The sequence below is a fragment of the Acomys minous genome (assembly GCF_964271855.1).
Source record: "Acomys minous genome assembly, chromosome: 6".
Classification (NCBI taxonomy): Eukaryota; Metazoa; Chordata; class Mammalia; order Rodentia; family Muridae; genus Acomys; species Acomys minous.
The window spans coordinates 126,257,243-126,401,421 of record NC_140487.1 but is presented as its reverse complement, the minus strand read 5'-3'; the positions used below and the strand labels follow the sequence as shown (position 1 = coordinate 126,401,421).

The window sequence follows — 144,179 nt, the reverse complement described above, 5'->3', positions numbered from 1 at the left end:
TAATTTTTCCAGTAGTACTAAATCACCCAACAGGCTCTCCTTAACAGGTCCCAGCCCCACTACCAGCAGCACCAACTGGGGGCCAGAGCCACACCTCCAACATCCCCAGAGCCCTTCACTTACCGCACTTGCTGTTTTAAGTGAGTAATACTGGTTTTTATATTTAATAATTAAAGCAATGATAGATAGAAGGTACAAGGCAGCAGATATTATGTTATACAATGTTTATTAAATGAGCATGGGAGGAGAAGGAAAGTAGGGAGGGGTACCCCCAGAGAGAGAGAGAGAAAGTAGAGAAAGAGGAAGAAAAAAGAGAGGAGAGGGAGAGAGAGAGAGAGAGAGAGAGACATGTGGAGGTTTGTCCTTTTATATGGCCCCTGGCAGGGCCACGCCCCCCTGGCAGGTAAGGGATGACATCACAGGTAGGCAGACTGAAACTGAATCCTAACACTGTGACTTCAAAGTGGGTCGGGTCCAGCACAGGCTTAGGTCATGTTTGTGTGACCCCAAAGTCCTCCCAAAAGGTTCTCACATGCTCACAGTCAGAGATAGATGTTCAAATGCTAAGAGATGGCAACAGTGTGCAGTGCATCCCAGGAGGGGTGCACCTGACCTTAGCCTGCCCTGAGGTCAGATGGTGCAGGCCTGGAGGTAATGCCCCCTCCAGAAGAGAGGCTTCAGGCTTCAGGAAGCACCAAGGCCAGCCACAAGGCATCCGGATTCAGCTCAGGGGTTCCTGTCCCCTTGGTGATGAGATCACACAGGTGTGCAGCTGATGCGGAGCCTGGCCACACCAAGTGAATACCTCCAAATGCGTTCCCGAGGCTCCACCCAAGACGTTAAACCACAGTTGCTGTGCACACTTGTCTATCTCTCTGTCCTGAAAAACCCTGGCAGCAAACAACTCAGGGAAGAAAGACATTTATTCTGGCTTACAGTCCGTCATTTGGGGGGATCGAGGCAGGAAGCAGCTGACTGCAGCGAAGAACAGAGAAACAACTGTTCATGCCACTTGCTTGCACACAGGTCCACCTCTCCACTCCATGCACAGTTTAGGACACCCTGCCTAGGGAATGGTGCCACCCACAGTGGGCTGGGCCCTCCCACGTCAGCTAACTTACTAAGACCATCCCTGCCCCCATAGATGAGCCCACACACCATCCTAATGTAAACAATTGAGACTCTCTCCTCAGGTGACTCTTGGTTGCAACACATTCATACTTAAAACTAACATGGATTCTCTTTACTTTGGACTGTACGGGTTTTACGCTCTTTAATAGTTCCACGTAGAGGGTGTTTGGATCACCTGTGGGGTGTAAGAGGGGTCAATAAGGAGGATGCTGCCACCTCACCTCAGTCCTAGCATTAGCATCCCCGCTCTCTTGTATGGTGGCAGGGGTGACCTAATCTCCCAGGCTACCTGGTATTAAGAATTCTCCTAGGAGAAGTTTTCTTGGTCCTGGAATCCAGATAACCCCTGGCAAACCGGGGCAGTGGGTCACAGGAACGTTGGCACTGGGTTTAAGAACTAACTTCAAATAGACCTTCATGAAACACATCCAAGGGACATCAGTACCCTGTCCAGCACAAGACGGGACATTCAGGGCCCCGCCTCTCTGCCTATTTCTGGAAATAGAATGGTTCTAATAATATTCACTGCAGTCACATGCCAGGATGGGGGCAGTCTCCTCAAACGCGGCGATGGAGGGGCGGCCTGTGAGGAGGGGCCGGCCCCTAAGAATTCACAGAGCGCAGAGTGGGAGAAGCTGTTCAGGAAACTGTTCGCCGGCCTCCGGGAAGCCACACCAATCTGGAGACTGGGTGTCAGTCCTGAGGGGCTCTTGGGTGGGAAGCAAGCTTTCTCCCCATCTCCGATGATTTTGGGGCATTCTCCATGGTCTGAAAAGCAACAGGGACAACACCACCCACCTGTCAGGAAGCCACCCTCTCCCCTTCCTTGGATGCCTGTCCCCGTGCAACTCCTGCAGCCGGCGCCTGGTCACCACCAACATCACCCCATAGCACGGCCTCAGCGGCTGAGTTATTTTCATTTCTTTATATATATTTTTTAAAAGAGAGAAGCTGTCACCAGCAGGGTAATTGTCCTTTCGTGTAATCCCATCTCAGATGGAGCCCGGCAGCCCTCACTTCATTAACAGCAAAGCCTCTACCTGAGAAATCAATTGCAGCCTAAATTATAAAGACAAAAATCAATCCCATGACACATCCCTGCCTCCCTCAGCACGGGAGCATCCGGGGATTCCAGAGCAGGCTGCAGAGGCTCCTGCCTGAGCCCCACGAGGAGCAAGAGTGTGGGGAGCCCTGGGGGCCAGAGAGATAAGACTGAGGCTTTTAAATATGTCTCCAGTCAGACAAGCCAGCCATGCCAAGAGAAGGGTGGCCACCCACGGGTTTCAAAGCAATGGCCACTCTCTTGGGCATTTATTAAGTAACTACTGTATGCCAAATCCTCTAATTTCTCAAGAGTCAAGATAAGCAATCCAGTCGTCCCCCCCCCCCCGCCTTCTCTAGAGCTATTGAGATGGGAGGGAAAGTGCAAGTGTGGGAGCTGAAGACGAACAGCACGAAGGTGGGAAACAGGGAGAGCATCACACAGGGAGGTGACAGAAGCGTTAAGGTCCGCATCTAAAGGTCGAGTGGGAGGTTGTCAGGAAGTGCTCCTCCTCGCTGGCACTGGGAGAGTGTGGCACAGAGGAGGACCAACTATGCTGCCATTCTGTGATGACTGGCAGGCTTCCGGCATCCCGTCAGACAGACTCAAGCTGAGTTGGGGAAAGCCAATTATTTACAGACAGCTTCTGAGATCTGCTTTTGGGAAATAAGTGTGTCAAACCGGAAGGAGCCACAGCGGACTCATAATGTGTCTCTCTTTAACCGGAAGCTGACTCTGAGCCAGAGGGAGAATCCTCGGCACGTGGTGCCCCTGCTAAGCCCTGAGGTTGGGTTTCTACAGAGCCTGCCCATGCATGGACAGGACCCCACCCCAGGACTGCAGGCGGCTCCAGGTCACTCCCGATCTGACTGGAGACATGAAGGGCACCCATGGGGAAGAGCAAGGTCAGACATGTGTTTCCCCTAACAGAAGCTCCACAGCATGAAGTACTGCATCTCTAAGATCAGCAGTGGCAGCTGTCGACAGTAAAGACACTAGGCCAGGGAGGTCAATAGATTCTTCCAGACGTGTCAGCACAGGGAAGGTCATCGGGAGGTAACAGAGGCAGCCATACATCGTACACCGTACACCATATACCATACATCATACACCATACACTGTACACTATACACCATATACTGTACACCATACACTGTACACTGTACACTATACACTATATACCGTACACCATACACTGTACATCATATACCACACACTGTACACTGTACACTATACATCATATACCGTACACCATACACTGTACACTATACACCATATACTGTACACCATACACTGTACACTGTACACTATACACCATATACCGTACACCATACACCGTACACTGTACACTATACACTATATACCGTACACCATACACTGTACATCATATACCACACACTGTACACTGTACACTATACACCATATACCATACACCGTACACTGTACACTATACACCATATACTGTACACCATACACTGTATACTGTACACTATACACTATGTACCGTACACCATACACTGTACATCATATACCACACACTGTACACTATACACCATATACTGTACATGATACACTGTACACTGTACACTATACACTATATACCGTACACCATACACTGTACACTATACACCATATACTGTACACCATACACTGTACACTATACACTATATACCGTACACCATACACTGTACATCATATACCACACACTGTACACTGTACACTATACACCATATACCGTACACCATACACCGTACACTGTACACTATACACCATATACTGTACACCATACACTGTACACTGTACACTATACACCATATACCGTACACCATACACCATACACTGTACACTATACACCATATACTGTACACCATACACCGTACACTGTACACTATACACCATATACTGTACACCATACACCGTACACCGTACATTATACACCATACATCGTACACCACACACTGCACATTGTACACCGTATTCTGTACAGCATACACCATACACTGTACATTGTATACCATACACTACCATACACCATACACCATACACCACACATCATAATGACCAAAGGAGCAGTGGAAGCCACTGGGAGGCATGGGGCAGGAAACAAGAGGGCCACCAGTGGCTGAGCCTCTGCTGACTCAAGGGACAACTGCCCCATCCCATCCTAAGCAAGAAGCTCACCCAGTCCTCACATGGGCTGGGAAGAGCTGTGCCATGCTCACCATGGGTTCAGCAGGTACCCATCTACTCAGCCCTCAGGTGTGCACCTGCTGAGGGTGGCTCCACTCCAGGCCCAGGGCGCTGGGACGGCTCCTGTCTGCTCAGCTCACATCAGCCCAGCACATTGCCGAACAGCTCAGCTCAGCCACTCTGCTGTCTCGATCTACCACACAGCACCGCGCTGTCCCCAAACACACTTATACAGAAGGTTTTTACTTGTCAAATAGTGCATTAAAAGTGTGGGGATGAGACTTGAGTTTAGTTCCCAGGACTCATATGGTGAAAGAAGAGAAACTCCCAAAAGTTCTCTCTGAACACCACAAAACGTGCTCTCCCTCTCTCTCTCTCTCTCTCTCTCTCTCTCTCTCTCTCTCTCTCTCTCTCTCTCTCTGTGTGTGTGTGTGTGTGTGTGTGTGTGTGTGTGTGTGTGTGTGTTCTCTCTGTCTCTCTCTGTGTCTCTGTCTCTCTCTGTCTCTCTCTGTCTCTCTCTGTCTCTCTCTCTCTGTCTCTCTCTCTCTCTCTCTCTCTCTCTCTCTCTCTCACACACACACACACACACACACACACACACACACACATACACAAACACACACACACAATTTTTAAAAAGAAAGAATCTTATGCCACAAGGCCGCAGAGCTACCATATTCTCTCAGGGGCAAGATGAGTGAGATTTGGGGAGCACAGCAGAAAGTGGGACAACACACGGAGAGAGAGCCTCTCCACTTCTCAACCTCTGACCCCACATGTATTGAGCCCCAAGCCGCAGGCCTGCCTGAGAAGTTGCAGACCTGAGAAAACTGAGTTGGGAGAATGCCTTAAAGATGAGGGACAGAGCAGCAGAGAGCCCAGACCGAGTCCACGTGAGGAAGGGGAACCTACAGCCAGGGCACAGCTGCCCAGCTGTTGGGAAACTAAACTCAGGTCTGAACCCTTTCTGCTCACTGCATTCAGTAAACCAAGCTCCTGTCATTCTCTCCCTCCCTCTTTCCCTCCCTCTCTCCCTCCCCCCCCTCTCATGTGTGTGTGTGTGTGTGTGTGTGTGTGTGTGTGTGTGTGTGTGTGTGTGTGTATGTGTGTGTGGTGTGTAGTGTGTGTGTGGTGTGTGCGGTGTGTGGTGTGTCTGTGTGTCTCTGTGTCTGTGTGTGTGTGCCTGTGGTGTGTGTGCCTCTGTGTGTGTGTGTGTGTGTGTGTGTGTGTGTGTGTGTGTGTGTGTATTTGATCCTATTCTGCCCCTTCCCAGGATGTCACAGCTCTGCATCTTCAGGGGCCTCTTTGTTTCCTTCTAATCCCCAAGGCCACACGGGGACTCATCAAATGCTGTGTCACAAATAGATAAAACAGCAGCGCCTCATGCTCTCTTACATGAGCCCCAACTAAGGGGAGCTGGGTAGAGCAGTGACCTGGTCACTGCAGGAAAGACAGGGCAGCGTGCAGGGTCAGGAGAGACGAGGCTGGGCTCACTCTTTGGCTGTGTGTCTCTGCCAACTGGGAGCCGAGGTACTCTGCTCACTTGGCAGAAGGAGTCCTTGTGGTGAGAATTGACTCACGCCGTCACAAGGCAGAAATAGGTTAGGATGAATAATGAACGGTCAATAGCTGGCCGCAGTGTGCAAGAGTCCACATGACCTTGTCTCAAGGACAGTCCAGCCTCTCTCTGCAAGCTCCACTCCCAAGCTTCCAAGGAGCCCAGCACTGTAGGCATCATGGCACCCCCAGGCTGGGGGCTCAGCCACAAAGAAGAGCAGGGTGTGTCCTCAGCAGGGACCGTGTTCTGGCTTGCTCGCCTATTGTGTGTCCCTGAACTGGCAGCTGCACACCCCCCAGGCCTCAGCTTCCCTCCTGATGTGGCCATCTTCCTTCATCATGCTGGCCTCCATGACGAGGGCCCTGGGTCTTTTTGGCGTCTCCTTCAGCTACACATACCTCCCTGCAGCCCAGGTGAGAGGACTGCCTTCGTCCAATGGCAGATGTCACCCTTAGTGACAACAGATGGTGAAGCTGAAGACGACTCATTCGTCTTCACTTCCGGAAGGACAATGCACAGACAGTGGGTAGAGCTGGAGACCTGGGTGGGAAACCCGGCCTGGAGACTCCAGGCAGGAGACCTGAGCTACAGACCCAAGCTGAAGACCCGGGCTGGAGTCCAGGATAACGAGGGAAGGCTTTGTCTCTTTCTGGAAGCTTCTGCATCCGTTGGTTCATCTCCCACCTCAGCTTCTGTCCTCACAGACGCTGGTGGGTGCTTGGTGACAAATGGACTGTTGAGGTGACCATCCATGGAGAGAGAGTACGGCATGGAGGCTGAATCATGGAGTTTGCTCCTATGAGGGGCTGGCAAAATGGCTCAGGGGGCAAGCCACTTGTTGCCAAGTTTGGTGACTTAAGGTCAATCCCTGAGATATACAAATTGTCACCTCAGACCTATACTATGACACATTCCCACTCCAACACATACACACACACACACACACACACACACACACATGCACACACATGTAAACACCTATACACATGCACATGCACCCACACACAGAGACATATATGCACAGATCCATACACACACACACAGAGCCAAACATGCACACACACATGTGCACACACATGCGCACACACACTTAAAATGTAACAAAAATCAATTTATAAAGCTTAGCTTATAAAGGGTTAGAGGGACTAGCTGATCTTGCAAAGAACCGGGATTCAACTCCCAGGATGCACATGGTGCTTTATAATTATCCTTAACTCCAGTTCCAGGGGATCTGATGCCCTCTTCTGGCCTTCAAAGACACAGGCACACACATGGTACACAGACACACATGCAGACAAGGCACTCATATACTAAAATAAAAGTAATAACTCTTTTTTAATGACGTTAAGGGAGTCAGTTTGCAGAGGAAGCCAGGATGGAGTTCCTCATCTGAGGACGAGGGCGTCCTCAAAGAAGAGCCTGAAACACAGCGATGTGACACCGCGCTGCAAATGTCCCACGGCAGCTCCCGTTCCAGGAAGCCCAGCAGTTCCTGGCTTCTCCTCAGTCCATTTCACACCTGTGTTCTCAGGAATGTTTCCGTTTCTCACTAAGCTGCTGTCTCGGGTGCAGCTCTTTGTCCTGAGGCTCTGGAGCCTGGGCTCGGCACCCTCTGAGCCTAGATCTGTGGTCAGACGCTGGGCATGGCTTCTCTTCTCTTTTCTCCTTCTCAGATACCGACTAAAAACTCCGGGCTTTCTCTGACCTCCCTGACCTGACCTTTAAGGCATGACTTTCCCTCTGTCTGTCCCCACACACAGCTGGCAGGATCCTCACCTCACCTGCCATGTTGTTTTTTCCTCACTTTCTAATAAATTGGCCTGGAGCTTCTTTCTGAATCCTTTTTTAAAAGCCTTTTATTAGTGAGACTTAGAACCCTAAGGGGACCCTCAAGTTTCCCAGTTAGCACAAGGGTCCCTTTCTCCATTCTGCCTGTGAAGTCTCTCTCAGAGCGATGTCAGGTGTCTGAAGGTTCCAGATGGGGGGGTCCCCAGGGGGTCACAGGGAGGGTACCGAGCACACAAAGTGCCCAGACTCATGCCCTGCACAGAGACAGGGCAAGCAGACACCGGTGACCAGCCCTGTGCACAGCACTGGCCAGTGGACACAACAGCATCTTGCTTGGGCTGGAGCTGCTCCGTATCTTCACCTTGGCAGGTCACTGCGGCTTTGCAGGCTTTATGTACAGGCAGGGACGGTTTCTCTTTAGCAAGCTTAGGCCCTGGAGGCTGTATGATGTGCCACTTTTAGCGAATGTGGCTTTGGTGCTGGGGTGTGCTGGGATGCCGGCTTTAAGGTATTAGGGATGAAATGTCCTTTTTCCAGCTTTTAGCTGTTTCTCTGCTGGGCTGGCAGGTGAGGAGACCAGAATTTAAAGCCAAAGAAGCCACTGGATTCTGCCTGTGCTGAGAGCAGCCAGGGGCTCAATCTGGGGTTAAAGTCTGTCTGACATCAGACTTAGGGGAGAGATACTGGAGGAAGAGGAGAAGGCAGCAACAAGCCATAGTGGTCTTCGCCTTCCCTCCCTCTGTCCTTCCCTCCCTTCATCCTTCCCTCTCTCCTTCCATCCTTCCCTCCCTCCATCCATCCTTCCCTCCCTCCCTTGTCCTTCCCTCCCTCCATCCTTCCCTCCCTCCCTGTGTCTTCTCTCTCCTTTAGCAAGTAAAGACTGGGCTGCACATAAATCAACATCATGCAGTGTCTACCCATCACCTCCGCCACTGGCTTTAGATGTCTGAGGCCCAAGTGGCTCCTCTAGCAGGGAACACGTGAGAGACAGATGGAATAAATAAGCCTTCTTTTAGAAGGAGGGTGGGACCCACACTACTAACCCAGACACTGGGAAGACCAGAACTAAAATGGCCACACAGCCTCTCCCATGGGTAGGAACTGTTTCTTCAGAGGAAGTAAGGAAGGGACAGGGTGGCACTGTGCCTCAGACCCTCTCGCGTGGGAGTTGTGCAGAAGGAAGCTGTAGACAGGTAGCTGTAGCTGGCTCCAGGTACAGATGGAGGGAGGCCATTGCCCAGGCAGCCAGCACCAGGCAGGTGCAAGAGGAGGTCCTTGGGGTCAAATGGCTCTTGGGGGACATGAAGACACCAGGCTCTGGCTGGACAACCCTGTCAACATACACGGGAGAGGTGGGGTGGAATCAGGAGAGGAGTCCTCACGCAGCCTGGGGAGTGGACGGCTCTGAGAGCTGAGTCGGTTCACAGGCAGGTCTCTTCATACCCCAGACAAACCCACCACAAGGTGCCCATGTGCTGAACACCAGAGCATGGCCCAGCCCAACTTAAGCACTCTCAAACATTCACATTGACCCCTGAGGTTGTGTCACCACAGCCTGAACCCAGAGAAGGGACAGTGACAGATGGGACAGCTCTGTCTGATGTACTTGTCCACTTTAATATCCTGCTGTGTTCACAGTGCAGGGGGGTGCTGGTTCACAGCTATGACCATCCACACCAACCCTGCTCTCTGCTAATGGAGGAGACTTGTGCCCCAGGTGACTCAATTTCGCCCAAGCATCTCTATGGAGCTTTTTCCTCCTCCTCTTCCTGTGTGGAGCTGTCAGCCAGTCACGCCACAGCACACTTGGCGGAGGTTAGAGATGGGCCTGTCTCCCAAATTATCGAAGCCCATCCGTTTCTTACAGTGGCCGGGCTGCACTCAGAGAACTTTCATAATTCAACATTTGATTACGTTTTGGACCAGTGAAGCTGGGTGTTTAAATATTTCAGGGTCCTCCCTCCCACCCTCCCACCCTCCCATCCTCCCACCCTCCTCCTTCCCTTCCTTTCACCCTCCTCCCTCCCGCCCTCTGTTCTTGTCAGCAAAGCTCCAGCCTTGCTCATCACAGTGACTGAAGAAGGCAGGGTTGAGTGATGGGGCCACAGCAGAGGCTGCTAACAGGGCTCCCTGACTTGGGGGGAGCAGAGGAGGGGCGGGAGGATGGAAGGGCATTTATTTGCATCCCTTGGTGGCAATGAGGCCCAGTGGAGAACCTGACCTGTGCCCACAAGAGGTGAGAGCACCCTCTCAGATGCCTCAAGGCATCACCCCATGAGAAAGGCACCCAGCCCTTTCCTAAGAGCCTTAAGAACCTGCCTATCTCATTAGGTGTGCTAGGCTGACCATGTCTCAGGTTCATGACGGTGAGCCAGTGTGGGGCCAGAGGCCCTGTGTGGCCCGGGGCTGCTCCCTGGGGCTGCTTCACCCCCTGGCACCACTTGACTCCGTTGCCTCCACTCTGCTAGCCCCATCTTGGGAGCCCTCTTATCTAGCACCCACAAGCTCTACCCCACAAGTCAGCAGCAAATGACACTGGCCAATTGGTACCTTATACGGCAAACACTCCTCTAGTGACCCAGTGACTCTCCGTGGTGCCTGGAGCAAGATCTCTGTGGGGGAGTAGTATGCCAGGCTCAGGGGAGGGGTGCCATGGCACCATCCTCAAGCCTCCGCATGGGACGTGCATCCTGAAGACCTCACAGTGTGCATGTGTTTGGAGACATCTACTGGAGGACCATAGACGGAAGAACGGAGGACCATCGAGTGCAGACTTGAATCTAACGTGGCTGGGAGCCCTGGAGAAAGAGAAGAGTTAGGGACACACAGGCTTAGGGGCAAGGTGACATGAGGACACTGGTAAGGGGTGGCCATCCACAGGACAAAGAGAACTCAAGGTCTCCATGAGCCTGCCATCACTGTGGCAAGCACCTGGGGCAGTGAGCTCCTCCATCACTGCGGCAAACAGCTGGGCTGTGAGCTCCTCCATCACTGTGGCAAACACCTGGGGCAGTGAGCTCCTCCATCACTGTGGCAAACACCTGGGCAGTGAGCTCCTCCATCACTGTGGCAAACACCTGGGCAGTGAGCTCCTCCATCACTGTGGCAAACACCTGGGGCTGTGAGCTCCTCCATCACTGTGGCAAACACCTGGGGCAGTGAGCTCCTCCATCACTGTGGCAAACACCTGGGCAGTGAGCTCCTCCATCACTGTGGCAAACACCTGGGCAGTGAACTCCTCCATCACTGTGGCAAACAGCTGGGCAGTGAGCTCCTCCATCACTGTGGCAAACACCTGGGCAGTGAGCTTCTCCATCACTGTGGCAAACACGTGGGCAGTGAGCTCCTCCATCACTGTGGCAAACACCTGGGCAGTGAGCTCCTCCATCACTGTGGCAAACACCTGGGGCTGTGAGCTCCTCCATCACTGTGGCAAACACCTGGGCAGTGAGCTCCTCCATCACTGTGGCAAACAGCTGGGGGCAGTGAGCTCCTCCATCACTGTGGCAAACACCTGGACAGTGAGCTTCTCCATCACTGTGGCAAACAGCTGGGGGCAGTGAGCTCCTCCATCACTGTGGCAAACAGCTGGGGGCAGTGAGCTCCTCCATCACTGTGGCAAACACCTGGGCAGTGAACTCCTCCATCACTGTGGCAAACAGCTGGGCAGTGAGTTCCTCCATCACTGCGGCAAACACCTGGGGCAGTGAGCTCCTCCATCACTGTGGCAAACACCTGGGCAGTGAGCTCCTCCATCACTGTGGCAAACACCTGGGCAGTGAGCTCCTCCATCACTGTGGCAAACAGCTGGGGCATTCAACTCCTCAAGGAGCAACCGATAAGAAGGGGCTCCTCCCAGGCATGAGGCAACATCTCGGTGAAGCAGATCTGAATTCTTAAGTACAAGCCAAGAAGCAGAAAAGGAGATGGTGTGACCCCTGCCCCCATGATCTCACTTCCTCCCAGCAGGCCCCTCTCCCTTCCCACAGCACCGCAGCCTGGGGACCGGAAGCACCAACACAGGGGACGGTGTAGCTTCCAGTTATGTGTCCTTTTCACCTGCCCGCCTCTGTCTCCGGAACTCGCAGAAATCAAAGCCAAGCCTTGCCACCAAGTGACCGGAGCCTTGACAGTGAGACAGGTGAATAACAAGGCGGCTGAAGTGGTTGGGGACCAGAGGAGATACGGATCAACACAGCAACAGAACAGAGGCTGAGCTGAACCTGGAGCACAGGAGCAGCTGTGGGCTCAGCAAAGATGAGAGTGGGGGTCAGAGGCACTCATGCTGAGTGCTGTTAGAGGTCTGACAGGGCTGCACCTGCAGGGCGCTGGGAGTCACCTCACCACCAACGCATCCGTGTGTGTCTGTCACAGACACTGTCGGTGGCAAACAGGCAGAATTGTGTTTTGCCTACTGTCTGGATAATTATTGTAAGATGTCAGGCATCGCCTCCTGATCATAGGCCGATGTGCATCCAAGAGTGCTCATGGAGGCAAAATACACACACACTGACACGGGTCCCCTCACCCGCTTTTCCTTTGAACTAACCATCTTTCCTGCTCACCTCTCCAGGCCATTGCACAGGGCCAGTGCGATGGCTCAGTGGTTAAGAGCACTGGCTGGGGGGCTGGAGAGATGGCTTAGTGGTTAAGAGCACTGCCTGCTCTTCCAAAGGATGTGAGTTCAATTCCCAGCACCCACATGGCAGCTTACAACTGTCTGTAACTCCAAGATCTAACACCTCTACACCAACACACATAAATTAAAATTAAATAAAAAATATTTAAAAAAAAAAAAAAAAGAGCACTGGCTGTTCATGCAGAACACCCAAGTTTAGTTTCCATGGGGAGCAGCTCACAACCCCCTCTGACTACAGCTCCGGGGTCTGATGCCCTCATCTGGCCTCTTCTGTCACATGCGCGCACGTGCACACACACACACACACACACACACACACACACACACACACTGCTTGTCTCTCACCGTATGTGTTTGGTGGTTTAGATTTCTGGAGGTTTGGCCATTATGAACATGAGTGGACCAAAATCTTCAGATACATCAATTGAACTTTTAAAAAAGCTTCTAGAGGCAAAAACAGCAAGTTAGTGGCTTTGTGGGTTTCTTTAAAGGATTTCTGTTCTATCCAGTTACCTTCCAAGCAGATCTGCAAAGTCTGCCTTCCCACCTACAGCTAGGATTCCTCTCCACACCTCTACCACACTGCTCAAAAGCTGTGTTTTCTACCTCTCTCATGTCTTTCATTACTTCTAGAAAATTCTCAGCCATTGTGCTTTGAGTACCACCTCCCCCACCCCCCTGGCTCTGTCTGCTACACAGCGCCCCATGGGGTCATCACAAAGCCTGTAACTCCTTTCTCTTTCTGGATGATCTCCATAAATCATCAACCCTCATCAGTCTTCCATCTCTCCGCTTGAGGTTTTAATTTTTTTATATATATTTTATTTATATGTCGTGTGTGCGCACATCTGGGTGTGCCATGGTGCAGGAAGCCAGAGAACACCTTGCTGGGACTGATTCTCCCCCTGGACCACGTGGGCCCCAGGGACTGAACTCGAGGAGCTGGGCATGGTGACAATCACCGGTACCTGCTGAACCATCTCACCAGCCCTCCCCCCCCACACACTTAGCTTTCATCCATCAGGTTTTGTTTCCACTAGTTTGTGTGAGTTCACCTCAGTCTCCACCAGAACCAGCAGCTGCGTATTTTTCTTTCCTGATGCCATGTTCTTGCGTTGTGGTGTCTCCTGTAGTCCTTTATCTCCCAAAATACTTTAAACACACTTATTTTAGAGTCCCTTTGAAGCTGTCCTCTTTTCTGCGCTCCCTGGGGTGGATGTATCCCTTTCATTGCTTCTGCTGTGTCCCCACAGGGTCTGAGCTCAGCTCCTGCCTCAGAAAGAACATCAGGCGCCTCAGCTCAGGCCTGACCCAGCATCTCAGCACCAGTGTCTACTGCCCTGAAGACCCAGTGTCCCTGAGGTTTCAGGGGCTTAGAGATTTCACACTCTTGCTTTTAGTCTCAACACAAACAGATAAATCTCTGTGTGTGAAAAAAATAAAAATAAAAAAATCTCTGTGTGTGCATGTGACTGTCCATATGTGTGTGCACAACCATCTGCATTTCAGTGCCCATGTATACACATGCACATATATGCATGTGCCCATATATACGTATATTATATGTATATATGTATGTATGTATGTGTGTGTATATATATATCCCACATGTATATGCATAAGTGTATCCGTGCTTGCCTGTGTGTGTTCCTGTGTATGCCCCATGTGCACACGTGCTGAAGGGTCTGTTTGTAAATTCCAGTAGTTATAAGGATATTAAGTCAGACACAGAGGTGGGCAGTGAGTGGCTGTTCAGAAAGACTAAGATAGAGAAGACAATTTGGCTGTGGGTCTGCAACCTTCCGACTTTCCACAGTCATTGAAGTTAGCACCATGGCTGCCACTCCGTTAGTTCCCACATCCTGCAGAGTGGTGGCGGGTAAGCTTCTGCTGTTTACAAGTCATGTGTCATGGCTGGGGCCGTCTAAAGCACATGGCTAGAACTGTCTAAGGCACAGGACTGGAAGCAGGTAAGACACATGGCTAGAACTGTCTAAGGCACAGGGCTAGAGCCGTCTAAGGCACAGGGCTGGAGATGGCTAAGGCACATGGCTAGAACTGTCTAAGGCACGGGGCTGGAGACAGCTTAGGCACATACAGGGCCACTGTGCTGGTTATTTTATTCTCAATGTGACATATAGCTCGACATCTGTGGAGAGGGGCTCATAATTGAGACAGTGCCTCCATCAGACTGAACTGTACACAAATCTGTGAAGTATTTCTTTGATTGATAATTGACATGGGAGGTCAAGGCCCACTGTGGGTAGTGCCACGCCTGGGCAGGTAGCTGGTCCTGGGTGGGATAAAAATGCAGGCTGAAAACCGTGGCTCTTCTTACTACATAAGAGCAAGCCAGGAAGCAGTTTCCCTGTGGCCTCTGTTTCAGTTCCGGCTTCAGTGTGGCTCTGCCCTGCCTTGCCTCAACAGACTGCTCATAGGAAGAGTAAGGTGAAGTAAACCCTTCCTTCCCCAGTTGCGTTTGGTCATGTACCTAGTTACAGGAATAGAACTGTTACTACGACATCTGGTAAGGGCAGAGTGGGTGCCCACAGCAGAGGAACAGGGCCAGCAGGCTGAAAGCTGGAGGACGAGGGGAGCAGCTGGCATGCTCTCTTCACCATCTCTCTGTGGGCTCCAGAGCCACTTCTGAGCTAAGCAAAGACACCATACTCCTTGCCCCGCCCCCTGATTCCCAGGCATCCCAGATTGTCTCGGTTGCCTGTCTGTGAGACCATCTCGACCATCGACCATCTCGGTTGTGTTGAGAGGCCAGGCTCATGCTGATGAACCTAGCAGGATGGGAGGGAGGAGGCCTGACCACTTTTGGGCCTGGAGAGTGGATGGAGATGGGGGGTCGGGGAAGAAGAGGGATTGACTTCCTGTCAAACCACACCTGGACATCATGTCAGCACTCAGAAATCAAAAACTTGCTGAGGATTTGAGGAACACATAGGGTGGGCACAAATAGTGTAACTCAGTCATGGGTCAAATCTGGGAGGCAGAGGCAGGAGGATTACATGGTCAGTGGCCAGCCATCGTAGGGGCTTAGGTCCACATTCCACTCCCTGCCTTCCTTGCAGTCTCTCCTGTCCCCAGGAGCACAGGGCTCTACTCTAGCCCCGGCTCTGGTTCCCTTCAGCCACCACTGCTCTTCTAGTCCCAAATCCTCCCAGAATTGAGGAAACATCTAGAACTGCCTAGCAGAGCTGGACCCTTCTGCCCCAGACAGCAAGTGTCACATAGAGATGTGTGGTGATCTGAGTCCTGCAAGACGTGTTCTTTCCAAACCCAGAGGCCCAGGGCCCTCTGGGTTTGGAAAAGTGGTTCTTCGCAGGTAGGGCCGGTGAAGATGCAGGGCCCTGGGCTAGCCTGTAGACCGCTCCATCCCAGCTGTGTTCTACAGCCATGAAAGGCCAGAGGTTACGCCCACCACAACCAGAAGGCAGGAGACAAGCCTGAACTGTCCCTTCAGTGCCCTTCCAGAGTGGCAGTCAAGCCCCTGCCTCAGTTTTAAGCACCCAGCCTTCCACACCAACATGGGACAGTCATGTTGTCTAAGTCACTCACTCAGGCATTTGTCTCCAGACCTGCTGAAGCCAGAAGCCCTTGCGGCTGCATTTAGGGGACACGCTGAATGTTACGGGGGCACACCCAACTATGTGGGAAGAGAGACGACAGTGTCTGGAGACAGCGCTGTGGAAGAACAGATACAGAGGGTTCTTAAATACCCAGTGGGTGGGTTAGGTTCCACAAACCAACCACCAGAGATGGGGGACAAATCACCCGAATCTAGAGGACTGCTTTATACATGGCGTTAAATTCTCTGCCCACCATACAGAGACCTAGAAATCAAAGACTGGATTATAAATATGTGAGTTCTGAGAGAGGACAGAAGAGAAAACGTGAGAGAGAATGCGGGAGCTGGTTAGGGAATGTTGGGAAGCCTTACCAGACACCAAGCGATTAACACCAGTTTCACGTATTTTTATCTTAAAGTGGAACATAGCATTTTTATGTTGGCTCGCATTCCCCAACTTCGATTCGATAAAAGCCACCCAGTCCCTTTTGTCCCTTAGAAGTACCCTAGCCTCTCCCAACCCCCACAGGCCCCGAAGTGTGGTGCTCTTCTTTTTAACTCCACTTGGTGTTTAGGCCGCAACCTCCCTTCCCACCCCCAAAGCCCTACTTAGGAGCGAGGAGGTTAGTGGGGAGAAGGGGCCCCTTTACTTCTCCCAGCTGTTTAGGGTCAAAGGGTCTTTGGGGTGATACCAATCTCTGTCAACAGCAGACATAGCCAGCAGCCTTCTCCAAGCCACTGCACCCTGAAGCGTTTTTTTCTCCATCTGTCTGCTCCAAACAGCCACACCATCAGTCTCTGTGCTCCCATTTATAGCCTCAGAGCCCTAGACCACGCCCCTTTCCGTGCCACATGAGGAAAGCCTTACCAACTGGCAAAAGCCACATCCCTCACGAGACAATTAACAGCTGTGGACGAACTAAAGCTCAAACTGAAATCCCCACACTTGGGATTTAAAAACAAAGATATATTTACATAACACAACTGAGTTCCCAAAGAACTCTGAAACTTCCATTACACTGAAGGCCACTCATAGAAGCACTGAGAGGCAGCCTTGACAATAGGAAGATGTGAGGGGAAGGGAAGCCCTCAGATTAAATGGTTGGTTGGTTGGTTGTTGGTTTTGCTTGTCTGCACTGAAGACTGAACACAGGGCCTTGAGCATGCTAGACAAGCACTCTACCAGCTGACGCACCCCAGCCCCCACTTTTGTTGCTGTAGTTTACTTTGACACTAAGTGGTCCAAGCTGACCTAGAACCAGCAATCATCTTCTCTCCACAGCGCCAGGCTCAGCTTAGATTGGAACCTGCGTATTCGCTCGGTCTCATCATCCAACTGGCCTTTAACGCCTGCTTCATACTGTCCAGCCGTTCAGGTGTGACTTTCCCGCCTTTAACTTGTGGTGAGTTTCTCTCGCTCTGCTTCTTCTTCACAGACATTCAGCCTTGTTTCCCTTTTGAGGACTTCTAGAGCCGCTCCACAGTCCACACAAACGTGCTGTTCCCAGGCCTGCTGTGCCGGGGATCGCGAAGGGACACGCAGAGGAAGGCAGAGTGCGCACCTCAGAGCTGTGGGTCTTGCTAACTCGCTTTCCCTTTCCTCTGCACTCACGCCTTCTGAGGGAAGTGCTGGGACAGGGGCACGTGCTTGCTTTCAGAACGACCGTCTCCTGCATTAGGAATGACGACTTGGTCTCCAGTCCATAGGGCGTGATCCTCCACCAAGGTCGTGAGGCAGGATGGTGAGATTCTCCCTTCTGAGGAACCTAAGCACTGGTTATCAGAACACAGCATGTTTGTCACCATCGGGCAGAACTGCTGATCACTCCTGGAAGAGCCTCAAGTCATTAGAAAAGGGGGAGCTCATGTGGTCCTGGTCCCCCCTCTCTCCTCCTCTCCCTCCCTCCCCCTCCCTTCTCACCGGGAGAGATAAATAAGTAAAAAAAAATGATCTTCTGACAATCCCGAAGCTAAGTAGTGTTCCCATCGAAACCACCCCGCAAGTCCAGCCATCCACACTGGAGACAACTTCCTTCCTGCATACTTGACGTCCTCTGCATCTGACTCAGCACCTCCTGTCTGCAGTGTTGCAACCAGCCAGCTTCCTGCCCTTGGCTTTCTTTCCTGGGAAGAGCATAGTAGGGCTTTTTGTGCCTAGCCACCAGGAAGGCTACTACAGGCTCCTGGGTCAATGCACTCCTGGTCCGGCATGCCGCCCGTGTCCGCACATACAGCTTTGACCCTCATCATCTCAACTAACTGAAGAGCACTTAGCCAGGCAGCAACCTACCAAGCACCAGCCAGGACTCACCAGCCGCGCTCTCGTTCCAAGTAAATAAACCATTTGTCCCTAGGCCGATTCTGATCAAAGCCAGTCTGTCTCCCAAATTGGGCTGAGTCATTAATAAAGTAAGTGAGTATTTGTATTTTAGCAACAAACATCCATCCATTGTAGAATAAATGATTAAAAGGCACTAATTAAATTCCAATGGTGACCGGTGCCAAGGCCCCAAGAAGAATGGCTCCTTCGACTCCTCGCTACCACACAGGTAGACTTGAAGGGCTCAGCAGGAAAGATGCATGCTCCTGGGGGCATGGGGGCATGGGCACAGGGCAGTGGGCATGGGGCTCTCCAGCTCCCCAGGGTTTCAGCAGAGCAGTATTGCCTTCTGAAGGCTTCAGCTGGAAACCCTCAGTGATGAGGGGAGGCCCCTACTTCCTGCTCCTAAGGCCTTTTAATTAAAAGTTGTTGAGGACCCTCTGTCTTGGCCTCAGCCCACTCATCCTCCTGTGTATGAAGTCCGGCTGCTCCCATAGATCAGGCAACCTAGTGCTGCCTTCCGAGCTGCTTCCTCTTGCTCTGCCAGGCCTGCTTCCTCCAATCCTCCAACCCCACAGAGCGTCACCACCATAACCTCTCTGTCCTTGTGTCCTGCGTGACTCCCCACAGCACTCTCTGGGATGAAGAGAAGGTGGTGCTAATGAGAAACCATCAATCCAGACAAGACAGGCTCCAAAAAAACAGCCAGCTCCACAGTCTCTGGCCTAATGGTGACCAGGAGATAAAGAGGGGACCTGGGGCTACCCTGGAAGCCTACAGCCTTAGGACAGACAGAAGGCTCTCCAGTGTCATTCTGAGCTAAGCTTGGCCAGATAGGGGCAGTTTGACACTATGGGTAACGGCTGGAAATCGTGGTCACTTCCTCAAGGCTGACATCAGAATACTCCAAGACCATTCATGCGATGTCTGCTTGGCTGTAGCCAGTGTTGGATCTTGGGGGGCAGGGGGGTTGAGCATGTTCTTGCAATAACAGCATTGCAGAACAGACTGCATGCTTACGGGCAGGGCCCCAGTTAAGTTAACCAGTGGTCATATCAGCAGGACGATTGGCCACCCCCTGTCTTTCATGGTTGCCTGGTAAACGCCCGTGAGCCACTTAGCTCTCCATGGATCCCATGAGGGGGCCTAAGCTATTTCTTGTAAGGGGACACGAACTTCCATATGGCTTCCTAGATGCAATTTTGGCTTTACACTCTGTCCCATGTTACTTCTCAAACACATCCTAGGCAATAGAACCAGCCACCCAAGTGCCAGCCACAGAGGACGAGAGCTGAAGGCAGCTTATATAGTCTTCTGTAGAGCTTGATTCAAATTCAGGGTGTCTGGGCCCAGGCCAGCACAGCAGGTTTGACCCAGTGGGTATTTAGCAGCCATTTCAATATAAGAGATGTCATTAGACATGCGACATCTTCGGGCCTGCTCCTTTGTGCTTGGGGAAAACTCAATATGAATTTGAGGTTCTCGTGAGCGCTAGCAGTGACAACAAGGACATCCTTGAGTGTGGACATTAATGGGCCCTGACAGTCTGTTTGGAAATGTTCCCTGTGGCCTCGTCTGAATGTTCTGCCAGGCGCTTGCTTTGTGGTTCTCTGAAAGTGTTAGCTTTCCAGATTCGCTCTGCCAGCACATCGCCTTTATTATCTCTCTGATGATGGTGCGCCCCCATCTAGGGTTCCCAGGCAGGTGCCTCTCACAAGGCTATCTGTTGGGGGGGGGGAGGCTCTGTTCAAAGGATGAAACAAACAGTAGGAGCTGAGGTCTGGTCATGGGAGTGGATTCCGGCCACCAGCTGTGCCCCTGGCAAACTCCTGCAAGCCTGCTGAGCCTCTGTTTCTTCCCTCTTCAGTGTCATCAACTGCTCATCCATCGGGACAAACGACGGTGCTTCAAATGCGCAGAACATCATGCTGGGGGGGCGGGAGTGCTCCTCCAGAGGGTTCTCCATGAAGAAGCATATTAGGGAGTCCTCTCTAAAGTGACATTGTAAGAGGGTTCTCCCAGAGCAGGCATGGTAAAGGAGAGTCCTTTCAAAGAGTGTGTTCTGGGAAGGGAGTGCGTTTCCCCCACGGGGAGGAATGCTAGGGAGGAGTCTACCCTGAGGAGGCATGCTGTGTGGGTTGTCCTCCCCTAAGGAGGCATTCTAGCAGGAGAATCCTCTCTAAAGAAGTACGCTGAGAGTGGCTCTCCAGGAGCGGCAGCTCTCCTGTTAGTGTTCTAAACGCCACATCATGAAGTCCAAGGTGACCCTGAAAAGATTCACTTTGGCTTCCAGCTAAGAGTTAAGACAGAAGCCCACTGCCGTTGTGTGACAAGGCAAAGACAGTACAGAGGTTCCTCCATCTTGTATTCTTGCTGAGGCCATTTTAGGTTAAACTAGAATTTGATCTCCTCGATGGGAAGACACATAGAAAATCGCCCAACTCTATCCTAGGAACTCCATCAAGACACCCCAGCTCACTTATCTTAGCGTCTGTTAAACTGCCTGCTTGTGCAAACCTCTCCCTCCAGCTTCTGCCGCACTGCTTGCTTGCACAAAACCACTTCCTGAAGCTGCCAAGCAAAATAACAGGATGTAGGGTTCGCCTTTAAAAGGGCCTTGCTTTAAATGCCTTGGCGCTGCGTTTGGGTCCCAAATACCAGAGTGTAGTCCCAGCCAGCTGGGATAAAGACTTTCAATTGGCTATCAGGTCTGAGTGGTCTTCTCTGGTGAGCTCCCCACAACTGTTGCTGGTCCTTACAGAGGATCTACCGTGGCTGTTCTGGGTGCTTTGAAGTCATCTCAAGAGAAGACGCACCTCTTCTTCACAGTCTTCTGTGAGCAGCTCCCCTGGTGCCCTCTGGTGGCCTCTGATGGCCTCTGGTAGTCCCTGGTGACTCTTGGTGGCCCCTGGTGACCTCGGCACCTGTCTGAACCTCTCAGCCTATCCCTCTCCCTGGACATCACTGTTTGCAAAGGGATGCATTGGAGGCAAGGACTCGGGAAAGACCAGAGCGAGCTGAGTGGCCAGTCCGTGGAGTGCTCAGCACATCCCCCTGCTTGGCTCCCAGTGCAGACCTCAGAGAATCACCCTAGGAAGGCTAGGAGACACATCTGTCTCCCCAGTACTTGAAGAAGCAAGCAGCCCACTGAGGCTTGATTTCAAGCATACAAGGGAAGCAGCCACATCTCCTGGTGGCAGTGTGCACACTGCCTTGGAGAAGTGCCACAAACTGAGCCAAGGGTCAGAAGTTTTACATGAAGGGTCCCCAGCTGACCTCTACCTGAAGCCTCTAGGGAAGAGCTTCCTCCTTCTTCCTGGTCAGGTGACTCCTGGCAATCCCTGGGGACTCTCAGTTGCAGCACTTGGCTGTACTTTGCGCACTCAGCCTACCTCTTCACAGAGCCATCTTTCTTCTTTCTTTCTTTTCTAGACTTAGGCTGACATGGTCTTGAATCTGCTATATAGTGAGGCTGGCCTTGAACTCCTGAACCTCCCGCCTCCACCTCCCAAGTACAGACAGACACCACCATACCCACTTTGTGTGGTACTTGGATCAAGCCCAGGATTTCATGCAGGGGACACGAGCACTATACCAGCTGAGCTATAGTCCCAACCCTCTGCTCCTCAGATAAAGACCGGGGCCATATTGGATTCGTGGTTACTCTCATGCACAGTGTCCACCCCTTGACTACAGACATCTGCAGCCAACCTGGTACTAACTCGGGTCTCGTTCCCAACTTCCCAGTGAATGTGAATGTTTGAGGTCAAGTTTGGATCCTACACAATGAACAGCAGCAGCAGCAGCAGAGATCCCAGATCCCAGTACGTGTGTGTGTGTGTGTGTGTGTGTGTGTGTGTGTGTGTGTGTCTATGTGCACGCGCGCGCGTGCGTGCATGAACGTAAGGAAGGCCTAGTCCATCTCTGAACCACACGGCCAGTCACTGCCCTGGGATCCGCATCCTTTGTGCACAGCCATCTGGGACCTTTGAGATCCAGGCAAGGCAGTCCCTGGAGTGCAATGCTTACATCTGCAGTTGGTGTTAGAGACAACGGTGGCAGTGGCAGGTGTTTTTATCAGTCTTGGGAATTTGCTTGGAGCCTTGGGCTCTAGACAGACCGGCTGTAGTGTGTCTGCCCTGTGCAGACTGTATGAATGACAGCCTAGGGAGCTCTCCCTGCAGTAGGGAGCTCAGGCCACAAAGAGTAGATGTTCCTCCATTGCTGGACAGGAAGCTTTGCACCCACCCTGGGAGGCAGGCTCTTGTTTGCAAGAGGCCACTACTGTCTGGGATTCGGAGCCACTTAGTCTCAGGTAGGAAGAAATCATTAAAAACATGTAAATTAAGTTACCCCAGGAGCTTAATAGATTAGTCATCGACTTTTCCCTCCTGTTGCATCTTAACCTTCCACGGAAATTAATCACCAAATGGCTCAAAACAGCCACTGAGTATAAGCACTTTTATTCCCAATGGCCAGGGTGAGGTGGGGGAGCCTGGCCCTGGAGGGAAGGAAGTTCGGCCAGCAGGATTCTGCCCATCCTGAGTGCACCTGTTAGATGGGTTCAGCTTCTTTGCCTCTTCCTACTCAGCCAAGATGCAAGGGAACAGGGTGCTCTGCTCTTTGTGACCATGGCATTCCCACCCCACTTGGGGGTTGGGGGTACAGGCCCTCACCCTCAGCTGGAGCAAAAAAAGCCACATCGCAACTTTCCTCAGCAAGCTGAGAGTGAACGGGGGAGTGAGGTGTTTTGAGTGAGAACCCCCCATAGGCATGGGCCTTTGTGGGCTTGTTCCGCAGTTGGCAGTCGTTGGGAGGTTTGGGAGCTACAGCTAGAAGCCCATCATCAGAGGCATCCACAGTGCGCTCTTCCTTCCACAAGCTGGTTTTTTGGTCCTGGTGGGTCCTTTAACACAACAACAGAAAAGCAATTCACTCGTGAGACTAGACGGTGAGACGCCAAATTCCACCCGCCATGACCCACTTCTTGCGGTCAAAGTTCATTGGCTAAAGGTTTCAGGACCCTCCCAAACAGCAGCAGCCGCAATGCACCAATGGCTCAAACACATCCGCCTATGGGAACATTTCACGCTCAAACCATAGCAGGAAGATTCTTCATAGGGGCCAAGCCACACCCAGCACAGAGTCAGCATGGACTTGAGGGCCAGCGGGACCCACTGCCACACAGCACAGCCACTGGGCAAACTACTTGTCAACCTGGACCAGTGTGCTTCTCCCAGCCACTAACGTGCTCTGCAAGAGGCAGTTACAAACAAGGGGCTACAGGCACTGGGACTACAGCCGCTACCAAATCCACACATACCCACACCAGCAGGGAGGCTGCTGCCCGGGGAATGACCTGGCGACTGAGGTTGAGGCTGTGGGGCCAGCCTGTGAGGGAAGCAGGAGGTTTTGCTTTGTACTTTAAGGAAGGAGCTAAAGAGAAGTGTTTGCTTGCAAGAGCTTCTCCCAGGATAGGCCCCAGCTGCGAGCTCACAGCTGTCCCACAGCACAGCATCCGGACAGGGTTGGTACAGCAGCTGTTGACACTGATGCAGACAGCACAGGACATATTAGCCTCTCTCCTGGTCATTGACCTGGGGTTACCTTCAGGCTACGTGAAAGAAACCCTGCTAACACTGCCTGTACGCCCCTGTCCTGGGCCAGGGCCCCGTGCCTGGGAAGCATTGCACCAGCCCCGGGAACAGATCACAGAGCTAGTGCTGCTGGCAAGCACACAGGGAGCCTGGGTGATGCCAATTTGTGGCAGAAGTCTGAAGAAGCTATTTCTAAAACAGCAATTACCAGAAAGGAGAACAAATTACTACTTACTTCAGAGAGTTTCACACACAGAGAATTGGGGCCCTAGGAAGTAATCAGGGCAACGTGTTTGCAAAGCTGCATTATTTATATTGAAATATTTCACAGAGAAAGGTCAGGAGCAGAAATTGAAGGTTAGCAGCGAATGAAACACCAGGGTCAGTATCTCGCCGAAGCCGCGAGGGCTGCAGTTGCCATTGTATCGGGCGTGTTTGGAAATGACTGCACGGAACTGGCTGCTGCCAGCGACAGATTTCTAGGGGGGAAGTGAGCTCAGTTATTGGCCAAGTCCAATGGCAGGATTCAGGTGAGTGGAAGATGGCCACCTATGCCACCAGCCAATGAGGACCAGGACACCCAAAGAAGCGGCTCTTATGACTTGCACTGGGGATCATCATGTTAGCTGCTAAGAAGTCACCCAGCCACACATACATACATACATACATACATACATACATACATACATACATCCACTCATCCACCCATCCATTGACCCATCCACCCATCCACACATGCATCCATCCATCTATCTACATGTCTATCCATCCCTGCATCCACCCACCCATGCACCATGTATCTACCTACCCATCCAAGCCACCACCCTTCCACCTGCTCACCACCCACCCACCACCCTTCCACCCGCTCACCATCCACCACCCTTCCACCCGCTCACCATCCACCACCCTTCCACCCGCTCACCATCCATTATTCATCGACTGTGCATCTACTATCTTTTCATCCGTCTCTACTCACTCACACATTACTCATCCAAAAAGCTACTCACTAAATCCCCATCTACTTGCTATCCTACTACTCCCCATCCAGCAATCCATCCATCATGTATCCAAACACACATGCACACGTCATCATATTTCCATCTACCAATTGCCCTTCAGTCTGCACCATCCATGAACCTCCATCCACCATCCAGGACTCTGTTAATCTGCTCATGCATCTATCACTCTTTCTCCCACCCACTTACTATCTGTTCATCGCCCACTCACTGTCTATCCTTTTACCCATCACTCATACACAGAGCTATCTATCATCCATCCATCCACCTATCTATCCATCTATCTCTCCACCTAAACACCTAACCATCCTTCCATCCATCCATTCATCCATCCATTCACTATTTTATCCACAGAGCCATTAACCTTCTGCCCATCCATCTGTCCGTCTGTCCATTTGCTATTTATCCATTCACCGACCACAGATCATCCATCCATTTGTTCATCCATCTATCCATCCCTCCACTCACCGGATGTTCATGTGTACGTACACACACCACCTAAAAAGAGACGCTCTGGGAAACCACGGCTGCTGCTTCTGACTTTGAAAGAAAGGAGAATCATTTAGGCACATAAGAGTGGGAGACACTGATGGCAGAAAGAGGGTTCCCCAGGTCTGAGGACCAGATAAATGCTGAGAAGCAAAGCACTTAAATTGTATCTATCTATCCTTTCCCAAACTGGCTGGACCACAGAACACTTGTGTGGACATAAGCAACAGAGAACATGGCAGAAGGCATGAATTCTCCAGCACCATAAATATCATTTGGGCTTTTAAACGGCTCCAGGTTAAAATTGTGTTTTATATGTCTTTTCGACCAATGCTGATTCTGGGAGCCTGGACGGAGTATCCGGGAAGTCACGCACTTAGTCAACAAACATGTGGTACTCCCTATCACCTGTCAGGCTTTTCTCCTCCTGCATCAGGCACAAAGGGATTGTCCCTGACTGGGCCCCACAAGGTGGCAAAGAACTGATTTCTGCTTCTAGTTCGCCACCTGCTCTCCTCCTGAAAGCCTGGTTTCTCTTGATGTTTGTTTGTGTTGTTTGTCTTGGTTGGTTGGTTGGTTGGTTGGTTGGATGGACGTTCCCTTTGTGAGGCCGCCACTTGACAGGGTTAGAGGAAATGGTGGAAAGAGAGAGAAAAAACAAGGATCCTCCCAGGATCAGAACTCATCCCAGGGCAGGTCCATCCTGTCAGGGAAGCTAGCCCAGCACACTGAAGAAGGCTGGTGTTCAGCAGAGGAGAGACACGCCGCTGTACCTGCTCTGGGCCTTCTGATGTCTGAGAAGTCAGCGAGAAGCAGGGGATGGGAGAAGCGACACTTTTTGCCCTCCTGTCAGCCACCAAGGACACAGAGACAGACAGGGTGGCAGGCCCTTCGGTTCCCACTCAGCTCACAGCCCTTTAATAGCTGTTGGAAGAAATGGCGAGGAGACTGGCACCTTCTTAACATGCCTAATAAAGCAATTGGCCCACAGGCTCATCTGGCCCCAGACCGGTGTCCGGAGTGCACAGCCTCCCGCAGCCTCACCGGGCCTGCTTAATGCAAAACTGGTAATGTCATTTACAAGCTCTCAAAAGCGGACTCATGAATAAAAGAACAACACTCACACGCCACAAGTGCCTGGGTTCTACGCATGGCAAGCGGCTCCTACCGGCTCCCACACATGACCAACACCGCGTTCAGCTGGCCCACGGCTCTCTGGGCAGACAGCTCTCCCTCAAGGCTGCCAAGTGCAGGAGAACAGGAAGGTTGACCTCCCAAGCATTGCAGATTCCCAAACGCAGCCATGGCACTCCAGGAAGCCCTTGATGGCAGTTCTAGGGTGGAGATACAGACATGTCCCCCAACCGCCCCTACTGAGCACCTGGCCCTGCTATCAGCTCTCCTGCTGCCAGCACTGCCAGGGATTTTGGCCTCTACTGCCCCCACTAAACGAGCTGTCTGCAGAATGTCTCCAACCACAGAGACCAGGCCGGGAACGGGGTGCCCTCTCCATCTCCAGCATTCTCAGGGGGGGCCCTGCTCCAAGGCAGTCCCCCAGCACAGACTCTATCCATGTAAGAGTGACGAAAGCAGAAACATCCTGGGCCAGGCCACTCCCGAGAGATGCTGCTCGAGGGACCTCTGTCCCACATCAGTACGTTTTATGAGACTCTTTAACAGGCTGAAGTCTGTGCTCATGGCACCAACTGTTGCTCAGGCAGCTCCTATCCTGGAGAAGACAGAAGGGCCTGGGTCACCCACTCCCAAAGCAGAGAAACAGAAAGACACGAAGAGCCATGTTGGAAGGTCCGTGGCCATAGTTCATCCACTATCACTAGTATTAGTGTGTCTGCCCCAGCCACCCCGCCGCCCCGCCGCCCCACCCCCACTGCCGCCCCACCCCCACTGCCGCCCCAGGCCTCTTACATGCAGCCCGTCCTGGGCACTGGCCTTAGAGACAGACAAACTTTGAAATCTTTCTTGCAACATTGACTGGTATTAATCTGTCATGGGCAGCCGGGGGCAGCATCTATGTCCTGACTGTAATAACTACATATTGAGCAGCCTGAGATGTGATTTATTAACAGTGAGATCTTACAAGTTAGCCACTATTGACAAATGGCAGCAATTTTAGGCACCCCAGATCAATACCTTCCAATCGAGTCAAATCTGGATAAATTAAATTAGAGCAAGATTCAGAAATCGCCCCAAACTAAACAAATGAACCTGTGTGAAACTTCCCCACCCTCATGTGGTCACGTGACCTGAGCATTACTGTCACAAGTCAGCAGTGGTATTTTTATTTATTTGACAATAAATTATTTGCATTGGGTGCCATTACAATGTTGTGTCTGAGCACTGGGCTTGGACCCCAGTGACAGACAATGTAGTATATCCTGCCCCATTTGGGGCCACTTTGGAGATAAATTCCCTCCAGGTCTGGCACTTCACACAGCACCCCCTCCCACAAGAAAACAACCATGCCTTGTGGCTCATAGAGAACAAAACCAGGTCTCATCTGTGTCCCAGGGAAGCAAGATGATCCAAGACCTTTCTTCATCTACTAAATGTAAGTGACAAGGTCATCTCTCCAAAGTTGGCATGACATTAGCAAAATGACAGTGTGGGACCACGCTACGTGGCTGGCACAGAGGGAGCAATGAAGGGTGAGGTCAAGCGGCCAGCAGCCGGGTCACAGACAAGTGGGCCATCTTCTCACAGTGCCCATGGCAAGCGTGCACCAGGGGGCACACATTCCACTAGGATGCAAGCTTTCTGCCAAGCTGGCAAGAGATCTGGTACATGGGACCTGTTGTGACTCTGCAGGGACTTCCCGCAAAGCTTCTCTCAGTGGACAGATTCGGAGATAACCCCTCCCTGTCGTCTTCTGCGGACTAGAGTTCCAGCAGGTCCCATGGCCCCACCTGTTAGTGCTTCTGTAACGCTGTAACCTTAGGGAAGCAACGTCAGGGGAGAAGGGCTCCCTTAGCCCATGGTTTCACAGTCTCAGTTCGTGTCACTGAGGAGGTTGTGAATGAGTTGGCAGCAGGACCAAGTGATGCAGACCATCGCAGTGCTCAGAACCCAGAGCCACACTAAACTTCAAAGGCTTACCCAGAGTGGCCTACTCTGCATGCCAGGTCCCGCCTTCTGAAGGTTCCGTGGCCTCTCCAAACAGCAACACTGACTGAGGGTCAAGTTGTCAATCAGGAGCCTACAGGGATCTCTGTGTGTTCCTTTGTCTCTCTGTCTTTCGTGTCTGTCTCTGTGTCTCTTTGTGCCTTTTTGTCTCTCCCTTCTCTCTGTCTCTGTCTCTATGTATCTTTTTCCTCCTTTTCTCTGTTTCTGTCTCTTTGTCTCTCTGTGTCTCTCTCTGCTTCTCTGTCTGACTCAGGCATGATCGCCGGGCTCTGTTGACCTTCTGAGGATGTGTCCGAGGCCATCCTAATCAGAAGCTATAAGGACAGGATGCTGGACAGGTAGTGTGGGGTGTGGGTCCCTGGATGGATGATGACTCACATCCCAGCAGGACAGAGGATGAGGCAGCACAATGTGACATTCCATCATGCTCACTCCAAATGCTCAGAACTTAGAAACCATCTAGTTCTGGAATTTTCGTTTCATATTTTTCGGAGTATGTATGGTTGGCTGTTGGTAACTTGGCCCTTCAAAGGGGGAAGCACAAGTGTGAAGCATTTATGCAGTAACATGAGGTGGAAGAGACAGGGGCTGAGGTAACATGAGGTGAAAGAGATGGGGCTGAGGTAACATGGGGTGAAGGAGATGGGGGCTGAGGTAACATGGGGTGAAGGAGATGGGGGCTGAGGTAACATGGGGTGAAGGAGACAGGGGCTGAGGTAACATGGGGTGAAGGAGACAGGGGCTGAGGTAACATGGGGTAGAGGAGACGGGGATGAGGTAACATGGGGTGAAGGAGACAGGGGCTGAGGTAACATGGGGTAGAGGAGACGGGGATGAGGTAACATGGGGTGGAGGAGACAGGGGCTGAGGTAACATGGGGTGAAGCAGACGGGGGGCTGAGGTAACATGGGGTGAAGGAGACAGGGGCTGAGGTAACATGGGGTGAAGGAGACAGGGGCTGAGGTAACATGGGGTGGAGGAGACAGGGGCTGAGGTAACATGGGGTGAAGGAGATGGGAACTGAGGTAACATGGGGTGAAGGAGATGGGAACTGAGGTAACATGGGGTGGAGGAGACGGGCTGAGGTGGCCACAGCTGCTATTTGGTGGAGCCCAGCATCCTTCAGGTGCTGTGAGCACAGCCGGGACAGAGTTAACCAAACACCAAGTCACAAAAACTCACAGGGAAGGAGTTAAGCTGTGCAGCCATGAACAACTATGAGCACACACAGCTGAGCCACTTGCTGGGGTGGGGTGGGTGGGCTAGAGCTGCCACAGCCTCCAGGGAGGGGGGATTCCATTTTGCTCAGAATAAGTTTTCTCCTCTTCTTGCTCTTTCTACTGCTGTTCTGCTTCTCTTCTCTTTGCATTCATCCATATACATAAATATGCATTGATAGACAGACAGACAGACAGATAGATAGACAGACAGGCAGACAGACAGACAGTCAGATAGATACGTAGATGATAAATAGATAGATAGATAGATAGATAGATAGATAGACAGTCAGATAAATACGTAGATGATAGATAGATAGATAGATAGATAGATAGATAGACAGGCAGACAGTCAGATAGATACGTAGATGATAAATAGATAGATAGATAGATAGATAGACAGTCAGATAAATACGTAGATGATAGATAGATAGATAGATAGATAGATAGATAGACAGGCAGACAGACAGTCAGATAGATACGTAGATGATAGATAGATAGATAGATAGATAGATAGACAGACAGACAGACAGGCAGGCAGACAGGCAGGCAGGCAGACAGACAGTCAGATAGATACGTAGATGATAGATAGATAGATAGATAGATAGACAGATAGACAGACAGTCAGATAGATACGTAGATGATAGATAGATAGATAGATAGACACATAGACAGACAGGCAGACAGACAGACAGACAGTCAGATAGATATGTAGATGATAGATAGATAGATAGACACATAGACAGACAGGCAGACAGACAGACAGACAGTCAGATAGATATGTAGATGATAGATAGATAGATAGATAGATAGATAGGCAGACACATAGACAGACAGGCAGACAGACAGACAGACAGTCAGATAGATGCGTAGATGATAGATAGGTAGGTAGGTAGATAGATAGATAGATAGATAGATAGATAGATAGACAGATAGACAGACAGGCAGACAGACAGACAGTCAGATAGATACGTAGATGATAGATAGATAGATAGATAGATAGACAGACAAACACATAGACAGACAGGCAGGCAGACAGACAGACAGATAGATACGTAGATGATAGATTGATAGATAGATACATAGATAGATAGACAGACAGGCAGGCAGACAGATAGACAGTCAAATAGATATGTAGATGATAGATAGATAGATAGACAGACAGGCAGACAGACAGACAGTCAGATAGATACGTAGATGACAGATAGATAGATAGACAGACAGACAGTCAGTCAGATAGATACGTAGATGATAGATTGATAGATAGATAGATAGATAGATAGATAGATAGATAGATAGATAGACAGACACATAGACAGACAGGCAGGCAGACAGATAGACAGTCAGATAGATATGTAGATGATAGATAGATAGACAGACAGGCAGACAGACAGACAGTCAGATAGATACGTAGATGATAGATAGATAGATAGATAGACAGACAGACAGACAGTCAGATAGATACATAGATGATATATATATATCCATCTATCTATCCACCCATTCATACATCTCTCTGACATGCAACCATGTATTCATCTATCCACCAAGTGCAACACACACACACACACACACACACACACACACACACACATACATACACGTGTATTCAGATCTACATGTATTAGTATAAGTATTAAAACACAACATGAAGAAAGACGCCAGGCTAGGCTCTTTGGCACATTCATCCCCACACATACATTTCTCTAAAGTAGAAAATATTTTGCTTAATGTTGTTCCACCGAAATAGCTCTTAAAAGACTCTGGCAGAAGCTTCCTCCAGAATAAGCACATCCTTCCCTAAAAATAACAGGGCCAGGGTTGTCCTGATTAATTGAACAGTCTGTAAAATTGGGTTGCCTTCGGACGTGCTGCGATACGTGACGTCAGGGTTTTCTGACTACTGGCACCTGAAGGCAGGCTCGGCGGCTCCCCAGCCAGGGCACAGCGTGCTTGTGTACGACGCAGGGACCTGGCTGGCCCCTCACATCCCTCTCCCTGTACAGAGAGAAGGCATCAAGCCTCATTACTGAGCCTGCTCTAGGCCGAGTGGATTTAACTGGAATTTACTATAAAAGGCTGACTCGGCGAGCCGGGAGGATGGATGCTCGGAGGCTTAATTTCTCCTCTCTTAAGTAACATCTTTTATGAAGAGTTTATCCATGCCGTGTCCCTCAGCCTCATCCTTCTGTCTCAATCTATCTGCGATGACATTCCTGCCAGCCTCGCACTTTTGCATCCAAGCCCTTCATTATTCATGGGGTCGCCAGTCACCCACAACCACAGAACGTCCCCACCCTCACCTGGCAGATGCACCCTATGGTGTCTGTCCCCCAGTTGACTCCTGTATCCTCAGTCTCTTAAATCAGCCAGAAAAAAAAATTGAGTGGGGCAGCCTCTCTCCAGAGCCACCTGTTCTGGAACAGGTGGTTAAGGTGGCCATTGCCGGCCGACAAGGCAGAGAGGTGTCGGCATGTCTCCGAGACTCATCAGGATTTCACACGCGTGACATGCCAAGTCAGAACTCAGCCTCCTACCTCAGGGCTGACCCCCAGGAAGTGCCAGGAAGCTGCTGGTCTCAGCTATGGCTCCATTCTGGGCAGCCGGGGGGGAGGGGGGGCTACTGTTTTACTTTAGACACCAGATTTAAGGCTTGCAAGTTTAGAAGCTGCCCTTGGGGGTCCCAAGGCCTGAGGCTGGAATCCCAGTGTCTCCTACACTGTGGGTGTCTTAGAACCCACAACCTTTTCTAAACCCAATTCTCTTCACCCCACTGCTACAAGTTCGGGCAAGGGGGAGCAGATGTCCTCCGACTACCACTATCTGAGGCAGAGCTGCCACCCAGCCATTGGGCAGTGAGGAAGAGCATGTAGCATTGCAACTAAGAAGGAAAAGAGTGAGCGAGCGTTGACACAGCAACTCGGAGCCTCGGCACCACTCAGCCCTGCACATGTGTCTCAGCCTCAATCCGTCTCCTTCAGTTCAGCCAGCCGCCCATGAAATATGAAAGGCCCCGCTGCCAGCCAGCTCACATGCCCGCACGGCTGTGCCCGGTATTTATGGAGACACCCCACCAGTCAAGGGAGACTTACGAGCTATATAAATACAGAGGGACGGCCGGCAAATTCCAAGATATACTAAAGCACTGTAAACCAGGCTCCCGGGCCAGGGCTGGATCCAAGGAACCTGTGATTAAGTGTGACTTTGAAAAGTTTCGTTTGGATTTATTCCTAAAAGCTCCCTTACTCAGAGACGTGCATTTCCTGTTGGCCCAGATGGTGCCTTGTCATGAATCAGAGGAGAATTTGAGTGGTGGCCCAAAGAGCCTGGAAAAATGAAAGGACTCCTGACAAATTAAAACTTGCTACCACCTGTCCTGTCTGTGACTCCCGAGCTCCACTGTAGGGGTGTTCCTCACAGCGGCCCTCAGCAGCTGTCTCCACTCTGGCTCTAACTGGACCGGTGCCTCGGGGGGCATCCTCCAGCCTTGGCCCGTGTGCATGAACGTGAGCGTGCCTGGGCACGCAAGGGCCATTTCTCATATGTGGCAGGCCTCAGCTAGCACCTGCCCACCGCAGCATCCTCCCTCCCCTGCCTGGAGGCAGAAAGGATACCTTCACAGCAGAGTATCTCACGCAGCACTCTCTAACTCGATGCAGCTTCCTCCACAGCTGCACAGGGTGTCTGGGATGTCCTCACAGGTCCATGCGGTAAAGATGCCATCCTCAGCTCGACACTACCAGGAGCATGTGCAACCCCTCAGAGGCAGAGCCTTAGTGAGAAGCCTTCCGGGCCGCAAGGGGTTGACAAGTGGGGATCTGAACTGCGCCTGGGGGCTTGGTTGTCATCTCACAGAGCATTGGATCATGAGTCTTCTGAGCCAATCAGGGACTTGATCTATTGGTGGACTCAGAGCGCCAGGGACTTCAAGAGGGAGCGGCAACTGTGAGAGGTAGAGGGTGTGAGTTCCTGGGGTGTCCCTTTGCAGGTGTCTCTTGTCCTGCCTGCTGCTTTGTCAGTTCTTCTGTTGGCAGTCCATCACACCCACTCCTGGTCATGAAGTTCTGCCTCGTCAAGACCTAAAGGGAATGGATCCAGCTGACGGTGGCTGGGGACCTCCGAAACTTCTTTCCTTTAACCTGATGTGTGTCACAGCAAGAAAGAAAAAAAATGACCAAGATTTTCTTCTTTTTGCGTCTTAGCTGTAGTAGAGCTGACCTTCATGGCAGGAGGTGCAGGTGAGCTGGTCCTGAGGATGTGAGCGTGGGAGAGTTGCTGCCACAACTTGTCTGCCGTGCAGCAGCATGAGCGAGGGAAAGATGCCTTCCCCCAGGTGGGAGAGCTGGTCATGGGGTTATGAGAGCAGGAGAGCTGTTCCTGCCCCCACCCCAGCCCCCATGTGCCTGCTGCAACACTTGGGAAAATGGGCCCTGCACCTTACCTGGTTGCGAGGTTTACCAATGAGCCTGCAGCCCTGAGAGTAGGAGAGCGGGAGAACCAAAGGGCTGACCAGTTCAGATACCTCCCAGACCTAATCCGGGCCTTTGAATTGGCCCACCTCAACATCTATTCCATCGACAAGCCACCGGAGTGAATAAAGTCCAAAACTACAGAATCTCCACGACACAGAGTGGAGTCCCCGGCGAGGAGGTTCCAGCACCAACAGACAAGAGGAAGCCAGAGGCCTCGTGCCAGACCAACAAGTCTTTACAGTGAACGTTTGCAAGCAGTGTGGACAAAAGGGGGTACTGTGAGGCACACCATGACACACAACAACTTCCACAACCATTTTTTTTCTCCATTGTGGGGGAGGTTGCAATGTTGGGAGGGGTGGGGACCAGGGGAGGGGGAGATTAGTGGGATTTCGGTACATGATGTGAAATTCACAAAGAACCAATAAAGAGTTGAAAGAAAAAAAAAAACTAAGGCAGTTATCTAGTGCCACCCGAACTCTGCTAGACAACGCACCCGACACACAAACTTTCAGTTTAGAATAGAAAATTTGCTACAACAGCCAAGCCTGCTTAATGGCAGGCAGATTTGACAAGGCTGTGCCTCTAAGCTGTCAAACAAACAGGGCGGAAAACACAGAGGGGAAACTATGCACGCAAGGGCTTTTGTCTTGAGAAAGTCAGACACTAGTGGCCAATGGAAAGGCAGAATCTAAATGGCTGGTAAGCTTGTTCCTGCCTGGTTACTCAACCGGTGAGAAAAGGGGACCTCGGGTCGGGTTTATCAAAACTGTTCTCTCAGCTCAGTGTGCATGCCGCACTCCTGCCTAATACTCAGCTTTGCAAAGTTATTCAGTGAACGGCCTCAGTTTCCCTACTCTAAGAACTCAGTGCGTTTATTGCAGAACGGGGAGGGGCTGCTCCCCCAAACAATAGCACCAGCACGGGGGAACTGTTTCTTGGCACAAAAACCAGCCCCTCCTAACTGGAGACGCAAGCAGACAGGGGTACGATGAGCATCTGTCAGCCAAGTTCAAGGCCTCCAGGAGGATGAGAAAAGTGACAGCAATCATCTGCCGAGGCTCCATCCACGAGCGATGAGGTTCTGAGACGTGTCACCTGAACTGCCCGAGGGGAAAATGTTTATTAAAAGTTTGCCATCGCCGGTGCCCATGTCTTTAATCACACGGCGCCTCCTTTTCTTCTTTCCAGTAACACGTTAAGCACATTTACTGCCCCCACATAAAGGACTTGTGCTTCTCGTCATATTGATTTTACTATAATTAATTTTTAATGTATTTCTGGGACGTTGTGTGTATACAGACCCAGATATTTTATCATCTATTAGCATAACCATTTCTACTCTTAAAGCGGGTTATTAAATGAGGACTAATTTATTATTGCTTAAGATGTTATGATGGTAACCCAATTATAATTTGCGTTTTGTCCTGAACGATTCTCAATGTGATGGGATGTTCATAATAGACCCAGGAAGATTAAATTTGCCAAATGGAGTGCTTAGGACTGTTGCTGCAGTCTAATGATAGCTCGACTGCTCAGGAGGCACTGGGTACTATCACCAGGGTGGGTCTCAGAGGACAGTGCCGCGTCCTCGCTCAGAGACTAGGCACAGTTGGCTGGGGTCTTGGGTAAGAACCCACTTCCTTCCCAAGACATAGTGCACAGTAGGCCCCATGTCCTGCACCACTGGGCTCTGACTCTAGACCTTTTTCCTCTTTGCCAAGGACCTGGTAATGACTCCTCCAGAGCAAGGCCAAGGGCACTGACCTGCCGTGTTCTGTGGGAGATTTTCCTGGAAACTCAGTGTGTGGTGGGGTTGAGCCAAAGGGGCCTGTGATGAGTGTTCCTGGTGTCCAAAGCTGGGTCTCTGCCGTCTTCTCTTGTTCCTGTTTCTGCCCTGGACAAGGAGCATCTGCACCAAAGTTGAAGTCTCACATTACCAGAGAGCCCTGAGACTCCTGCAAAATGGCAGTGAGACTTCCTTTTCCCTGCCTGGGGGACCCCACACTCTCTACCTGAAGAATGTCATGTAGTCCTCAGGGAAATTAGAGGTCCAACTCCCTGTTCAGCAAGCAGCTGGGATTCCTGGAATGCCTCCCCATGTTAATGAGGCATCTCGGAACCTCAGCCCTTCAGCCAATGACCTTTGCCCACCCTGAATTTTCTTGTCTTCTCCCCAAGGTTCTATATAACCCTCCTTCACCCTGAAGAAAATTGATCTGCACTGATCCCGGAGTGCATTGTCACTTCCGTCCGGACTCCCTCCTCGATCGCCCCTGCTCTGTTTGCCCTCTTGGACCAGTGTGGACCTCGTGGGGTAGGGAGGGCCACAGGGCCAGCTTGGGAAACAGAGCACCTGAGCTGGCCAGAGGGAGTCACTGCAAGAACAAAGCCTGACAGGGTGTGGTGTCCCTAACTTGCTGGGGACCGGCAAGGTGCCAAAACCATGTTCTTCCAGGAGTGGCTAGACTGAGGTAGGCAGGATGGCATTGGGGAACAACCTTGTCCCTTCCGGAAGCCAGAGAAGGCAGCAGTATAAGGAATTGTCTCTGTCCAGAGTCCCCAGTGTGGGAATGCTGCTTTCCTCATTGCTGTGAGGACCAGCTTGTCCTAACACCACTAGAGACGCTCAGCGCCAGCCCTGCAACTTGGTGGGGATGGCAGGTAAAGCATTTCGGTACTTACAGAGCCCTTGTGGTGTCACTCATCTTTCCAGACACTGTAGCTCTCTGCTTCCTAATTCAAGGGGCCGGGAGAACAGCCCTGGCACTAACTCTCTGCTCTCTTCATGGAGATGGATTGCAACTGAGGAAGAACGCGCCTCGTTAAATCATCTCTTCCTGCATTAGGGTAATATCGCTTAACCCCGTGGCTTCCGGCCTCTCTGAAGGCTGCTGCTTTGCTCTGGAAGCCCAGGATCCAAGAGCATGATGGGTGGCAGAGGGGCCTGCACCTCACATCTCACACCCCACAGAGGTTAATTCTCCAGGGCGGACAGCAAAGAACCTTCTGGCATGGGGCCATTTATCTCATTCCTTCTGGAAGCTCTTCCTGTCATCAACTAATGAGGAGATAGCTCTGTAAATAACACACAGTCCTCCTGCCTAGATGACATACTGTATCGCCCCATTAGGACCACAGGCACCCGACACCAACAAAGGAGCACGCTGGCCAGGCATGTGTCTTCATAGCCAGGACGCAACTTTGTGGTCAGTGTAGGAGGTGGGAGGACCTGGTTGCTCTCTTAGCTGGGAAAGCGGGATATGTGGGACCTTGTACCCGATACCTGGCATTGGGCAACACACTTGGCCTCTCCCATTGGGGATTCACACATTCTAATGTCATCATGGTAGCAAAGGAGAAACTGAGGCACCTGGGCAAGGCTGTGGAGGTGGTCAGGGTCAGCCTGTGACCATGCAGTAGATCTTCAGCTAAGGAATGTCTCAGGGTCTAGTTTCTGTTAGAGTTCTTTAGTCTGCCTACCTATGATGTCATTGCTTACCTGCCAGGGGGACATGGCCCTGCCCAGGGTCTTATAAAAGGACAAATTCCCTCTCTCTTCCTCTTCTTCTCCCTCCCTGTCTCTGTCTCTCTTCTTACTCTTCCTGTCTCTGTCTCTCTCTCTCTCTCTGGGGTACCCCTCCCCCCTTTCCTTCTCCCCCATGCTCATTTAATAAACTCAACAACATAATATCTGGCATCTGGTACCTTATTACCTTATATCTTACTTGCCTTAATTATTAAACATAAAAGTTTCCAGCCTAGATTTTAAAGAGATCTTGACCTCTGCCTTGTGTGTTCCTAGGCAAGCAAGTACCACACTAGTTGGAAGACACAGTAACTTCTCAATAGATCTTTTCCTTCTTTCTCTCTTTCTTTCCTTCCTTTTCTCTCTCTCTCTCTCTCTCTCTCTCTCTCTCTTTCTCTCTCTCTCTCTCTCTCCCTCCCTCCCTCCTTCTCTCCCCCCCTCCCTCCTCAAAGCCTCTTCATTCTGGGAGACTTAAGGAAGAAAAGGAGAAAAGCACAATGCTTTAAACTTCTGGATTTGAATACAATAAACCTCATTAATTTGGGCTTACTTTGGGAAAATATTCTAGGCTAGTAAAGACTTTCGATTGAAGATTCCTTCCAGAAGCTTCTCTTAATCAATCCTGTCAGAGCTGAGAAGACCCATTTTACTAAGCTGCCAAAATCCCTCGCAATTACCCATATCACTGGTGTGCAAAGAGCCCGTGTGGCTCCTAACTCACGCTGCCCTGAGCAGTTACCCACAGGGCTCTTCTTCCTGGGTCTGCCTCTCAAAGCTGGATTTGACAAACAAGGGGACGAACTGAAAGGTCCATTCAGCTGCAAAGGAAAGCCGGGCAGGGCAGGGCAGGGGCCCCAAGGCAGCAGTCGCATTTTCTCTCTTAGGCACTCACCTCACAGGTTCGATGCCTCCAAGACAGCTCAGCAAAACACTCAGGAGATGTGTCACGCGGGAGTCTGGGTTAAAAAATGGACTGTGTAATCTCCAATACGTGCCATCCCTCCGAGATCCCATATAGGGAGGGAGCAGAGGCGAGGTGGCCTGGAAACACACGTCTTCCTTTCAAGCTAATGGGGCCCCAGGTCGTTCAAAGGAGCCTGTTCGATTCTCTCAGGTTTCACTTGCTTTTAAAAGTGGTTTTCAGCTCCCAGAGCGACAGTTAAACGTGTCAGCAAACCTCTATTTAGTACTGCCAAGCAATTCATTTTCATTAAAAAGATGGCACTGTGAGAGTGACTACCAGGGCGATCCATACTGGGGGTGCTGCGGTCACAAGGACAGGCCTTAGCTACGGCCCAGGTCTACGTCTCCATGTCTCCCAGGCCAGGCCACCACCACCTCTACCACCCCATACCCCCACCCCCCCCACCCCATCACACTTCAAGACTTAGGCCTCACAGAGCCTACAGTGCAATGTCTACATTCACCCGTGGTGGGTCTACATACACCCACACTGAAGTCAGGGGCCCGAGATTTACTCTAAGGTCACTGAAAATAACTGAGTGTGGATTTGAACTCAGAACTGTCTCTGCTCCGCGCTGTCTGTGGCAGAGCCTCCCGAATGGTCCCTGAAGATAGTGATGTCACAGCTCATCCTAACTGAGAAGAGCTCGTGCTGCTGTGCAGCAGACTTAAAGGGCTCTGCTCAGACACTGGCTGTAACGGCATCTTTGGAGGTTATTGTCTCATGGGTCAGAGCCTTTTTATTTTATTTTTATTATTTTTTTAACCGTACAGGTTTTTCATGTGTTTTATGGCTTCCGGTTTTGTTATATAGGATTCCTGAGTGTGCAAGCTAGTGTATATCTGCATCTCCATTCCTTGTGCCTTTTCTTGGCTTTTTCTTCTGTCTGTTTGATCTTATTCTGATTTGATTGTTATAGCACATTATATCAAATCATATTCCCTTAGATGCTTGTTTGTTTTCTAACAAGAAACAGAAATGAGGCAGATCTGGATGGGAGGGGAAAAGGAGAGGAACTGGGAGAAGTAGAGGAAAAGGAAACCATAATCAGAATATATTATATGAAAAAAAAACTGTCTTCAATAAAAGAAAAGGGGGAAAAGTTAAAAAGAAAAAAAAATCTCTGCACAGGACTGGGAAGATGGCTAGGTCTGTAAAGTGCAAGCAGGAGGACTTGGGTTTGGATCCCCAGCACACAAAAAAGCCAAGCGTAGCAGTGTGCAGCTGTAATCCCAGTGTGGAGGAGGCAGAGACCCTGGGATCTTGGCATGCACTCGACAGCCAGGCTAGCTCAGTAGGAGAGCTCCAGGCTCAGTGAGAGGCCTTGTCTCAAAAAGGACGCTGGAATGAAGAAGACATCTGACCTGGACACATATCACTACACACACTACACACACACACACACACACACACACACACACACACACACACACAATCATACACAATCAGACACACCATATACCACAGAAATACTACACATACTACACACCACACACATCATACACACACTCACACTCACTACACAAACTACACACAACCAGACACTACACACATCACATACACAACCACACACCACTTACACCACACACACCACACACACACACACACACACAATCATACACACCATATACCACAGAAATACCACACATACTACACACCACACACATCATACACACACTCACTACACAAACTACACACATACCACGCACTACACACATCATATACACAACCACACACCATTTACACCACACACACACTTGTACTATACACACACCACACAACGACACACACTCACTCACACCTTACATACTGTTAGGATTGTGCTCCATTCTGCCTACCTGTGATGTCATTGCTTACCCGTGACGGGAGTGTGGACCTGCCCAGGGCCATATCAAAGAACAGACCCTGTCGCTCTCTACTTCCCCTACTCTTCCTCCCTCTCTCTCTCTCTCCCTTCCTCCCCCCTCCCTCTTCCTCTGTGTCTGTCTCTCTCTGGGGTACCCCTTCCTCCCTTTTCCTTCTCCCCCAATGCTCATTTAATGAACTCCTCTACAGCATAATGTCTGGCATGTGGAACCTTCTTACCTTATTATCTTATTGCCTTATATCTTATTCCCATACGTAAAACATACCACCACAGGCCATGCGCGCGCGCGCGCACACACACACACACACACACACACACACACACACACACAAATTCCACATGAGGGAAGGGGGGCTGTGAGGAGTAACACGTGTGTCCTAGTTTGGAAGGAATATGCCCCATAGGCTTTGGCAGTACTGTTTGCTCTGTTGAGTGTGGAAACTTCTTAAAAGATGGAACCTTGTAGGAGAAGTGAATCCCAGGAGGCCAGCGTTGAGGTTTACAGCTTGGCCTTACTTCTTGCCTGCTCTCTGTTTCCAGGTCACCTGACTCTCTGCTTCCAGGTTACCTGAGCTGGGAAGGGATATGGAGTCCCAGCCTCCAGCTCTGGAGGGCAGGGGGCCATGACTGTGGCTGTGCCTTCTTCGCAACAAACATGCCTCAAAAAGCAATGGAAACCATGACTGACCCGGCTTGTCAGCCAAGATCCAACGGACAGGCTGCCCAGGAAGGACCACAGGAAATCCGACAGGTGACCGCACTCTCTCAGTGTCAACCACAGCAGCCCGTAGCCGTCCCACAACAAGGCAGTAACAAGCTGTGCAGGACCCTCAGCCTAAAGCCAGGACTGAGACATGAACGTTGGAATGTTACCTAAATAAAATGGGAGTGGAGCAGATTAAACATGACCTATTAAAATTTTGAGAAAATATAGTCATTGAAAACAAAAATGTACTGCAAAAAAAAATGTGAATTGGTTCACTCTTTCTGGAAAACACTGTTGCTATGCAATCAACTTATCACAAACCATTCTTGAACACCTGCTGAGTGCAGGGTGCAGGGGTCCTGCTGGGTGCTAAACATGAAAAAAACGGGCAAAAATCCATGCCTGTTCCCTCAGGAGGAATTGATGTGACAGTTATCAGAATTGAAATGGAGTCACTTGTGTCAAGTTCTAACAAATAAAGCCAGGAAATGTAGAAAAGAGGATCATAGACTGGTCACACAGGACTCTGCCAGGACCTAAGGCTCACGCACAGGCCACCTCTGCCTCACAGGAAAAGCACCGCTGTGCAGACATCTAAATGCAGAAAAGTAGCTTTTTAACCAATTCTCTTATTCATTTCTACAAGTCCTATGACCTCTACACATGTGCAGTGACGCTCATAAACAGCACACACACATACACACGCACACACGTGTGTGCACACACGCATGCATGTACGCCTCGCACCACCTCCTCATATGGTATGTATATAGTTCATAGGTATGTGAACCACATGCATGCAGTGCCCACACAGGCCAGCAGGGGGCAGAGGAAACCCCTGGAGCTGGATGATTGTGAGCTGTCATGTGAGTGCCGGGATTTGAATCCCAGTCCTCTGCAAAAGCAGCCAGTGCTCTTAACCACTGAGCCATCTCCCCAGCCCTGTGAAACCGCTTGTTAAGAGTCGAATAGGGCCGGTGAGATGGCAGGCAAAGGCATGTTCTGCCAAGCCCGGAAACATGAATCAAGTCCTTGGGATCCACATGGCAGGAGAAGAGAGCCTGACTATTACAGGTCCTATGACCTCCACACATGTGCAGTGACACTCATAAGCAGCATGCGTGCACACACGTGCATACACATGTGCACACACATGGGCATACATGCACTCCTCACACCACCTCCTCATATGGTAGGTATATAGCTCATAGGCTGCAGTTTGACAGTTGAGGTCACGGAGTCTGGCACCAGACTAACAACCATGGTGTATGTGTGCAGAGGTAATGGAAATCACTGGACAGTGCTGCCTGGCTGGAAGCTATGCTACAAACAGCAGTTATCAGATAGACATAAAAATTTAAGTAAAACATACATCTTCAGAAAAATACAGTAGTAGAAGTTTCAGAATAAAAGAACATGAGAGGATAGGATTTGAGAAAACAGGAGTTAAGTATGTAGACCTAATAAAATATTAAAAAATAAATTACCCTAATTTCTAAACAGAATAAAAAAATATACTTAAATATTTTTAAAAATTAGGTATGTGGTGTGTGTGTGTGTGTGTGTGTGTGTGTGTGTGTGTGTGTGCGCGCGTGCGCGCACATGAGCATACACACACACACAGAGTCCAGAAGACAGCATCAAATATGCCAAAACTAAGTTATAGATGGTTGTGAGCTGTTTGTCTTGGGTGGTGGGAATTGAATCCAGGTCATTTTCAGGAGCACCAAACAGCCATCTCTCTAGCCCCCAGAGTAAATCAGATTAAATTTGCATTTAAACACAGAGAAGTGAGACCGAAGACTTTCTGAAAGAAAGAAAATCTACAAAAAACAATATCATTTGATCAGAGCAGACTACTCACCCTCAAAAAATGTTTTTAGAAACTTGGGGCTAAAGAAATGAATCAGTGGTTAAGAATAATAGTTAAAAAAATAATAATTTTTAAATACTTTTAAAAATCTCTTTAAAATATGAAGGAAAAATAACCGGCAAGCTAGAATTTTATACCCAGATAAACTATCATATTAAAGCAAGAGTTAAATAAAAACATCTCCAGTTACGAAGAGAACAAAAGAATTTGCTTTCCCCATATACTCCTGGACAGGAGTTTGCCCAAAGGGTCTATTTTGGGGGCCATTTCAGTAGTAAGGTGTAGGCTCAATTTTCTTAACAAATATATTTTATTACAAACGTATTAACTGAGAGTACCTCACCTGACTAACCTGAACAATAGGAAAAGAAGATTAAAGAATACAATAACAAAACCATAAGGATGTCAGTTCCGAGAAATGATTCTCCTGGCATAATCAGCAGGATTTCTTCTGCTGGAACCTGGAGCAACCAGAACCTGGAGCTTCAGCAGGAGCCCGGAGCCCCAAAGCCTTCCCTCTCTCTCTAGGATCATCTTGAAGTGGAGCGATGAATTGCCAAAACTATCCCAAGTCTCCAACGGCCCTGCCTCTTGTTTTTGGCTCATTTTTATACCTCCTCTCAGCATTTGTTCAAGGATGTTTTTCAGCTGGTTAATAACCAATCTCCCCCACATGGTGGTTCGACTTCTAAGGGAATAAACATCACCTGCTCTCTCACAAGTCTTTTCATGCCCCACTTGTGATCTAAACAACAACAAAAACATTTATCTCTCCTTCAGTAAGGAAACAAACCCAGAAAAGCGTTACCTGGCTAAAGATCATGAACATTAGAACCGGTTGCCACATCCTTGCCCAGCTTGGATCCCAGAACTCTGACTGGGGCAATGAGAGAACGGAGAGAGAGCAAGAAAGATACTGAGGACACCACAGACTCACAGGCACAGTGCTCTCCCTGGTGGGCCAATCTCAGCAGAAGCGTTCTCTGCAGAAGAGCAGTTTTAGGGCATAAACTCTGGATGGCAAGGGTTATGAGAAAGCCACAGTGGGTGTTTTCTGCACACTCTGTCAGCATGGACACGTGAGCAAGGGGAGGCCTTTGACACTTCCCATGGGACACGGCAGTGCTCGTGTCAATGGTATGTTCAGTCAGGACTTGCTCCCTATACAAGATGATGGATTAGATGGCATCGCATCATCAGAACATGGGCTCTCCCACTCTGGTGCTCTCTGGCTTGGACTTGGATTATCAGAGACCTGCCTATAACAGAAGTAACAAACGGAAGGGGGTGGGCCGGAGTCAGATGGTGCAAGGCTGTGATTCCCAGAGTAGCAGTGGAGCGGCCTGATTTTAACTGAGAACTCCATGGTGAAACTGGGTACATACATAGAGAGAAAGGAGGAACAAAATACTCATGCAGATGGCAATGAGGGTACCTCCTGTGGGGGAGGGGGAGACTCATGGGCCAGCGGTTAACTCCCTAATAGTCCCCACAGTCCTCTGCTTCCTACTCAATAGGGTGTGTCCCAGGTATCTAGGGATCACACCTAGACTCCCTGGGAGGGTCTCCCTCCCCAACTAGCAGGCTACACCTTGATCCAAATTAAGTTTCTCGGTCTTTCTGCCTTGTCATGTGCAGAGAACAACCTCCCAGAAAATAAAGAGCCTCACTCACTGCTGGGAGGAGGGCAGGGGTGATTCTTCCCTCTCTCTTTCCACTAGTGTCCTCTGTCTGGTTTTGTTCCATTTCTGTAATAAAACACTCGGACCAAAAGCAGCTTAGCGGAGAGGATTTATTTTGGCTTATGACTCCAGGTCACAGCTCATCACTGAGGGGAGTCAGGGCAGGAACCATGGGGGAGCACTGCCTACTGCCTCACTCACGGGTCCACACCAGCTCCCGCTCAGCTGGTTTCCTTATACGTCTCAGGACCTCCTGTCCAGAGAATGGTGCTGCCCACGGTGAAGACAGTCCCTCACATTGCCGGGCATGGTGGTGCATTTCTTTAATCCCAGCACTCGTGAGGAAGAGGCAGGTGAATCACTGTGAGTTCGAGGCCAGCCTGGTCTACAAAGTGAGTACAGGACAGCCAAGGCTACACAGAGGAACTCTGTCTTGAAAAAAAACCAACCAAACAAACAAACAAACAAAAAACAGTCCCTCACAGACATGCCCCACAGACCAACCCACTAAAACATCTCAGCTAAGATTCTCTCGTCAGGTGGCTCTAGCCTGTGTCTGGTTGGCAGTTAATGTTTCTAGGGCACTGTATAGTGAAGGAAACTATGAAGAATCCAGTAAGACACATGGTCCTTCCCATAGGAGAAACGCCCAGTGCTGACCCCAGACCTACACTTGCACCAGGGCTTTAGCTGCTTCCTGCCTGCCAGGCTAACTGAAGCCTCCATTTCCTGTGCCTCATTGAAATAAACGTGGTGGTGGAGATCTTGGGAAGGACTCCATCTAGAGAGCCCAGCTAGTGTACAGGAAGGAAAACCCAAACTCCAACCCATGTCCTTTGCTGGAGACCCGGCATCCAGGATAATCCCAAAAACAGTTGAGGCAGGGTCGGGGAGTCCTATATAAAGGAAGGAGAGTCCACCCAAAATGTCCCTTCTGGAGGCTCTGGACTGAGACTTTTTCCTAAGGCCCCCAAGTGCTGACTGGACCCAGAATCTGCAGGTTGTAGGAGGGAACAGCAAGTGCATCCAGCAGATCACAGCCTCGCTCACGCACAGCTCGCAGCCTAGCTCTGTAGACACCTGGACTGGACAGCAGAGAACTTCCCTCCCACCTTCCAAGCCAAAAAATAGAACCTGCTCAGGGGCACAAGAAAGATGGGACCCTGGTGCCATCACGTGTGGATCAGGAACAGCTGGGGATGGAGGGTGTGAATGGTAACAGAGCCCACGCAGAATCCCAGGAAATCAGACTCTGGAGACGAGACTCAAAGGTGCAGATACATGTTACAATAAATGTATCTGTTTGGCCTAGGAAGCTAATAACTGACACAGAGTCTGAAACATACTTTAAAGCTGCAAGCACTATGTGGGGCAGAATCTAAACTGATACTAATTTACTCATGAACTAAAATGAACTACTCTAAACCTCATAACATACAAGTATCCCAAGCACTTTCCAATCTGATCCTCAGAGGCGCTTCTCCTCCTTTTCCCATCAACTGTCCACCATCCTCTCCCCTCTCAACTCCCTCTCCAGGAAGTCCCACCTTCTACTTCCTGTCCTTCTGCCCAGCTGATTGGCTAAACAGCGCTTTGTTGACAGTTGTTACATCCACTCAAGACATTCCTCCACAGATTTAACTTTATTGTTCAGTATATAAGCCTTTAAGAAGGGTGAGGGGCCAATCAGACCATCCCACGCTAGCCTTAGCAATCAATCGGGTTGCTGAAGCGATGAGGAAATGGGGGCGGGGGAGGGAGGACAAGGTCACCTTAGGGAGAAGCAGTCACTGCCCTAGCCTCGGATCCATTTTGAGACTTCACTAGTGTGCTAGGAGTTCCTAGTAGACCAACACTGTGTGCGGTGGGGCAGGAACACCTCCTGAGGAGTCTTAGGGGCCGCTGATGCCTCACTTGCCGTTCTCCATCGGCCTCCAAAAGGCTTATCTCCCCACACCGCCAGTTTTATGTTTAATATAAGAAAGTGATAAGAAAGTACCAAGTGCCAGACATTAGATTATATGAGGTTTATTAAATGAGCAGGGGGAGAGAAGGAACGGGGAAGGGTACCCCAGAGAGAGAGAGAGACAGACAGACAGACAGACAGACAGACAGACAGAGACAGAGACAGAGGAAGAGGAAGAGAGAAAGGAGGTAAGGGGATAAGAAGAGAGGGTAGAGAGAGGAAGAGTAAGAAGGAGGGGTGAGGTAGGACTGTCCTTTTATATGGCCACACCCCCGGGGCAGGTAGGCAATGGCATCACAGGTAGGCAGACTAAAGCAGAATCCTAACAACCAGAGTCTAGCCCCTCCCATCTTCCCCCAGAGTAACTGCCTTAGAGTCATGGGAAGGTGACCTTGGGACTGAGCTCCACCCCCACCCCATCACTGGCAGGCTTGTTGTTTGTTTATTTGTTTATTAAGCCAGGTTGTTCAATAAGGTGAGTGAAGAGAAAAGCCTTGCCCACAGGCCACCCTACTAAACAACTCAGCAAGTCACTTGTGTTGACAGACAACTGCAACTGACACCCTTGACACACTCAGCCACTGACTGAGCCTCTGCTGGCTGCAGAGGTAAAGACCCCGCCCCCTTTGTGGGATATATGTGGGTGATAAATGCTGCCAAAGGTTGATACAGATAAGCCGGGATGACACTGTGCTAACGAGGGCTGGAAGAGGACTCTGGGAAGGGCCTGTGGACCCATGAATCTGTAGCTGAAATTAGGACAGTCACAGCTACATGTAAAGGAGCCTTAAACAACAGATGCTGTTGGCCTCACAATTCTACTCGCAGGAATTTACGGCAAGGAAACAGTCATAAACTTGGGGGACGATCACAAACATGGCTCATTAAAATGTTCACAACAAAAATGGTATGTGCCCTACTTATCCAACCTTAAGAGAGTAGGCTTGTAGGCACACTGAGCCAGCCACTCACTGCTCACTCAGGCCAGCCCATTCCTCTCCTAGTGGTGAGAACACTCAGGGCTTCCCTTCAGGTGCAGGGGCCAAGTCTTCTCTTTATAATGGATCCCACCCAATCTCTTCAAAGCATTTCTACTTTGGGCACAAAGGCAAGGTCTGGGCTTGTGACAGTGTGGTGACTTAAATACAAATGGCATCTTAGGCTTGTGTATCTGAACGCTTAGTCACCAGGGAGCGGCACCATTTGAAAGGATTAGAAGGTGTGGCCTTGTTGGAGGAGGTGTGTCACTGAGGTTTCAAATGCCAAGGTCCCTCTCCAGCACCAAGTCCGCCTTCACGCCTCCATGATCCCCACTATAGCAACCATGGACTAAACCTCTGAACCAGCCCCAGTTAGATTCTTTCCTCCCTAAGAGTCGCTGTGGTCATGGTGTCTCTTCACAGCAATAGAACAACACCAAGACAGCCAGCTACCTTGCAGCCATGAGGACACAGGTTGAAAGGGGGAAAGGAAAGAAATTTTAAGCAAGACGTTAAGAGTGCAGAAATTGGACAAGCCCTGGACCTTGGTTAGAATAGCTGGGCTCAGTGCGCGCTGCAGCCCCCTGACCACCAACAGACTGGAGAGAGAGATGTGCTCATGTCAGTGAGCCTCTTGTGTGCGCGGCAGCTGGCATCCGTAGCTGGCAGCATCCTGCCACCCCCTCCTTGCTGCTGCTCCTGGTTGCCAGGACGAAGCGTGGCTAGGGACCAGGGTGCCTGAGCCAGGAACGAACCCATGCCCCCCTACAGGATCTCACTGGGATCAGCAGAAAGGGATCCTCTGGTGCCACCCCGCTTCCACCGCTGAGGTCTGGTTGAGCCCCCCAAAGGAAGGCTGTGGAACGCCACAGTGCTGGGGTAAATCCTGACTCTCAAACTCCCGGTGCATCCAGGGAAGAGTGTTGCTGCTATCAGGCATGGATCTGACTCTATCCCATAAACCTGTTGCCCTGGAAGATCCTGAGCACATGGAGCCCACATAGTCCCTTTGATAGCCAGTGCTCTGTGCCCAGGCAGAATCTTCTAGACCCTTTGGAATCCTCCAGAGGAAGCTTTGAGCCTGGAGACTGACCTCCAGAGAGGCCAGGCAGAGGCCTAAAGCGAAGTGAAGGGGTCTGGTCTGCACCTTCTTCCTCTAGAGCCAAGTGCGCCATAGACACTCAGTACACGCCCAGGGGCTTTGTACAGAGCAGGAAATGGCAGTTGGCTGGTAATGTGACCACTAAGGACAACTGAGACAGAATAGGACAGAGAAGTGAGCTCCAGCACGCCTTTACTAAGCCTTATAAAATGCATGCAGGAAAAATACTGTCAAAGATAAAGGCTGGAGGCCCAGTCTTCCCCCTCCACCCTCGGCTGAGCTACCCAGGCACTCCAGAGTGAGGTGTCCCAGGGTGACCTGCAGTGCACTGGAATAAAAGAGTGTGCATGCCTGGGTAGAGGTTTAAGATGCCAAGGACACACTAGATGCTACCACTATGTGGGGAACTACCAACAGAACATGCGCAGAAAATCCTGGGCTGAGCAGATGAGCCCCAAAGCCAAGCACAGCATAAAGGTCCACCCCTGGTATACCAGCACGCCTGGCCAAAGTCCTCCCTAATAGTCCTCCCTAATAGCATGCCCTTCTCAATAAATGCTCTGCTTTGCTTCCTATCATCCATAAGTCTCTGTCCGATGTTGTGTTCTAGCGACCAAGACCTAAGGCCCTGTGTAGTATGCACAGAATCTCAGTAGCACACCCGTGTGTGTTGGTTGTAATTTCTGACTCATCCATAAAATGGAAATATTACCTATGCATAACAAATGTTTGGAGAAGGGCATGAAGGCTCCCCCACTTTAATCTCAGTACTAGGGGGCAGAAGGGGATGGATCTCTATGAGTTCCAGGCCAGTCTGGTCTACTTAGTGAGACTATGTCTTAAAAATGGGGGGGAGGTGGGGGGGGGGAACCGTTGCTTTTAAGAGAGGTTCACAGCAGGGTGCTGTGGCACACTCCTGTAATCCCAGCATTTGGGGAGGCAGAGGCAGGCCGATCACTGTGAGTTTGAGACCAGCCTGGCCCACAAAGCGAGTCCAGGACAGAGAAAGGTTACACAGAGAAACCCTGACTTGAAAAAGAAAACAAACAAACAAAAAAAAAAGAAGAAGAAGAAGAAGAAAGAAAGAAAGAAAAAAGAGCAGGTTCATACATGGAAAATGTTTATTCTGTAATGTTATACTAAAAACAAAGTTGAGATCTCAACCAAGGACATAATACCATTTTGGTTTTATGATGGTTTTATTTCCTAGATACAGAAAGGAACACAGAAGATAAACAGAAATCCTGGACATCTTGGTTTTATGATGCTTTGTTTCCTAGATACAGAAAAGAACACAGAAGATAAACAGAAATCCTGGCCACCCTTTGAAACGGGATCAAGGGAAACATTGATTTTAATCTTTACGTTCCTTTATATACGTTACCTCTGTACTTTATCGCTTTCTTGTCATGAGCACGGAATATTTTAGAGGGGAAAAGCAGGGTTTTTTGTGTGCCTGCCAGGTACAGGGAGGGTGTCGCTAAAACTGCCTCAGTTTCCCACGGCATGCCCCGCTGTCCTCAGCTCTTGCCTCTTCCACCCCAGGGCCCAGCACGCACGACCAAGCTCGGGGAGAGGTTCTGGGGACCCAGTACTTCCTGCTTCAGACGCCCTGCCTGCAAGTGGGGAAGTGTTTGCAGGAGCAGGTTTAGCTGAAATTATGAAATTGCTCTCTCGGGGTGAGGGGCGGGGTGCACTGCAAACAGGAGCCTTATGGTCTATAGGGGTCCACAAAGAGCCCCCCTTCCACATGGACCTGCAGTGTGGCTAGTGACCTCCACATGTCAGCTGAGCAAGGCACCACATAAAATGGGGTTTCGGTCCCTCCCAGGAACTCAGCAGTGGCTGGAGTTTACCACTGGGTAGGAATGCATTTGCAGCCAGCACCCCCCCCACACACACACACACACCAGGACAGCTGTGGCTGTCACCCTTGAGAGCACTCAGCCTTCAGGTGTGGATGGAGGGCAGGACCCGAGAGGCCTGAGCCCCTCACCTCACCTCTGATATCCCCACAGGAAGAGGTCACTAGTCAAAGGGGCAAGAGCACAGCAAGACTTAAATGGCGAAAGACTGACTAGATTCCTCGGGAAAATCCCACTTCACAGAGGGCAGCCTCGGGGACGCGGGGCAGCCCTGAAGCCCCCCAAACAGGCAGGCTCCTTGAGCAGCTCTGAGGTTTATCTTCAGGATTTCCACCTGTGTTCAGAAAGTAGGCCAGACACTGACACAGCAAGCCTGGGTCCCCCCAGACCCCCTGACCCCCTACAACGGCTGAGTGGTGGTGGTGAAAAGCCCGTGTTAGAAAGAAAAAAGTGAGGAGCCGGAACAAAATTACCCTTCAGGAAGGGGCTGACTGAGGAGAGGGGAAGCAGTGGCCGTGGGGGCCGGGATCAGGCCTTCAGAGACAACATGACCACTCGGTTGCCCATGCCCCAGGGAGTGACCTTACACCCACAAACTAGCCGGGCTTAGCGGGTTACTAAGAAGAGGAAGGCAGGAAGGCGTGCGGGAGTCGGGGTAAGGAGGACGAGGGCGAGGTGGGGGAGAGAGGAGGCTGCACGTGATCGGTAGACATCGTATAAATCTGCTAAATTTTCAAAGGACGAATAAAAATATTTCTAAAGTAAAGCGAGATAGCTGTCACAGTTAGAATGACGGGAGTGGGGAGGTGTAGAGGAAAAGAGAGGTCTCCATGACAAAGAAAAATGTTTGACTATTATGTCTTCTCTGGGGTGTTGGGAAGTTGTTGACCACATGACTTAGTCTGGGATAGCCCACATGACCACATGACTTAGTCTGAGATAGCCCATGTGACCACATGACTTAGTCTGGGATAGCCCACATGACTTAGTCTGAGATAGCCCATGTGACCACATGACTTAGTCTGGGATAGCCTTTGTGACCATATTACTTAGTCTGGGATAGCCCACATGACCACATGACTTAGTCTGGGATAGCCCATGTGACTTAGTCTGGGATAGCCCATGTGACCAGGAACACAGAGGGGCCGGGTGTCTGGTAGGACCACAAATTAAGGGTTGTGAAGTCCTTAACTCTGTGTCACAGAGAGAGATCTATCTGCAGGGGATAAGGCCTCCTTTGTCAAGCTGTGGAACCTGGCTGCTCAGAGAGACCACTGACTTAAGGCTCAAGCCTCTGCTCTAAGAGCTGGGAAAGGAAGGGTCAGGGAAAGGAAAGAATCAATGGTCTCTACCTACGGGGCCGAAGCAGCACCCTGACTCCATGATCACCTACAGCCAACACATGCTAAGAAGCCAGGCCTGGCCATGCAGGCCTGTAATCCTAGCTACTCAGAAAGCTGAGGCAGGAGGATGACAAGTTCAAGGCCAGCCTAGTGAGACCTTATGTTGAAATAAAAGGTTTCCCAAAGAGGGGTTGAAGGAGGAATGTAGCTCAGGACAAGACAGCTGGCCTGTCGCTCAGGAGGCTCTGGGCACACACCCTGTCCTAGTCAGGCCTATGTTGCTCCCATCAAACACCATAACCAAAGGCAGCTGTGGAGGAAACGGTGCATTTGGCTTGCAGTCCATCATCAGGGCAAGCCAAGGCAAGAGCTGATGCAGAGGTTGTGGGGGAGCGCTGCCCACTGGCTTCTTCCCCAGGGCTTGCTCACCCGGGATAGCCAAGGAGCACCTGCCCAGAAGTGGCACTGCCCACAGTGGGCTGGGCTCCCCCACAGCAATCACTAACCAAGAAACAGCTGCACGGCCTTCCCTACTGGCCAATCTAGGGAGGGCATTTACTCAGCTAAGGTTCCCTCTTCTCAGATGACTCCAGCTTATATCAAATTGACAAACAAACAAACAAACAAAAAATCCCCAAAACCGTGAATGAATGAATGAATGAATTGAATTGATTTGAATTGAATTGAATGAATGAATGAGTGAGTGAGTGAGTGAATTTTAATCACCCTGTGTTTTGTACATTAAAAAAAAAAAAAGACTTCAGTCCTAGGTCACGCCTGAGCCCAGGCAACCTGAGAAGGTGACATCACGGCCATCGCAGGCTCCCCAGAGAGCCCAGTCCCTAAGACTCTGCTTACATCTCTGACAGGCAGAGGACACCAGGGACCCCAGCAGCGGGCAGGTGCAGAGAGAGATCTCTGAGGATGTATTTTGCCCTCTGGTCTAGAGCTTTTGTCTCAAGCAAGCACTCAAACGTACTTCGGCTGTCTTGGTAACAGACACTGTCCTGTGCCTGGCTTCACTGCACCTCACACTTCTGTGGTGCATCCCCAATCAGCCACGAGGCATGGTGGCGGGCAGCAACATAAGGCAGCTCAACCTCCTGAGGCGCCTGCTGTGCACCTGCTGTGGGCACCGGCCAAGGCTTTCCACATTCATTCAGTAAACAACATCTTGTGCCTGTGCCTATACTGAGCATTGTGGTCACAATGGTGTTCAAGAACAGATGCAGCCGGTTGGCTGTCACAACTGGACCTCGGCGCCTCAGGATAGACCTCGTCCTGGCTGTCACCCCCCAAAGTCACTCTCTGGGATCCCTCTTGGCAGAAGGACCCCTCTTCTTCTTCCTTCTCACCCAGCATTCCTGAAGACTTCTTTGGCTGGCCTGCGGAGGCCTGGGGAGGTGGAGCCAGGTGGCAGCATCACCAAGATCTGTGACTCTGGCCACGCCCCTTCCCTGAGCCTGTTATATCACCATTAAAACTAGAGGAACACACAGACAACCCTTTTCCTCCGCTGGAGGAGGGGTTCCTTGCCAGAGTTCAAGGAGATGCTTTCCAAGAAAGGCTGGGCATCCTGCCCAGGACTTATCCCTGAGGCAGAGTCTCCCCTAATTCCTGTATGGAGATGAGCGACTCTCTGCATCTGGGCAATGCCAGCCTGTCCCATCCGTCAGCCGCACTGTCGCACCAGTGAAACCAGGCAGTAACTCACAGGAGCATCTGGGCTCACAGCTCCTCACAGCGATGTATCACAACCATGCTGGGCTCCTTGCTATCTGCTACCACATTACATCAGGGTGGGCAGCCCAGGGAAAGAAGCCACACCCCTGCCACACAGGACCCTGTTCACTCCTGCTACTGACCAGAGGCACCAGGAGTCCCCTTCAAGCCAGACCCACTAGAGGACCCGCTGCTAGGAGGAGGGCCATCCACCCTGCCCCTCCAGGTGTCCCGGGCACTGTATTGGAGTCCCTGGGAGACAGCACTGTGGACCCCAGTCCCCTGCAAAGCCAGGATAGAGCACTCTGCCTGTCCATGGGACAACCAAGGAGCTGAACTGTGAGACAGTGGAGAGGAGGGAGTAGCAGGAAGTGGCCTCTGAGCCCACAGGAAGTTTCTACAGAAATGACTGACACGCCCTGTCTGCATGGCATGTCTCTGACTCCTTTGCAAAGCAGACCCTGTGTAGGAAGCCAGAGGGGAAGAGCATAGAGTCTGTACCAGCCAGAGGGATGCTGGGAACAGTACTGACTCCCAGAGAGAAGCAGAGATGACCAGGCTCCAAGCTCATTGAGAGAAATCATGGATGACCCTAAGTGCTGGCTGCTAGCCACTGTGGAGCAGTGCACAACTGCCCCCCTGGGGAGGGGACTTTTTCCCTAGCTTGGTTCTAACACCAGGGTGTGGTCACAAGAAGCAGGCCTATGCTCGTCCAATGTTTTGTTTTAGGGAGCCCACAGACAGGTATTCAGGTTTTAGCTCCAAAGCTGAGCAGCACAGCCAAGCACTTGAGGAGATGGAGACCGAAAGGTGAGGAGACCCAGATTCCAAAGTGAGTAGGGCTGAGGAGAAGCTAGTGAGGTCAGTGGGGTCTGGTGTCCAGCTGGGACCAAGTAGTCAAACACCTGAACCTATGGGGTTCACTCAAACCCCCTCAGCAGGCAAAGGTGGGAAGTTAGACTCGACTCCACAGGGGGGCCTCTGACCTCCACAGAGGTATGCGCATGTGTGTGCGTGTGCACACACACACACTCACATGCATACACACTCATGCACACACATACACACACAATCACGTGCACACACTCACACATACACACTCATGTACACACACTCACGCACATACACACTCACGCATACACACACACACTCACACTCTCACACATTCTCTTGAATAATACCAATTCTGCTTCACACTGGCCCATCCTGAAATTCTCTGCAGAGCCAAAGAAACCAGAGAGAGCCAAGCTGGCTTATGACATCGCCCGCCACACCACATCGCGTCATTCATGAGAGACAAGCTAGCTTATGACATCACCCGCCACGCCACATCGCGTCATTCATGAGAGACAAGCTGGCTTATGACATCACCCGCCACGCCACATCGCGTCATTCATGAGAGCCAAGCTGGCTTATGACATCACCCGCCACGCCACATCGCATCATTCGTGACCTCCCGGAACTGGGTCCAGACATGTTGGTGGGAGCCACGACTGCCCTAACCACAGGTAGCCTCCCAAGGACCAGCAAGCTCCCTGGGCCCCTCCATACCACAGCACACACACACACTGGAATACCAGCTACCAACATAGAAGGTCTTGCCCAGAACAAAAGAAGGGAAAAGTCAAGCAGAGAAGTGGCAACCGTGCCACCTGCTGCTTCCGGAGCTCCTTAGGAAATGGGGTCAGCATCTGCAGGGTTTAAATTTTTCCAAAGGCAAAGAGAAGAATATTAATAGAAGCAAGAGGAAAGCAATCTAGTCTATGGTGGCTTAATGTTTTACGCTGTGTGTAAAATACATCACTTTACGGCTGCATAATAAAAGCCCCGGCATTAATCACGAGAGGGTTTAGTGCTGGGCACTGTTCCCAGCTTTTGCCAGGCCATCTGCCAGAGAACTCTTGAGATGATCACAGAGTTGTTTGCCACCAGGAGAGAGGCCCGTGGAGCTTCCAGAAAGAACAATGCAATGAGCACTTTCCACCAAGTCAAAGGAGGGAGCGGATGAAACTCGACCTTTTCACGCAGGGCCAGTGGCGCTCAGCCAGCCATGCTTGGGCACTGACTTACCGCATTTCATAAGAGCTGGCAAAGGATGAACTACGATGCCCATGCTGAATTTCAGTTCTACCAGGAGCTAGAACGCCAGTACCCACTCCGCATGCCACTCGGGAGGGAGTGTGGCTGTCGCGCTAATTTGGTTTCTATGGGTGAAACCTGCCTTCTGCTTTGGATTCAGAGAAGGCCGCTGGTTCCTTCGGATACTAAGCACCTGAAGGCCAGAGCAGAGGCCTCTCTCCAGAAGGAGGGTACACGTAACTGCAGCTTCTCTGCTGGTCCCAGCCTGACCCAGGCAGGCAGGGTGTTGGTCCCTCACCTGTGAAAGCAATGGCCCAGCACTGTCCTTGAAGTGAAGTCAGGACACTCTGGTGGCATCTCCCTGCCCTAATGGGTGACAGTTGTCTGGCACGCACCACCATATGTGGACAACTATGTCCTCCTCATAGCAGCGCAGTAACCACCAACCCCACCTGCCGTCTCTGCCTCAGCCGGGGTGAAGCCAGGAGGGAAAGTCACACACGTAATACAGTTGCAGCCTTGGGACTGTCGTGATTGTCCATATTGCAGCCCCAGTCACTCTGAGGAGACCCAGCAGGAGTGGAGAGCCGGAGGCTTTGCAGGGAGACTGAGCTCTGTCTGGACTGACACCACCAGATATGTGCAGCATGCAGGCTAAGGCAACTGAGATGCGGTTTCAGCACACACGTGTAGGAACTTGGTGGGGTGTGAGCACACAGGTGTAGGAACTTGGTGGGGTGTGAGCAACAGTTTCCTATGAGGTCAAAACCTCCCATCTTGAAGGGAAGGTCACTAAAGAGAAAGTGGAGCAAGAGGAGGCTCCTTCCTGCAGGGAAGTGTGCGAAGACAGAAAGCAAACACCTCAAAATAGCTTCCTAATGCCCCTGAAACTGGCAGGTTCCCCTCGGTCCCTCTCTCTCCAAGCATATAGAAACAGCAAAAATTGCTCATAGGCAAGCTGACCTGCCTAGGAGAGCCTCAGACCAGCTAAGCTGCCCAGAAGAAACGAGACAGAGCGAGCTTCCTAGAAGACACAGACCAACCAAGGTACCCGAACTGTCCAAGCTATGGAGCTGCCTGCCGGCTGTGAGGTGATCCCCGAGTTTCCATCTTACCACTCATGGGCTTTGGTGACACAGCCAGCTGTCTTTGATTCATTTCAGCCCCTGTAAGGAACCCTCCACCCTCGGTCCTATATGTAATGGCAACAAAACTCATTGTTTCACCAAGTTGTACCTCAGCGGCGGCGGTGTCTGTCCTTTGGTTTAGTGTCAGTTCCCTCTCTGGGGTTAGCAGGTGTCTGTTTACATCTCCTCAGGATAGGGTCACACAAGAGGAGACTAGAGACAGGGACTGTGCGGGTACAGGAGAGATCGGGGGTAGCTACACAGCATACATATGCTTTAGAACTTGTCAAAACTTGAACTTCAGCTGAGTGCATGCTCTCCAGTGTGAACAAGCCTACACTACAGCTGATGTTTCACAAGGGCTTTAGTCTTCCTGGCCCTACAGCCTACGCCTGCTGCATCCGTATCTCACGGTTTAGATTACCATCTGGGGTCATGTCTGTTGCTGTGGTAAAATAACCTGATGAAATGCAACTCCACGGCGAAGGGTCATTTTAGCACATCATTCGAGGCTGCACTTTGCCATTGACAGGAGTCAGAGCAGGAATTTAGGGCAGCCGGTCACTTCACACCCAGAGTCAAGCAGAGAGAAATGGATGCACATGTGCTGGCTTGCTTGTGCTCAGCTCAACGTTTCCCCTCACGCAGTTCGGGACACCCTGCTAAGGGAATGGTGCTGCCTGTGGTGGACTGACTCTCCCCATACCGTCAACACAGGCATGCCCACAGAGCAGCCCAGTGCAGGCAGCCCCTTGCTGAGACGGTCATCCCAGGTGAGCCAACCAGGACCTTGTCCAGTTTCCCGTTCCATCAGACACCCGCGCTCAGTCATCCACAGGGAATACTGGGCACAGAAGGCAGTGGTCCCACCATACAAGATCTCAAAGAGACCGCCCATCGGCCCAGGGCATTGGCTCACAGAATTCATTTCACTCCCCTGTGGAAGGGTGCACGCTGAAACTGCATCCTTCAAGAGCGGAGTCAGTGCGGCATAGAGATTCTCAACAAGGAAAAACCATGCTGCAGGGTAAAAGAGAGGCTCCAGGCTTTAAGATCCCAGCACAGACCTAAGGATGAGGTTCGATTCTCAGTCCTAAGAGGAGCCCCAGCAAAGCCAGTGACCATTTTAAGACATTATACCAGCAGGAGCCAACACTAAATCTAAGCCAAGGCTAACCCAGACCCTAAAGTAACCATAGCCAAACCCTAAATCTAATCTAACCTTAACCCAAGGCTAAGCCCACCCATAAAATTTCTGCAGGTACTGTACCATCATGAGCCAATATAAACAAACAAACAAACAAACTACCCTTAGCCTAGCCCTAGCCCTACACTGAGCTGATTTGATCTCTAGTTGCTTCCTAATCAATCAGAAGTCTAGCTTCACCATAACCATAACCTAACCCTCTACCCAGGAGCACGACCCCATGGGGTCTCCCATGCTTTCAAAGAGACACCGTGACAGCACAGCCTAACCCGAATCCCGGCCCTAACCGACAGCACTAAATTTAACACTAACTCCTCAAAGCCTGAGTCTTTTCCGGATACACTGGAATTACCTTGACCTTAACCCTGAAACCTAACCCTATCTGTAACCTTAACCTTGGCCCTAACCCTGACTTCAGCTGTAAACGATAACCCTGGCACTAGCCCTTAATCTCGAAAGCCTCTGTAAATTCCAAGAGACATTTTAACCCTGTCCCAAAGCCTAACCCAACCCTAACAAATAACCCTAATCAGCAACCTCACCCCTGACCCCGACCTTGACCCTAACTCTAATTTTAACTCCGGCACCATGGGCAGCAAATCTGTCTGGGAGGCTGAAGCCAACAGCAGCAAACTCATAGTCCCATTTTCATCCCACATCCCACATTCCTATTGGACCAGTCCACTGGGGCTAGTGACTCCAGAGGAGAAAAGCTGAGTCTCCTGGGTGGCCTCTGAGGGCCTCTGGGGGACAATTGGTATCATTAAGGAAATTACTGGCAGTAACCTCTTAAAGCAATGGCTGACCTGTGGCCTCCCAAGCTCTGTCAAATTCAAGCAACTTCTGTGACCCCACGAGGAGCTGGGCTGCATGGCTGTCAGCAACTCATCCATCCCCTGTGCTGGCGTCACTCAGCCAGCTCTGGGAGGCGGGAGGCACGAGGGTGCCTGCAATGGCCTCTCTTCTTAACATTCTGCCCAGACTGTCTCAGGTCACCGTGCAGCCGCATTCAACTCCCAATTACCTTTCTGCCCCAAATTAGACAGGGAGATGCGCTGGTGAATGAAAACAGACAGCGATGCTCAGGCCCTTCAGAGGGGGCTGCCCTTGCTAATTAGGTTTGCTGGTCGCTAGTTAATTGCCAGCACTGAGTAGAAAGGCACCCACGTTTCCTTCACTTACTTCTGACACAGCAACGAGGGGCGGCCAGGTGAGACTGACCGACAGAATGTAATGGCTTCTCCAACCCCCTGGGTTACAAGCAGCATTAGGCAGCTGAGAGGGGCAAGGCGTGTCCCCACTGTCCCTTAGCTCTGTCATCTCCTGCATCTCCTAACGGGGCGGGGGGGGGGCAGAGTGGGGGAGGGAGGGGCGGGCTGGAAGAACAGATATTGTGTGTCTGACATCTCCATGCACAGAAGCTAGCTCAGCCTCCCACAGATGTCTCACGTGGAGTATATTGGGATATCTGTACCATATCCGTAACATGCATGTTCATGTACATGTGTGCACGTGTGTGCTTCTGCACAGTCCGAGACGTACAGCACGAAGCTGGTCATCCCAGCTCCTCCCAAGGCTCTCTTTCCTGCAGTGCTCATTAAGCTAAGCTGTGCCTAGCCCTCCCTTTCACTTCTCTGGCCTTGCACCCTTCGACAGTGGTGTCTTTGATTTCCTCCGCTTCTGGCTTCATTATAAACACAGTGCACCCACGTGCTCTCTGGCTAGCTTTTTCTGCCTGAGGATTTGCCCTCGTTTGTTCTGCGCACTGTCATTCCTCGCCGTCTATACTGCAGTCACGACGAATTGGTCACAGTGCTGTCGATGAACTCCTGGGCTATCTGCTATTATTTTCTCTTATTACAAGTAAGATCACTGTGAGCACGTGTGGGGCCTGGAGTTTTCCTGGGGTGACATATGTGGACGTGGAATTACTAAGCTGTGAGGTAAACATGTCTTCAAACATGGTGGGTGTCAAGCAGCGCCCCCAGTACCTCTCCAGACCACCCTTCCTCAGTGAGGAAAGGCCTCCCGTTCCTCTGTTGTGAGCGTTGATCAGCCGGCAGGAAGTGGGTTGTTCCAAGAAGAAGACCATAGATTGCTCCCCTGAGTGACGAGAAAGAACCAAGGTGGTGAAGGACACTGACACCGTCTCGGGAGAGAAGGGACAGAGGGCAGGTGTGGCCAGAGATCTGTGTCGGAGGAAACATGGAGAGGGCAATTTAGTAAAGGCTCGGGTGGAGGGGGTGGCACCCTGAGGGCATCGCGGTGCCCTCCAAACTCTTCGCCCTCTCAATCCAAGCTGTGGAATCAAGCAGCAGGTGTGGCCAGTGGTGACTCCCACAGGGCCAGCCTGCACAGGGGAGGAGAGCGGGAAGGGGTCGAGGGACAGAGGACTGCCAGCCCAGCACACTGTCCCCCTTGTGTGTTGGTGTGCAAGGGTCCTTCAATTCTTACTTTGATTTCCTTCTCCTCAGTTCGGTGGAGAGCTCGGTGAAGCATCCATCGGTGACACTCACCGGCTCTTCTTACTGACCTGTTGGAGTTCTGTGTGTTTCCCAGGTGCTGACTCTTTATCAGTAACAAGGGCGCTAACCAGCTTCCCCTGTGTTCTTTTTTAAAAACAGAAGGTTGACCAGGGAGCTGGCTCAGCAGTTAGGAGCACTGGATGCTTTTCCGGAGGACCGAGTTTGGTTCCCAGCACCCACGTGGTCACTTAACCACATGCAACTCTAGTTCTGGGGATCCAGCGCCCTCTTCTGGCCTCCATGGGCACTGCATGCATGTGCACACATGAAGGCAAAACACTCATGTAATAAATTAGTTTATTTTAAAATATAAGTATTTAGATTTTTATACTATCAAATGTTTTAATTTGTCATTATGGATTATTATTTTATTGAGCATCTCAGTGGTGGCAATTCTCCTAAGCCTCGTTTAAGAAACCAGTCTTTCCTCTTCGGAGTGTGTGTGTGTGTGTGTGTGTGTGTGTGTGTGTGTGTGTGTGTATCAGTGTATGCATATATGTACATGTGTACTTGAGTGTGTGTCCACATGTGTGCTCTCATACGGAGGCTAGAGTAAGTTTCAGGCTGTCTTCCTCTATTGCTCTGTCTTAATTCCCTTGACACAGCATCTCCCACTGAGCCTAAGGCTCACCGTTTCAACAGAGCCGGCTAACCAGCTCCCAGGATCCACCTGTGCCTGCTCCGTCCTGCCCCGCTGCCAGTGCTGGGGTTACAGAAGCAGGACAGCAGGCTTGGCTTCTGTATGGGTGGCAGGATCCAAGCTCAGGTCCTCCTGTTTGCGAAGCGAGCTGTCTTACGCTTGAGCCGGCTCCCTGGGGAGTTCTTTGTTCTTTCCAGTGCTGGGTCCAGCACGTATTGATGAACGCCGTATGAGAAGTGAATAGGAGAGTCCGTATGTCCACAAGAATAAACAATATGATATTTATGTCAACACTGCTAACTGACTAATTAGTCCCCTTTTCATCTTAGCTTATCCATAAGTGTGTGATAAGTTTTACTTCATCAGAGTGTCTTAAAGAGGCCTTCAAAGAATTTTGGTAGCATTTTGTATAAATAGCTCACACCCATTTGATCAGGTCTATTTCCGGTTTATCTTTATTAGCATTGATATTTGTAAATATCATTTTGGTAAAAACGAAATCGATCATTTCTATTGCGCACAAGTACAATTAACTTGCTTATCGATCTTATATCCATGTTTCAAAGGTTATATAAGGCCTGAGATCAATACCACCTTTATGAGGTTCCTCAGCTGAGGAAACAGCTTCATTTGTGGTGTTTCCTTCTAGATTCCCGGAGAGTTATTTCTTTTCTGAGCCTAGGCACCTAATGTTCGATTTCTTCCTTTCTTGGTTCTCTGTCTCTTGTTTTAATTCGTTTTCTTGTCCTATCGCATGGTTTACTTCCTCTGCTACGGCACTTCCTGGAAGATGACGGTGATCTTAGCCTTGAAGGACACTGACTATTTTGTCCTGGAGCCCGTGGTTTCCTGGAGAGGGGGGTTATAATGTGAACAGCCACTTCAGAGTTTGGCTGGCTAAGAACGTCTGTCATAAATTACCTCTGAATGTAAGAAATACTTTCTATGTCTATTGAGGCAACTAAATATTTCTTTTTCATTTAATCTGTTGGCGTAGACAAGATAAGCAAGCTAATATATTTCCTAATCTTTTTCTCTATAAAATAAAAACCTATATAGTCAGGAAAGGTCACACGTTTTGCATTTTCACACTGTACTTGACAAGCGTAATTTTAGGACTTTTGAGTGTGAGTTAATGTTTGACACTAGCCTTTTCTCAAAATGCCCTTGTTTTGATATTAAGATAATATACTTCACATAGGCTGACTTTGTAAAACTATTTTCTGAGCTGGATGTGGTGGCACACATCTGTAATCCCAGCACTCAGGGAGGCAGAGGCAAGTGGATCTCTGTGAGTTTGAGGCCATCTTGGTCTCCAGGACAGCCAAGGCTACACAGAGAAACCCTGTCTTGAAGGAAAAAAACCATCTATTCTCTGAAAATTTGAGTAGGAATAATAATACCTATTCTTTGAATAGTAAAATCTGAAGGTAAAACTCATAAGGTATGCAGTATTCCCTATAGAAGTATTTTAAACTGAGTTCAGTCTCCTTAACAGTTATATGAATATTGAGCATTTTTCCCTTCCTCGGGCAGTTTTAGCAATTTATACTTTGCAACGATTTTGTTTCAATTTTGTCCAATTTTTCAAATTTTGATTTTATATTATTCATAATAATCCCTCACGATGGTTTTTATTTTTTTGTCCAGATTGTATTACAGAAGACAGTAGCCAGAGAAGGAAGCCTTGCCTACAGGTGAACAGTTACGGGCTGAACAAAGGAGGCTCCCTCTGTGCCATGCAGGGGCCCCCAGGGTACGGTCCCCTCCCAACATATACACATACGAACAGCATTCCATGAACGCAGCAGGTCACATTCATAAATTTAAAAGTACATGTGTATAATAAAAATAATAATTGAAAAGCAATAGGCCATGGTTTGAAGAGTGGGGTACAGGAAGAGTCTTAGGGACCAGATAAAGGGGTAAATGACGCCCATACGATGCTCTTACAAAAAGCCTTTTTAAAAAAATAAAATATTTTAGAACTATGTGAGAAAGGCCAGATTATACTTCCTCACTGCTTTTGTTCATTGCTGAGTAATTATTTCTGAATAATTAGTAAAATTTGTTTGATTTTTCACACTTGCCCACGTCTGTATTGGGTGACCATGTCAAGTGTGGAGCAGACAGCCTGGGGAAGGGGGTTGAAGTGTCACTAAAGGAAACTCCTGGGGAGCCCAGGTGGCCTTAGGGGAGGCGGCAGCCGGGATGGGGTGGGGGAGGGTGGTTAGATGCCAGGCTAATGTAAAGATGATGGAGGCACAGAATCCAGGACAAGGCCTGAACTGTCACCTGCCCTGGATGCTTCATGGGCTGAGGACCGATGCTTGTACATGGTAGGAAAGATGGCAGCTCAATCTTGCGCAAGACGAATTTTTTGGGTCTTTTTAAAAAATTATGTTTCTTTTCAACATGTGCATTTATATTATTACACATGAATAAAATAAACCACATACAGCAGGAAGAACCATGAGACAATCAGGAATTATATAAATGTTACATTCATAGTGCTTTGGCTTTTTGTGTTTGGCAGACTTGAAGTAAACATCTCTCCTGTCTTGTTTTAAAAGCCCATCCGTGTTGAGCCCAGTCCTCATGAGGGTTCCTCACCCAGCTTCTCCATCCACAAACGACTGGTACCCACCTGTGGCACAGAGGGGGCAGTGGTCCTCACACCTCATTTAGGGGAGCAGCACCCCATCTTCAGTTACTGAAAGCTGATTTTGAGGCAGCAAGAAAAGTATTCAGCCCCACTCCAGGATGACAAGGCGGGTACATCACGTGCCGTTTAACAGGGTTGGAGATTTTCCCCTAAATATGTGCCCCCGGTGTCTGTGAGTGTGACCTTTGTTGGGAATAAGATGTAATCAAGCTAACGTGAGGCTACACTGAATCAGGGAGAGGCTGGACCCCATCCCTGCCGTCCCCCACACAAGAGCGAGCGACAGAAGAAAGTCATAGGGAACGGGGTACACACAGAGGGCCCCCGGGGGGACACAGAGGACGCCATCAGAATGCTCTACAAATCGTGACGTGCCAAGGTGTGCTGGCGGCCACCCAAAGCAGGGGTCCCTCCCAGATCCCGCAGAGGGATTGTCACCCTGCCAACAACGTGATGTAGACATGACAGCCTATGACAGAACGAAGCTCCCTACTGAGGACAGCTAGTTTAAAAACTGTTCCTGCCATCCTAGAAAGGAGATTCAGGGTGTGTGTGTGTGTGTGTGTGTGTGTGTGTGTGTGTGTGTGTGTGTAGTATTCTCTGTGTGCGATGTGTCTGTGCATGAGTGGTGTATTTCTCTCTGTGTGTAGGCGTGTGTGCTCTGTCTGTCTGCCTGCCTGCCTGTCTGTCTGTCTGTCTGTCTGTGAGGTGTCTCTGCTGGTTAGAAAGACGTGCGTGCATTGCCACACACAGGCCCAGTAGCACAGGCTGTGTCCTGCGTCCTGTGCTCCAACTTTCTGCTTTATTCTCTGGCGTCGAGGTCCCTTTCTGAGGTCTCAAGTGGGTAGCGGAAGTGGGACACAGTGTCCTGGAAGGGTGGCACCTTTGCACAGGGTTGGCGCTGCCTCCGCAGCTTGCTCCCAAGGAGGATACAAACATCCGGGCAACCAAAGGCTGCAAGTTCTCCTCCACAGTTGTGCCCCAGTTTTCAGGTTTCCTCCTCTGCTGATCGCTGCCCTGTGCTTCTCATAAGAGCCAGCGAAGCTGTGAGGTCAGCTGACAGAGGAGCTGACACTCAGCACATCAGGCCCCTGGGGTGCTTGTCACTGCCTTGCGTTTGCTTGCCTTGCTCTCCTGCCTGCTGAGGCAGGTTCTTACAGCCTGTTGGGGATGGTGGGACTCATCTCTGCTACTGAAGGCTGGGAGTGTTGGGTTGGCGGCCCCTCCAGCATGTGTCATTCTGTAGAGCGGAAAGGCTCCGCTCACCTCAGGTCTTTCCATTGTTCATGCTGGTCTGCTGTGTGGTTCCGCCAGTGCGGTCTGAGCGCCTTCATATCTGCTCCCGTAGCTCTGCATTCCAGGCACAGTGGACTTAGCTTCCTCTCCATCCCAGGGCGCCTCCCCTGCCTTCTAGCCCTCTCTGTGCCTTTAACTAAAGGCCCAGCTTCCCAGTGTCCCTTCCTTGTGCTGTGAGAATGGACTGCCCCTTGCTCGGGCAGCTCAGAGGTGACCAGCTGGCCATCAGCTTTCCAACCTTCCTTGCAGCTTAAGTAGGGCAAGGTGACTGAACACACCACACACACACACACACACACACACACACACACACACACACACACACACACGCGGAGGCAGAATTGAGCTGCACTGCACCTCAGGAAAAGACAGTTCCCTTCAGCTTTTCCCCTTTCCTTCTGCCCACTGGCTTGGAAACAATGTCCCCTTTAGCTCAGAGCTACATGTACATAGTCTCAAAGTGTCTTTTCTGACACTTAAGCATGGCTAGAAAGAGAAAAGAACGCACAGCTTTCAGCCGCTTTGTGTCAGGATCACTGTGCAAGTGACTCTGGGTCCCTCCCCGCACTCTGGGCCCCTCCTTCTCCGCTCCAGGCTGAGCATCCATTGTGTGTGGAGCTCTTGGATGGAGCATAGAAACCAGACACTGGCTCATGAGAAATGTGCTACACACGAGCACGCGTGAGTATGAGACAGGGACCAGGAACCTTCAAAGACTGTAGAGAAGTAAGGGACCAGGCTCTAAAATGGACAGACTCAAAGACATCATGGAACAGGCAGGAGAGTCCTGACCAAGGTCACATGACACCCAGGCTCACCACTACCTCTGCTGAGAAAATGTGTGGTTCCCTCTCTCACCTTGCCTCTCTCATTACAGCCCAGAGAGCTGAGTGCAGAACAGGAACAGAGGGCAGCTGCTTCGCTCCAGACCCACACGGGGCGGGGGGTGGGGGGAGCTGGGAGTGGGGGCAGCAGGGAGTGGGGGAGCGGGGGCAGGGGGGCTTCTCCAGATGATGTCAGGACCCAGCAAGAGGCAGTCTAAGGGCTCCTCAACCAAGGGAGGGGGCATGCTCAAAGAGACGATACGACCCAGCCACAGACAGGAACATTCCAGTACAGGTGAACTTCATGAATCTCACGCCAACTGCTAGAAGCTAGGGATCGAAGGCCGCTTGCTGTTATAAACCAAAAGGCAGGCCACATAAGTACAAAGTAGATCTGTGTCCCAGCTGAAGGGCAGTGGCCTCGATCTGACGCCTTGTTTCTGCCCCCCCCCCAACAGGCAGATTAGAGCCTTAGTCCCTAAGGTGTCAGGAGGCGAGGGCTGTGGAGTCACCGGATCAGCCACACGGGGCCCCTGCTAGGTCAGAAACACAGGAAAGATGCAGTGTCTCTCCTTCCTGTGGAAAAGAGAAGAGGGTGGGCTACTGTGCCGGCTGCTTTTATGTCGACAAGCTGAAGTCATCTGAGAGGAGGGAGCCTCAATCAAGAAGATGCCTCCGTAAGATCAGACTGAGGGCAAGCCTGATCTTTCTTTCTTTCTTTCTTTCTTTCTTTTTTTTTAGTTAATAATATTTTTTATTTTTTACATAGACATTTATATTATTATACGTATATAAAATAAACTACATGCAGCAAGAAAAGCCACAAAACAATCAGGAATTATATCAATGTTGTACTCAGTGTTTTGGCTATTTGAATTTGGCAACCTTGAAGAAAACATCTTTCCTGTCTTGGTGAGTCTAAAATTCTGAATGAAAATCATATCTCATCTCTATCAACTTAAAACATCTATCTAGACCTAAAAACATTTTAGACCCTAAACAACTAAGCGTAACTGTAAGACTAAACCTCATCAGAGACTTGAGAAGGAATAAAATTCGTTACCTGAGTAAACAGGAAGTGCAGGTTAGCAGCTTCCAAATTAAAAAAAAAAATGACAGAGACAGTTTGCTGCCCGAACAGTCACCCAAAACTCTCTATAACATTGGAACACTATCTTCAGCCTTCTGTCCCGAGGTACCCGACAGACATATTTGTGAGGCAGGAACTACTGAGGACTTGCTTACCCTGTCTTGGCAAAGTTTGGCTGTTGACTCTACCTGCGTCCAAGCTTGCCTATTTTTAGGCAGAATTTTTTTCAGTGGTCAAAATGAGGACATTTTGCCCAGTGGCTGGGTTGCCACATTTGAAGCCATCTCCATAAGGAGGTTCTTTGATGCTCATCACCTTCTTTGAGGTTGGCTGGGTGTTGCCAGGAGTTAACCTGTCTCATTGTTCTGCACACCTCATACACTTATAATTTTAGGATTCTATAATGCTTGTGAGAAATTATATGTTTTCAGAACAAAAGAACCAGATACTGAAGCTGGATCAGACCTGACAGGATTCATTCCTCTCAGCATGCTGGACGCTGACATCCTGCATCCTTCATGTTCCAGCACCAAGTGCTTCAGTTGCTGTTCCCCCTCAGAACATGACAGCTCCCAGGACAGCTTTGAAGAACGCTTCTGTTTCCAATTGGTCAAGCATTTCAGACTGTCACACACAAGACTTCTATTAAGGCTGGAATTTCTCTACATTTAGAAAATGGACCACAAATGCTACTCCTAGCTTGTTTAACCATTTTCTACAATATTATTTGGGTCCCTAAAAAGGTATTATCCATCCCAAATCAGCTGAAAGAAACCCTAAGAGAACGACACTCCATTTCCCTTAATGGGGTTGGGTAGGTTTTTTGGTTGTTTTCTTGAGATATGGATGTTTATTTTCATTTGGAGTTAGTTTATAAGTTACTATTGGTCTTATCCAGAGAGAAAACGAGGTTGGACTCAGGGATGTCTCTCTTTTCCTTTATCTTTCTTTCTTAGGTTTGGAGAGACAGACGGCTGAAAAGAAAGAAGGGGGAATATAGAAATATATAGGGGTAATAGGACAAAAAGTAGATTACTGAGTCAACTCCTCAATTTAAGGCCTTAACTGTGCTCACAAGGTTATTTTTAATTCATTGGTATAGAAATTTGTATATTGATGCAAAATAAGTTTAATTTTGATACATTGTTATAGAATTCAAATTTAAGATTATTCTTCATACACAATACACACACACACACACACACACATATATATTTCTACTCTAATATGAGGTAATGTACCCATAACACTCAAGTAGAACACAAGGTTTATCTCCAATACTTTGAAAGTGCCATTGCAGGCTGTTTAGGATAAGTTACACAAGTTAATTGTCAATTGATCAAATCATGGTCATGTCAATTACTAGTCTATTTATATAACAAGAATACGCATCCTAGGTGTAACAGATAGGTATAATTCTATAGACAGATAAGGTAAAATAGTTAGAAAATGTCTTCAAAAACCTCAGAGTCCCACAGGATATGGCATTTAAAGATGTTTTTACTGTTTTAAGGATTCTTTAACAAAAAGTCTGATCTTTCTTAATTAGTGATTGATGGGGAGGACCCAGCCCATTGTGAGTGGTGCTGTCCCTGGGCTGGTGGTCCTGGGTCCTATAAGAAAGCAGGCTGAGCAAGCCATGGACAGCAAGCCAGTAAGCAGCACCCCTCCATGGCCTCTGCATCAGCTCCTGCCTCCAGGGTCCTGCCCTGGTTAAATTCCTGTCCTGACTTCCTTCAGTGATAAACAGTGCTGTGGAAGTGTAAGCCAAATTAACCCTTTTCTCCCCAGCTTGCTTTCTGGTCATGTGTTTCATTACAGCAATAGAAACCCTGACTGAGACAGCTACTAGTTAGGAAATGGCCTTGCCATGAACCTGCCACCTCCTTGCCCTGGTGCCCACAGAACCCTAAGACATCAGCTCGGTGTGCAGGATGCCCAGCCATGGGGATCGGCCACCACAGCCAAAGCTGATACTGTTGCTTAGGTCCATGTGGTAACAACCAGAGCTGAAGAAGACAGCAGAAAGCCCTAGTAGATAAAGGATGTGCTTGATGCTTGTAGGAAGTGATCGTGGGCCCGCAGAGGTGGTCATGTGTAAAGTGCCTGCCTTGCAGCCAGGGCCCCTGACTTCAATCCCCAGGGCCTACATAAAAAGCCAAGGGCCCAGAAACTGTTGACAAAGAGGAGACAGAAAGTTTTGTAGAAGCCAGAGGTTAGAAAGAACCAGAAGAAAATAATGCCTTCTGGACACAACAAAACCAGTGACCTCGTAAACTCAAAGCAACTGTGGCTGCTTGTTCAAGGCCTGCACAGGGTCAACCTTCCTGTGCGGAGGAGGAGTGTCACATGAAGACTTGCCTACAGTGGAGGAGCTATGCACAGCGGATGGCTTCTCGGGGAGGGAGACCCCGGTTTCTTCGAGGATCCAGCACTGGGTGGATTGACCATACTTCAGTGGGTGGGCCCGCACCCTGTGAGTATGTGGGGAGCACAAATTAGTCTAAGTGGGTTACAAAACATTAAAGAGGACATGAAGTGGGGAAAAGTGAAAGTGGGGTGGATCTGGCAGAAGTTGGGGGGCAGGAGTGCATGTAACTGAAAGATATAGGCCTGTATGAAATTTTCAAAGAATTAATGTAAAGGTTTCAGTACTTTCTTAAAATTGCATGCATCTGAAATCCCAGCACCAGGGAGGCAGACAGGTGGATGGCTGGGGCTGGCTGGATACCAGCCTAGCCTGCTGGGCAAGCTACACGCACACACCAGCGAGGGTGTGAACCGGACAACACCCCACCAGCATCCAGGGAAGACTTAGGATGTGACCTGTCCTGCAACTCTTCTCATTGCTCTCGACAACAAATGGCCTGTGAGGAATCCTGATCCTAACCTCCTTTCCCATCTGAGAAATGATCCGTGGCTTGCCCAAGGCCACACCTTGAGGCTAACGTCTCTGGTGGTGCCAGCCCCGGCTCTAAGCCGGTGTGTGCCACTAGTCTCTATCATGGCACTATGACAGCCCGAGACCTGAAATAGACCCCGACTCCCTTAGGTTGCTTCTATAAGGCGTATTGTCACAGGCTCAAAAAAAAGTAACCAATACAGGCCCTAAGTATAGTCACAGCCATCCTTACAGGACGAAGGCAGAGGCCTAGCTGGCACAGGGGTGGAGGAGAAGTTCTGTGGACAAGTGTCCTCGAGGCCTGTGATCCCCCCACACACATGCTGGCCCACAAATCGGGGTACAGCCTAGGATGCTGCTCATGAGTGCACAAAGGGCACACACACCCATGAGAGGAAGTGCTCTTAGAATGGGTGGATTTGAGTAAGGGCCTTCCAGGGGAGCAGCACGCATTGAACACGTAGCCCTCCCCTACCCAGAGCTCTGGCAGCGCCTTCCCCATCCCTCACAAGTCTCGCGGAGGCGGAGTCATCTTCCTGTCCTTCTCACTCAGCTGTTAAGGAAATAAGTTAAGGAAATAGGAACAGTCATTGTCATCTGAGCCCCAGCAGCCCATCCAGCCCAGGAGCTGGTCGCCAAAATTGGTACCCAGGGATGCTTTGAAGTGGCCATCCTCTTTAGAGGAATTACCAATTCCTCCCTTGAGGCCCACTGGTTGAAATATTAGCATTTGTACCACAGGAAATTGCCGAAGACAATCCCTGCTGGCCTCCAGCTCTCCCTAGCTGAGGTTCTATTAGCGGAGACAAATCACCAGGTGCCCCCTCTCCCTGAACTCGGGCTTTGAACTGAGCCAACTGCAGAGGCTTTGGTGGGGCTGGAGTCTGAGGATCCTAGGGTGTAGATCTTTCAAGAGGCAGAGAAGACCTCAGAGAGAAGGCTGCTGGGCAGGCAGAGGGGAGGCAGCCCACTGCAGTGTCAGAAAGGCACCCGTGGAGGGGACCCAAGGCACCACAGGAAGTGGACTCAAGGCTCCTAACATTAGTGAACTCAGCCCGGCAAAGAACCAGAGCCCTGGTGCCTTTCACAGCACAAACCTACATTCTCATAATTGCGAGGTCTGTGAGGAAGCCCATGACGGTGTCTCCTGGTCTTCTGAGGCCTCTCTCTGTAGCTTTCAGGTAGCAGCCCCCTTCAGAGTGTGCCTCACGGGGTCTTCCCTCGGTAGGAGAACAATCTACTGTCCCTTCTTTCTGTAAGGACATTAACCAGACTGGGTCAGGGATCCACACCTGTGACCTTACTAACCCTGACCTTGACCTTCTCAAAGAACTCATCTCCAAATACAGGGCCCAGAGGGAATGAGGGCTTCTAAATACAAATTGTAGGACATGAAAGTCAACCATCTCAGGGCCCAGATTCCTCTTCAGACTGTGTACCCAGGCTGGGGACTCCAGTGGTTTTCTTCCCTCTCTCGTACCTTTATTGTCCCTCACAAGAAAGGGAAAGCACTCAAATAAACATGTGTGGTGAATGATCTTAATTAGTTAATCTTGGGTGGATCAAGATTAATTCTCCTGGATTCAGAGTTACCTGGGAGATTAGCTCTCCTGGGTGTGTCTCCAAGGGAGTTTCCGTGGATAATTAAATTAAGAAGGTTCTGACTTAATCAAAAGATTCGCCCCCTTGATGGAGTCAAGAGATGGTGGCTTTATTAGGGAGTGTTAAAAAAGCGAGGTGTAGGACTGAGTTAGGGGTGTAGTCTTGGGCATTACATCTTCCAGTGCGATTACGCCCCCTCTGTTTCTAGCCCCCGTGATGGGAGCAGCTCTACTCTGCTAACAGCCTCCTCTAGGGTGGAAAAGACTTCTTACAACACAGTCCAGAGCAAGTCCTTCCCGCGGAAGTAATCGAGTGTGTTGTCCACAGTGGGGCCGAAGTGGCTAACACACACACACACACCTGCACCTGCAAAGCTCTCCCTAACCGGGATCCAGCTGGTAACAGTCCTGGGCCTGACCACTGACTGGTGGGGAGAGCGAGACAGCTGCCAGGAAAAGCTGTCCAGCTACACGGGACTTTGCTAGAAAGGGTCTGGGTCTCCATTTTTGTCCTAGGAGAACCAGAATCCAAGTCAGAAGGCTCAGCAGGCATCTCTCACAGACTCCTGCTTTTCAAATGCAAGGAGGGGTCATGGCGGCTTAGAGTGTTTTCTGTGAACCAACATTCCTGCTGCCTTCCTTCCCCCCCAGTTAACACCCAAACAGCCAGAGAGTTAATGAGGGAGAACTCCCTGCGCCCTGGGCGCTCCCGGGCCGGAGACTGAACTCTGATATGAGAAGAGACAACAGCAGACACAGGATTAGCCGTGTCTATTGATTCAGCCCCCTCAAGAGCCTTTGATTCTTCTCTGCGCAGCTCCTGACTGGGGCCCCCAGCCTTTGTGGAACTCACTGGCATCTTTCTCAGGAAAAAAAAAAAGCCAAGGATTAGCTCATGTTTACAGACAGACAAAGCCTCCTCTGGAACAAAGACAAATAGCATTATGCCCTGGCCTGCACGAGATCCAACTGCAAAATCATGGCACCGCCCTGGAGATCCCTTGGAACAACAGGCAAGTAGCACTACTTAGAGACGGCAGGGGCCACTCCGTCCAGGACCCGGAGTCCTCTCGGCAGAAGGAGGTTGACATGGGAACCCAGCGAGCCAAGCAGATGACCTTTCACATCGCACCGGATGCGGACGAGGCTGTTGCCTGTAGATAACGCTCTGCTCCGGTGGGCAGTTCAGGAAGCAAGGGGAGGGCCCTGGAATTTGGAGGTACCTATAGGTGGCTCCCGTCAGGCCCTCGGATGCACAGAGCCCAAAAGAAGACCGCATAGAGCTAGAAAGATGTCTCGGCAGTCAGCAGCAGAGTACTGGCTGTTCTTCCAATGGCCCCAGGTTCGGTTCCCAGCACCCACGTGGTGGCTCCCACCCATCCACAATTCCAGATTCAGTGCATCTGGCACCCTCTTCTGCCCTCCAAACACACCAAGCATTTGCTGCACAGACACAGATGTGGGCACAAAAATCACATACATAAAGTAAACATAAGCAGACACAAGAAGAGTGGCCAGCGTGAGTGTGCGTAAGTCCTTCCCTCTGTGAACCTGATGCCCACCCCGGTATCCGTAGGCTCAAGGCAAGAGGAGAAGCAGGGTCCACAGGTAACCGCAGGACCCAGTTACCAAAGGAAGCACTCTGTCCTGTCCTTTGACCCTGACAGGTGGACTTCCTGGGATCCCAGGGCCGGGTTCAAGCTTAGAGTCCTGAGGCTCCCTGGAACTCGGTGTGAGTCCTGCGAGGTACTCAGAGCTGATCCAGATGCCACCTGGCCATCTAGTTTGTCCTAGCAGGATGGACTCAGGTGGACCCTGGCTCGGCATTCAGAGCTGGGACTCTCCCCATGGTCTGGGTGCTGTCGTGTGAGTTCGAGTTCGAGGCTTCCGTGAGTATGTCATCGCTCCTGGCCATGCAGACTCCTCTGTGCTGCGGGACGCCGGAGAGGGCCTTTTGAGCCTGACCGCCACTCTATGGCTGGTCACAGCTGCCTCATCTGCTGTAGCCTCCAAGCTGAGCCGCCTCTGAGAGACTCAGGCATAGCTGACTCAACTCCCCACGGCAAACCCTTTGGGTACAAAGTGAGATATAAACAAATTAATGAGAATAATGAAAATAACAGGCCCATGTCTCCTTGATGCTAAGACACGTGTTTCTCGTTTCTCCTTTTATCTTGTCTGGAATTGGGACACATCTTATAATTATGATGAATGCTGAGCACAACGGGACTTCACAGGCTATCCCCGTACTGTCGTCAGGCCAATAGTGCCCCCTACAGTCCAAGACATCCGACAGCCAGGAGCTTAATGGTGGAAGGCAAACCTGGGCAGCTTCTGTGTGAGCCTCAGACTAGAGGCGGCTACTGGGGACCACCAAGGATTGTTAGAGTGGATCGGGGTATTGGATGGGCTCCCTCCATCCTCACTTGGATCCTGAAGCAGGACCAGGAAAATAAGAGTCAAGAGTCTGGGCCTCAGGCTGGGCGTGGCGGAACACACCTTTAATCCCAGCACTTGGAAGGCAGAGGCAGGTGGATCGCTGTGAGTTTGAGGCCAGCCTGGTCTACAAAGCAAGTCCAAGACAGCCAAGACAGAGAGACCTTGTCATGAAAAAACAACAACAACAACAACAACAACAAATAGTCTGGGATTCCACCCTCATTGTCCGTCCCCTCATCCCCCTATCCCCAACCCCCCCACCCCCCCACCCCAGGTATGAGATGGATCCATGCAGTATGCACTTTTCCAAGCCACATGTTTTTCAGCCACATTTTCCCTACACCATTATCACAGATGAGGAGGGGAGGGGAGGGGAGGGGAGGGGAGGGGAGGGGAGGGGAGGGGAGGGGAGGGGAGGGGAGGGGAGGGGAGGGGAGGGGAGGGGAGGGAAGGGGAGGAGAGGGCCAGCTGCCATCCATCCTTCTACTCTCGCACCAGCACCCTTCACTCTGACCAGTAAATATAGGAGGACTTGAAGAAGTTCATTTCCTCAGGAGTAGCTGGGGCCACAGCTCACCTCCTCAGTCAATAACTGATTATCTTGCTTGCAAACTCAATTCGCCGCCTGCAGCCTGCCTTACTTGATGGGTCTTGACAAGTCTGATTGTTCTGGCCGAGTCTGTCAGCGTAAGGGCCTGCTGGAGCTGGGTTTGCTCAGATTTGGGCTTTGTGGGTAGCTGGAGACAGGGCCGTAGGGGGCAGGAGGCAGCCTGCTCTACAATTCCCAACCTCCAAGTTGGTCCAATGATGAGGTGCCTGGCCCTGAGGTGGGTTGAATAAAATGTTCCCCATAATCTGGGAATTTGCAGACTTGGTCCTCTGTGGTGGCTTTGTTCGGGAGGCTTGGAGGTTTGGCCTTGAGGGCAGTGTGTCACTGATGATGGACTTTGAGAGTTTAAAGATGCCCACCATGCTGAGTTTACTCTCTCTGCTTCCTGCCTGATCCAGCATGTAAGATCTTTGCTTCCAGCTCCGGCCTCCATGCCTCTTCTCTGCTATAATGGACTCTTGTCCACTTAGAGCCATAGCCCAAAGAACAGTTTTCACCTATAAGTAGCCTTGGCTGTGGTCTTTTATCGCATCAGTAGAAAAGTGGCGATGCAGGCCTCATTTTGGGAATGCAACGGTTTCAGCAACGGCTTCATCTAAATTCAGTCTTCAGTTCTAAGGCATGGGCCACAGGCACGAGTGACACTGGCACCCTGGCAGGTAAGAGTGAAGACAAGGGATGCATCCCTTGAGCAGGCATGTGGGAGGACAGGGTACACTTGGGATGCTAGAAGCAGAGCACCATCTGTCTTCTAAAGCCAAGGACCAGGCAATGTGAGGACAGGATCAACTAACTTCCTTCTCTTTGTGTCGATGGTCTTAGGAAACAAAGTTTTCTGCCCATCACTTATCCATCCACCCACCTATCCATTCATTATCCATCTATCCACCCCATGTATGCAGTCACCTATATATATATATATATACATACATACATCTAATCTAACCCATCCATCCATCTACCCACCTAACCATCTATCGTCATTTGTTGACCCATTCATCACACACACACACACACACACACACACACATACACACACACATATACACACATACACACACATACACACACACACATACACACACATACACACACATACACACACATACACACACACATACACACACACATACACACACACACATACACACACACATACACACACACACACATACACACACACATACACACACATACACACACACATACACACACATACACACACACACATACACACACACATACACACACATACACACACACATATACACACATACACACACACATACACACACACACATACACACACACATACACACACATACACACACATACACACACACATACACACACACATACACACACACACATACACACACATACACACACACATACACACACATACACACATACACACACATACACACACACACATATACACACATACACACACATACACACACACACATACACACACACATACACACACACACACATACACACACACATACACACACACACACATACACACACATACACACACACACATACATACACACACACATATACACACATACACACACATACACATACACACACACATACACACACACATATTCATGTATATACCCTTCCACCTAATCCAACTCTCATCCATCCACCCATCTATCCCTTTACACATCCATCCAGCTACCCAATCGCCCATCTACACATCCATCCATTCATCTATCCATCAGTACATCTACCCACCTGTCCATCTACCCATCCATCCACCTACCCATCCATCCACCTACCCATCCATCCATCACCACATCCATCCATCTACCCTTCCATCCATCACCACATCCATCCATCTACCACATCCATCCATCACCACATCCATCCATCTACCCTTCCATCCATCACCACATCCATCCATCTACCCATCCATCCATCACCACATCCATCCATCTACCCATCCATCCATTTACCCTCTCACCCATCTACCCAATCACCCATTTACCCATCCACCCATCAATTTGTTCACTATCTCCATAGATATGAAATAATAGTCATTACTTCTCCTTAAGTGGTACACATGTATTCATTCGTTCATCTCCAGGCACCAGTTACATGGCCCTAGAGTTTTACCAAGCAAAATTTAAGAATTAGACTTTTCTCTCATCTCTTCCATAACTCCTGATGCCTAACCAGAATTTCAGGCAGAAAAAAAGGGGGGGTTGTTCCTAAAAGGGATGTCAACCATAGGCTTTCAAACCATGAGGCTCCAAACCCTTCAGAATTCATTTGAGGATGCCAGAAATTATCATACAAACTTCACTGTAATCATATTTAAATGATTTCTTGGATAATGAAAACAACACATCTACAAGGTGTTAAATGCGAAGCTTCACACACAACAGACCAGCAGTCTGCTTCTCGACTGGCAGGCCACCTCATTCCCCAGAAGAACTGGAAACAGTCTCCTCTAGCCGCCCTGTGGGTGTGTGAGAGACTGGGTGCACTACTGAATCAGAGGGCCCGGCACACTACAACAGTACCCGCAAGCTGGGGTATGTGAGGTGCTGTGGGGAAAGCAGCAGATACCAGTGGGATGCAGAAGCACCTAAGGGGAGCGGCTTCAGGGTGAGACACAGGACATGCTCATGTTGGCTTACAGAGATGCACCAGTGGGAGCTGGAAACACAGCTCAGGGTGCACACGATGTGGGATGCACAGCCTGGGGAGCAGAAGATCTGGCTGGGATGCTGATAACTCTGTCATGCTGGGAATGGTTTCAATACTTACCACAACCTGAAGTGGGAGCTGGCAATGTGGCTTTGGGAAGTGACAGTACATGGCACTTTGCTCGCCTAACAATCTGAGTTCCGTTCACAAAGCTGCATCAAGGACATTTAAAACATTGCCCTGCTGGTGACCACATCCCCAGGAGAATCAAGACTCTTCTGACAACCCAACTGAGAGAATTTTGAGATCAACGTATCTGACTATCTTTCACAGTCTCTTCTTAAACCGCTGCATGCACTGCAAAGCGTCTTTGACTTGATGCAAGTGTCTCCATCATTACAGTCTACCAAGAAAACGATTCAGTCTCTTATTCATGAAAACCTTCAAACATATAAAAAAAAAATACAGTGGTCGGTATAAAAAAAGTACACAGGCCCTTGTTGTAGTCCCATTTCTGGTGCTAGAAAACGGCATAAATCAATATAGTGAGGGAAAGGCTTATTGGGGAAACCGAGGCAGGAACATAAAGCAACTAGTCACATAACATGTATAATCAAAAACAGAGAGTAATCATGTGTTCTTGCTCACTTCTCTCTTAGATTTGTTCAGCTACCCTTTGCTCTCCTGTCTTACACAGTTCAGGCCCAGCCAGGGGAATGGTGCTGCCCACAGTGGGCTAAGTCTTCCTCTATGAAACAGCAGTCGAGACAATCCCCCACAGGCACGCCTACACGTCAGCCTGGCTGGAAGGTTCTTTGTTAAGACTCTCTTCCTTATATTCCTACCATCCATCCGGGTTGGTGGCCTCGGTAGGGCTGCTGTTTCTTTTTTCATCCTTGATGGCGCTCTGTTCTTTTTGTCCTTCATCAGTTTCGTTAGGGATCTGACAATTTCACTGACTTCAGACAAAACTTTTTTTTTATGGTTCCCTTGTTTTTTTAGCTGAATATTTACTTTCTATAATATTTGTCTTTGGTTTTTGTTATCATCACTTGTGGCTTTCTATTTTGTTTGGAGTTGGCTCAGCTTTCTATATGTGCGTAGGTGTGCATGCACACACACACACACACACACACACAGCAGACTGTGGAGAGGATGTGAAGGTCAGAGGGCAGCTTGTAGGAATTTGTTCTCCTCTTCCACCATGTGGGCTCCTGGGATTGAACTGAGGTCGTCAGGCTTGGCCACATGCATTTTTATCCACTGAGCCATCTCACCATCTTTTTCTTATTTCTTAAAAAGTTTTAAAATATTTTCAGCCTTCATTTACTTATTCTTCACACAGCTGCAAATATAGATGTGGCTGCAAAATTCTCTCTAAGCACCGTGTTAGCCGTTACCTACAGATGAGATGTCATACACCTTGGCTGATATTTAGTCCAGAGTGTTTGTGCAATCTCTGCCTCGCCACAGGCTCGTTAGCAGTGTGCTGCTTAAACGGCCAGGCAGCTAGAGATTTTCTGCTTATCTTTTTGCTACCGGTTTCTGGTATAATTGTGCTGGGGCCAGTGAACACGCTCTGCATTATTCTGAAAATGGTCAAGACTTGCTTTATGAACAACTGTGTTGTCACTTTTGGTAAATGTCCCGTGTCCGTTGTTGGAGTTAAAGGAAGGCGGTGCTGGCTGCTGTTTCATAGACGTCAATTAAGTTCTTTTGATTTATGGTGTTGTTCAGGGCCTAGGCATCCCATCTGGGTAGTTCGTCTGCTATGGAGAAACTGTCTAAACCCCCCTACCAAGATGAGGTGGGAGTGTCCTCATTTTCCTGTTTTCCCAGTGTTCTGTGTCTGAAGCTCATGGTTACATCTTGGCCAGCACGCTGCTCCTTTCTCTAAAGCTATGAAATACTGGGAGCCTTGAAATATTTGACTTGGGAAAGATAACTCTACTGACGACAGAGGAAAACAGTCTGGATATTGGCAGAACGGGCTTCCAGGGAAGAACACTTGACCAGTGGCTATTCCCAAACTACAAAGCAAAAATGAGGAAACTCCTCCCGTCCCACCTAACTCTTCAGCCCAGGAGGCATGCTCTCAGGACACCCATGGCTCGGGGCTGGGATCTGGCTTTCCCAAGATGCAGGTAACCCAGCACACAGAGGGCTGAGATGGAACAGCCTCGAGTTCTAGAGCATCCCTGACTACACAGTGATTTCAAGAACAGCCTAGGTTACATAGACAAAATGGCATCTCAAGAACTTTATATAAAGGAAGCCACATGTGTGGTTCATGCCTGTGATCTCAGGCTGGAGCAGTAGGTGTCATGTGTCTGTGAGGCTAGCCTGAGCTAAATAGTGAATTCTAAACTAGCCTGGGCTGCAAAGGAAAACCTTGATTCTCCCTCCCTCTTTCCCTCCCTCCCTCCCTCCTTCCCTCCTCTCTCTCTCTCTCTCTCTCTCTCTCTCTCTCTGCACACGTGTGTGTGTGTGTGTGTGTGTGTGTGTGTGTGTGTGTGAATGAGAGAAAGAAAAATTGCTATTTTCTTTGAGTCAACTGAAACAAAACTGAAATCTGATAAAAAGTCCAAGAACCCAAAACAGGGCAGAAAAGGCCGGCAGAGGGAAAGCAACAGGACGCATATGCTGTAGGCTTTCCAGTCACAGGCAACATAGGAGAGAAACCCGAGCAATCTACATGCTGAGCAATCTATATGCTGAGCAATCTATATGCTGAGCAATCTATATGATCTTGCTGTCCCCTAGTCAACTCAGTCCACCACAGACAGGATTTAGAGTTTCCATGCATCAGGATGCTCTTTCCCACAGCATGGACATCACGGAGCAGGAGAGTGGCCCTGACTCACAGAGACCGAGGGGTAGATGACGCATGTCTCAGTGACTGCCTGAGGCGAGGTGGTCACTAGGATTATCTCCCTTCAGTGTGGCCATGAGTCATATTATCCAAAATGCACAGAGTGGGCCAGGGTGATTATCCAGTCAATAAAGTGCTTGCTTTGAAAGCACAAGTACTTGATTTCAATGCCCAGGTTCTCTGTATTTTTTAAAGCTGGGCATGGTAGAGCATGCTTGTAACCCCAGGGCTGGAGAGGTGGAGAGACGCAGGTCCCTGGAACTCACTGGCCCCCACTTGGCTTACTTGGTAAGGTCTAGGCCTGTCCCAAAAAACATGGTGGACAGCACTGGAGGAATGACACTTGCAGTTGTTTCTGTCCTCTACACTCAAAGACAACATCAACTTAATGGAAGAATCACTCATACACACACACACACACACACACACACACACACACACACACACGCACGTACATATATGTATATACATACACCCACACACATGTGCACACATGCTTGCACATACACACATACATGTGTTCATGTGTGTACACACACACACACACACACACACAAATGGTGCATATGGCACACTCCCAGCATGCACAGCTCTCAGTTGGCTCTACAGAGCTACAGCCCAGCAGAGGAGGAAACTGACCACAGACACTCAAGAACCAAAGCCCTGGTGCAGGCTCAGGACAGACTTCATGTAAAGGGCTGTGGATGGCTAAACCCTCCCCATGGCCTGTGCACACACAATAAAAACCATCATCCTCTTAGCAGCTGCAAAAACAATATAATCAAGACACCAAGGGCCAAAGCAGCAAGGGGCAGCTTGATCCAGCCCTGGGCCACCAGGTCAGAACCTACAAGGAAAACACACCTGTGCTCAGATGTTCAAGGGTTTCCCCCTACAGTTTTATTTGAACTATAATCTGTAAACCATACACACAGCCACACAAACCATACAACTCAGTGGGTTTGAGGGATTCTCGGAGCACTGTCGCCGGCACCACAACTTTAGCATACTCTCATCCCTTTCCCTAAGAACTTACCAGCAACTCAACTGTCTCTGTCTGCTCTCCCCAGTCCTGAGCAGCTACCTGCCTACTGGCTTCTGTGGGAAGGATGCCGGGTGTTGTATACAGATGGTGTCTACTATGAGTGGACCTGGACCCATCTTTTGTAAGTTCTCAAGATTCTATGAACTGAGGAAGAGAACTGACCTGCATGCGTGCGTGTGTGTGCGTGCACGTGTGCGCGTGTGTGTACACGCACGTATTTATTAAACCAGCTGACATTAAAGTAGTAACAATAGTTGTCTCACACTGAGGGTCTGAGAACCAGACAGTCAGTTGCTCTGTCCTTGCTCTCATTCATAAACTGGAAATTCCCTGGAGAGCCACTGGTCCTCGATCCACGATGTAAGCCTGGAAACACAGCTGTGACATCAGTGAAGGAGTCGGCCACAGCAACAGCAGCATAAATCAATGATGTGGCAAGTGGGGAGGCCAAGGAACCTTCCATCTGTCCTGCGCGCCTTGAACCGGTCAGCTTCCAGAAGGTGCTGCCCGCCCACCCAGGGCGTGGCTCTTCTGACATCAGTAAAGCAATCAGGTCAGTTCTTCAACTCCCTGTTCAGATGACTCCAAAGTGAGAGCTGCTGTGAAAGCCAACTGTCGTGCCCTCGCAAATGCATGCATGGAACAGAACCGTGAGTCCTTACAGGCTCACAGTGGGGTGAGAGGGGTGTGGCCCAGTCCGCTAGCCTAATGTCCTCTAGTGACAATTAGGAGAGGTGGGCATGGGAGGAGGATGGTGTGGAAAAGCAGGGAGAGAAAGGTGAGTCACAGCCAACAGCAGCCAGGGGAAGCAGGAAGGAGGCCGCCTCCCCTCATGATTCCCCTCACGGTCCCCAGTGTCCAGGAGAAGCAGGAAGGAAGCCGTCTCCCCTCATGGTCCCCAGTGTCCAGGAGAAGCAGGAAGGAGGCCATCTCCCCTCATGGTCCCCAGTGTCCAGGAGAAGCAGGAAGGAGGCCATCTCCCCTCACGGTCCCCAGTGTTGTGGACTGGGACAGTCCTGCTGTTTCAGCCACTTGTCATTTGAGCTGTCACACCACCCCACACCAATTCAGAGTCGCAGACTGCATCCTCCCTCAACTAGAAGGGTTCCAGGGTTCATTCGTGTCTGTCATAGGTAATTGCTTGGCTGGGCTGACAAATGCCTAGAAGATGAGTCAAGGATGCCTCTGGGTTCATCGGTGAGATGAAAAGAAATAGGAAACCCTCTGGCATAAGTTTCAGACGTTCTCTCTCCCACCTCCCTCCCACCTCTCTCTCTCTCTCTCTCTCTCTCTCTCTCTCTCTCTCTCTCTCTCTCTCTCTCTCTCTCTCTCTCTCCTCCCTTCCCCTCTCTTCCTCTCTCTCTCTCTCCCTTCCTGGCCATCACGAGCATCATGAACGTAGCTGCTGCTCCCCACACACACCTCCCCCACCATGATAAATAGAAGCTTCTGAAACCATGATCCAAAATAAAGCCCTTTTCTCCTTAGATGTTTCTGTCAGGCATTTTTGTCACAGAAAACATGTAGTCAGGCCAACTCAGTGTCCCCTCACGGCATACATCGGTACCTCAGTGTCCCCTCACGGCATGCATCGGTACCTCAGTGTCCCCTCACGGCATACATCGGTACCTCAGTGTCCCCTCACGGCATGCATCGGTACCTCAGCCCTCTCTGTACGAATCATACTTCAGTGTCTGGCTGGCCACCTTGCTTTGACCAGTCCTGGTGACGGGCACTTGGGTTGTTTCCGCGGTGGGGCACGTGAGCAACCCTGCCACAGACAGTCTGTGTGAGAATTTGAGTGGTCCTCTGCTGTCAGGTCTATGAAGCGTGAGTCTAGGCTTAGCCAGGCTGCATGGGGACTCTGCCCTTAACGCCCTGTGGAACTGCCGCGGTGATTTCTACAGTAGTCATGCCATGGGACACTCCCGCCAGCAGGTCGCATGGGTCCCAGCTTCTCCGACTTTGTCAGCACTTGTAACTGTCTGTCATAAATTACAGCCATCCCCATCCTGATGGGTGCGAAGTGTCATCCAAGAGCCTCTCCCATATCTGATGGCCGGACTACACAGCACAGCCGTGAGTTCTAAGCCACTGAGTGCTTGTGACAATCATGTGAGGGATGTGTAGCCAACATCGCTTTTCTCAATGCCTCGGATCCTTTCCACCTCGCTCGAAGACACACTATGCTGTTAAGGCATCATATGGCCTCATCCCTGGGTGCTGGGGCTCTGGCTGCCCTGACATTTGGGGGTGTGGGTGGGGATGGGGGAACGGATCTTACTGGCTGAGCTTCACAGCTCTCCTTGGAGTTGCCATGGAAACCACTGTAGCCACTGCTCCCTTCTGCCTGTTCCATGTTAATAAACAGCCTCATTATTCTGCAGGAAGCATTTTTGGAAAATCACCAGCCCCGTGGCTTCATCGTGGCCCAAATTAATGAGGAAAGATTGTGGGGATATTTTTATTGACCATGAAAGGAGGGAAAGTTATGGCTCATTTGTGCACTTTTGCTGTATTTATGTTTTATGCATTAAAAAAGTGATTTTCCACCTCCATTGCCCATCTCTAATGCCCTCGTTACATCAAAGGTGCAGACCCGGAATAGTGTCACCCATCAAGCCATCAGCAAATAGGGTGAGAGGAATGAAAATGGGGTAGTGCTCCAGGCCAGCTGCACCCTCCCAGGGGGGGATGGGGGGTGGGGTGGGGTGGGGGATGGGGGTGGGAGAGGGGCAGCAGGACTCAGCTAGGGGCATGGCAGCTTTATAAACTGTTGGCCAGGTCAAGCCTGCAAATAGCTTTGCAGCATCGGCCCAAGTTACTTTCAAGTAGGTTTGGAACAAGAGAGGCTGACATCACTAAGCATCTGTAAGGTTCTCCATGAAGCAGGGAGTGGCAAGCTCGCAGGGAGGGAAGAGGCCCTGGCTTCCGGGAGCTTCCGATCACTTGCCACTTTAACACGTCCCTGTGAAGACCCAACGAGGAGATCTGCTCTCAGCTCCCAGCACGCAGAGGTGCGCCCCTCTAGCCCGCAGGCCCAGTGAGCAGTCAGGGCAGCTGGAGGCTTGACCGCTTCTCTCCTCAGAAGAAGGGAAGAACAGAGAACCACACTCCAGGGATACCAAGGTGCTGTGGTCAAGCGCTCAGACCCGGCACCCCAACACCAGACCCAAATTATAGTCCAGACCTCCACACAAGAAGGGCTTAACAGTTACTTCTCGCATCTAATTGTGAGGGTCACTGGCCAGACTGAATGAGAGAACACACGCCTTGGGCCTGCACCTGGCAACTGTCAAAGTGCCTAACAAGTGCTGAAGACCAATTGTCTGCAAAGTCTCGACAGGGTGTGCCTCTGTGTTCAAAGAACAGAAAGCTGGGCACCTATGCCCAGCTCCAGCCTCCAAAGGAGCTGCCACAGAAATGTCACCCACATCCACATTCCAGGGGCAGCTCTCTGCCTCTAACTTTCTTTCGCAGGTCCTGCTGGGGCACAACGCTAACAGACACAAGAATCTGAACATGATCACAAACCTACTCCTCACCCACAGAGTCCCAGAAATGGTCGCTGTTGGGGCTCCTGCCCTCCTCCAGGCATGAGTCCCCAGCAAGCAGCTAGTCTGACAGCCGCCTGCCTGTGGAGAATCTTCCACATGCCCTTTCCCTCTGAGGACCCCCAGTTCTGAGGCAACAGACCCCACAGGTGCTGGCCCGGTATCCTGATGTCCTCACTGCCGAGCTGATGGGGAGAGAGTTGGTCCCAACAGGAAGGTGCTGTCAACCTTTTCCTTTGTGACAACAGCTGTTGATACGATTGGAAACCCCCAAGGGAGAGCAGCCCTGGCACCTTCTAAGCAGAAAGAGCAAGACTGGGTTGTGGAGACATGACTAGGCTTGGGGAGTTGCTCAAGGGCACAGATTGTGACCCAGTGGTCATAGGATGGGCACCTGGACCCAGCAGGCAATCAGCGATACTTGGTCCCTCGCTGTGAAGACATCCGATCTTTTCATCCAAACGTTAGATGAGGATTTACATTACATGTGTGCAATGTGAGCCATCTCACATACACATAAACTGTAACATACACCACACATGCTTACAACATGCTTTCACGATGCTATGCACCCCTCGGAGCTGATCAGGTAAGGCTGTGAGGTGGACCCAGCATCCTACAACTCTGAGGAGAAATGGACTCAGATCTTACAAGGCTCAGCATCCCCGTGGGCTCTCGAGTGTGCAAGGCAGCCAGTCCAGACCACTCCTCCAATAGAGCCAAATACATGTATATCAACAAGGAGCCAGTAGGCAGCCCTGCCCCACGGTGGTGAGAAGTGGGTCAAAGCCAGGAATCAGGGCATCTTAGTCACTTTCTATTGCTGTGATTAGTGCCATGGCCAGGAGTAACTTGGGAAAGAGACTTTATGCCAATTCACAACTCTCAGGTCACACTCTGTCACTGAGAAGTCAAGCCAGGACTCCAGACAGGAAGCTGGAGGCAAGAACAGAAGCAGAGGCTGTGGAGGACTGTTGCTTATGCCTTGTTTCCCATGGCTTGCTCAGCCTGCTTTGCTGTAGTGCCCAGGACCACTCGCAATGGGGTGAGCCCTCCAACATCAACCATAAATTTTTTAAAAAATGCCCTACAGACTTGTCTTCCCAGTCTGATGGAGGCATTTTCTCAGTTGTGGCTTCCTCTATCAGGTAACTCCAGCCTATAGCAAGTTGACATAAAACTACCGCACATGGAATGTGCTTATGAAGAGCTTTGGAGCCCCCGAGGATGCAGGCTTTTCCTTAAGACCTTTGCCAGTGCCTGTTTCCTGTGGCTCGTATATGCCAAGTCTACACATACAGCACAATCAAAGTCTAGATGGAGCTGTTCTCCCTCCACAGGCTCTGGAGAGGCCCTTCCCTCATCTTCTGCTCCCAGCAGCCCAAACACCCTTGACTTGGGGCTGAATCCCACCAGGATCCACCACTCTCCTTTGAATCTGTGGGTCCTATTTTTTTCCTGCAAAGAAACAGGGTGCTGGTTTGAGGCCAGCCCCATAAAGACCTTATTTCCAAGTGTTGTCAGATTCTGAGGGTCCAGGTAGGTGTGGGTTTTGGAGAGACACCTGGGCAGAGGCCCCGGATGGTCTGCAGACTAGCAGGGTACAATAGGACTTGGGGTTCAAAGGATTCCTGTGGCTGTGCTGAGGCGGGGGCAGAGTGAGCGTGGAGGCAGGCAGTGGCTGAGCAGGCGTGGGGAGCAGATGTGAGGAGCAAGTATGGGAAGCAGGTATTGGGAGCAGGTGTGAGGAACAGGTGTGGGGAGCAGGTGTGGGGAGCAGGTATTGGGAGCAGGTGTGAGGAGCAGGTGTAGGAAGCAGGTATGGGGAGCAAGTATGGGGAACAGGTATTGGGAGTAGGTGTGAGGAATAGGGATGAGGAGCAGGTATGGGGAGCAGGTGTGGGGAGCAGGTATTGGGAGCAGGTGTGAGGAGCAGGTGTGAGGAGCAGGCATGGGGAGCAGGTGTGGGGAGCAGGTATGAGGAACAGATGTGGGGAGCAGGCGTGGGGAGCAGGTATTGGGAGCAGGTGTGAAGAGCAGGTGTGAGGAGCAGGTATGGGGAGCAGGTATTGCGAGCAGGTGTGAGGAGCAGGTGTGAGGAGCAGGTGTGAGGAGCAAGTGTGAGGAGCAGGTATAGGAGCAGGTGTGGGGAGCAGGTATTGGGAGCAGGTGTGAGGAGCAGGTGTGGGGAGCAGGTATGAGGAGCAGGTGTGGGGAGCAGGCATGGGGAGCAGGCGTGGGGAGCAGGTATTGGGAGCAGGTGTGAGGAGCAGGTGTGGGGAGCAGGTGTGAGGAGCAGGTGTGGGGAGCAGGCATGGGGAGCAGGCGTGGGGAGCAGGTATTGGAAGCAGGTGTGAGGAGCACGTATGAGGAGCAGATGTGGGGAGCAGGCGTGGGGAGCAGGTAGACTCTGGATCAGTCCTGAAGGTGGAGCTGAGAGGGAGGCCTTGATTACAGGTGAGACTTCTTCATCCAGCACCCAGGCTCCTGCAAACCAATTTCTATGCGCTGGTCTGAAATCACTCTTTTCATCCACCTGGCCCTCCTCTGCACACACATTGCAATTCCATTAGATCTCAATCCATCAACAGGCTGCAGAAACAGGCTGTGCCTCAATCCAGGGGAGCTATCCCCACCCCCACAGCCAGTGACCCCCAAGACTCCTCCACATCAGCCTCTCGAGTGGCAGGAGCAGCATTGATTGCCCAGCCCAGGCATGTGAGCCAATGAGAGTCTTGGGCTGCATTGGAACAAGCTGCTGGACTCCACCTACCTGCCATCCTTTCTGATGACACAAAGAGTAGCCAGCTGCAGGTGCTCACAGCAGCCCAGTGGGACAGTCAGGTGCTCACAGCAGCCCCAGTGGGACAGCCAGGTGTTCATAGCAACCCCAGTGAGGACAGTCAGGTGTTCACAGCAACCCCAGTGGGACAATCAGGTGTTCACAGCAACCCCAGTGGGACAATCAGGTGTTCACAGCAACCCCAGTGAGGACAGTCAGGTGTTCACAGCAACCCCAGTGAGGACAGCCAGGTGTTCATAGCAACCCCAGTGGGACAGCCAGGTGTTCACAGCAATCCCAGTGGGGACAGTCAGGTGTTCATAGCAATTCCAATGGGACAGTCAGGTGTTCACAGCAACCCCAGTGGGACAGTCAGGTGTTCACAGCAATCCCAATGGGGACAGTCAGGTGTTCATAGCAATTCCAATGGGACAGTCAGATGTTCACAGCAACCCCAGTGGGACAGCCAGGTGTTCACAGCAATCCCAGTGGGGACAGTCAGGTGTTCACAGCAACCCCAGTGGGACAGTCAGGTATTCATAGAAAACCCAGTGAGACAGCCAGGTGTTCATAGCAACCCCAGTGGGACAGTCAGGTATTCATAGCAACCCCAGTGGGACAGTCAGGTGTTCATAGCAACTCCAGTGGGGACAGTCAGGTGTTCATAGCAACCCCAGTGGGACAGTCAGGTGTTCATAGCAACCCCAGTGGGACAGTCAGGTGTTCATAGCAACCCCAGTGGGACAGTCAGGTGTTCATAACAACCAAATGGGGACAGTCAGGTGAGCATAGCAGCCCCAGTGAGGACAGTCAGGTGTTCACAGAAACCCCAGTCGAGGCACAGTCAGGTGCTCATAACAGCCCCAGTGTGACCAGTGGCCCCTCCCCTTGGCATCCTCGCCAGCTCTAAAGGATTCTTACTGATGCTTCTGTCTGCTAGCCCCGTGTCAAAGGCAGAAAGCAGTATGTTCCAAGGTGTGGAACATACTGTGCTAACTAGTTTGATGTCAACTTGACACAGGCTAGAGTCACTTTGGAAAAAAAGAGAATTTCAGTTGAAAAAACGCCCCCACCACACTGGCCTGTGAGGAAGCACAATCGATTGGTGGCCGATGCTGGGCAATACCAACCCTGCGTGAGTGGTCCTGGAAAAGGAGGCAGGCCGAGAAAGCCATGGAGAGCAAGCCTGTAAGCAGCACCCCTTCGTGGCTTGTGTTTCCGCCCCTGCCTTGTTTCCTTTGATGAGATGTTGAACCGGAATAAGCAGAAGTAATCCCTTTCCTCCTGGCATTTCATCACAGCAATAAAAAGCTTGATTTTACAGTCTCCATGAAGTCTCGTCGGTGTCCAAGACCGCAATCCCGTGTAGGGTGCACTGGGGAACTCTGCAGGCAACTGTTAGGGCCTCATGAAGGAACTCTGGGGAAGCTATGAGTCCCGCTGGACCCTCCCTGACGGCCCTGCCACACTCTCCTCACCCAGCCTCTTGTCATGCTGGCTCCACCCTGCAGGACCTTGGAAACACAGCTACAGACCAGAAGGGATCAAAAGATTCTCTTGAGAAAGGCAGGGATTTCTCTTCAGAAGGAAACTTCACAGAGGCCGGCGTGCGCTGCAGGGTAAGTGTAGAACCGCGGAGGGGACAGAACTGAGGAGGGGACAGCAGGCAGGGGGATGGGATGGGGTGGGGAGGGGGCTTCCTCAGGAGTGGAGCAGCTCCCAGATACACGGCTGTCTGGCTGTCCGTGCGTCCTCTTCAGCACACTTTGTTCTCCAGCCTGCACTCTTCCCTGCAGAGCCTGAAGAACTGAGGCAGGGCGCAGCTCACAGATGGGACCCATCCCCGCAGCACTGCTGAGACCTGTCAGCACCCCACGACCCTCACACCCAGGTGGGTATGGCGGCCCATCTGTATTTCCAGCCTCCAAAGACCGAGGCAAGGGGGTTTCTGGAGCAGGGTGGCCATATCGGTGAGCTCTGGGTTTGATTGAGAGCGCCTGCCTCAGTGAGTGAGGTGGAGGAGCGATTGAGGATGGTTCTCAGCATCAACCTCAGGCCTCCACATGTAGACACGCACATGTCCACACACATGTACACCCATACACAAGCAAAAATATGCGCAGACATACATGCACACCACACACACACACACACACACACAAGTGGAAAAATAATAACCAGAAGTCTGTGCCCATCACCCTATGGTCCATGATCAAGTTCAGCCACTTCTCTCTGGAGAACTATCCACTTGTGACACTGGATGGGACCAGGATGGGGTGCGGCTCCAGGGGACACAAACCAGCAGACAAGAGGGTCACAACCTTTAATTCTCACACTCCCCCAGGTAGATGCAGGACCCTGGGCGGGATCTCCTCAGACTCTTTCATGGCTGTGGGCAGTGAAGCCTCACCCAAAGGCCAGTGCTGCCCCCTCCCCGAGGCCACCGGGAAGGAAGAAGCTAGCAGTGTGTCTTGGTTTGTGCTTTTCAGATCTGTCTGGCCTCACACACATTCATACCGCATCTGCCCAGCCTCACACGCATTCACACCACATCTGTGCGGCTTCACATTCGCCCCGCATCTGCGAGGCTTCACACGCATTCACACCACATCTGCCCAGCTTCACACGCATTCATACCGCATCTGCCCAGCGTCACACGCATTCGCACCGCATCTGCCCGGCTTCACACGCATTCACACCGCATCTGCCCGACTTCACACGCATTCACAACGCATCTGCCCGGCTTCACACTCATTCACACCGCATCTGCCCGGCTTCACACTCATTCACACTGGATCTGCCTGGCTTCACACGCATTCACACCATTTGTGGTCATTCTCAGAGCAAGAAGTGAGAGTAAAGGAGTAAGGATGTAAACCCACACCTGGCCCCGTGCATCACGGGTTGCTCGCTTTGTCACGTGGCCTTGTCATTTAGCATGACAGTCCACACATCTCCCATGCTGTTATGGGTTCTTAAGCCTAATTTTTAATAACTGCCATGTTTCTTCAATTGCTATAATTTATCAAAGACTTTTTCTGTGGTTGCCATTGATTTCTGGGCTTTTAAATAGTTGGGGACCCAGGAGCCCAATTTGTTCATTATCAAAAGCGCTCACGCTGCCTGTTCGCTGGACCCATGTAAGTGAGCTCGGTAAACAGGAAGTTGTGATGTGGGTGAGGAAGAAGAGGCTGCGCTCATCAACAGTGGGCTGAGCAGAGCCAGTTATCAATGCAGGGAAGGAGGCAATGCCAAAAGATCCAAATGCACACACGGTTCTGTCTAAGTAAAAGTGTATGTGTGTGCATGTATGTATGTGTACACATGAATACGTGCATTGTGTATATGTGCATATATGTATACACATACATATATGTGCGTGTGCCTGTATATGTACATGTATATGTGTGTGCACCTGCCCGTGCCTTACATGTCTATAAGTGTATCCATGTGTGTATGAGTGTGTATGTGTATATATATGCATTTGTGCACTTGTGTGTTAGTGTGTACACATTTGCACATTTGGGTGGTATACATGCATGCATGTGTGAATATGTGTGTATGCATGTATATATGTGCATATGTTTACATGTGTGTATGAGCGTATTGTAGGTGTGTGTGTGTGTGTGTGTGTGTGTGTGTAACATGACCAAAAGGCGCTGATCTATCACAGCACCAGTAACAACAAAGCCGCTGAGAACATCTCTTTTTCCTTCCTGGTAGCTCTGTGGAAGCCCAGGCCCCATCTGTGTTGTGTCTAGCTTCCTAGCAGCCAAGCTCCACCCACACCTGCTTGGTCTTCCAAAAAGGATTCTAGCTCCGTGAAGACGGTGGAGGGCTTGACTGGCAGCCGGTGCTCCCCTCCCTCATGCAGCCCCAGCTCCAGGAGCAAAGCCATGTCTGGCAGCCGGTTCTCCCCTGGAGCTGGGCGGGTTACTGTGCACCGTGCAGGGCACGTTGCCGTCTTGGCTGTTAAGATTCACAGCTGTACATGGGACACAACAGACTGTGAAATGCCAATAAATCTAGAGTCGCCTCTCGATTCCACCAATAATAATTAACAAATTAAAATGGAAATGTCACCACCAAACCATAAACGTCCTTAAGTGCAGCACAGAAAACCCTCTCAGGAGCAGAAACGACATTTGTCCGTGCAGCATCCAGGGCAAACGTGCTGTCAGAATTTGTTCGGGACAGCCATGGCACCAGGGGGCCTGGCTTGAAGCAGATGGATCACGGGATAGCTGCATTTGGGTCAGCCGGCCAATGCAACTGTGCCATCAAGCCTGCTCTATGGACTGACACACATGGACTAGGGCTGGCAGTCACCACCCCGGTGAGACAGTGGGAAGACGGACACAAACACTTCTTCACACCCACTGTCAGGGCCGTGGAGCATCCCCTTGGCCAAACACAGGGAAGCCTGAGAAATGGTGACCGAGTCAAGCTCCCCCAGGCTTCCCTGTGAGGAGGCTGGATCCAAAAAGTGGCATGTAGCACAACAGGGCCCAAGGGTTGCCGTCGACTCCACCGCACCTCTCTCCTGATCTTGAGCCGTGACGACCTCCTGAAAGGTGGCCGTACACACATATGCGGCCTACTGTGTTAGCCCATCTTCCAAACCAGTGAGTGAATGAAGAAACTGTGTCTTTGTGCCAAGTGAATCTGTGGCAAACAAACTAGGCTTGCCTTTCTTGGGAGTGGGGAGGGGAGAAAAGAAGAATGGGGGGGAGAGGGCAGAGAAGAGAGCACTCAGGACGCATACATAAGTACTACGCCAGAGCTGTAGGAAGCATGTCATGAGGAACTGACCCTGTCACGGAGACAGCCCAGTCCTGAGATCGGTGCAGCAAGCCATCAAGGACTCAAGAGAGCCTGCAAGTCAGACCAGGCAAACGGAAGACCGAGAGGAGAGGGTGTGGTGAGAAAATCTGGTACGCAGCATTTCCCTGGCATGAGCAGGTCCCTGGGTTGGGTCCCCATCACTGCGCAAACAACACTCAAGCCATGACTGGTGGTGATAGCCACAGCATCCTGAGGCATGGGACATGCACCCCCACAGCATCCTGAGGCATGGGACATGCACCCCCACAGCATCCTGAGATGTGAGGCATGCACCCCCACAGCATCCTGAGGCATGGGACATGCACCCCCACAGCATCCTGAGGTGTGAGACATGCACCTCCACAGTTGCCTCATTTGACCACATCAAGTTTCCAGGCCATGGCCCAGGCACAGCACAGAGGGATCCCTGAACTGAGAAGGATCATCTCAGAGTTTTGAGAGACTAAGGCAGAAAGTATATGTAAAACTTTTGGGGGTAGCAGGTGGTCCCCAAAAGTGCTATGTCAGTGCACATGTGTGAGGAATGATTGGAGGCTACAGAAGCCACTGTGGGTTTCAAAGGAACAGAGTTCACTCTTCAGATACAAGAGGTGGAAATGCCACCTGCCCACACCAGCTGGATGGAGAATCCAGGAAGTGGAGATGCCACCTGCCCACACCAGCTGGATGGGGAACCCCACCACTCCAGGGTCCCTAGGAAGAAGTTCAGAAGGGACTCATATTGGTCATCTGGAATAATTAGCCCACCTTCCACACAAGTCAATGGTCTCAGGGCCCATCTTAAGGAGCTCACAAAAGAAGAGTACATCAAGCCCGAAATAAACAGGAAAAAAAGAAATGTAAGAGTAAGAATCAGGGGCTGGAGAGGTGGCTCAGAGGTTAAGAGCACTGACTGCTCTTCCAGAGGACCTGAGTTCAATTCCCAGCAACCACACGGCAGCTCACAGCTGTCTGTAATATCCTCAGTTCCAAGGGACCTGACACCCTCACAGAAACATATGTCCAGACAAAACACCAATGCACAAGAAAATTAAAAATAAAACAACAATAATAGGAATCAATGCAGTAGGGAGGAAGTGGAGAACAGCCAATAAAACCAAAAGCTGATCTTTAAGTAAAACAACACATCCGAGCAAGCTCTCACCAGGCTGGGCCAAGTGGAAAATCAGAGAAAAAGCAAGTCCCCAGCACGGACAGTGAGACCGTTCTGTGGCTTAGCAAGGTCGCAGGGGATGGATTTACGAAAGCTAATTGTATTTCTATACAGGAGTGGACAGAAAACTTGGACCTGAAACTCAAAAACAATGTCCTTTGCCACGGCACTAAAAAATTCTTTAGAATAAAACTTCTAACAGATGTGTGCTGTCCGCACTGCAAACTACAAAACATGTCCGAGGGAAACTAAAGGAGCCCTAAGGGGCAGCGAGATGCCTAGTTGGTAAAGCAGTTGCCTCTAGCGCGCAGGGACCTGGATCCTCAGCACAAACACAAAAATCCAGGCGAGGTGGCACAGGCTTTAAATCCCAGCAGTGGAGAAATGGGAGGCAGGGACGGAGAGATGCCTGGGAAGTCACTGGGCACCAGCCAAGCCCACTTAGTGAAGCTCCAGGACAGTGAAAGGCCCCATCCCAGACAGAACAGTGGGCAGCACCTAAGAAGTAATAGCCAATATTGTCCTCTGGCCTCTGTAGGAACACACACATTCACACACACACACACACACACACACACACACACACATTCACACACACACACACCACACACACACAGATACAGATACATAACACATACACAAACACACACACACACACAGACACCACACACACACACCCCACACACACATACAGATACAAATACATAACACACACACACACACACACACACACACACACACACACGGCGGGGCCGGGGGGAATAATTGGAAAGATGTGCTGTGTCCATGGAGACAAGATGTATGTGTACCACATCCCATGACTGAAGTGGCAATCGCTGTGACCTTTCTGTTTTAATAATTGCATTTATCTATCATATATTTGCACACACACATGCAAGCGCATGTGCCTTTTCTGGCTTTTCCAGGCATCTGAATGCGTATGCATGTAGATGCGTGCAGAGACACACAAATACACATAATTAGAAATAAATGCTTTCTCACACGTTCAAGTGTTGCTGGGTTGGTCCCTCCTGAAGCCTCCATCCTGGCTTAGTGATTGCGTTCTTCCCTCGTGTGTCGCCACATCATCCTCTTTTCATGGGAGTCTTGGCCTCACTTCCACTCCTGAGGCTGACAGTAAGATTGCATGAGGTCCACCCAAACGGCCTCACTGCAACTCGGGGACCTCGTGCAGGGCTTCGTCTCCAAACATGGCCGTATTCTGAGGGCGTCAGAACTTCAACACAAGGATGGGGTGGGATGGAGAGTGAGACACTTACATCTCAAATATGCTTTATAATATGCTGACCACGCCACACTCGGGAGGACTCTTTGGCTTTTGTTCTTTAGAGGATTGCTCTCCACTATGTTCATCTGTTCAGTTACATGCACTTCCATCACTTCCGGGATCTGTTTCATCCGAGCACACACGAGGGGGGTAAACGGCTTCCCATGGCCATCCCTTGTCCTGTTTTCCTAGAACGTCTCCTACTTTGATATGTGTGCTTTGACGTGGGTGTGCTGACTAGTTTTATGTCAACCTGACACAAGCTAGAGTTATCTGAGAAGGGATAACCTCATTTGAAAGGTGCCGCTGCCAAACTGGTCTGTAGGCGACTCCTCGGCTGATGGTTGATGTGGATGGAGTCACGCCGCTGCGGGTGGTACCATCCTGGGCGGGTGCTCCTGCGTGGCACCCTGAGGCAGACATAAGGAGCAAGCCAATGAGCAGAACCCTTCAGGCCTGGCCTGAGTCCCTGCCCTGACTTCTCTCAGTGGTAGGCTGTGGTGTGGAACTACAAGCTGCAATAAAACCTTTCCTCCCCAAATTGCATTAGTCATGGTGTTTCACCACAGGTCCTCAGACACTGTTCCATTGCTGTGAAGAGACAGCATGGCCGAGGCAGCTCTTATAAAACAAAGCAACTGAGGACTTTGCTTTAAGTTCCAGAGGCTTAGCCCATCATCCTCATGGCGGGGAGCACGACAATGAAGCAGCAGGTGAGATCTATGTCTTGATCCACAGGTAAAGAAGGAGAGAACTTGGCCCAGCACCGGCTTTTGAAACCTCAAAATTCACCCCCAGTGACATTTCCTCCAGCAGAGCCACACCCACTCCAGCAGAGCCACACCCACTCCAACAAGGCCACACCTCTTCCAAAAAAGCCACACCTCCTCCAGAAAAGCCTCACCCACTCCAGCAAGGCCACACCTCCTAGTCCTTTTTTAAAAATATTTATTTATTACATATACAGTGTTCTGCTTCCATATACACCAGCAGACCAGAAGAGGGCACCACATCTCATTATAGATGGCTGTGAGCCACCATGTGGTTGCTGGGAATTGAACTCAGGATGCTTGGAAGAGCAGACAATGCTCTTAACCTCTGAGCCATCTCTCCAGCCCTGGACCCTACCTCCTAGTCCTTCTAATCCTATCAAAGGGCTCCATCCCGTGGTGGCTACGCATTTGGATACATGAGCCTGTGGTGACCATTCTTACTCAAACCACAGCAACAGAAACCCCAACCTTACCCTGGGCTCTTCGTCATTACTGTACTGTACAGAAAAATAGGGGAGGAGGCATTAGCTCAGTCGGTAAAGTGTTTGCCTTGGGAGCGCGAGGACTTGGTTTACCCACCAGAACCCAAATAGAAAGTCAGGCATGGGCCAGCAACACGGCTTAGTGGACAAAGGCATTTGCTGCCAAGAACAACCCCAAGAAGCCACACAGTAGAAGGAGAGAACCAAGTCCTGAAAGTTGTCCTCTCATCTCACATGTGAGCTGTGGAACACACACACACACACACACACACACACACACACACACACACCACACACACACACACACACACACACACACACCACACACACCACACACACACACACACACACACACACACACACACACACACACACACACACACACACCACACACACCACACACACACACACACACACACACACACACACCACACACACACACACACACACACACACCACACACACCACACACACACACACACACCACACACACCACACACACACACACACGCACACACGCACACACCACACACACACACACACCACACACACACACACACACACACACACACACACACACAGAGGGGTCAGGGAGAGAGAGAGAGAGAGATCGATGGACAGACAACAGACAGACAGATGATAGAAAATGTAAAAAGCATTTTAAGGCCATACATGACAGTGCATGCTTAAAGTTATAATCCAAGTGCTGAGGTGATAGAGGCAGAATCCCTGGGGCCTGGTGACCAGACAGCTTCGTTTACTTGACACACTCCAAACCAGCAAGAGACCCTGTCTCAAAAATCAAGGTAGGTGGTGCCTGAAGACCATCCATGTGCACATGTGTCTGCGCACACTCATAGGTGTCCCTCAGTCCTAATCATGCTTTATCACACTTTCTTATCTCCACTTCCAAACAGTTCCCTTTTACTGTTATGTCTTGTTTGGTTTGGTTTGGTTGCTTGGTTTTGGGTTTTTCGAGACAGGGTTTCTCTTGTAGTCCTGGCTGCCCCGGACTCACTCTGTAGACCAGGCTGGCCTTGAACTCACAGCGATCCGCCTGCCTCTGCCTCCTGAGTGCTGGGGTTAAAGGTGTGCGCCACCATGCCTCTGTTATGTCTTTTTAAGTCTAAATTCTGCATACGAGAGAAAAACATGGGATGTCCTCTGAGGTCTTAGCCCTGACACAGGACCATTCCACACTGACACTGAGCCACACTGGAGCTCTCCATGGTCCTGAGAGGCTCAGTGAGGATGAAGGCTGTGGTGGGCTGTGGCGAGCTCTCAAGCTCTTAGGCAGGCTCTTGGGGTGCTCAATAACACCCTAAGGTTGTTCTTGTGCCCAGCCAAGGATGTAGTGCCCCTGTAGATGACTCTCAGTTTTAGCCCAGAGCTTAAAGGTCTGGTCACAAATATCTGGCTGAGCCCAACATCCCAGTTTCCCGCCTCTGCCAGCCTCTCCTGACAGCCCAGCTCCTCCAGTGCCTCAGGAATCCTAGTGCATTTGAGGGCCTCTTTCCAGGCAACGAGAGCCTGAGAGGTCAGGGCAGCATCCGGTCCCCATACCTTAGCCAATGAGGATGTGCCTTCCCACACCTGCCCTCCCCACATCTCCTGCACATGGCACGGTAGCAATATGTCCCAGCCCCTCCCTTGGACCGCAGATCTATAAAAACCAGGCTCCATCGTTTCTCGTTTGTTGCCATGTCCCAAATACCTAACAAGTCCTGGCATATGGAGGATGCCCCGTAAAATGTTAGTTAAATGAATAAATTGGGCCGTAAACGCTTATGGGAAGTCTTGGCCCACTGGAAAGCTGCAGCCCAGAACCATCCACTCAGCTTTCCCTCCGATGACAGCAGTGGGGTTGACATTTGCTTCGGGGCCACTTCAGTGCCCAGGATTGGACACTTGGACTCTTGCCCCTACCTCCAGTAGAACCAACTCATTTCTGCCTGTTTGGTACATTTGAGTTTCCAAGAAAAGTGGTTATAAAGCAAATGGTATCACTCGTTTTTACGTGTCTGGAATCCATCCTGTTTACAAAGTCCAAATCATGGTGTCATTCCTGGCAGCACATTCGTCAATAACCAAATGCCATCTTCACGTCCAACCATCACACGTGTTAAGAAAGGTCTGGCGGCAGCTGGAGAGATGGCTCTGTTAGTGCAGTGTCTACTGCGCACACTTTAGGTCCTCAACACCCATGTGGAGAGCCTGGTGCGTTTACATGCCAGGAATCCCAGAACCAGGAAATCAAAGACAAGAGGATCGCTGGGGCTCAGGGTCAACGTCACAAATACTGAGAGCATGAGAAGGCAGCGGGGTCAGGAGTTCAAGGCTAGTCTCTGCTCCGTAGTGAGTTTGAGACCAGGCTGGCATACATGAGACTCGGTGTCAAAATTAATTAGATTTAATTAATAGATGATTCATCTATTAAATTAATAGATGAAACAAAGTAATTAACTAATACCCCACCGTGCACAGTCCCTTCTTTTCCTCCATCCTACCCAGTCAGGAGCACTTCGAACTGTGGCCATGTGCATATCTTGGTCTCTCTGGATGACACACTGAAAGCTGAGGCACAATGGGGCATCAGACTGGGAACCCGCAGCCATTTTCTCTAGAATGATAAAGGGGACTTTCTCTCCCACCCAGTCTTCACAATGTATGGTGACTTATTACCTGTCGGACAAAATACCCCTGAGCACAAAATACAGACCAAAACTCTAGGTGTGGCTCCTGGGGCTGCAACCTTGGCAAAGTGACAAACAGGGGACCAAGAAGAGAACTCTGCCTTCTGAGAAGAGCCAAACATAAGTGGGGGGCTCATGTCCACAGGGGGCCTCAGCTCTGTGATTTGGGGCCACTTTCCAGTGAAGAGCACATGGTTTACTGCTGGTTTGCACTGCTCAGGGGAGTGATCTGTTAGCTCCTGTAAGACGAGAGGGGAGAGTGGTGGCCACAGGACAGAGGCCACACCAGAGGCCTGCTGGGAAAAGCATCACTAAGGAGCTACCCTACTGCCTTCCTGGGACACCACTTGAGGGTCATGAAATCCATTTAAGCCCTACTTTAGTTGGTCCACCCTCAGCTAACTGGTGCTGAAGGGGTAGCCTAGGCTAACAGCTCATATTTAAGAAGCCTCAGTTTCTACCCCTGAAGGTCACATGGGGGATGACTTATGTGCTGCCTGTAGACATGCCCATCCAACACCCAAAGGCACCTTCATGCTGACCACCGGACTCTCCTGTTCCACAGTGACCATAGCTGCTTACATGAATGCCATCACTGCTGGCCCACACTTCTAAATAGAACCATCCCTTGTGGGCCTGATGAATGTGGGACATAGTGAGCCCACGGGTCTTCAAGCAGAGACAACTCCAATCCTAACACTTCCTGGCTTGTGATTTTTTAATCTTCCTTTTCCCCTCAAAAGTGAAATTAGAGCACTCTCTTATCTACAATCCCTCAGAACCACTGGCACCCTTTGAGATAAAGTGGCAGAGGCAAAGAGGCACACAGAGGGCCCAAGGAAGTACAGGGTGATATTTTCTCTGAGTGACACGGCTTCCTTCTCCCAGCCACACAGCATTAGAGCCGCCATGATACTGATCTGTTTGCTGAAAGCCAGGCCCAACGTTTTAGTGATGCCCAGGGCCTAGGGCTGATTGGCAGTGAATAGGCCCTTCATCACAATCCCCAAGCCTTGGTGTTCCCAGCTCAACCTCCCAGGCCATCCCAGAATGGCCACCCAAGCTTCAGAGACCATGATGTCACCTCCACCTAGGCCAGGAGTGCAGTGAAAGAGGTGGCACCCATGAAGAAGAGCCTGAGGTGCTGCAGAAGCCTGGCCCTCCTCTCTGCATTTCTGTCTCTTTCTCAGCTGGGCCACCAAGGTCTCTTTCTTGAAAATTCAGTGCCAACAGTCAGCTGCTGGCCCCTCCCTGTGTTGAACTGGAGCCGGGGCCTCTGCAAACATGTGTGCAGAGCTATTCAGCCAGCAAGGGGCCAAAGGTGGCGAGAATGGGGACTTTCCAGTGACTTTTATGTCCCCGCGTAGGAACGGCTGTAAAGAAAACAAGACATAAAGCACCTCCCCGTGTGAGTGTGGTTTATAGGCGGTTTCATCACAGTTTTTAAGCAGCTGGCTATCCAAACAAGCCTTACATCCCCCTCAGGGCTCATATCCAAAGCGCCAAAGAAGGGGCTGGAGATGCCGGGGAGGGAGGGAAAGGCCCTGAGGATCCACCACGTGCCCCTGCCATGTCTGAAGCTATGCTGTGTGGGACGTGTGCTGAGGACTGTCCCCAGGATGTGCAACTCTACCCCCAGGTGTCACCTTCCACTCCGAGCTGAAGGTCCATGCATGAATGAGGATAAAGTGTGAGAAGAGATGCTGGTGCAGGGCCACACCCACCTTGGCCTCCCTTCCCGGTCTCACCTTTCCCCTGTCCACCTCTGCTCTCATGTCCTCGCTGTGACATGCCATGAGGGCCATAGGGTGACTTGGTGGTGGAATCTGTGCTCTTCTTCTACCATGTGAGTCCCCGAGACAAAACTCAAGTCATCAGGCTTGGGGGCACGCGTCTCCGCCAGCTGAGCTGTCTCAGCGGGCTTGCTGGCACTTTTATAAATAGGGATGTACGTCGTTAAGAACTTGACTAATGCGTGATTCCAGCATTTAAGCTACCTGCAGGTGATTGTTTAATCGCTGTTTGTATTAATTTGCCATATTAGATTATATGTAGTTTAATATTGATTTAATTCAATTGAAATAAGTTTATTGTTTCAAAACATATTAAACAGTAAGCTATTAGGTTACATATGTTAAAGATTTGTTTATTTATTATTTCAGGAGTATGTGTGTGCGTGTGTGTGCACACTTGAGCATATTGTGTGCACATGTAAGCAAGTGTTCTTGGAGGCCAGAAGAGGATGTCACATGCCCTGGAACTGGCATCACCCACCGGCAGTTATGCACTGCTTGCTGTGGGTGCTAAGAGCTGAACCTGGGTCCTCTGCCGCGAGCAACCACTGAGCTGTCTCTCCAGCCCCTAGGTTATAACTATTTACTTCACACATTTGCGGCTCACTCAAATGGCAGAGGCAGTACGGAGGTGTGTCCACACAGTCTGCCGACAACCCAACAGAAAAGTCTCCAGTAACTACACTGCCCAGGCCACCCGGGAAGCAGGCATCGCCAGGGTCTGCAGCTGTTCTCCACACACTAGAATGTCCGTGTCTGTCTGTGTCTGTGTCTGTGTCTGTGTCTGTGTCTGTGTCTGTGTCTGTGTTGGTGCAGGTCTGTGTTTGTGTGTCTCTGGGTGTGGGTTTGTGTGGGTGTGTCTACAGAGGTGGATCTGTGTGCTTGTGCGTGTGTGTGTGTGTGTGAGCGTGCCTGTGTGTGTGTGTGTGTGTGTGTGTGTATGTGTGTGTGAATCTATGTCTCTGTGGGTGCACTGTTGCCTGTGTCCACATACAAGGCTGTCTGCATGCACACGAGTCTTACATGCATTTGGACCTGGGTCAGAGCTCAGAGCTACCGGCCTTGGGCCTGAAGCTGACCAAATTCTCGGCTGCTTCTCCAGCCTGCCTCAGCGGGGACCTCACAGCTTCCCTGTGTGGCTTCTGGACCAGATAATGACTAGAAAATGGACGTGACTGAAGGAGTGTTTTAAAATCCCCACAGCCACCTTTGTCCCTGGCGGCAACCTCCCTCCCCCAGCTCGCTCCTTCCACGGCCTTCCCGATACTTGTTTCCAGAGGAAATGAAGACCACTGGCCCCGCCGGGAACCCATGGTCCATGAAGAATCACAGAATGGAGAGGCAGGCAAAGGCCACCCTTTCAGCCACACCCAAACCTTCCATAGCCTCCGATGAGACCCCAATGCTGAAGTGCACAGCAATGACCAGGAAGCAACGCTGGCCTCCAGGGCAGGACAGTGCGGTGTGGTTCTATCAGTGAGAGGGGCAGGGGATGGGCCGGTTAGTGTTTGTCCTCAGTTTGCCACAACCCAGAGTCACCCAGGAAGAGAAAGCATCAGTTGAATTGCCCAGATCAGATTGGCCTGTGAGCATGTCTGAGAAACTGCCTTGACTGATTGATGTGGGAGGACCCAGTCCACTGCGGGTGGCACCATCCCCTAGCCAAGTGTCCAGGGCTGTATGAGAAAGCTTGCCAGACATGGTCCAGGGAGTGAGCCCCTGTCCTGATTTCTCTCAGTGATGGACTTTCGACATGGAAGAATTATCTGAAAAAAAGCCATCCCTCCTCAAAGGTGCTTTTGATAATGATGCTACCCCAGCACCACAAAGGAAACTGTGGCAGCAGGAGTGACATAGAACCTCAATGATCTAATGCAGTCACACAGATTTGCCTCTTCCACTTCTGATACAGTATCCCCTAGTCCATCTGCAGACGTCTCAGTCAGAATCAGGTGCCAAAACACATAGGGAAAGAGAAGGGATCACCCCACCCCAAGACATGTCTTGCAGATGCACTACTGGACAAATGGGAGTACTAGCAGGGTCACACTGATGCTGGATGGAATGGGCCTCCCAGCTAGCTAGTGTGGGCCCCACTCTCCATCCACCCATGGCCTCTGCACCCTTCACCTCATCTCTGAGAAGAGCCTTTATACAATGTGGAAATTGCCTGGGCCTGCAGAGGTGGCGTGCTCCTTCCCAGGACACTCGCTGAGTTTGGAGCACATGTGGCCATATGACTCTGTTCTTCAGAAGAAGCCAAATCATTAAAAACATTAAGACCCAACACCGGGAAAGTTCAAGGAAGACATAATTGTGCCATTTGATTTGTTCAGCAAAGAGCAGGTCCAGTTGGAAGGTTACCACCCTCTTTAAAATGTCCTGAAAACATTTCCCCCACTTTAATGTTATCATTTTGCCTTTTCAGAGAAAAGCTTTCTATTTATCAGGGGTGATTGAGGACTTTCGAAATCAGGCATTACTGACTTTGACCTTTTCTTTATCGTCAGGTGATAAAACGTCGAATGGGCAGATGACAGAAATGTAATTTGAGGGTTGGGAAATTTACGAGCATGTAGTTCATGGAGGGAATGGCTGCGGTTTGAGAGAGCTAGAAGGAGCAGAAAGTAGAGATGTAACAGCGGCTGCCCCGCAGAGACTTCAGCCTCACAGCTGAGGATGCCATGTCTCAGGCACGGGCCAGGCAACGGGGTATCGCAGATTCTTTTCTTGTTACTGTGACAAAGTGCCTGGCAAATACAACTTCAGGAAGCAAGGCTTCACATCAGCTGCTTTCTGTGGTTGTGCTGAGGCACCATGAGCAGGGCGACTACTGGAAGAACACATTTATGGTTCCAGAGCATCAGCATCTGTGATAATTGAGTGAAGATGTGGTGGTGGGTGCTCTGTAGCATCAGCAGGAGGCAGAGAGCTGATTTAAATATTTCACACCAAGGGCCAGAGATAGAGCACAGTTGTGGAGAGCTTGCCCTTGCCGAGCTGCTGTGAGGCCATGGTTCCACCCCCAGTACAGTAAAAATAACCAACAAATCACTGAAAGAGACCTGTTGCGTGCCCCTCTAGATCTTGTTGGGAGCCATGGACTGGTTCACCATCGAGTTATTTAGCCATGGTCTTTCTCTTCTCACCAGTATTAAACTCATTATCACCTGGGAATTTTCCCAAGGCCTCATGGGTATGGTACAGGGCCCTGATTTCTTAAGGTTAACTGGAAGAAATTGGTAAGGAAGGGAATTAGGATAGATAGCTTAATGAAATACATTACTGACTCAAAATATAAAAAATAAAACCCTGCCTTACTGTGCACCCCCTTGTGCCAGGGATGCTGTCTGGAGACATCAGTCAATCAGAGGAAACAGCAAGCCCTGTGCTCATGAGGTTGGCTCCATTATGACTTGAATGTGAAATGGTTCCAAGCTGGTGGCCCTGTTTGGGGACATGGTGGACATTTCAAGTGATCAGGCTCAACTAGGGAACTATCTTTGAAGGGCACAACTTGCCCTGATGCCTTGTCTTTCTCAGCTTCCATCCACAGTGAGAGGAACCGTGTCTCCATCCTCCACGTGCTCCCATCACCACAACATTCATGGATACACAAGAAGCCGTCCCACCACCACGACATCCACCAACACACGAGAAGCCGTCCCACCACCACGACATCCACCAACACATGAGAAGCCGTCCCACCACCACGACATCCACCAACACACGAGAAGCCGTCCCACCACCATGACATCCACCAACACACGAGAAGCCGTCCCACCACCACAACATCCACCAACACACGAGAAGCCGTCCCACCACTATGACATCCACCAACACACGAGAAGTTGCAGCTTAATCTTCTTGCTCTGGTTTGATGGAGAAATTCCCATGTCTCGAGTATTTGAGCAGGTGGCTCCAGCTGGTGCTGCTATTTGGGAGGTTTGCACAACACTGCCTTGCTGGAGGAAGCACGATGCGACTGGCTTTGACAGGAAAAACCCAGATTACACAGTTCACTCTCCATTCCATGCTGTAGTCACATGTGAGCCCTCAGCTTCTCGATCCTGCTGCCTTGTACATTAGTCAGGGCTCTCCAGAGGAACAGAATTGGATATAATTTATTGGAATGGCTTACAGGCTGTGGTCCAGCTATTCCAATAACAGCTGTCTATCAATGAAAAATCCAAGGACCTAGTAGCTCAGTCCATGAGTCTGGACCTCTCAGCTGGTCTTCAGTAGATGCCAGAATCCTGAAGAGGTAGGGCTCTGATGCCAGTGAAGGAACGGACTCGCCAGTGATATGTCGAGCAGGCAAAGAGAGCAGGCTCCCTTCTTCCGTGTCCTTGTAGAGGCTGTTAGCAGAAGCTGTTAGACTGTCAGAATAAAGTGTCTTCCCACCTCAAGAGATTGAAATGATTCAATTTAGAAAAGTCCCTCCCCGGTGTGCTCAGGTACTTGGACTTCAGTTACTTCCGGATGCAGCCGAGTTGACAACCAACAAGAGCCATCACACCTCGGTTGTGAGATTTTGTCACAGCACCCGAAAGCAGCAATGAGCACACACCGGAAACTGTGAGGCAACAGTCTTTCCTACTCTAGGTTGCTCTCTGAGAATTTCAGTCACAGCAACACATGGAACTTCACTCTGGCTTCTGGAATCCTCCAGAACTGAAAGCCCGCGTGCCGCATGCCATGTGGAAGCCCTTCTGCAGGGAATCAGAGGAAATCCTCCTGCCACCTGCACATCACAAACCTCACAGCCAGTGGGCCACATCTTTCTGTGCAGCAAATTACCAGACTCCACACTCTTCAGACTGAGGTGCCTTTCAAACTGTTTGGAGTCGGGTAGGAACTAGGCCGTTTGCTTGTCCCTGGGAAACACAGGCAGACTGTGGACTGGGGCTCACTGTCTGCTTTAAGCAGGTGATGTAGATGCAAAGAAAACATCATAAGCAGACCAACATGGCTTAATAAAGAAGAGGCGTCTTGTACCATTCTAGAGACAGGCTGCCTGCACGTGCTCAGCACGAAAGTAGCATGTCCTAGCATGTCTGACTGCACCTTACTTACCCAAAAGGACCATTCCAGATCACGTGTCTACTCTGCTGTCTACTCTGAGGCTGCACTGCCCTCTCATCTACAGCACCAGGAATTGACGGTGTCACCGTCTCTTGGTGAGCGAGCCCTAAGCAATGTCCCAGCCGGCATGCTTGTGCATACGCCTTTATGTGCACACACGGAGAGATCTGCTCACTGAACTCCTATATATAAACTTGCTTAAACAAAGGTGCATGCATGTCAAATCTTGAGAGATCTCTCCAAGTTGCCCTCCCCTCAGAAGAGGTCACTGCAGGTTACAACACCACTGTAAAAGCTACTTTTCTTAGCAGCTCTTCTAAGGGAGATGCAGGGAGAAGTCTTCCCATGCAATCACCACCAACCGAGTCTTTCTCCTCAGGAGCCACAGCCAACAGCCTGATGACCTTGAGAATGCCAGCCTCCTCCTCCTTCTTCTGGCCACTATTGCCAGGTGCAGCCTAGTGCAGGAGCTGCCGTGGCCTGCTCTCATTTGTCCTTAAACCAAATGACATGTTTTAAGAACAAATTGGAGCAAACACTATAGTGATACAATGTCCTCCTCAAGATGGCTGGTAGCGCTCTGGCATCTCTCAGGCTCAGAATGTGGACCAAAGATCTGGGGTAGGCCACACAGAAGGCCATCAGAGGGCAAGGAGAGAGCGTGGACACCAAGGCAATGTGAGGCTTGCTGCCTAGCCGTCCAGCTCCAGAGGACGCTCCCATGACCTGACCCATACATGCTGTCCCTGGGGTGCCTAGCTATGCGGTCCTGGTAGACATCAGTGAACTGTCTTCTGCCAGGTAGGAGCTACTGAGCCGTGGGCTCTGAATCCTTAGCCTGGGGACCGCAAACCCCACTGTATAGAGCTGGGATGGAAGCTCAAAAGGATGAGTCCTCCACCCACAGCCTGACCTGGACATAGGCCAGACACAGCCCAAGGAGGGAGCAGGGCCCAGCAGGGCACAGTCCCAAGGCCCTGTTTCTTTTCTTTCTTTCTCCCAAAATGAGGATTGAACAGTTTGGGAAACAGCAATACGAAGAGATATACCAAGAGACATACACAGGCCACTTTACGACATCCCTTAACTGTAATAGAGCAAAACTGATTGGCCACTTGCAAGAAATGCTATGCTGGCGTGTAAACTGCTAATTATAGAGGCGGATGCATGAAGAGGGGGTACACAGGACCTCTACGGTCTGCACGACTTCTCTATAAGCCTAAAGTGCTTCTGACTCCTAAGAGAAGACATAGAATTGGCCTCCCACAACCCAGGACGCTTAGCCCCACCCCTAGCCTGAGGGAACACCTAATCTTACTCCACCTGACAGGAACTCCTAGGGACCAGACTTGATCCAACCATTCGTGCCAGTGGTCACCTGTCCTTGTGCAAGAGACTCAATCGAGAAAGGCTCTCCCACTTCAAAGTCTACACTAGGCAGACGAGGCCTCTAAGGTCTCAGAAGAGAAGGACGCTATCAGAGGCCAAACAACACCAATTGCCGAAGCATCATTTCCTGCGGTGCAGCATTCTCTCACTCTATTAACTGACTTCCTGCGCGCACTCTCACTGGCTCACTCACCCAGCACTGGCTCTGTGCAGTGAGGGAAAACACAACCGTCCTTCTGTCCTGGAACTCGCGGCCCTGCAGAGGGACGCCCGAGGCACTCAGTGCCAGAATGCTCAGCCTAATTGTGAACCTAATGGCCACAGAGGCAAAGTGGGCCGCAGACCTGATGAAGAGGAACTTGGCCTGCAGCAAAGGAAGCAGGCAGCTAGGTGGGTGAGGCCAGCTAGGAATGATGTGGGTACCAAGAGTGGCTGGGGCCCACGTCAGTATGAAGCAGGGGTTACAGACGGATTCAGTGGGAGAGCAAGGCCCATGGAGAACCGGTTTATAAGATGACAGAGTGGGGGTCTTAGAGGCTCAAAGCAACATAGGGCTGGAGAAGCCAAGTGAGAGGCTGGCCGTGTGTTTTTAAGTCAACTGCGTAGGGATGGCCAGACCTGGAAGGAGTAGAGCTTGACCCCTCCCCTCCGCCGTTGGGAGGTGGCCTAAGCTTTGCAGTAAGCATCCACACTGAGCAGAGCATGCTTATATTAAATGTGATCTGGGATGGAGCTCTAGGGCCCAAGCTGTCAGCTCAGTCTCAAGGGGGCTAGAGATGGTGACCAGCCACCCTGGGACTTCCCAGGTCTCTGAGACAGAGTCTCATTGACACTCTGGGTACCAAGGCCTTGCAAGCATCTCTGGCTGGTAATCCTCTCACAAGCCCGTGCTGGGGAAGTCAGCGTTCTGACCACACATGGAGAGGTGCTCTCCGGAGCTGTCCCCACTCTGCCACGTCCCATCAGCTGATTTTGAAGCAGTCACTATAACTATAATCTTGAATATAGCAGATTCAGGACCTTCTGAGCCCTCTAGGTGGATCACCACCCCTGAGGGTGCTCCCAGGATCCTGAGTGTGTCACCACCCCTGAGGGTGCTCCCAGGATCCTGGGTGTGTCACCACCCCTGAGGGTGCTCCCAGGATCCTGGGTGTGTCACCACCCCTGAGGGTGCTCCCAGGATCCTAGGTCGGTAACCACCCCTGAGGGTGCTCCCAGGATCCTAGGTGTGTCACCACCCCTGAGGGTGCTCCCAGGATCCTAGGTGTGTCACCACCCCTGAGGGTGCTCCCAGGATCCTGGGTGTGTCACCACCCCTGAGGGTGCTCCCAGGATCCTGGGTGTGTCACCACCCCTGAGGGTGCTCCCAGGATCCTGGGTGTGTCACCACCCCTGAGGGTGCTCCCAGGATCCTGGGTGTGTCACCACCCCTGAGGGTGCTCCCAGGATCCTGGGTGTGTCACCACCCCTGAGGGTGCTCCCAGGATCCTAGGTCAGTCATCACCACCCCTGAGGGTGCTCCCAGGATCCTAGGTGTGTCACCACCCCTGAGGGTGCTCCCAGGATCCTAGGTCAGTCATCACCACCCCTGAGGGTGCTCCCAGGATCCTGGGTGTGTCACCACCCCTGAGGGTGCTCCCAGGATCCTGGGTGTGTCACCACCCCTGAGGGTGCTCCCAGGATCCTAGGTGTGTCACCACCCCTGAGGGTGCTCCCAGGATCCTGGGTGTGTCACCACCCCTGAGGGTGCTCCCAGGATCCTAGGTCAGTCATCACCATCCCTGAGGGTGCTCCCAGGATCCTAGGTCAGTCATCACCATCCCTGAGGGTGCTCCCAGGATCCTAGGTCAGTCATCACCACCCCTGAGGGTGCTCCCAGGATCCTAGGTGTGTCACCACCCCTGAGGGTGCTCCCAGGATCCTGGGTGTGTCACCATCCCTGAGGGTGCTCCCAGGATCCTGGGTGTGTCACCACCCCTGAGGGTGCTCCTAGGATCCTGGGTGTGTCACCACCCCTGAGGGTGCTCCCAGGATCCTAGGTCAGTCATCACCACCCCTGAGGGTGCTCCCAGGATTCTAGGTCAGTCATCACCATCCCTGAGGGTGCTCCCAGGATCCTAGGTCAGTCATCACCACCCCTGAGGGTGCTCCCAGGATCCTAGGTGTGTCACCACCCCTGAGGGTGCTCCCAGGATCCTGGGTGTGTCACCATCCCTGAGGGTGCTCCCAGGATCCTGGGTGTGTCACCACCCCTGAGGGTGCTCCCAGGATCCTGGGTGTGTCACCACCCCTGAGGGTGCTCCCAGGATCCTAGGTCAGTCATCACCACCCCTGAGGGTGCTCCCAGGATCCTAGGTCAGTCATCACCATCCCTGAGGGTGCTCCCAGGATCCTAGGTCAGTCATCACCACCCCTGAGGGTGCTCCCAGGATCCTAGGTGTGTCACCACCCCTGAGGGTGCTCCCAGGATCCTAGGTGTGTCACCACCCCTGAGGGTGCTCCCAGGATCCTAGGTGTGTCACCACCCCTGAGGGTGCTCCCAGGATCCTGGGTGTGTCACCACCCCTGAGGGTGCTCCCAGGATCCTAGGTGTGTCACCACCCCTGAGGGTGCTCCCAGGATCCTAGGTCAGTCATCACCACCCCTGAGGGTGCTCCCAGGATCCTAGGTGTGTCACCACCCCTGAGGGTGCTCCCAGGATCCTGGGTGTGTCACCACCCCTGAGGGTGCTCCCAGGATCCTAGGTCAGTCATCACCACCCCTGAGGGTGCTCCAAGGATTCTAGGTCAGTCATCACCATCCCTGAGGGTGCTCCCAGGATCCTAGGTCAGTCCATCACCACCCCTGAGGGTGCTCCCAGGATCCTAGGTGTGTCACCACCCCTGAGGGTGCTCCCAGGATCCTAGGTGTGTCACCATCCCTGAGGGTGCTCCCAGGATCCTGGGTGTGTCACCACCCCTGAGGGTGCTCCCAGGATCCTAGGTCAGTCATCACCACCCCTGAGGGTGCTCCCAGGATCCTAGGTCAGTCATCACCATCCCTGAGGGTGCTCCCAGGATCCTAGGTCAGTCATCACCACCCCTGAGGGTGCTCCCAGGATTCTAGGTGTGTCACCACCCCTGAGGGTGCTCCCAGGATCCTGGGTGTGTCACCATCCCTGAGGGTGCTCCCAGGATCCTGGGTGTGTCACCACCCCTGAGGGTGCTCCCAGGATCCTAGGTCAGTCATCACCACCCCTGAGGGTGCTCCCAGGATCCTAGGTGTGTCACCACCCCTGAGGGTGCTCCCAGGATCCTGGGTGTGTCACCACCCCTGAGGGTGCTCCCAGGAATCTAGGTCAGTCATCACCACCCCTGAGGGTGCTCCCAGGATCCTAGGTCAGTCATCACCATCCCTGAGGGTGCTCCCAGGATCCTAGGTCAGTCATCACCACCCCTGAGGGTGCTCCCAGGATCCTAGGTGTGTCACCACCCCTGAGGGTGCTCCCAGGATCCTGGGTGTGTCACCATCCCTGAGGGTGCTCCCAGGATCCTGGGTGTGTCACCACCCCTGAGGGTGCTCCCAGGATCCTAGGTCAGTCATCACCACCCCTGAGGGTGCTCCCAGGATCCTAGGTGTGTCACCACCCCTGAGGGTGCTCCCAGGATCCTGGGTGTGTCACCACCCCTGAGGGTGCTCCCAGGATCCTGGGTGTGTCACCACCCCTGAGGGTGCTCCCAGGATCCTGGGTGTGTCACCACCCCTGAGGGTGCTCCCAGGATCCTAGGTCAGTCATCACCATCCCTGAGGGTGCTCCCAGGATCCTAGGTCGGTCACCACCCCTGAGGGTGCTCCCAGGATCCTGGGTGTGTCACTATCCCTGAGGGTGCTCCCAGGATCCTGGGTGTGTCACCACCCCTGAGGGTGCTCCCAGGATCCTAGGTCGGTCACCACCCCTGAGGGTGCTCCCAGGATCCTGGGTGTGTCACTATCCCTGAGGGTGCTCCCAGGATCCTAGGTATGTCACCACCCCTGAGGGTGCTCCCGGGATCCTAGGTGTGTCACCACCCCTGAGGGTGCTCCCAGGATCCTGGGTGTGTCACTATCCCTGAGGGTGCTCCCAGGATCCTAGGTATGTCACCACCCCTGAGGGTGCTCCCAGGATCCTTGAACTTGAAGTTGGTGTGGAAATGATGGGACAGCACTGAGCATGGCACCCAGCTTGCCAATGTGGAAGACCAACATGAGATCCAGACTAGGGAAGCTGGTGTGGGTTCTTGTCATCCCAGAGCAGCAAATATGGTCTCAATGACTTCAGCTGGGGACATGATAAATGTGATTTACTTATGGAACATTCTAGAAAAGACGGCTAGCCATTCCTCCATCCACTGCAAGTTACAGAAAGACAGACATGGGACTCTAACCCGTACCACACACAATGTGTGTTGACAGACAAGCAAATGCCCGAGTGTGTGCTCACAGCAGTGAGGACAAGTGCAAGAAGACACACCAGTAGGCAGTGTTAGGTGCTGCGGGGTCATTCAAGCTGAGGGCGAGACAAGGCAGGCAAGATAAAAGGACCTCAGCGTACATGAAGGTCCAGAGCCCTGAAAGTCTGCAGTGCTCTGAAGAAGGAGGGTGCTAGGAACAAGTGTTCATGAAAAAATTCAGGCCAGCCTTAGGGTGGTATTTTGGGGTGCAACCTGGAGGGTATGCTTTTGGGGTACAGTCTGTGGTCTGTTTAAACCAACCAGTTCTGCCATTGTGGTGGGAAAGTAGTCACTGAAACCATAATCAAGTGGACACAGTTATGTGCCAATAAAACTTTATTTACAAAAGCAGACATGGGGCCTTATCCATCCTAAGGGCCATGGGCTAGCAACCCTGGTCTAAGTAGCAAAGCCAGCGAGCAGTTTTAGGGGGCTGTCCCTGTGGTGTCTTCCCTAGTAGTGGTGAGTCAGTTTCTTTCCCAGAGACAATGGGGTTCAACATTAGCCCCAAGCGCACAAATCCTTGGGCCACCATGTCTGCTCCCTCGCCTGCCTGCCTAGGACCCTATGCACATGCACTGGCTTGAGCTTCCATTCTCCAGTTGGTCTGACAAGAGCAAATCTCCCTCCCTTTCAAACTCTGCATGGATGCTGGGATGGTTTTGGGTTACTAGGGCTGTGATGAAACACCATGACCAAAGAACCTGGGAGCAAAGGCTTACACGCCCACACCACAGCCCATCACTGAAGGAAGCCAGGACAGGAACCCAACAGGGCAGGAACCTAAGGCAGGAGCCGATGCTGAGGACATGGAGGGTGCTGCTTACTGGCTTGCTCCCCATGACCTGCTCAGCCTGCTTTCTTATTGAACCCAGGACCACTAGCTCAGGGGTGGCCCCGCCCACAAAGGGCAGGGCCCTCCTCTGCCAATCACTAATCAAGAAAACTCCCTCCAGGATTGCCTGCGGAGCGATCTTATAGAGGCATTTTCTCAGTTGAGGTCCCCTTCCTCTCAGACGGCTCCAGCTAGTGTCAGGCTGACATAAAAGTAGCCAGCACAAATGAGCTCGCCGCTGCCTGGCATGGACCTGCACAGTTTAGCTTGAGTGTGGCCTCACTGTGAACCTCTCAGCCCTGGTTGTCACCTGAAACCTCTTCTCTTTGTAACTGTCACTGGGTCCCAGGTGGGAGACAGAGAGGGTGTGCAAACGCAGGCCAAACCAGCCGAGTTCTGACTCAGATCCACACAGCAGGAGTTTTGTGACATGAGCTGCAGAGAGCCCGCTGACTGTTTAAAGCGGGCTCAGGGAGATCTGACTCTAAGGGGTGGCATTGATGTTGGTGGGAAAAGGCCTAAATCTGGGGCTGCGCAGATGAGTCAGTGGATAGCTGACTCTGGCTGAGAACAAAACAACAACAACAACAACAACAACAACAACAAAGCACTGGCTGCTCTACCAGAGGATTCAGATCCCAGCACCACAGTGACTCACAAACGTCTGTAACTCCAGTTCCAGGGGATCTGCTGCCCTCTTCTGGCCTCTGTGGTAACTGCACACATGACAAAAAAAACTGTACAAATAAAAGAAAAAAAATGAATTTTTTTTCAATTGAGCCTATGTCTATGAGCAAGCCAATAAATAAAAATGCGTTCTCTGAGGGGGACTGAAGACAGAGAGCCCTGGACACATCACTAGGGGACCCCCCTTGCAAAGAGTTCAAACATTCACCCAGACTCCTCACACTCTATGCATCCATCAACAAGCATCTGTCCGTGTAGGACCCAGTCTAGAAGGCAAAAAGAACAAGACAAACACTGGCCTTGACTCAGAAAGGCTACCTGGAAAGAAGGCACCTAAAGCCAGATCCCTGACCAAGCCTAGAGTCCGCCTTCCAGCCTGTTTAAACAAAGAACCTTCCTGACTGGGCCTAGGTCTCGGCCCCTGCTCACTTATACAAGCCAGGACAACGTAAAAACCCCTCCACCCCCCACCACCCCCGTGCTAGTCCCACCTCGCCCTCTGCCTGTGGGACCCTCTCATAGCATTAGTTTCTTCATATGTAGAGTCGGGATGATGCAAGTCCTCCCCTTCACTGAGAAAAACGCACACGCTCCCAGGGTGCTGTCTGATGGTATAGACACCCCTGTTCCCCGACACTGCAGCTGGTGAGGCCCCGCCACCTCAGGGAAACTTACAGAGCCGGGTTTGACCAATACGCCCTGCACTGTACCCCCACAGTGCTCCATGGGCGAGCGCTCTTGCTAGAAGCACCATGTCCTGACCCTGAGGCCAGCACACTGCCGGGGCTGCGGTGATGCGCACAGTCTGAGGGAGGCTCGTGAGGATCTGTTCCTGGCTGGAGCTACATCTTTGGAGATGTGGATTAGATAATCAATAAGCCCTCAGGCATCCCGACTGTGAGAAGGCCGAGTTCCATGGCTGAGGAACTGGGCAGTTAACCCTGGTGTGGCTGCCAGCTTGGCCACCGAGTGGAATTGGCTTTGTGGGAGGAGGGGGGTTGGTGGGGGGGGGAGGAAGGACAGTCAGATGCCTCCAACTCCAGGCAGAGAATCCAGGCTCCAGTTTCCTGACGAGGCTGGGGCTCAAGGCACGGGGAGCCTGAGAGAGACAAGGGCCCTGCCTGTGAGTAGAGGAAGTGGCTTGCAGGATGAGTGATGGCCCTCGATTGCTCTGTACACACCATTAATCCAGCAGCCAACTCAGCCTGGAGAAAGACCGGACAACAGGGACACCTCAGGGTCACCTTTCCCATCAGAGACCGTGGCCAGCCTGGGGCAGCCGCCACACTGCAGCCACCTCTCCGGCTGAAAGTCAAAGCTGGCGAAGCAAGCACGAGAGAAAGAGGGGGTGGGGGGAGAGAGGCAAGCAGGCTTAACTCTGTGTGCACAGCAGAGCCTTGCAGAGTCTGTGGGAGAGGAAGCAGAGACAGGGGAGCCAGAAGCCACTCCAAGACCTGAGCATCAGCTTTGGTATGAAGGATGCCCCTCTTCTGTCAGGGTGTGACCAGGTGCCGGACAAGACAGGAAACCACACCCACCACCCAGAACATTCTCAGGATTGTTTTGACCTTAGACTCCCCCAGCCCAGTGTTCAGAACACTCTAGCACTGCCCAGCAGCATGGCTGCTCTCTGACCACTGTTCCTCTTCATTAAAGCCACTTGGGGACAGTGACGTAACAGCCCAGGACTTGAGCCCCCACAACATGTCCTGACTCAGTCCATCAGCACTCCAGTTTGAGACTGGGCCAGGAAGGACACTGTCCTCATGACTTTGCAAAGAGACTTTCTAGGCAGAGTGGGGCAGGCACAGGGTAGTATACAAAGATGTGGGATTCCAGCCAAAAGCAAATGTCATCATAGGCAACTTTCTGTGAGACTCAGTTTCCCCAGTGGTCCCCTGAGGTAGACATGAGGTCCTTCCAAGGGGGCTGAGTGGATATGGAAGCAGACAGCAGTGCTATGGCTCAGAGGAGGCTGACGTGTAGCCCGACCTTTGGGCCATGTGTGAGGGAGCCTGGCATGGCGGCATTCTTGCCCTTGACTGACAACAGCCCCAGAGAAGAGATCATCCTTTCTGCTAAGTGCAGCTGAGGGAGACAAGTTCTGAGAAGTGTGGTAACTCCCCCCAAGTCACCCAGCAGCTAGACTGGGTGGAATCAGCTGCCAGATACCATGGAGTACTGCAGCCGTGAGGCCCTCCCCTCCCAGGGAGTTGTGGCCTCCTGCCTTTCCACAATGAAGCATTCATCACGTACTTTGGACCAGGGAGAAAATGGAATCAGCCCCGCCAGGGAGCACCACTCACCTCCCCGTTGCAGCCCTGAGTGAAAGGCTTGGAGGTCCCTACATTTTGCAAAGGAAGAAGCTAAGAGAGAGAGGGGTCAAATCTGTGCCCTGGAGCTCCCAGCGCCTGACTCTGTGTGTGGAGTGTGGTGTGCTGGAGAGCTGGGATGGCTGAGCGTCCACGCCCCAGCACCCACGCCTCTGAGTCCAGCTCCCGCAGAGGCACAAACTAGGATGAACTGATGCCCAGAAAGGTCTACGATGATTAATGCAGCCCTGGCTGGGAGATACAGGGCATAATAAATGGAACGCCCTGTTCCCAGCTGGCTGTGAAGAACACCCCGGCCACGGGACAGGGGACAATGTGCTCTGGTCATCACGGTCCGGCCTGTCTGGAATCTGGACGGTGCCTGGCTCCCCTTCCGCCAAGATAAACACTGAGAAGCCACCTGAGTGTTCTGTGGATGGAGGCTGCTGGAAGCGTTGCTAGGATACAGGATGAAGGGGCCAAGGGCATGAGGACCAAGGGGCTCCCCCCAGTGCATCTGCAGGCAGTGGGGGCCAGCGCTGAAGGAACAGGAGGAATGGGGATGCAGCCTCTGGATCTCGACGTGCTGGCCCCATCCTCGGCTCGGTGGAGGCTCAAAGGACGATTGAAAATCTAATTGCTGGGTGTTTGGGTTTGGTATTAGGGATGCTCCGCTTGGTAAATATCAGGAAGCTGGAAGCCGTCTCTTATCCTCTGGGCAAAGTTCACTGATGCCATCCTGGCGGTGAGGGGGGAATTTGTAAGCAGGGCTTTGCACAGGACAGAGATAGGGAGGGAAGTCAGGAGGGAGGAAGGGGACAGAGGGAGGAAGAGACACCACTAGGCCAAGCTGTTTCCCCCAGTAGCTTTCATCTGCCCTCTGTGGTGAAGAACGGTTCAGGCCTGACTCTCCCGGTGCTCTTGTTTCTGCCCTGCCCTCAGCTAACTCCTCCAGTCCTGCACCACAGTCGCCAAACAAACGGAGCAGAGCCTGCTGGGAGCCACTGGGCTGCATCTTAGGCCAGCCAGCACGAGAAGATGTGGGCCTAAGGACCAAGCTACAGCTGCCTGGCTCAAGCTATAAAAGTGTGTCTACTTCTCAGCGTATCGGTGGGGGCGGGGGTAGATCAGCATGTGTCCTGCTGACCAGAATGTCAACCTGAGGGGTGGCCCACGGCCCTGTCATCCCTGGCACATATGGTCAGTGCTCCTCTTTGACCCGTCCCACACATTCTATGGAAAATGCTTATCCACGCTGAGCCACTAGACTGGTGGTATGGTCTACATTTGCAGGCACGTCCACCCCAAAGCCCATGAGTGACCAGGACGTCCAGGATAGCTATGAATGCAGCACCACACACACCCACATGCAAGCAGACAATTTAATAAATTGCTGCTAATTCTGTTGTTAGTCTCCGGGTGTACCAGTACAGGGAAATCTAGACTGGGTTAGTGGGCACCACCATGCCAAGGGCTACTTCCTGGCTACGAATGCAATGCGACCAGCTGCCCCACACTCATGCCATACCATGCTTCCCTGTCACGGTGGACTGTGTCCTCAAACTGTGAACTAAACCTTGAGAACAGTGATTGAAGAGCAGCTAAAATAAATCTCAACTGTGCAATTCCCCCGCCCCCTGGCATAAACTTCATGTATGACCCACTCATGTCAAAACTTCATACAAAGTTTTCACATAATCTATGGGTGTGGGCGGACACCCCTACTACAGTATGCCTGGAGCATGGGGCCAGGCACTGCTTATCTGTCAGACTTTCAAATGAGCTGGTGCTGATTAGGAAGCCCAGATATCGTGTTTGGCTGTTTGAAATGGTTGGCTCTGACTGTCAATGAGAGTTTACGTGAAGGATTATCTGGATCAAACTGGCCGGTGGGCATGCTTCTGGGGGAGTGCTTTAATTAAGTTAGTTTGTATGGGACGGCACAGCCCACTGTGGGTGGTGCTATTCCCTGGGCATTTGCAGAGCTATCCCAGAGTGGATGCATGGATCTAAGCACAAGTAAGCGAATGAGCACAGGATGTGTGTGGCCAGCGGTCCCCAACCCCCGCCGCCTAACATCCCCTAGATGAGGGACTCTGTAACCTGGGATCCCGAGCCGAAACAGACTTTCGCCTCTACGTTGACTTTCCTCAGGACATTTTATGGCAGCGATAGAAGTGAGAGCAGGGTAGCCATAGTACCCCCAAATGTCCTCCTTCTGGGTCTCCCCTTTTCCATGGCAGCCCCATTCCATGGTAGCAACTCCACCTGCTCATTCTCACACATGTGTGACCTTCTAGACATGAGCAAGGTCCCAAGCCAAAGACAGAGGTCCAACTGGATGAGGAAGTGGGATGACTCCTCGCCGTCTCCTGAACCCGTGTTGCTAACATGGGCCTGTGGCCATGAGAGTCTCTGGCCCTGTTTTACAGAACATGAAGACAGATGACAAGGGCTCAGTCCCACATGCATGTGGCTTTGGCCACAGCTGCTACTGTCCCTTCCAAGGCCTTTGTGCATGTGGAGGTCAAATGAGAAGAGGGGTCAGAGGGTGGCCTGGCATAGGATGCTGAGCAGGCAAGGGCAGACCTGAGAAGGAACACTGGAGGCTCGGTAGCAGACACCACGGCCACTGTTTCCAGGGCCTGGTTTTCCCAGTGCCTAGCCAGACAACCTCAGGCAAGTCCTATAACCTCTACGAGCCTTGTTCTGTCCATATGGAGAACAGGACACGCGTGTGGGCCTGGGCCTGGTCTCGGTGTTTCATGTGCGGGTGAACAACCTAAGTCCTCACGAGGTGACAGGCCATCTGTCGAAGGAGGAGCTTGGAAAGAAATGAAGCAAGGGTTACAAGTCAGAGCCCCGGGGACATGAGGCGGCAGACAGCATGCGCTAGGCCTCTCCTCCGCCACCACGGTGCTTCCCCCTTGGCACAGGATCAAGCTAAGGACGCATGTGGCATGGAGATGACCGTGGAATCTCTACATGGACACGTGGCGCTGTGTCTGTAGGAGGACAACTATCTCTCTTTCCTGCCCTTGCCGGGAACTGCCTTCACCTCTGTTCTGAACCCCCTCCACCCAGGTTAAGAGTGTGTCGAGGCTGCCATCCATGGGTGTGCAAGGAATGGCAGCCAACCCCAGAGCGTCTAATGGCAGCTTGTTAGGAAGTGCACTCGGGTCCCCCTGGCCAGGCAATTACCCAGGGAGATAGCATTGATTAACACATTAATAAATAACGCTGCTATTATAAGGCGGCCTGAGACAACCAGGATAATTGCCTTGTTCCAGAATTGGCTTCTGCCACTTCGACAGCCGCCTTCCTCCGGCTGCTGTCTCCTCTAAATCTCTCCTGAAGGTACTCTGAGGCCCGGCCATGGTCTGACCCAGAAGAGACTGAGACAAAAGCTGGTTCTGTACCACAGAGGAGCAACTGAATCCCAGGAGACCTTCAGCAAGGAGGAGCCTCGGCCTCTCATCAGTCAGCGCCCTGCTCAGCCATGCCGCAGTGACAACCGCTGACCCCAAGGGATCGAGGCTGACTCACCTTAGGTGAAAGCGAGGTCCTGCCACACAGAGACTCCACAGACAGGATGCTGGCAGCATCTTCTGGAAGCTGCTCCCCAAAGGCATCGCCCTCTCCCAAAGACTGCCCAGCACTGACCCCTGCCTCTTCTCCCTCAAATCTTCCTGCCAGGAACCTGCTGTAGTGGGTGACGACAGGGCTGCCTAGAGCAGGGACCCAGAGGCCCAGTCCTGAGCAGGACGATGTCACCGAAGGAAAAGGGATAATGGCAGCACAGCACCCTCCTGAGTCACACAGCTCCTGGCCCAGCCTCCACCCTCCCCCGGAGAGTGCTTAGCATGTAAGGCTTCCTGGGACCAGCAGATCTTGGCTGAGTGTGCAGGTCCACTGAAGGGTCAGCCAAACTCAGCAACCCTTGAGTTTCTCCTCCTGCCTCAGACCCTGGCCTTTGACAGCTAAATTAAAACCACCAGGAAAATAAGCACTGGCCTATAAAATATGAATAGGGGAGGGGGGTCTAATGAAGTCTAGTGTTGCGCCAAATGGTCTTTCCCAGACACTTGGTAGTAAGGACAGGGCTGGAAAATGGAGGCATCATGGCTCAGGAAAAATTTTCCTTCCAAGGACATGCCTTCCTTCCTCAAAACCACAAGCAGGACTGTACACATGTATGCATGTGTACACATGTGTGCATATGTGTGCATGAGTGTTTATATGAGTGTGCATGTGCAGCCTGGAACAACGTGCTGATATGCGCATATGTGTGCATGGATGTGTGTGCATGTGTGCGTATACCTGTGTTTGCCTGCCCCTGTGCATGTGTGCCTGCATGCATGTATGCATGGGTGTGTAAATGTGTGTGCACGTGTATGCATATGTGAGTGTGCAGTGATCTAGAAGCACATACCAATGACTGCACTGCATGTGTGTGTGTGCACACGTGTGTGCATGCATGCACTTGACTTGCAGGTGGGAGGAGTATGTGCCTCTGTACCTTGTATTTCCCTCCCTTTTCCAGGTATCTGCAAAGGCCACCGTGTGCAAGCGTGGTGACACAGGTGGGAATCTGCATTATGGAGCGATAGAGGGGTGCCCCGTGACACTGTGGGGGCAGGAAAGGGGTGATGGCACTGAGGGATGATCCCCTGCCCTTCCCTCAGCAGCACCCACACATAGAAGTAGCAGCTGAAGAAATGTGAGTGCAAGAAAAGATCCAAGGCCCCTGTGTCCTGATCCCTTAGCCCCGCCCTGCCCCCCCCCCCCCACACACACACATCCTCATCCTGGGCTTGCAGGAACAGGAGAGCAGTGATCTCCAAGTCACTGACATAATCCCAGTTTAAACGGAGAGGCCCTTTTGGCCTCTCAAGCACCTTCTCCTATATCGCCGCACTTGAAACGCCTGAGTATTTGTTCAAAGGGATAAGTGTGCTGTGTGGAGTCTTAATCCTCTTCCTGTCTCTCAACCAGAAACAGTTCCTCGCTGTGGCATGACTCGCTCATCAGTTCCATTGGAGCGGCAAACACCAGCAGGATAACCTGTAATCCCCGCTCCAGCCTTTGAAGTCAGACATGCCTTTAGCTCCCGACCCCCTCCATGGTGTGAGTTACTTCACTCACCTATCTGAAATTCACTTTCTTCATTTGTGAATTAAGGATTAAAAGCCGCCGATCTCACAGAGCTGTGTCGGGATTTGACGAGAGCAATGCTGAGCAAGAAAGGCCCCCGATACGCTGCTGTAACAAGCATCCCCAGAAAGCTTGGGGGCTTCGACAACAAAGCTGACTTCTTATTTGGGTTTTGTGTCCATCACAGGTCAACAGGGGCTTCCACACACTGTAACTGTTTGGAGACTGAAACAGATGGCACCTCATCCCAAAAGATGTTTCCACCGTTCCAGAGGCTGAGCAAAGAAAACACAATAAGCCCCATACTGCTGCTTCAGTCTCTCGCCGTGAAGGGACTCGCAGCCCATCTGCTCACAGGCTGTTATACGAAATCACTCCGAGACTGTGCCTGAATGGAAAGATGAGAGCCAGCTCCCAAATGGGCTGAGCCCTGGACAAAGAGGAGGGCCCTCCACACGCTGCCCAATAGGCTCCTCCCCCTTTCCTTCCAGCCCCTCACCTTCCTCTGAGCCCACATTCCCTGAATCAGTCTCAGTCGCTACCTCCTAGCACCTCAGCACCTCCCAGCAGGATTCCTAAGCTAAACAAGAGTCCTTTAATTCTCTACCATGAGGGGGTAGCAGAGTTGGTGGGGAGGCAGCACAGGCAAGGATCCCTGACCCAGACACCATCCTCAGGCGGCCTCCAGCATGAGAAACAAGCCCCATGGGTCTCGTGTGCTCTGCAGGAGCCCACGAAGGTGTGCCCTACAGCCCACACACGGTCACCTGTACCCAGAGGGTCTCTACAATACTGCCATTCGTTCTGAAAGGAGGCCACCCACTGTGGCCGGAACCCCTGACCACTGTTCCCCAGCCCACCAGGCTGCCCACATCTTAACCCTCTCTGGTGCTGAGGACTGAGTCACACTCTCCAAAGGTCACCTGAGTTCCTTCCAAACCTACATATATCCTCAGGTTTCCCCCATGCGCCCACGCCAACCCCAGGCCTGGAACATCAGGCAGATCTTCTCTCCACTGGGGTGACAATCCACTGGGGTGACTAGCCCGTCCTATAGACCCCTGTGCAGCCTGCTGTGCGGCTTTGATTCCCACACTCCCAGGGGACCCACACTGGGCACTCCTAACCCTCACACATTCACAGCTCAGCTTCCTCCTCTGTGGACAGAGATCACGCTTCCTTACCTCTCACTGTGCCCTGGTGTCCTTTCCTAAAGCCCATCAACTTGCCGTGTGCCGCCGTTTGCCTGTCCTTCCCTCCTCGGGGTGTTGGTTAAGCATGAGTGCCTGGGGGGCAGGGCAGGGGCACTCCTTCCCCCTCCCTTGTTACCACGCACTGAGGTTCTGACAGTGGACATCTGGAGAGATAAGACATCAAGGCATGGGGCACAGTGATCCGGGAGGCCCAGCACACAGCAACCGTAGGAGTAAGAGTTCCTTACAACAGCTGGTTCTCAGGCCGTCAGCGTGCAGCCTCCTTCACGGCAAAGCAGAGACTCTGGATTGCTGAACTCTGGTGCAGGTAGGTGCTGAAGGGGGACTGACTTCAGCCTGCCCCACCAGAGCACGTGCTTCATGTCTCTGCAGACGGACATGAAGAATGAATGGAACTGGGGTGATTACGAGGGTGCCCTGGAATAAAGGGGCTGGAGAGAAGGATCATCAGTTAAGAATATGTTCTGCTCTTGCAAAGGACCTGAATTGGGGTCTCAGCACCCACCTTGAGTGACTCACAACCCCCTGTAACTCCAGCTCTGGGATATCTGATGCCCTCTTCTGGCCTCCAGTGGTAGTGCACTCACATGCACATGCACATGGATGCATATATAATTTAAAATACTAAGAATAAACCCCCTTTTTTAAAAGAAAGAGATGCTGAGGGTGTGTGAGAACACAGACTCTAGACATGGCAGCAACGGGAAACACCTCTGCTGGCTAATGGACCAAGAGCTGGAGCAGACCCTCGCGCTGCAGCTGGAGTCTATGGCACTTGTCTGACTGACTCTTCGGAGTCAGAATCCTCCTGGCCTCCAGGTCAGGAGACCTAGACAAGAAAGTGCATTCTGGGGCTTGAGAGGGGAGACTCAAGCACCCAGCCTGAGAAGGCTGAAAGTCCAGTGACAAGAGACAGTATGCTGGTATGTGGGCAGGATCCAGTCTTCAACTTCCTGGCCCTGACTTACAGGGAAAACAGAGGAAGGCCAGGCCTGGCAGCAGTGCCACACCTTCCTCTGTGTCCTGTGTGGCTACAGTCACTGACAGAAAGTCCCAGGAGAAAGAGGGACATTTGGTGCCAGCTAGACCACTGTAGTGTCTTGTTACTAAGCAAGAGTTCAAAGCACGGTTCCCTGCCTTGCATTTTCTCTGGGGCTAAAGAATCACTAGGGATTTGAAGATTAAAAAGTGAGTGGCACAATGCTTTTTCACCGGAGAAAACAGAAGGCAATATTTTATGACAATAGAGAAAGACTTTATAAGGCACACACCATGAGAAAACAGATGTGTTTAACTAGAGTGAAGGCAAAAGCCTATCTGACAAAGGAGACCCTGAATAGTGAGGAGACAAAGGCAGCGTTCAGATAGGGACGGTGGATCTGTGACACATGGCATCAGGAAGCTCTGAGAAGCCACGGTATAAGCCAAACCCTGATGAGAAAAACGGCAAAGTGGGTAAAGAAGCAGAAAACATCAGGGGCCACTGAACGCCAGGCAGGTGCTCGGCCATGGAGCCACAGGCCCCACACACAGCAAGTAGCCATGGATAGCTTCCCACGCCCATTGACAAGACACTACAGCAGCAGGGATGCCTGGGCTGTTTGTCTCAGACTTCAGAAACAAGCATTAAGATGGCGCATCGTTTACAGACCTGTAGGCTCAGTGTGGTGCAAGGCTGGGAGTGTGTTGGGGAGGAGGGGCAAGGAGGCTGGATTAAGGGGGCACTGAACCTGCAGTGCTTTGCTCCCTTAAAACCAACTGACTGGGGGGTGGGACATGGCTCAGTAGATAAAAACCCTTACTGTGGCTGGGCATGGTGGCGCACGCCTTTAATCCTAGCAGTCAAGAGGCAGAGGCAAGTGGATCGCTGTGAGTTCAAGGCCAGCCTGGTCTACAAAGTAAGTCTAGGACAGCCAAGGCTACACAGAGAGACCCTGTCTCAAAAAACAAAATGAAACGAAACAACAACAACAACAAAAATCCTTACTGTGAGGGTGAGGATCAGAGCTTAGAGCAGAACCCAGTAAAAGCTGGGCAAGTGGGGGAGCTCCTACAATCCCAGCACTTGAAACAGACATGTAGCGTCCCTGGGAAGAGCTGCTAACCAGACTAGCCTGAACCGACCATCCCAGAGCTGAGCAAGAGACCCTACCTCAATTTTATTTTAAAGCAGAAAAGTACTGAGGAAGACAGCAGATATTAACGTGGGCCTCACACTCACACGCATGCACACTGGCACATTCACATATATGCCTACCCACAGACGTATACCACACACACATGAAACAACCACAACAAAAACCCTGTGAGGTCTGTGGAAATGACTCAGTCACTGAAGGGTTTGCCACATAGTCCTGAGGACTTGGGTTTGATCCCCAGAATTCAGGTTTTTTTTTTTTTAAGTGCAGCATGATGGCCCAGGCTTGCACTCCCAGCACTGGGGAGCTAGTGGCAGGTGGGTCCCTGGGACACGTTGGCCAGCCCTTAATACAGCGGTCTCCTCAACCTAAGCAACCGCCATCTTGATTTCAGCTGCTTCCCACCCAGACTCGTCACAGCTGCGCTTGTTGACAGTTGATGTTCGCTCCTAGGAGGGGACAGGAAAGGTCGTGGGGACTGAGAATTCAGCCACTTCCCCCAACGACACGGCTCAGAGGGCTGGTGGCAAAGAGGTCTCAGGAAAGGTCTAGAGTAAACAGGCTGAGACCCACCAGGGGAAGAAGAGGCTCCATCTAGTCAGCCATGGGGAAATCATCACCCATCTGAGTGTGCGCCTCCAGTGTGTCTGCCTTAGAGTCAGGCACTCTGCTACCCATAACCCCTTGCACGCTGCCCTGCAGATAAAGCCTCAGAGACTCATTCACTCCCCCAGACAGAACTGTGATGACATCACACTTTGAACTGTGATGACATCACACTTTGAACTGTGATGACATTACACTCTGCTTTCACTGCCGTGACCTCGGAGGAAGTGGGGAGGTAATTACACAGTGGCTCCACCCCAAACCTAAATGACGAAATTTTCATCAACCTGGCCTAACCAGGGAGTCCTTGTCTCAAAACAAACAATCAACAACAAAAGCCATGGTGGACAGCAACCGAGAGCAACAGCCAATGGTGATCTCTGGCCTGCACGCGCACGCGCGCACACACACACACACACACACACAAGACATCCATCGGTGTGAGAAAAGCAGGGAAGAAGGAGAAGAGATGGAATCAAACGGGCAGCTCCATCCACAAGTCCCCAGCGGGACGCACAATGTGGCCGTACGGGTCCACGACAGCCTGCTTTGGTGACACTCTCCTTTGTCCTGTACATATTTTTAAGCACCGGTTTCGTGAAGAGTAGCATGCCTGGGTGGTAACAATGCCTCCTCCGCGGGAGGCAGCACCCTCCTGGCTTCTTTCTTCTTCCCTTTCTCCCTCATGTGCTTTATCTGTCCTCCCTTTTGTGGGATTTAGCTCTGCTATGAGGAACAGCATGGATTTCACATCCCTGCCTCCTAGCAGGCCGTGTCCTGGCTGGGAGGATAGTGAGGAAGGAAGTGTCTGCCCGGCCATGCCCTGGACAGCTCTGCAAAGGAAGACAGGAACACAGCCCCCAGCAGCCAGAGGCAGGAAAGCTCCACAGGAAACGATTCCTTCAGGGGGCGTTAAATCCCTGCCTTATCTAATTTTGTATCCTGAGGCTGATTAATTTAAACTCCAAAATAAAATAAACATCAGCTTTAAATAAGGATTAAGTGCTCAGCAGGACCCGGAGTCGATCAAACTGACACTGTACATTTTATGGTATGGATTGAGGGGCCTGCGGTGCGGATGCTCTGAGGTAAGCAGAGCGTATTGTCAGTGCTGTGGCTTCAGAGGGGGTGCCTAGCTTTAGTCAGGGCACCCACAGAAATCCCCCAAAGTCATGGGATGAAAACAGCCCTGTGCCCCAGCTGCCATGTCCCCATGAGGGGAACGTGAACTCAGAAGGGCGGATCAGGAGCCTGAAGCAAGCCCCTCTCATGTCTAGGAAGCAAAGAGGACCGGGAAGACGGCTCCTGGGTAAAGCATCCACAGTGCAAGGGCGAGTACCTGAGTCTGGACACTGGACACTGCACGTCTCTAATCCGAGCTCCTACAGGGAGATGGAGGCAAAACAGAAGGATTTCCAGAAACTAGTTTATGCAACAGCAATTAGCAAACAACAGCTAGCCTACTTCATGCAACAGCAAACAATTAACCCTTTGGAAGGTAAAGACCTGAAGTTGCCCTCTGTCTTCTACAGGCACCTAGAGCATCTGTATGCACACAAATGGGCACACATGGGGGGGGACAGAGGGAGGGAAAGAGGAAGAGAGAGAGAGACGGAGAGAGGAAGAGAGGGAGAGACAGAGACAACCTGTGTGTGTGAGTGTGTGTGTGTGAGAGAGAGAGAGAGAGAGAGAGAGAGAGACAGAGACAGAGAGAGAGAGAGAGAGAGACAGAGAGAGACAGAGAGAGAGAGACAGAGAGAGACAGAGAGAGAGACAGAGAGACAGAGAGAGAGACAGAGAGAGAGAGAGAGAGGGAGGATGCACTCCTCCTGGCCAGCCATCACAACTAAACAGCACTGAGAAGGTCTTGGCTTCCTCCTCGGGCATCAGGAGGGAGGGAAGGAGGGAGGCAGCTCAGCAGCTGGGCTGGCCCTGTGCTCTGGACTAACCCACAATCCTGAGATGAGCAAAGGAAACAGCAGCAGATGGAGCCTAACGGGGCAGCATCACAAGGAAGGGTGCCCCAGCCCGAGAACAAGCTCTTCACCCCGTGATGGGCACATCCCAGTGGTGAGCTGTGGGAAGCTGTGTCCCAGGAAGACAAGGCTGGGACTGGACACAGACTCTTCCAGACCAGGTACAGTGATGCCTGGGGTACCCCACGCTCAGCACAGCAAGCCTGACAAAATCCACTTAAAGGAGAAAGGCAGATCTGCTCAGGCATCTGCTCAGCCTGAGGTGTTAGCTCCTGCTCAGGCATCTGAGGTGTTAGTTCCTGCTCAGGCGTCTGAGGTGTTAGCTCCTGCTCAGGCATCTGAGGTGTTAGCTCCTACTCAGGCATCTGCTCAGCCTGAGGTGTTAGCTCCTGCTCAGGCATCTGAGGTGTTAGTTCCTGCTCAGGCATCTGAGGTGTTAGCTCCTGCTCAGGCATCTGCTCAGCCTGAGGTGTTAGCTCCTGCTCAGGCGTCTGAGGTGTTAGATCCTGCTCAGGTGTCTGAGGTGTTGGTTCCTGCTCAGGCATCTGAGGTGTTAGCTCCTGCTCAGGCGTCTGAGGTGTTAGCTCCTGCTCAGGCGTCTGAGGTGTTAGCTCCTGCTCAGGCGTCTGAGGTGTTAGCTCCTGCTCAGGCGTCTGAGGTGTTAGCTCCTGCTCAGGCGTCTGAGGTGTTAGCTCCTGCTCAGGCGTCTGAGGTGTTAGCTCCTGCTCAGGCGTCTGAGGTGTTAGCTCCTGCTCAGGCATCTGAGGTGTTAGCTCCTGCTCAGGCATCTGAGGTATTAGTTCCTGCTCAGGCGTCTGAGGTGTTAGCTCCTGCTCAGGCGTCTGAGGTGTTAGCTCCTGCTCAGGCGTCTGTGATGAGGCAGAGTGTCAAGCTCCTCACATCGTGGCCACCCGGAAGCAGAGGACAAGCTGAAGCAGAGACGTATCAGAGGGCACACCCACCCATGACCCACTTCCTCCAACAAGGTCCAGCCTTGTAGTTTCCACCACACCCCCATCAAAGTGTGAGTCATTAATGGGTTAACCCAGAGGCCTCATTAGCAAATTTCTCAGTGATTAGATCCATCAGCTAGTCAGCCCAGGCCCCTATTTGAGAGACACTTTATATCCTATATGAGTGGGGACACTCATGGCAGTTTGAGTGCTTCTGCCCAAGTCACACACTGACACCTAACCCCCAAGGTTATAGCAAAGCAAATCTGACCTTTCAGATATGATTGAGCCATTGACCTTTTTCTCCTGAGGCTCCTTCAAATATTTCCTCTGTGTGACCCAAACAGCTAGTCTAATCTCCGAGCTGCTCACAGGACCAACTGAGAAAATTGCTTTTATGGACAAATGCTGAGCACCTGCTCCCTACAAGCACACTGTGCGTGATGGTTAGGGCACAAGACAGTCCCCTTCCATCAGCATCGCATTTGCTCAAGAGCATCCAAGACAGGTCAGGTGCTGGGTAAAGGGGCAGTGAGGTAGAGTCTGTCTGAAGCAAGCTTGACCACTCTCCTCACGGTCCCCAGAACGGCAGTGCCTCTGCCTACCAAAATTCACGGGGCCTCTATAAATCTTCCATAGCTATAGGATGGTAGAGAATTCACAGATATGAGGACACAGGAAGAAAGAGGGCAGGAAGGGAGGGGAGGGAAAGCATGCTCGAGTTGACACTTCCGCACGTGAACTTTGAGAATTCACACACAAGAAAGAATCGGCTCTAAAGGGCTCAGTGGAGAGGGATCCAGTACAGTGGGGGAGGGGGCTCCCATCACAACAGACAGAAACACACCAGTCTGTGCAGCAGAACGGCTATGTGTTGTGAGAAGTGGCTGATAGGCACACCACACACGCACTTGCGCATGTGCACGCACACACACCAGTTGGCACTTGTGGCCCCAATGGCAGCCTGTGTGGTGGGTGCTAAGACTGTCCACAAAGACCCATAAAAAAAATAAATGACTTCTGGTCAAAGGGTCAGAATTCGCACCTGCAAAGATGCAATCATCTGGCCAAGAGCCTACCCCTAGGAAGGCGGGGTCACCGTCCGCTAGTAATAAATTGTGGCTCTTTGGAAAGGCTGAAAGCTGCCGCTGTACTGTTTGAAGGGTACTTTTGCTGGGTATAGAATTCTCCCTTTGGAAAGGCTGAAAGCTACTGCTGTACTGTTTGAAGGGTACTTTTGCTGGGTATAGAATTCTCCCTTGATAGCAGTTTCCTCCTTAGTAGAAGGAGTACTCTAGACACAGTACTCTACAGCTGGCACTCCACTGCTCTTCAGATGGCATTGCTCAGACAGGAGCCACCTCCATTATTAGCCCCATATACATGTGTGTTGTGTCCTTCTAGACAATTTGAGATCTGTGACCTTATCACTGGGTTTGACACATCTGATGGAGACACTTCCTGGCCTTCATGCCTCGTGAGTATGAAGTAATGCTTATGGTGGTTCTTTCTTATTTTGTATTTTGTATTTATGTGACATTTAAGGCATTTCGTTATGACATTTCCATATATATACCCCAAGTATATTTACCTTTCTGTTACTCTTTGTTTTAAAAAAAATGTTATGTTTAAGATAAATTTATTTTCTTTTAGAGTTTCTGAGAAGCCAGACGTCTGCGTAACTATGTGTCTGTGATATACACATGTACATGTCAGTGTGAACTCAGAAGCCAGGAGAGGGCGTCCAGTGTTCTGCTTTGTGACAATCCACCTTATTCCCTTGAGACAGCGTCATTCACTGCATCTGAAGCAAAGTTGGCAGCCACTCAGCCCCAGTGGTCCTTTGTCTCCGCCACACACAGTGCTGGCTCACAGGCACATGCTGGCCACCCTGACACAGTGCTGGCTCACAGGCACATGCTGGCCACCCTGACACAGTGCTGGCTCACAGGCACATGCTGGCCACCCTGACACAGTACTGGCTCATAGGCACATGCTGGCCACCCTGACACAGCGCTGGCTCACAGGCACATGCTGGCCACCCTGATACTGTGAGACAAGCATCAAGATTCAGACGTTGGTGCTCACAGAACAGCCACGTTACCCACTGAGCAATCGCCATCCCTCCACAATCCGTTTTTTCAACAAGGAACCCTATGGCTTTGGGTTTACTGGTCCTTTCCTCTCCATGCCCCTCTGCTGCTGATCCTGCCCAGTGGATGTTTCATCTCAGATGTGGACCTTTCTTCTCCCAGCGTTTGAGCTGGGTCTCTGCCTCCACTTAACTTTTACCTTCCTTCCCTTTACCTTCATTTTAGGTTAGTTTCTTTGGTTTGGTTTGGATGGGGGACTTTGGGATTTGTCATTGTTTTATTATTTTGGAGCGTTTTAAGATTTGTTTTTATTTATGTGTGTGTGTGTCTGCTATGTGAGTGCGGAGACCATAGAAGGCGTGGAACTGGAGCTACAAAGCAGGTGTGAACCGTGTCCAGCGCGGTTTGTTTGTTTGTTTGTTTGTTTGTTTGTTTGTTTGAGACAGGGTCTCATGTAGCCCAGGCTGGCCTCTACCTTGCTATGCAGCCAAGAGTGACCTTGAACTCCTGACCTTCCTGCCTCTACTGCAGGCACTAGGGTTTCCAGCCTGTGCCTCCATGCCCTGCTCCCTGTAGCTTCTTGCTATGGCATCGCTATGGCAATTGCCCAAACATCCAAACAGCTTCTGGATTCTACCAGGGTAGTCCCTGTGCTGTCTCTGTCGATGCACCTTGATTCTCACTGCAGATTGTGCGTTTCTAACTCTTGGCATTGGCTGGTGACTTGGGCTCACCGTGACTGTCTGAACCTTGGGTCGTGCGTTGGATGCTGTGCGCCCCTGTTAACGTTGTTTCACTTCATTCTTCTAGGGCCCCGTTGAGTCGTCTGGAGAGATGTTAGCTCACTGAAGGCTTCCTTAAGCCCGCATAAGTGCGGCAGGAGCCGTCTTCTTCCGGGTCGTCCCTTCCACTCCGTGGAAGCAGCTGCTGTCTGAGGAGTCTGTCCAGACTTCTGGGAACCTCAGGGAGAGCATCTCCTGTCTTAAGTCTTCTGGAGCACGCACTTCAGCTTTTGCCTGACTTTTTGTTTCTCTATGCAGAAGTTACTCACAGCCTTGTACTCACAGCCTGAAGAGAAACTGTAGACTACTACGTGTATGTGTGTGTGTGTGTGTGTGTGTATGTGTGTGTGTGTGTATGTGTGTGTGTGTGTATGTGTGTGTGTGTATGTGTGTGTGTGTATGTGTGTGTGTGTGTGTATGTGTGTGTGTGTGTGTGTGTGTGTGTGTGTGTGTGTGTGTAACGTGCTGGGGATCCTACTTGGGTTCTTGTGCTCCTTGCGGTCCTAAGGTGTGCAAACACAGTACCAACTGAGCCATCGTCCATTTCTGCATTCGATTTTCTTTAACAGTTTTATGTATAAAACAAAGTTTCATCATATGGTGAAAAAAAAATTCCAATAGTAGGAACATGTCAGTGGGTAAATTGTTTCAAAATCTGAAGCATGTTGAATTTCAGGTTGTTAAGGGGTAAGAGTGCTCAAGCATGAAACATTTTCCCACTGTTGCTGGGAGGAATACCAATAGAGCTGGTGCGGCGGGAGGCAGAGCTTCACCCAGGCTCTTCCTGTACCTAGACATGGGGAGCTGTCTCACACATGTGTGCACCACCATCCCGCTGGAAGCTTGAAGGAGCATCTGGTACACTCGCGTGCGCACACACACACACACACACACACCGCTCAGGCTCCCTGCCCTGCATATGGGCTGACCTTGCCTGTTCTCACCAGACCCCCGGCTCTATCTGCTCAATTCAAGAGCACTCCAAAGTGCTACTTGGGTCTTCGCTGCTCCCTGGGGTGTGGCCTAGACACATAAGATCAGGCCACATGCTCTTATTATTCAGGCGATGATGGTCCCAGAGTCCAGCCTTGGAGGTCCCATGCCTCATGAAGAACAGCTGGAAACTGTCACCTGCACTCTCCAACCCTGTATATTATCAGCACTTGCTGGATGTCCTTATAATACTGCTTAATAAGTCGCCCATCACTCACTCCCAGCAGGAGTCCCACATCATTAACTAGTGCCAGACCTTCCCGTCATCCCAAAGGTGCTGAGCCAGGCCTGTTCAAGGCACCATTAGCAACTCAGACCTGAGCATCCAGCAATTACAGCAGTGGTGAGTCCTCAGAGCCGCTGCCGGCGAGGCGGCCCCTATTAGAGAGAATCTTAAGGGGACTGCCCTCAGCTGGCCCTTTGTGCATCCCAAGTCTGCTCCAGAGGGTCTTATACTAATGCAAGAATTGAGTGTGGCGATTTTTCAGACCCTGTCCCTCGGCGGCTATGAGTTTATAATTGCCCACTTCTTTCCAGAGGAATCAAAACTGTGTTTTCTGACTCACCCGTGAGCTAAGGGAAAGGAGGTGGGGCATCCTGAATCCAACCTATTCCTGGAAGGTGCCAGACGACTCCTGGAGATTAAATAATGACCTCTGATGCATGTTTAATATCTGTTACTGGTAAAATTAATGCCCTGTTTAATATTAATAGCAGAGACGTACGTCTCTGGGGCTGTTAATCTTCTACCTTCCCACAACGTCAGGTGTAAAAATAGCTCCCCGTGATTAGCCAGGTGGGCACGGATGGGTGGGTGGCTGTGAGGAAGGAAGAACCGGAACAGAGGGTCAATACGGAAATGACAGCTGCAGCATACCTTAAGCTCCCTGCATCATGGCTCGCCGGGGGTGTCGGAGGGAGAGCGCTTTCTTCAAGATTCAGATGGTTTTCAAACTTCATTCGTATTTGACAAATACTGGCTGAAGACTTCCACGTGCCAGGCAGCCACTACATGACACCCCTTTCCCAGCCCTGCCCATGATGAGAGCCCAGGCACCTTCCCACATGAAGATCACATTCACACGGACTCTCAGCCCAAAAGTCAAAAAGAAGGCAGAGATGGTGCCCAGGGACTTTGTCCGGACACACTGAGGCCAGAGAGGGTACTTTTAACTGTAGTCTCTTTGGGCATCACCCAAGGCTTCTAAAGTTCCATCATCACTGAAAAACGACAGGGAGTAAGTTAGAAGGGGGAAGAAGCAGCTGTTACAAAACCTAAGTCCAAGAAGCAAGCCTGGGCCCTCAGTACATAGCCCAAGGGAATACCTAGAAGGGTTTTCTATTTGGAAGCAACTGGGGTTTTTATTACACTCATCAAACTCAGGGAAGAACCTACAGCACATCAGACACTGTGCCAGATGCTGAGACCAGAGATGGGCTCAGCTCTGCCTCAGACAGCTTGCATTTTATATACTGCTAGGACAGACAGACGGACAGTAGACAGGCTGTACACAGACAGTAAACTAGCAACGGACCCACAGAAAACAGAGCCACAAGAAGTGAGCAGGTGACAACAACTCAGGGCTCATCCAAGCTGTGGAGGAATGCTGAGTGAATGTATCAACCGTCAATAAAGCGCTGTTTAGCCAATCAGCTGGGCAGAAGGACAGGAAGTGGGAGGCAGGACTTCCTGGAGACGGGGAGAAAGTTGGTTGGAGAAGGGACAGGTTTTGGATGGTTGGAGGAGGATGGTGGGGACTTGACGAGGACCGGCCCAGGGGTCATAGCGGCAAGTGCTTGGAATATATGTATGTTATAAGGTTTAGAGTAGTTTGTTTAGTTTGCGAGTAGATTAGAATCAGTTCAGACTCTGCCCGGAGAAGTGCTGGCAGCTTTAAAGTACGTTTCAGTCTCCCTGTGTCGTTATTTGCTTTGTAGGCCGAACAGATACAAAATACTGTAACGCCAAGCATTCCCTGACGAGGTCTACCTGTGTAGATAGGAAACTGATACTAACGTAAAAACAGATAGAAGGCTGTCGCAGAGCAGCCCCAGGTGTGTCACTATCCACCAGAAGCAGAAGGTACTAAATGACCAAAGGGGGTGCAATGTTAGGGGCTCCCAGGCAGGAATGTGCCCTCAGGAAGAAGCAAGCCAGGAGGACATCCCAATGGGAGGACAGCTCCAGATAATAAGCTGATAGGGTTGACTATGCCAATAGGAATGCATTTGGGCTTTTTCTAGAATAGTCTACTTGCTAAGTATCAGTTAAGGAAGGGTGTAGATGCGGTATGAAATATTTGAATGAAGGTACAGAAACTTTGTTCATCACATGGAGTTTGGGATGCATATGACAATCCTGGTAGACACAATATTGGGTACCACTAAGTGAAGGAGAGTGGGACCTTTTTATATATAGACAGGGTTCCTCTGTGTAGCCCTGGAACTCACTCTGTAGACCAGGCTGGCCTTGTACTCAGAGATCTGCCTGCTTCTGCCTCATGAGTGCTGAGATTAAAATATGTGTGCCGCTGCCGCCCACTTGAAAATGGGACTCTGAACTATGTGCAAGGTGGATAGACTACATAATATGCAGGTAGATAGGTAGTTAAGTAGGTAGATGGGTGGATGCACAGGCAGGCAGGCAGACAGACAAAAAGACTGATAGAAATATGGAGAAATAGTGAGGTGAAAGTTTGAAAGTATAAGCTTCATGATATAAGTAGGGGATGGATGGATGATGGATGGATGGATGGATGGATGGATGGATGATGGATGGATGGATGATGGATGGATGGATGGATGGATGGATGATGGATGGATGGATGGATGATGGATGGATGGATGGATGATGGATGGATGGATGGATGATGGATGGATGGATGGATGATGGATGGATGATGGATGGATGATGGATGGATGATGGATGGATGGATGGATGATGGATGGATGGATGGATGATGGATGGATGGATGGATGGATGATGAATGGATGGATGATGGATGGATGGATGATAGATGGATAATGGATGGATGGATGATGGATGGATGGGTGGATGGATAATGGATGGATGTTGGATGATCGATGGATGGATGATGGGTGGGTGGATGGATGGATGATGGATAAATTCGATAGATGGGAGAATGGGAGGGTGGAAGAATGAATAAACGGATGATGCATGATAGATGCGGGAATAACAGGAGGGCTGATGAATGGACCCATGGTGGGCAGATGGATATATGAATAAACGAAGACTGTATCTTCTGGAGCTTATAATCTGCCCTTATCCTCTAACCCACAGGATAACCTTCCTAAACCCATATGGCGAGATCAGGTCTGAGAAAAGGGTGAGACAGGCAAACTCCTGGCACACAAACCACCACAAGGCGCTCTCAGAGCCAGGTGATTGTGCATACTGGGTCCCTTACCTGCCTCTCCCAATCTCTCCCTGTCCACTCACCCACAACTCTCTGATAGGTAAGTCGGCCACGATCTGATGGTTGGAGCTTGACTGAGACACTAATGCAGTCCAATCCCCAGCCCCCATCTCAGTGTGAGCTGAAGACTCTTCCCTCTCTGGCCTTGGCGTTCCTTCTCTGTAAATTAAGAAGGCTGTGCTGAACTTGGGAATGGCCTGGCTCTGAATGGGGTAAAAAAAGAAACCATGCAGTTCCTAGGTGCGTCCAGGAACCTTTCGTTTAAAGGGCTTCTGTTACTCACGTCCCACATTCCCTTCGCCTGATTATTCTAGAAACACTTCCTTTACATGCCTGGCTTTGGAGTTAATAGAGTGCACTGATGAGCCACCCAACCCTAGCCCTGCCCTCATGGCGGAGCCAGGTGCTCAATCACAGCTGCTGAGCACATTACATAACTGCTCTGAAGCAAAGTCCACGGGCAGATCGACCTGGCCAGGTGCCCAGGCTCTCAGTGGTCAGGAAGGCTTGCTGAAGGAGGGAGGGTCCCCCAGCTCAGAGACCCTCACCAGGCCCACACCACACCATGTTGACAGTAGCAGCGTGGGGTCCTTAAAAGCCCTTTGCTTTGCCTGCAGAGTCTGTGCAGGGACTGGCAAAGCTGCAAGCTGACACTCATTGGAACCGAAGCAGCCGAGGGTTTTGTTCCACACAGGCTTGTGACAGCCACCGGGCAAAGCATTGGGAGGACGAGTAGGGCGTTTGTGTGGCTGTGCATCCTCTGCTCATGTGTTTATAGCCCATTCCAATCCTAGCCAGATCCTGAGCCATGTGGAGCCAGCTTCTCAAAGCTCATCTCATTAGCTTCCACACACCACCCCCCCACCCCCCCCATGAGCATGTATCTCAGGGCTTGAGAACAGGGCCACCCACAGCGTGGAGTATTACAGCCCGAGGAGCCACAGATTCCAGCATCCCAGTGCCCCCTCCACCTTGAGAAGCAGACAAAGTATGTTCATTACTAAAGCCGCTGAGCCTGGAGGGAAGCAAAGTCATGCAAGCATGCAGCCAGCTCCTTCAGTGTCTCAAAGCTGGGGCTGCAGAGTCAGGCCAGCTCTGCTGACAGGACCCAGGAGAGCCAAGCACATCCAACACCATGTCCACCTCCAAAACCACCTCCATTTACCTCTACCCTCACTACCACTGTCACCTCCATCACAACCTCTACCACCACCATCACCACCACCTCTACCTCCACCGCCATCACCACCACCACCACCACCACCACCTCTACCTCCACCATCACCACCATCACCTCCACCTCTACTACCAACATCTCCACCTCCACCACGATGGCCGTTCTAGAGGAAGAGAAGATGCTAATGGCAGGCTTTCATGAGACCACAGCTCAGGACACCTGAAATGAAACTCAACTGACTTTTGGTAGCTGTGTGACTTTGGGAAAGCCATGCAACCTCTCTGAGCCTCATACAATATAGGTTCTGTGATAGCACCCATCGGCAAAGTGGTTTGGAGACATAAGTACCGAGCTGAGCAAGTGCAGGGAGCGCCCAGAGCTGCCCATCATTGCGATTCTGAGGGGCTGTTCCTTTGTTCCCCAGGGCGTGACCAGCACCAACTGCCTCCCAACAGCCCAGCCCTCCCTCTCCTTACCTGCCTCCCAGAGGCAGATGGAGAAGGAGCAATTAGCCTTCGGTAATAAAAGTACCGAGGCTGTCAGCCGGGCTGCCAGGGGGATTTATGAACTCTGCAGAAGCCTGTGCCGCCGTGAGAGGCTATCAGGGGACACATCCCAGGTAAGAACAAAAACAGCCCATCTGTCACTGCCAGGCCCTTCCCAGGGCAGGACGTGAGAGTGCCGCCAAACCTTCCTGCACTGCCCAAGCCAGGCACAGTGAGCATGTGTTGCTTTCCTGATCAGACAAAACAGGCAACAACTAGAGCCATTTCCTGGCAGAGATCTGAGGTGAAGCCCCCTCGGGCAGGAGGCAAGGGAGCGAGCATTACCAGACAGCGTCGTTGCTAGGCAGGCTCAAGTCTGCACCTCAATTTTTTAAAACAAAGATCCATAATGGATCATCATAAAGTTTTTAAAGCTCCTTGTCCTGTCTCGGTGAATCACGGCCTCCATGGGCCCTGCATCAGCAGAAAAGACGTTTTCACGGTACTGTACATGTTCAGTGCCATGAGGGCCACCAGTGCTGGCCTCCTTTCTTCTTCTGTTTTGGGACCCTTCTGATCCCTTTCCCACCATGGGCCTTCTAGCCATGTTCACCCACTAGCCAGCATCTCTCACCACTGTTTTCTCTCTGTCTCTGTTTCTGTCTCCTCATCCCCCACCCCCGCTGTGTGTGTGTATGTGTGTGTGTGTGTGATGAGTGTGTGTAAGTGTGTTGTGTGTGTGTCTGCCTGTCTCTTTCTTTCAGAACACACACACACACACACACACACACACACACACACACACACGCAGCTCCGTCCTCCGGGAGAGCCCTTCTACTTCAGCCTTTATCCTCAGCCCCTGCTGCCAGCTGAAAGAGCATCTTTGGCTCAGATCCACACTAGAAGGACAATGGGATTTGTCCTCGGGGACAGAAGTGGTGGCCTCCCCAGGCCTCTGGTACATCTTCTCCTCCACCTTCACAGGAAAGAGCAAACCCAGGCCCCTCCACAAAACCCCTCCTCAGCTTGTGGAGACAGACGCTCAGTACAGCCACCCACTGCCTCGCCTAGACATGCCAGGCATAGAGCCAACAGCACCCGCTCACATACACCATGCGGCCTCCAGCACGCTGTCCGTGTACCACTTGATGGCCCTCATCAGCAGAGAACCTCCACCGTATTCTCACACCGGGGTCAGGGGCCAAAACCACGCCAGATGTTAGCCAAGCATCAACATTTCCAACTCAGAACCCTGGCAGGAAGCCAAGTGCTGGGACACCACACTTCGATAGTCAAGGCCTGAGAAGGAACATGGCTTCCCTTAGTCCGATATCTATTACTGTGATGAAGACCATGACCTAGAGCAATTTGGGAAGGAAAGGGTTAACTTGGCTTCTAGACTCCATCCTGGGTCAAGGTTCACTAAAAGCAATTAGGGACTTGGAGGTAGGAATTAAAGACCATAGAGGAACACTGATAACTGGCTTGCTTTTCCTGGCTTGCTCAGCCTGCTTTCTTTTAATTAATTAATTAACTAATTAATGCATATGAGTGCTCTATCTGTAGTATGTACACCTGCAGGTCAGAAGAGGGCACCAGATCTCACTATAGATGGGTGTGAGCCACCATGTGGTTGCTGGGACTTGAACTCAGGACCTCTGGAAGAGCAGCCAGTGCCCTTAACCACTGAGCCATCTCTCCAGCCCCTCAGCCTGTTTTCTTAAACAACCCAGGACCACTTGCCTAGGGGAATGGAACCACCCACAGTGAGCTGGACCCTCCCACATCAATCATCAATAAAGAAAATGCCCCCAAAGACGCACTTCCAGGCCAATTCTGTGAAGGCATTTTTTTTTTCTATTTCGATTCCTCTTCCCAGATGACTCTACCTTGTGTCAAGATGACAGAAATCCAGCCATGGCATGAGCTTTGTGCATTACCTAACGCCCCAGGCTGGACCTGCCAAAAGCCTTGAAGATTAATCAGGACGTTGTGGCAGCTGATTCTTTCAACTTCAAGCCTAAAGAATATAAACCTTCCTCGAGTCGACAAAGTAGTCCCCAGCCTTCCTACACAGGGTCCAGCCACATCCTCAACACCTTCACGGGACCAAGAGCAAGGAAGGGGCCAAGAGGACAAACACAGGGGCAAAGAAATAAGTTCAACACCAGGAGCACGAATTCAGCCACAGAGACGCAAAAGTGAGTTAATAAGACCTGGCCCGGCAGCTGGTCCCAGGATGAGAGAATTTAATGACTTGGCAAAGTCCCTGTCACATGCCAGAGCTAGACCCTCGAGTCAGGGCGGTGGAGTCCTCCATGGGCCTGCGTGTGAGAAAGGAGCAAAGAGAAGACACCTTGTGCGTCCACAGTGTGCGTCTGCCAGTGACTTTTCCCTCTGATGTGATAAAATCCTGATGAGAGGAAACTTAAAAGAGGAAGGGCTTGTTTTGTCTCACAGTTCTGGGGACACACAGTCCGTCACATTGGAAGACGTGGTAGCAGGAGGATGACGGGTGGCAGGTCACATGCATCCACAGTCAGAAGAATAGAGAGTGAACAGGAAATGGAGTCAGAGGATTAACCCGTAAGGCCTGCCCCACGTGGCAGGGAAGACTCTCCTGTTAAATAGGATAAAGAGGCTGCCATGGAACAAGGCTGCAACAGTCAAACGGCAGAACTTGGGTCAAGGCATGTTAGCTGTGAGGGGTGGGATGGAGACCAATCCCAGACCCTATCTCATATTGGGACCGACCAATCCCAGACCCTATCTCATATTGGGACCGACCAATCCCAGACCCTGTCTCAGATTGGGACTGACTAATCCCAGGCCCTGTCTCAGATGGGGACCAACAAATCCCAGACCCGATCTCATATTGGGACCAACCAATCCCAGACCCTGTCTCAGATGGGGCCCGACCAATCCCAAACCCTGTCTCAGATGGACAAGCACAGCCTGGAGAAGATCATCTGGAAAGATGGGACTCAGGGTTAGGGTTAGCTGCTCTCCACACGCCACACTGCCCAGCCTAGCAGGGAGGGAAGTGGACACAGCCACAGGCAGCCTTGGTCTCAGCACCTTCACCAGCCCCACATCTCAGGCTCTGTGTCTTCATCGAATGCTAGTAAGACTGTCTACATGGCCAGGTGGGCAGTGGGAGGGTCAGGAGAGGCTCCTGGAAGAAGAAAAGTGGCTGAAGAAACTATGCAGACGCCAAAGAGAAAGACAGAAGAAATCACTGGTGGTAAGTAAGACCGACCACAGATTGACATCAGAGTTGCCTCCCAACTTCCCATCCTCCCCCTCGGCAAAACGCAGTGCCCTTTACGGTCCCCAGCGTGAGGTGTGATCATGTGACTCGTGTCGTCCAACAGAAGAGAAAATTAAGTGTGTCCATAATGCTCACTGTGGAGCTGTGTGAGCAGCCACGATCCCTGGACTGCTACTCCCAGGAATACACTGGTCAGTGACATCCGATAACCCTTGTGTGGACAGAAGATGCTGCGTGTGCAATGTTTTCACAAGCCACAGGACTGTCCCTGACAGGTGTGTTGAGGCCACAGGACTGTCCCTGACAGGTGTGTTGAGGCCACAGGACTGTCCCTGACAGGTGTGTTGAGGCCACAGGACCGTCACTGACAGGTGTGTTGAGGCCACAGGACTGTCCCTGACAGGTGTGTTGAGGCCACAGGACTGTCCCTGACAGGTGTGTTGAGGCCACAGGACCATTACTGACAGGTGTGTTGGGAAGATTGTGATCAGGGTGAAGAAGAGGGCTGAGGGTAAAAAGAAAAAAAATCAGAGTACCAGCGGTACAAACACGTGTAATCCCAGCACTTGGCAGGTGAAAGCAACATCAGCAGTTCAAGGCCCTCCTCAGCTGCGTGGAGAATTTGAGGCTAGCCTGGAACTACATGTGACCCTCACTCAAAAACATTGTGGAGGGGAGTCTGGAGAGATGGCTCAGTAGTTAATTAGCGCATACTGCTCTTGTGGAGGACCAGGGTCCAGTAACCAGCACCCAAGTCAGGTGGCTCACAACCACCAGTCCTAGCTCCATGGGATCTGACGCCCTCTTCTGGCCGCTGTGGAAACGTGCACATACCTCAACACAGGCAAACACACACACACACACACACACACACACACACACACACACACACACACACACACGCTTTGTTAAAAATAAGATAAATCTTTTTAAAACTACAGAGTGCATGAGAGCAATGCCGCTTGGGCTGTGCTCTAGTGTCCTGGGCTAATGGGACAAGAAGAACAAGTCCTTGGGGGAGGAAGAGCTGTGTGGACCCAAGGGTTAATGTGCAACACAACGGCGTGTGCTGTTCTCATGTACTGGTTCGCGCAGACAAAAGGAACCTTGCTGGAGCCAGGGAGAGCCCTGCCCTCCATTCCTACCTGCAGTGTGGCCCAAGGAAGTAAAGGAGACAGCAGGCCTTCCAAAGCGTGGAGCCGAGAAGAGCCAACAGGCGTCTGGTGAGCTTGGCCTGAGCAGGAGCAGGCCTGATCACGTGTGTGCATCCCCACACACTGCAGAGGAGCCCAGCCTCAAAACTTTTCTTTGGGGGTTTTGTAGTCACTGCTGGCAGGTGTCCTGAGCCCTACACCTGGCCCACCATCTCCCAAGAGGCAACAGGATTGGGGAGGGGAGTCATCTGTCTTTTTAGCTCATCTGTGCCTGAGAGAGAGTTATGGCAAGCCAGATAGAGTGGCCACCACAACTCACTGGTGAAACAGCGCCACCGTGCGGGCAGGAGGATGCTCGCAGGCCCCCATTCCCAAGCGGCTGAGCGGTGCTCCCTTGATGTTTATATTTGGAGATAGAGCATTTGCTGGTTAAAAATAGAATTAATGATATCTTTGTTCACCATGGGAAGACAATGGTTTGGGAGCGCTGCAGCCCCCTCCCTCACCAGTTTCCCACAATCTCTGTCATTTCCAAGCATTAGAAAGCATTTCACAATGTTTCTAAGAATAGCTTCTGCTGGTGCCCATGTGGGGGCGCGGAACGGACCCTTTTCACTAAGAGGAAAGCTGTTCCCAAGCCCTTGAAAGGGTCTCCCTGTGCGTGGAGCCCCACGGCATCACCCGAACAATAGTCTGAAAGCGCGTTCTTTATCACAGCAAGGTTGAGCGCTGCCCTTTTAGAATCCAACCCCAGCAAGGAGCCCTGATCCACGTCCCTCCATTCCCACAAAGACCCCTAGCACACCCTTGCCTGACTAGAGGAGGAAGGCTTCTCCACAGAGATCCCTCTGTGTGGACATAGCTAAACCCCTCCAACCCTTTGCCCCCAAGGAAGGAAGAGTCTCTTTCAAGATCAGCAGCTAAAACCTCCAAGTATATCCTGAAAGGCTTTGCAGTCTCTCTCTCTCTCTCTCTCTCTCTCTCTCTCTCTCTCTCTCTCTCTCTCTCTCTCTCTTCATCTCTGACTCTCTCTCTCTCTTCGTGATATGTGCATATGCATGTGTGTGAGTGTGTGTGATGAGTGTGATTGTGCCCGTGTGTGAATGTGTGTGTGCATGTTGTGTGTGTGAGTGTGAATTATAAGTCTGTGTGTGTATATGAAAGAAAGAAAGAGAGAAAGAAAGAAAGACAGAAAGAGACAGAGAAACAGACAGACAGACAGAGATGGGATGCTCCTCCACCAGTGACCTGCAGCCACAGGTGAGAGACCACAGACACGTGTAGACCGCAGCTGAGAAGAGCAAGGAGGGAGGGGGGAATTGCGCGGTGGGAGCACACAAAGCCAGACTAAATGCAGAAACAACAGGCTAGGAGGAAGTAACAACATCGAACATGACAAAGAGTCAATATCTGGCACCAGAGAGACCTCGGCTGCAGTTGGCCATGTCTGTTTCCAGCTGAACACAGATGTGGAAAAGCCCAAACACTTTTGTAGCCTGGGTGACTGTGGTTGTGGGGGGGAGGGAGGGGACATGCATGAGGTGAGCACGTGTGTGCAGGGGTATGCAGGAACATTGTGTGCCCGTGTGCGTGTGCGCGTGTGTGCGTGTGCATGGGGGGGCCCTACTCAAGGAGGGCATGCTGGGAAGAGACTGATGGAGGAGGCTGGGGATGAGTTCCAAGCCAGCCAAGACTCACTTTGCTGGGCCTGGAGAGATGGCTTAGAGGTTAAGGGTACTGATTGCTCCTCCAGAGGTCCTGAGTTCAATTCCCAGCGACCACATGGTGGCTCACAACCATCTGTGATGTGATCTGATGCCCTCTTCTGGTGTACATGCAGGCCGAGCACTGTATACATAATAATAAATAAATAAATCTTTTCCTCGTCACTGGCCACAGAACCTTCCATGTGACTGCTGAGCACCTGTGCCTCTGTCTCGTCTGTTTGGGGCTCAGGGATGCTCTGTGACCAGACACTGCCCAGCACACCTCACATTCTGCACCCCCACTGTTCATGACACATTGCAGGACCACTTTACGAAGACAGAGAAACAGGCAGTCCTTGCGAGCGCCCCGCCAATAGGGATTCCTTCGGGGACCCGGCTGCCATCTTCCATAATGATGTGCAGATAGAGAAGGGGTGGGCCCACGCACAGTCTGGAGAGTGCGTCAGTACCTTATTTCACTCAGGGCATAAGAGACTTGATATTCCTGATGTCAAAGGAGCCCCCCCTCCACCAACCATATCAGCCTCTGCTCCCTGGAAGGCAGAAGGGAAGCGAGAATCCAGGTCCCACAACCAGGGCTCCGAGTCCCAGAACTGCCTGCTGCTGTGTGCACCATGGTGGGGAGTCACCCCTGGACCTCTGCCTTGTGGCAGATGCTAGTGAGACACCTCCACCTGGTGTCCAACAAGCCATGAGGTTCCTGCTGTGGGGTGGTAGCAAGCCATGGCCACCAAGTGGCTGCTGGGCAGACACATCTCAGGGCTATCTTCAGGTCTTCGGTTGCATGAACCTAACTAATGCCGTTTTGAGAGAAGAGGAGTCTATTTTGGCTCACAGTGTAAGCACACACAGTCCACGACGGCAAGGGAGGCGTGGTGACGGGGGCCTTAAAAAACTGGTCACATTGCATCTGTATGCACAGTTGGGACACAGAGAGAGACTGATACTGGCACTCAGCTAGCTTTCTCCTTTTTTTTAATTTAGAGACAGCAGCCCATGGGATAGCACTCTTCACATTTAGGGTGGATCTTCTCATTTCAATTAGCCTAATTTAAATAATCCCTCATTGGCTTGCTCAGAGGTTGGTCTGTAAATCTCATCAAGTTTGACAACAAACCGTGACACTTGGTGTCCACTCTCCCTCTGGACTTTTGAGAAATTCCCACCTGAGTCACAGAGAACACTCCAGGACCCCATGGATGGAGGGGAAGGGCATCCCATCTGGATCTTGCACAAAAAAGGCAGCAAGATGCCAGGACTGGGAGCCATCACTCAATTAAAAATGTAGAGTGAAAAGTGGTGGCAGTCCCTCCCCGCTGACAAACAGCGCAGTGATAATGATGGGGGACTGCCACCCTAACACAGTGAAAGCTTTTACAGTGATGCAGCCATCAACTCTGGAACAGAAACTAAATAAATAATCATTAGAAGAAATGCCATGCAATCATTTACATGGAGATGGGCAAGCTGTATTCTATTATTTATGCTTTTTGGGTTTTTAAAGTTATCCATGT

At 51.1% G+C, this 144,179-nt stretch overlaps 1 long non-coding RNA gene across 1 annotated transcript; it reads right to left on the bottom strand.

The window, feature by feature from the left end:
• Nucleotides 1-22,755: 22,755 nt before the first annotated feature.
• LOC311600353 lies at nt 22,756-119,295 on the bottom strand. Its single transcript, XR_014780216.1, has 3 exons — nt 119,052-119,295; nt 60,181-60,378; nt 22,756-23,151 (listed from the first exon to the last, which is right to left on the bottom strand). It is a non-coding gene; the product is annotated as an uncharacterized lncRNA (long non-coding RNA).
• Between the last annotated feature and the right edge of the window lie 24,884 nt (nt 119,296-144,179).